This window comes from Xyrauchen texanus, chromosome 4 (assembly GCF_025860055.1).
Source record: "Xyrauchen texanus isolate HMW12.3.18 chromosome 4, RBS_HiC_50CHRs, whole genome shotgun sequence".
Taxonomy (NCBI): domain Eukaryota; kingdom Metazoa; phylum Chordata; class Actinopteri; order Cypriniformes; family Catostomidae; genus Xyrauchen; species Xyrauchen texanus.
Window position 1 is genome coordinate 56,110,947 of NC_068279.1, and position 129,305 is coordinate 56,240,251.

General features: G+C 40.9%; 5 protein-coding genes and 1 pseudogene across 6 annotated transcripts in view; 2 read left to right on the forward strand and 4 right to left on the reverse strand.

Moving 5' to 3' along the window:
* Positions 1-11,734, reverse strand: part of dqx1 (DEAQ box RNA-dependent ATPase 1) — a 13,708-nt gene extending 1,974 nt beyond the window's left edge. Inside the window, exons 1-12 of one of the 2 annotated variants that reach the window (XM_052125755.1) lie at positions 10,382-10,699; positions 8,526-8,893; positions 7,704-7,897; positions 7,128-7,509; positions 5,379-5,669; positions 5,202-5,301; positions 4,434-4,592; positions 2,318-2,509; positions 2,013-2,138; positions 1,503-1,693; positions 1,127-1,314; positions 1-913 (exon numbers count right to left, since the gene is read on the reverse strand). The exon at positions 1-913 is cut by the window's left edge and continues 1,974 nt beyond it. In XM_052125755.1, coding sequence (XP_051981715.1) covers positions 727-913; positions 1,127-1,314; positions 1,503-1,693; positions 2,013-2,138; positions 2,318-2,509; positions 4,434-4,592; positions 5,202-5,301; positions 5,379-5,669; positions 7,128-7,509; positions 7,704-7,897; positions 8,526-8,822 — 2,307 coding nt within the window. In that variant the 5' untranslated portion in view covers positions 8,823-8,893; positions 10,382-10,699 and the 3' untranslated portion in view covers positions 1-726. Of the gene's footprint in view, positions 914-1,126; positions 1,315-1,502; positions 1,694-2,012; positions 2,139-2,317; positions 2,510-4,433; positions 4,593-5,201; positions 5,302-5,378; positions 5,670-7,127; positions 7,510-7,703; positions 7,898-8,525; positions 8,894-10,381; positions 10,700-11,459 lie in introns of those variants that run through there. The other variant, XM_052125754.1, reaches the window with a different exon arrangement.
* Positions 11,735-17,645: 5,911 nt separating this feature from the next.
* On the forward strand, positions 17,646-20,001 carry oxt (oxytocin). Its single transcript, XM_052125759.1, has 4 exons — positions 17,646-17,680; positions 17,769-17,893; positions 17,995-18,196; positions 19,700-20,001. The coding sequence occupies exons 2-4, from the start codon at positions 17,771-17,773 to the stop codon at positions 19,837-19,839; spliced, it is 465 nt and encodes a 154-aa protein (XP_051981719.1). The 5' UTR covers positions 17,646-17,680; positions 17,769-17,770; the 3' UTR covers positions 19,840-20,001.
* A 496-nt stretch (positions 20,002-20,497) lies between these two features.
* On the reverse strand, positions 20,498-26,209 carry thnsl2 (threonine synthase-like 2). The gene is given in 9 exon segments (XM_052125761.1): positions 20,498-23,144; positions 23,146-23,152; positions 23,300-23,454; positions 23,527-23,652; positions 23,735-23,883; positions 23,971-24,198; positions 24,281-24,433; positions 24,509-24,703; positions 25,984-26,209. Coding segments are annotated over 9 exon segments (1,473 nt in total). The 5' UTR covers positions 26,207-26,209; the 3' UTR covers positions 20,498-22,907.
* Positions 26,210-49,493: 23,284 nt separating this feature from the next.
* fabp1a (fatty acid binding protein 1a, liver) lies at positions 49,494-51,745 on the forward strand. The gene is made up of 4 exons (XM_052125760.1): positions 49,494-49,560; positions 49,695-49,867; positions 51,486-51,575; positions 51,692-51,745. Exons 1-4 carry the CDS (start codon positions 49,494-49,496, stop codon positions 51,743-51,745), a joined length of 384 nt encoding a protein of 127 aa, XP_051981720.1.
* A 10,997-nt stretch (positions 51,746-62,742) lies between these two features.
* Positions 62,743-83,033, reverse strand: spra (sepiapterin reductase a). Its single transcript, XM_052125758.1, has 3 exons — positions 82,640-83,033; positions 64,999-65,289; positions 62,743-64,559 (listed from the first exon to the last, which is right to left on the reverse strand). Exons 1-3 carry the CDS (start codon positions 82,932-82,934, stop codon positions 64,369-64,371), a joined length of 777 nt encoding a protein of 258 aa, XP_051981718.1. The 5' UTR covers positions 82,935-83,033; the 3' UTR covers positions 62,743-64,368.
* Positions 66,698-70,335, reverse strand: LOC127643160 (uncharacterized; annotated as a pseudogene).
* Positions 83,034-129,305: the final 46,272 nt, after the last annotated feature.

The window sequence follows — 129,305 nt, forward strand, 5'->3', positions numbered from 1 at the left end:
CTGGGAATCGAACCCATGAGCTTGGTGTTGCTAGCGCCATGCTCAATCAGATGAGCTTGAGGAACCTGATTTTTGCACCGTATTGAGGAACACAAATTTATGCATAACTAAAATTGCAAGCAAAATAAACATTGAAGTATGAACATATCTGCGTTTTAACAATAGAAGCTCCACAACTTTGAATTTGTGTGAAAATGTTTAAATGTATTAAAAGTCAGGTAATTGTACACTGTTTACACACACATAAATGAATGTGGTCTATTTTGTGTTCCGTCAGTAAATGTCCAATGACGATAGGGGAGGAGGGGGGGACGCATGACTGCAAACGCAGCGGGCTAATAAAACACCTTGTGTTCAGTTTTTTTAAAATGTGTGTATATGATGTATACACACACAAACCATGTCATTTTTAAAGAATTACACCCATTTCACTGGACTTTCCCTTAATCTATCCAGACAGATTCTGTCCTCTTACATCAATATTTTTTCTTGTTTCATTATTAAAAATATATATAAATAGCACTTCAATTATAGAAAGAAATCTAACTGTGCCTGACAAAAACTCTGACCCATGTTAGACTCATTGAGGCTGTTATAAATTGTTCTTCATTGCACTGTGCCCGCTGCTGGACTGAATCTGTGCTGCCGAGAGCTACAGAAGCGTGCTTGCGTTTCATGTATTGCAGTATAACACACAGTAAACTCTTCAAGCATACAGTTACTCAGTCACTGTACGAGACACATATCAGTGCTGTTCTGATCATGAGCTTCTGCTTCGTGGCTTTTCTCCTGAACGTTCGTGTTCTCCTGATCTTCTGGTGGGAATAAACTCTGTCTGAGCTCCATCAGAAGATCTCGACCTTCACTGGATGGAAGGTTCCCGAGAAAGTACTGAGGGGCCAGTTCCACCAACCTGCAACAAACACAGTGAATTTAGAGGATGATGATAAAATGTGTGTTGAAACACTGCTTAAACCAGCCTAAGGTGGTTTGCAGTTCTTAGCTGGCAGCCATTGCTGGTTTACATGGGTCAGGCTGGTTAGGAGACCAGCCAGCAGATATTTAATCAGAGAATAGAACCCAAACATCTGTGAAAGTAGAAAGGAAATGTGTAAGAGAGACTTACATTTGAGGGTGAATCTCGGATACGATACAAATGCAGTTGTCATGAGAGATGGTGAAGTCGTGGTAAAGGACCCAGTTTGGTGGGTTGGGGTGTGGCCGGCGACACAGGTACGATGAGAACGGGTGTAGGTGAGCTACATGACGGTGAGTGAGCAGCAGATAGTTTCCTGAATCAACATCATGAGCAACCTGGAGATCAAACATGAAGAAATGTTCAGTCATTTTCAACCGAGAATTATAATCCAATCGGAATGGTTGTTATAGAAAATATTATTTATCAGACAAAATGTTGATCAGCAATCATGAGTAAAATGTTTCCACCTTGAAGTGCTTTTTTTTTTTTTAGAAAATCCTCATTCATAACTGATTGTGTTTACCTTGAGGAAGAACCCTGAGATAAGAGCCCTCTTAATATTGGTGCTGTTGTCCTGGCAACCAAAGGCAGGTGGAGACACGGGCAACTCGATTCGCTGCATCACCTCCAGTAGTTCCGCCCTTATTACCACAGCCAATTGTAATGCAGAGGAGTTTAAGAAGTTTGTCCTGCACCATATCTCATCTTCATTATCTGTTTAAGAAACACAAACTCTTACTACAGCATCTCCCTTAACACGATTTAGACAAGTACGGACAAATCTACCCATCAAATCTTTGGGTTAAGACTGTGCCTGGAGCTGGGCTTATCTACTTCATTAACCCATCACTTCCCTCTGATTTTAGGGGTAGGTTAGGGTTAGGACCAAGGGGTGGTTAGTTTCAGCATTTCAGCCCTTGCTGTAACATTATGTGGCAAAAAGCATCTTTCTCCATGAACAGCCATTCAAAAGTAGGCGTGTATTCTTACAAAATAAAATGTTTATGTTGCAGTATGATAGTTGTGTACTCACGCTGCACATAGGCATTGTAGATGTTAATTAGGGTCATGTGATCTCCCTCAAGATGCAGCAGGGTGCGTCTGTGAGTCGCTGCCGCTTCCTCTTTATTTGCTTGAGGAGTTAAAAAACATGGCGGCGCTGCAAACAAATATTAGAGAGGACACATGATCTCAGAATACTCTATACGTCTTATCTTACCAAAGACAGAATTAATTAGAAAAACAATATCTCTGGAAAAAACTAATCAATAGTGAGACGTATTTAGACTGAGACATTTGACATTTGTTGTTTTATGGACGATAAAAGCTGTTGTTTACCAGTTAGCATGGCAGCGATGGTGAGGAGTTCATTGACACAGTCAAATTCACAGGATGCGATCAGAGCTTTAGCTAACGGAGGCTCCAGAGGAAGTTCAGACATGATGATTCCCACTTCTGAAAGATTCCCATCATCATCAAGAGCTGCTAAATAATCCAGATCCTCCAGAGCCTGCATGAGTGCTTCAGGAGCTACGCAAACACACATACACCATCATCAGGATCATATCAAGAGCTTCATCATCACATCTAGTGCTTCAATATCAGCTTTGTGATCGCATCTAGTGCAGGAGTGCTCACACTTTTGGGAGCATGAGATCTACTCTTTCATAATGCCATTACAGTAGGATCTACCATGCGCAATTTAAATATACATTGTAGGCAGTGATGTCACAATACCAACATTTAAGTAGTCGGAACCAATTCCAGTAAAATTATCAGTGATGCGGCCTGGGTAGCTCAGTGGTAAAGACGCTGGCTACTACCCATGGAGTTCGCTAGTTCGAATCCAGGGTGTGTTGAGTGACTCCAGCCAGGTTGCTAGGGAGGGTAGAGTCACATGGGGTAACCTCCTCATGGTCACTATAATGTGGTTCTTGCTCTCGTTGTTGTGCGTGGCGAGTTGTGGGTGGAAGCCGCGGTGGATGGCATGAAGCCTCCACATGTGCTACACCTCTGTGGCAACGCGCTCAACAAGCCACTGAGGCAACTGAGATTCGTCCTCCGCCCGGATTTCTAACAGCAGTATCAAGTATTCAAGTAACATTATTTCATTCTCATGGATTACGGGACTTCACTGAATGATAGTACATTCATATTTTACTTTAAATCTAAAGTTATTCAGACAAGAGCAATAAATTGTTTTCTTGTTATTGTTGTTTATATTTATGGCATAGCATTTTGAGATGTATTTGACCATTACACAGGCACGTATCCACAATAGCATGAGCACTCTCACAACACACAAAAAAGCCATCTGCCAGACAGTGACAGGAGGATGGAGGGGACGAGTTTCCGAAACGTAGGATGGCAGGGGAAGAGTGATTTATATTCACGAGGAAAGCACTACCTCATTGGTTGGAGAAACTATAGCCCTACCCCTAATTGTAAGCGCAACCAATCAGGTAGAGCTTTCCTCATAAATATGAATGAGTCTTCTTCTGCTATCCTACGTTTTGGAAGTCCACCCATGGTGGAGTCGAAATGAGGAAATAAAAAGTGATCTTTAAAAATGCAGTTATTCAAGTAGTTTTTCTCTCTCTACTCCCTTTCCCGTTTGACCGTTAACAAGATCAACTAGTGGCTGTCTTACGATCGACATGACCTCCCGGATCTAGAGTTCAGGATCACATCTGATGGTTTGTGCTCACAACAAGAGCATCAGGATCACATCTAGAGCTTTGTGAATACATCAAGAGCTTCAGAATCACATCTGGAGCTTTGTGCTCACATCTAGAGCTACAGAATAATATCTAGAGTTTCAATATCGCATTTAGAGCTTCAGCATCACATCTAGAGCTTTGTCATCATATCTAGAGTTTCAAGATCACAGCTAGAGCTTCAGGATCACACATAAAGCTTCAAGATCACATCTAGAGCTTTGTGGTCACGTCTAGAGCTTCAGGATCACATCTAGAGCTTTAGAATCACAAAGATTTGTGATCACAGCTAGTGCTTTACTGTCACATCTAAAAGCTCTGTGATCACATCTTGAGTTTCAGTATCACATCTACAGCTTTGCGATCACATCTAGAACTTCAGGATCACTTTTAAAGCTTCAGGATCACATTTAGAGCTTCGGGATCACATATCGCATCGAGAACTTTAGGATCACATCTACAGCTTCAAGACCACATATAAAGCTTTGTGACCACATCAAGAGCTTTGTGATCACATCGACAGATTCAGGAAACATCTAGTGCTTCAGGATTACATCTAGAGCTTTGTGAAGCTGATATAAGTTCTTCCATGCAAGAACTAATCCCTGGATTGGCCTTTTTTTCTGCCTGGTGGATCTTGGCTAGAATACGATACAAAGTCTTTATACTGATAGTCTAAACTCTGACTCTGCTTAAGTAATTCAGCACCATTCAGTATGACAGGAGGGAATTCTCACCTGGCCGGTCCAGAAACTTGCACTGGCCCATATCTGCGATGTCCAGTCTCTTTAGCAGCAGCACCAGATGACTGAGGTTGGCTTCTGTCACAGCAGGACAGCGACATTCAGACATTTCATCTTCATAGAATGACTGAGAGTACAGACGAAAACACACACCTACAGAACAGAACCAATACAACATCCATAGTGACTGACAGACTCTTATATATCAGGAACACCCAAAAACATAACAGTATTAAAGTATCAAAGTCTTCTGAAGTCATACAGTAGTTCTGTTTATGGAACAAATATAAGTCATTTATTCCAAAAACAATCTTGCCATTTTATTTGCACTTCCGGCATATTGAAACTTGCATGAACCGGTGACATTTGGCATTAGTGATGTCAAAATTACTGTGTTGTGTCTTTACGAGTCATGTTTGAATATATGCAAATGCAAATGAGATCTGTGAGCTTGAGCGAACCAGAAAATGTTCTAAGAATAATGACTCACATTTGCGTCTGTTCTTCACAAAAAGCTATTGTATGGCATCAGAGACTAGTGCACAAGTCATTTGAACTACTTGTTATTATATGGGGCTTTTTTTCTTTTCTCGAGCCTGACAGTGGTCACTGTATGCTTTCAAAAGAGCAGCTTGAACATTCTTCTTTCATATTCCACAGTAGAAAGAAAGCCATATGGTTTGGAACAAAATGAGGATGAGTAAATGATGACATAACTTTAATTTCTGGTGAACTATTCCTTTAATATTGTGATTTACTAACCTGGCAGTTTGCTGTTAACCCTCTGTGCTCGTGTGTCGGCCTGCTGTTTACTGATTGGTCTCTGAATTTGAGAATCAGCTCTGATTTGAGGGTTGTAGATCTGTGGAGATCAGGGACAGTGTTGAGTCTTTAGATGTTTTAGACAGAATGACTGATGTTTGACGTTGAGTGACTCACAGTCTTGAGGTGAACACCGCTGTCGATGACATATCGGATGTTGTTGAGTGAGAATGAAGCTTCTCCTAACACATCAGTGAGGATGACCCTGCGCTGGAGAGACAGAGCACCAGAGTCCTCGAGACCAGCTGCCTCCTCGTCTGGATGTTTGTCTTCAGCGATCTCGGAGTCATAAACCTGCTGTGATGAAGCTCCGCCTCCAGTGTGCAGCGAAATGACCCGCAGCGACCCCAGATAAGCGCTCAGAGCCACACACTCTTTCTCTAACACTACACAACACTCATTGATCTCCTGATACACACAGAGAAGACAGAGAAAACATTCAGGTTAACATAAACACCTGCTTTTTACAAACTGGCTACAGAATATTCACATAAATCTCAAATATATGGATTTGATGTTCACTCTAATCTGTGTTTCTCATAGAGCGTGTGTAAAGCTGGGGAAGTGAATTAACGTGTGTGTATTAATGAATAAAGGCATCGATAAGGGATGAAGAGCTTTGTGGAATGAAAAGAATTGTTCCACCCAAAAATTCTCTCATCATTTACTCACTCTCATGTCATCCCAGATGTGTGTGACTTTCTGTCTTCTACTGAACACAAATGAAGATTTGCACATAAAGGCAGCATAAAAGTAATCCATACGACTCCAGTGGTTTAATCCATGTGATATGATAGGTGTAGGTGTGAAACAGATCAATATAAAGTACTTTTTTACTACAAATTTTCCTCCCTGCCCAGTAGGTGGCGATAAGCACAAAGAATGAGAATCACCAAAAAACAAAAGAAGAATGTGAAAGTAAAAGTGAAAATTTAGATTTATACATATCCGTTTCTCACCCACACATATCACATCACTTCTTAAGACATGGATTAAACCACTGGAGCCATATGGATTACTTTTATGCTGCCTTTATGTGCTTTTTGAGCTTTCTAAGGCATTGTATGGACCTACAGATCTATTTTTCTAAAAATCTTAGTTTGTGTCAAGCAGAAGAAAGAAAGTCATACACATCTAGGATGGCATGAGTGTGAGTAAATGATGAGAGAATTAACATTTTCGGCTGACCTATCCCTTTAAGGCATGAAGCAATTTGAAATGTATGGCTGCAGCTGGCAATACATTTTATTATTATTTTCTTTCATAAGCTAGGGTTGCGGGGTTACATAGCCTTACCCTGCAGTTCATTCACTCTCACCCTCCAGTATTTTTATTGGTCAAACCCTTCAATCAGCACAATTCTTCAGGCTGTCATACTGCTGCATGAACTTTAATTGCGTCTAACAGGTAAATGTGTTCCTTTACAGCTATAAAGCAAGAGTCAGTTTTATACACAACACAAAGTCATGTGATGTCTGCAGAGGGTGTGGTGACTGTACAGTGATCATAGCAGGTGTGTCCGAAGACCTGAAAACACACATCAGCCTGTCATGAGACTGTCTATCTGTCTTACTCTCATACAACACATTCAACATCAGAAATGCAGTTCAATTTCTGATGATGAATGGCCTGATTTTATTGTTCAAGTCTCTCTCTGAGTTTCTTCAGCAATAATGAGGACAGTTTGCTCAATGGACTGAGAGAGAGTGTGACACTGTTGACAGAGGGGGAGTCAAAGTGTGTGTGTTTTACTGCTATTGTGATCTACATTACCTGATATGAGCCTTTATGAAATCACAGTTCCACTGGGACCATCACAAACACACTCTCAATAACATGATCTGTCTGTGTCTAAAAAGTGTATACCTGCACACTGGGTAGAAACACGAGTATGTCACCTTCCTCCCCTCTGCAGTGCAAATCCAGCATCACGTGACAGGCAGCAGCGGTCAGATCATGTCCTGTCGGCGGTTCTCGGTACAGAATCTCCACCGTGTTTGTTTCTGAGGGCACGCTCAGGTGCAGGACGCTCTCTCCCAGGAACCCAGTGAAGGTGTGAGCGACGGCCGGTGCGGTGAGGACCACCACCCTCAGATCAGAGCGCTGACGACACACGTCACACAACAGACCCAAAAGCACATCAGTCGCTACCGTCCGCTCCTGAGCCTCATCAATGACCAGGACATTGTACTGCCGCAGCAGAGGATCTGACATCATTTCCTCCAGCAGCAGAGAGTCCGTCACAAACCTGCAGGAGAGAATCACATATGCAACAGACTGACATCACAGACTTTTTTTAAGTATTTATCCATTCAAAATAAATACATGGTTGTTTACTGGCTCAAGTTGAAAGAATGGTGCACCTTTACAGTCAATCTCTGTCATATTCTGCTCCAGTCCCTCCTTCAATGTAAGTCTATAGGATTGATAATGATATTGTACCGTAGTATAGTGTCAGGAGTGCAGCCATCTTCATGTGGGACCCTGTAGCCGACCTCCAACCCTAAACTCAAGTCCATCTCATCTGCTACTCTCAGCGCTAGGCTGCAGGCGGCTGCAGCGTACGGCTGACAACAGCATACTAAACCCCGAGAGAACTCATGAGACAGTGCATACTCCACACACCACTGAGGAACCTACACACACCAGAGAGAAACACACATTCACAATGTGTGTTAGAATAGAATAGAACAGAATAAAGATGGTTTGAGGCTTCATTTTTGCAGATAAATGCACTTACAATGCAAGTCGATGGGGCAGATGTACTCAAGGGTTTAAAATAAGAAATATGAAGCATGTATTTTTATAGCACTTACATGAATTCTTCAATATAAATGTGTTTTATTTGAGCTGTAAAGTGGAAAAAGGGTTTTTTTTTTTAGGAGTGGGACTACTTTTCTAGGTGGATGCACTTCCGGTCGAAAGCACTGAATGATTACTGAACTCGGAACTTTCTTTTAACTGAACCCCCTGATTAATGAATGATCCACTTTTCAGTAGCTCATTAAAAATGCATTATTAGTTATCAAGGGGGAGCCTGCAAGGGTGGATGTTTAATTGGAAATTGTTTACAATTAAAGAACAATAACTAGCTTTTATTAAAGTAAAAAATGTGTTCACTTCAACAACCATATTCACAAGTAATTGCAAATTCAACTTTAATTATGTGTTACACATTTGAGATGCTGAATATTTTGGAGCACTTTCACACTATCAACAAATGCTGAGCCAGTGTCTGTAAAGTAAATAAAGGCGTTTCATCACCTGCGTACTCTTCCCTGTTCCTCCGTCTCCGCTCAGGACGATCATACTCTGAGACTCCATGTGCTCCAACAGACTGAACTTCACAATCCAAACGGGCAACTGCTTCCTCTCCTCCAGCAGACTGTAATAACGCGAGGAGTATGGCAGCCCATCGTATGGGTTCACTTCCAGATCAGCCAGATCCCCGACCTCTCTCTCGCCATCCATCTCCAGGTCTCCTGACATCAGCGATGAGATGGAGAGGTTGTCCAGGCCTGAGAGAGCAGGAGGAGGTTTGGGGACCGCTGTGGAGGACATCCTGACTGCAGCCGGGTGAAATGCTGAGGGCCGATTACGGAGCCCTGCGGAACACCACTGATTACGACTACCTGCAAAGATCAAATCAAAAGGAAACAGGTCATTAACAAATAAGGTCGTCCAACATGATACAAATGAGAAATCTTTTTTTTTTAATTTTAGAAATCATTTAGTTTTAAAACACACATCAAGTTCATAGAAATGTAATCTTTGAGTCCATGTTGTTTTCACTCATTTCTACAATAATTTAATATAATTACTTTAAAAATGCCATGTGTACAGTATGTGGTATTACCATGATGTAAAAGGCATTTAAATACTTTCCTTGCACCTTGAAAATGTGTGAGAGTAACTTAATCATTCATTTCAAAAAGGTTTTCAAATATGTTTTCAAGGTAAATGCATATACATATTTTACGAATATCGTGAATTTCTGAATAAAGAATATAAAGAATGTTTCACAGGGCTACTCCAAATGACCTGAACAAAACAAGTCTTTTCATAAAAATGACAAAATATTGATATTTAATTATATGAATTTTTTATTTATTTTTTAATTCAGAAAGTCTTAGGTGTCTAAAGGGTCCTCTCTGTTTTATGATTTTTGTCACATGACAACATAATGACAATGTACATGTTGGTTACACCACATGACTTTGATTTGGTAGACAAACATTTTTCATATATTAATCATATATTGAAATAAAATTGCTTCACAGTTTTTTTTTTAAAGAAATAATAAAAATATATGTATTTCTACTCATGCCAAAAAATTTTCTCCCCAAGAATTTCAGCTTTTAATGAGACTTTTATGTATTGATTTTACTGTCTCTGAATTGTTACACCACATAAAAAAATTTACTTTGAGAAATTGAAAACATATTCATCATAGAAAAGGTGTATTCAAGTAATCGTTTCGTTTGAATTGCCTTTTTAACTGTATTTTTGAAAGAACAAAAAATTGATCTGAACAAAAAAAATTAGAATCACGTCATTAACCCTTCATTTAACAACATATGTTAGTAAATTTTAGGTAAGTATATTTTATGGTAAAACACTGTAGGCAACAAAACAATGTTTTATCACTGGGAGATGTATTCATTGCTCTAACTAATTATTAATCCTGACCGGAGGAAAATGTTCATGCTTAGGTTGCTTTTTAATTAAATTAATTAGAAGAAATACAAATAGACAAAAATGAGTCAATTGTTGGCAAGAGTAAGAGTATAGCTGTAAAATGCATGTGAATAGCATATTAGCTCAAAACTTTTGGTGCTGGAAAAAGTTGACGATCAGTGTTTGAGTGACATCTGACGTTTGATTTTGAGAAATCTGAGGACAGTTTGAGACACTGTTGAGATCTCTTCTGAAACTGTAGAGAAGACAAATGTGAGATTACTGGACTCTCAGGAGAAACTTCAGAGAAGCGGGAGATTGCAGTCTCTATTTGCACACCAATATATTGAATTGTTGTTGAGGAGCAACAATTGAGATATTGAAGAGATCTCATTTGTGTTTTTCTCGCCTGTGGGTGCTCATGGAAATGAAGCATGTCTTACAATGTCTCAGCAGATGAAACTCTGTGTAATTCTACACGCGTCAGGAATCCAGCACATGTCCTGAGGCAACTCACACTAATGTACGGACACCATCCAGAACTGTTCTGAGACACGGCCCTTACAAACATATCTGTAGACCTGGACAGAGCTATCATGCACAGACATGGAGATGACGCACACGACTGTGCCGTTCCACACACACACACACACACACACACACACAGCATGAGAGTTATCTTCATATCAGAACTGCCAATACCTATCAGATCTGAACATGGATGCTATTTCACAGTAAATGAATAGAAAAATCACACATCTGTCGCCTTTGATCATTTCAACTCTTCAGGATTACCTGCAGCCTACAGACTCAACAAAGCAGGTTCATTTGGTTAATTCTAACTCGTGACCAGCTGACTCTCCACAAACAAAACAGATGAAACAATTGTTTAAAGTTAAGGTGCATGTAATGTACACTGATCATGTGTGATTACACAGATTATATCTGCTGGAAATATAAGGACATTACAACACTAGAGAAGGGACTAAAAACGAAATGCTTTCATTTCGGTTCGTTCTGTAAACATTTAGATGGAATTTAAGTGAGGAGGATTGTTTTTATCAAATGTAAAAATTTGATAAATTATTAAATTATTATTGTACAATAAGTCACTTATCAGGCCCATTACATTAGAGTCTGTATGTCAATGTCAATGATATTGAGGTCAGATTACTACAACAACAACAACAACAACAACAACAACAACAACAACAACAAGAAGGGGAATCATGTCTACATATTCAATATTCTCACACATAAAGATTCGTCCATACGCAGTACACAAGACTCCAAAGCAAGCAAGATAATAAACATTAGACAACTGTGATTAGTTCAAATGAACTGTGGCATATCTGTTTGAGTATTTTAAATGAAATGTGATCGTGAAAATAAAGACGCGTTTCCTTTAAATCTCAATAATAATGATCATGGATCAGCTGACTGTCAGAATAACGACAAATACAACGAAAACTGACTTGCAGCGAAAACTGATTTAAACAGCGAGAGTAAAATCATATTTACCTGACACACATTTCAATCCGTCAAACTTTCCCGAGAAATCAAAATAAATACATAGAGAAGAGAGTCACAGTATCTCCATAAACAACACTCGCGATGACTGTAAATGTCATATAATGTCCTTCAGAAGATAAAGAGCCTGACAAACAAACGCATTAATATCGAACTGATGTTGTTTTAATGCTCTATTATGATGTAATTCATGACTGTTGACGATATTTAACAGACTGAGAGAGAAATTCCGCCGCCATTATGAAGTCCCACCTCACCCGTCTCACCTCAGCACACGCGCCGCGTCACAAACCCTCACGCGCCCCCTCACTCACTACACAGCACTCGAGGGCGCCTACGACATTCTCAAAGACTACACGACACGTGTCATGTCTAGATAGGGTGCTCAGTAGGACTTGAGACACAGCCTCTCGCTCAGCGCGTGCAGGTGCAGCTGAAACCTGAAGACAAGGGAGGAAACCTGTTACTGTAATGCGAAACAACCTAAATAAATGAATGAATGAAAGGGCAATCAAGAAAACAAAGAACAACAACAAACACAATGAATGAATGAAATAGCAGTCAAGAGAGCAAAACTAATCAACAAAATAATTCAATATTAGTGGCATAAAGTAGCATAACATGCAATGCATTATACAGGATATAAGCGTTTCTAAATAAAATCAAACGAAGGGCAAAATTAACGATTGTTTTTTCAATAGTAAGGCAATGCAAAAATGCACAAGTGGGCATAACAATCTACTTTATGGGGAAAAATAAAAATTTTCCATAACCAATTAAGACATATTTTCTTAATTATACATCTTTTTTTTTTTTTAATTATTAATATTATATATCTTTTGTATTGGACAATGTTTTCTGAAATGAAGATAACAAAAGTCATAAATTCATTACAAACATTTTAGTGTTTTGTTTGGTTTATACATTTTCAGATTATTATTTTACAATGAACCAAATGGAGTTAATTTCAATAATTTATTTTTTTTAAGTTCTAATTATACATACAAGATCGATTTATTGATCGATTGAAGAAATGCAAGAAACTCTTTCATCAATGTCGCTTTTGAGAATAGAGGCTAAGGATGTCCATAAAACATTGTTATACCCCCCAATATTCAAGCCAAATCTATGCCCTTGTATATACAGTATATTAATGTTAATGAAAATTATATTAATGCACAAATGTCAGCTTCTTTCTACTGTACTTCATTATGAACTGTATGTCATTATGGCAAAATCATCGGGCTCTAGAGACATTAAAAGACTGATCAAGCTGATGCCGAGATACCCCAAGCCCGTGAATCGATTTTGTCGGAGAGTTTCGGTAAATTCACAGAGAGATGTTGAGCATGTCGGCAATGCTGATGAAGATCATTGCTGACTTGGAGGATTTTGTTGTAATACATCAATCAATCACTGCCATAGAGACTAAATTCTCTGAGTTGGTTAGAAGAGTGGGGGATGTCAAGAAATGGATCGCATATCTGGAGTCATCGGAAAGGGAATTATCTGCTAAACCGCTAGCGACCAAGGTGGATTTGGAGCATCTCTGAGAGAAGTTGGAGGTTATGGAAAACTGTAGCCAGCAGAATAACGTACGAATCGTCAGAATTCCTGAAGGTGAAGAGGGAATGTATGGTGAAATTTCTGGATGAGCTCTTTCCGAGTGTGCTCAGCCTAACTGGCCATAAGCTGTAAATTGAGTGAGTTCATAGGGTTCCAGCTCGGCGATCCGCTGAGGGAGGCAGGCCCCGATCAATTCTGGTCAAATTTCTGAGATCGTCCGATAAAGAATCTCATGTTATGCAAGGAGTAATGGAAGGCTTTCTTGGAAGAACCATATTCTTGTTCCCAGACTTTGCAAATTCAACAAGAGAGGAACGTGATCGATTCAAGGAATGCAAGAAACTCTTACATCAACGGAAGATCGCTTTTGCACTGATGTTCCGGACCAAATTGAGAATAGATACTAAGGATGGTCATAAAACATTCACATGCCCACAGCAAGCATTGTCCTTCATAGAGACAATAGACTGAGTAAGTTATTTTGTGGTGCTCAGGTTGCAGCTGAGTGGAACATTCCTGAACATTCATTTGACTGCCTGAGGAAACTGAGCGCCATCTTTGTTTTTTTTTGTGTGCTGGTTCCGCTAGCGGCTAAAGCTTTTTTTGTGGAGGAACACACCTTCAGGGCAGTTATGTGGATGAATCTACACACTCTTTGTGTTTATTCTGCCTATTGGCTGGAGTGTTTTATAGATTATCTTCTATTGTGTAATTCTGAATAACAATATATGTATAGAAACACCGGACTTGAGTAATCCGACAGCAGAGTTGTCGTGGGGGCTCTCGTAGGCGTACATGGACTGTTTGAGGTTCATGGAAATGACAACATGGCTGTCGTGTGCAGGGTTTATGTGCACGTTTTTCTTTTTTCTGTTTGTTTGGTTCAGGGGGAGGTTCGAGGTTCGACTGTTACACTAATGTTGGTATGTGGTCTTTATAATTGTATTTTTGACACACAATCAATTTTTTATAATGTGTCAAAATGTCAAATGTTAATATGAATAAATAGGATAAATTCATTACAAACATTCCAGTGTTTGGTTTGGATTATACATTTTCAGATGTACAGTCACAGGCATTTTTTTTTTTTACAAGAAACCAAATGGAGTAATTTCAAAAATGTATTTATTTTAAGTTCTAATCATATGTGTGTGTATATATATATATATATATATTCACAGGGGCGTAGATTCCAGGGGGGATGGGAAGGAGGTAACCCCCCCGCCCCTTAATAATCAAAACAAGCAAGTACACTCCCCTTCCCCCATGATCAGTGGAAGCATGTAAATTCTTTACACTGTAACCCCCCCCAATATTCAAGCCAAACCTATGCCCTGTATATACAGTATATTAATGTTATATTTTTGTCTTTACTCCAAGCATTTCTGCTCTCAAATGTCAGCTTCTTTATTTCTTTCTACTGTATTTCTGTCATTGTTTATTTTTATTAATCTGATAATAAAGAGTGCATCTCATTCATAAGGCCATGATAAGAGTTTAGAATAAGTCAAATCGCTTTAACTGAAAGTGATATTTTCCCATTTGACAGATACACTATCCCTTTGTATAGAAGAATAAGCGATATTCAGACTCACTTTAAATTTCAAGATTTCACTCACACAAGCAAATAGGAAGGGATACTTTTTGTAACTTTGAAGTAGTTCTGTCTAAGCCTACAGCTACACCACATTTTTGGAAAGTGGATTATAGATTTCAAACAGGTTTCCCAATAAAAGAGTCCCTCCCTCTATTGGCTTTCAATGATATTGCATTTATTCAAGCAGCTATTGACTTTGCCTCTAACTTTATGTCAGTTTACATGATATCGTGTGTGCAGAAGGCAGATTTATTTTTATGAGAAGAACATATGTGTGAAATTTCAGCTCCATAGCTCAAACTGATCTGCAGCACTTTCAAATATCATTATTACAAAATGTACATACTTGTTGCTGTAAAGGCAACAACAGGACTAAAGGAATAATCTATCCCATAATTAAGATTATTACATTCTGTTACAGAAATAACGAGCATGCAAAAGTTAAACAACTTTTTTGCCATTTACAATAATTCAGCCAGATCTCATGAACATCACGTTACTGTGGTTTGCTCAAAAGAAATGACCTCCTGTCTCACACGTTTGGCTGCAGTTTCCCAGTGAAATGTCCAGTAGGGAGCGCCAAAAGCGAGTGAAATGCTGTCGCCGTCAGACGAGGTTTTTAAGGTGAATATCAGATGGAGGTTTTAATGAGTAAAATGTTCCTTCCAAATCTAAAACTTAAACCTAAACCCAACCGATAGTTCCTAAAATCAATTTAGAGAACAAAACAGACACCCTTACCCTTAACCAACACCTAAACCAACCGATAGTGTGCAAATACGAAATGAAAAGCAACCACATCATCTCGTGTCACTGCTTTGACACTTTTGTCTCATATTTGGGTCTTCTGAGTCCAACACTGTACCAGGTGAACTAGCGCACCACAAGTGTGTAAATGTCTGTAATACAAGCGTATAATGTATTGGTTTTAAAATGATGCGTTATTGCAAAAGTGTTTCAATATCTTAATGTAGCAGTTTGTGAGTAATAGTGTGAAATATAGGTGTTTATAATGTCATCAGGCGTTGTACTCGTGATTTGTGTGAAAGTGAATAAAACACAATGTTGGTTTGGCGCCTCTAGTGTTCATTTCACATGGAAACTGCAGCGAAACGCAGAATGTGGCATGTAAAACTCAGTTTGCACAAATATAATTATAGTTCATTCTATTAGAATTAGATTGCATAAATTACATATTTTAAAAAAAGTGCCACAGATTTAACTTATATTGAACAAAAACTGTAAAGACAAACTGCTTATATACATTTCAAAGATACATGAAAGAAACATCATTTCTGTGTGACAGCTATTCATGTAAACATACTACATGTGGTTGTGTAGAAAGTGAGGTAAAACGTGTATAAATGTCTGAAAACTCCCATGAGAAATCCATTTCATCAGCTCTACCAATTTTCTCTTCTTATTTATTGTTGAATAAAACAGACACATTTTATGGCCCCTCGCAGTCTTTCTCATATGATTATCAGGTTCATTGATATTTTCATTCCCTTAAACTGCTAGAGCTATTTGAAAACACAATACTTTGGGTTTCAGCTGCTACAAGTGCTTTAATAAAATGATCAAGAAATGCAATCTGTTCCGTCTGGTAAATGCCGCATGTGACTTTCCATCAGAGTGGCCAAAATAACGTCTGTCCATTTTGACCAGTGTAATTATTATATAATTAGATTAAATCCATGGGATATGTGACTTATTACGGGCTAATTAGAGATACATTATTAAAAAGCATAGAGGATGTGTTCAGTTTGACAATTTGGTAGTTAGCGAGTGACCCTACAGTCAAATCACTTTAGCACTCATTATTCAGTCTCAGTTGAGTTACAACTGAACACCAGCGATCAGAACTTATGATGTGTTGTGTGCTCAAAAACATGACAGGCAGTTCATGTCTGTACTGCCAAGATCTGCCTGATGACACAGTAGTGTGAACAGCAGAGGGCCGATTACTGAGCCTTGTGGGACGCCGTGTGTGTTCAAAGTGGGTGAATATGAGGTTTAATCTTAGATCCTAGGACCTGTTAGTCAAGAATTCACATTTCACTCTACAAATGGATTAATTAGAGTTGACTCCACTTATTAAGCTAGTACACGAGAAACCTTTTGAATTAAGCATGAAGTCAAAAGTGATCCAATTTTTTTTTTCCTAAATGCATGTTACTGGTCTTATTGTGAACGATTCATCAATACATATTTGTTGTTTTATTCATTTATTTTGTCCTCGTACTCTGTAATCAAAATGTAATAACTTTGAAATTACTTTGATTCTCTGCTGACTTATGCAAGCCAGCTCAGAAGATAAGCCAATTGTCAAAAGCTTTTAGTTACCTAATGTACTACACCAACTCTTCTGTAGAAACACGTTGCAAATAGTACATCTCTACAATGTATCTAGAGAAATTCTCTCATTATTAAATTTAAAGCCAGATTAACAAAATAGTCCAATCCCTGTTCCTATTTTACTATGTACAAAATAGTTACTTATAATAGTGTTAGTTTTTCATGACCCTTTAAGAACCTGTTGTTTTACTCGATGACTCATGCAATGAGTAATCTAGGAGTAATCAGATTAGATTACCTAAAAATGCAATCTTAAAGGCTGTTAATGCTAACAATTTTAGTAGTGTAATTTGTAATCAGTACTGGATTACATTTCAGAAGTAATCTACCCAGTTCCATTTTAGCCAAAGAACAAAGCCTAAAGTTTCTCAAAGCCACTTCACAGATTCCTCTGCTTCTAAATTGAGCTTCTGCCTCACATCTGTCTGATTGAATGCCTGATCACGAGCTGCTAATGACGGATGCCACCGTTTCAGGATGATGTAGTGACCAGTGCACTGGCCTAATCAGGTCACATCATTAACATTTAGATGATCATGGCTGCTGATTGAAGGTAACAGGTAATAATGTGATAATATCACGCAGTAAAGAGAGCAAAGAGGTATAAAAGAGACTCCTTACCACATACAAATGAACATTACTGCTCAAAAGCTGAATCGTTTCACTACCTGTCAATTTCAGCCTTTGCAAAGTAAGTACTGCATCTTTCTTTACAATATCTGTATGCTTAAGGACTGTCTGATGTTGTATAATCGATGTTGTTTGTGTCTCCGGCACAGATATGTCTGGAAGCATGTTCTCAGTGTTTTCTCTGCTGTATCTGCTGTCTGTCTGCTCAGCCTGTTACATCTCCAACTGCCCCATCGGTGGTAAACGCGCCATACAGGATTCACCTTCTCGACAGGTGTGTTTGATGATTCCTTCAACACTTTGGCATGGTATTGTTGATTGAAATGACTTTGAAATGCTTAAAGTAATGCATTTTCATGTCTCATCTCTGTGTAGTGTATGTCATGCGGTCCGGGGGATCGCGGCCGGTGTTTTGGTCCCAGTATCTGCTGTGGTGAGGGTCTCGGCTGTCTGCTGGGCTCTCCGGAGACTCAGCGCTGTCTGGAGGAGGACTTTCTGCCCTCCCCGTGTGAGGCCGGTGGGAAAGTGTGCGGATATGAGGGCCGCTGTGCTTCTCCAGGTGTCTGCTGTGACTCAGGTCAGTTTACCTTTGTCATATTGGAGGTCCAAAAACCTGAGATCACTAGTGCTTGGTTACAATTAAAAACATTTGGTAATGCTATACAGTTGTGTTCCCTTTAAGAGTTTATAAAGGGGTTCATTATTGACTAATTATTCATTTACAAATGCATTACACATCAGTGATGTGAAATTATAACAGCATGCATATATATATATATATATATTTATGTTATAAATGCTTAATAAGAACACTTATTCAATATTAGTAATCTATGAACATAAAGTTGAGTGTGGTTTAATGTTCATCAGGTTTATTAGATGATATCTGCTGTGAATGAACATGAAGAGCTGAAAAGTGTTTTTGTAGAGGACTTTAGGTCACTAGTACTAGTTAAGTTGGGACAGCACTCGGAGTAACAGCATTCTTTTGACATCAACATGACAAAAAAAAATTGTTTTTGTTTAATTTGATAAGTATGAATAACTGTATTTATTAAGCATTTATAACATGCAAGTTATTTTTATGTTACATGTTACGCATGTTGCTATAACTGCATATAAAAGATTTATAATGCTTTAAAAAGCATTTTTTTTTTATTCCCCCAATATGGAACGCCCAATTCCCACTACTTAGTACGTCCTCATGGTGGTGCGGTTACTCGCCTCAATCCGGGTGGCTGAGGACAAGTCTGTGTTGCCTCCGCTTCTGAGAGTGTCAATCCGCGCATCTGATCACGTGACTCGTTGTGCATGACACCGCGGAGACTCACAGCATGTGGAGGCTCATGCTACTCTCCACAATCCACACACAACTCACCACACGCCCCATTGAGAGAACCACTAATCACCACCACGAGGAGGTTACCCCATGTGACTCTACCCTCCCTAGCAACCATGCCAATTTGGTTGCTTAGGAGACCTGGCTGGAGTCACTCAGCACACCCTGGATTCAAACTCACGACTCCAGGTGTGATAGTCAGCGTCAATACTCGCTGAGATACACAGACACCCTTATAATGCATTTGTATATAATTTATTAGTTATTATTGAACCCCTTTATGAACACTTAAGGGAACATTGATGTTAAGAGTTTTTCATTACAAATTATTTATCAGTTAAAATTGTAACACAAAGAAATATAAATATGTCACGCTTTTCCTGTAATGTCAACATGCACAGGAGCTGAATGTTAAATATTTTAAATCAAAACGTATTTAAAAATTTTTGTAAATCACAAAATGTTGTCTTATTCCTGGTTTAAATGTAGAAAGTTCTAGATTTTCATTGCAGTCTCAGATTTTGGACTGAATATTTAGATTTGTAATCGTAGCTTACACAACGAAATTACATTATTCGTGTGATTTCAGTCAAAATGTGATTCTTTAATTGACATAAACTGATTGATTTGTGTCATTTTTTAAACAATTGAAAGTTAAGAAAGGATTGTCAGAGCCCCCCATGAGTCAGATGAAATTTAAACAGTACATGATGTGTAACTGATGTTTTGTATGTAAATCAGAGGGCTGCAGCGTTGATCAGTCGTGTGTTGATGGTGACGGGGACGCTACAGCTGTCAGTCAACCTGCCAGCAGCCAAGATTTACTGCTGAATCTACTGCATCTGTCAAACCCCGCCCACCCATACAGACTCCACCAATGACATCAGAGTGACATCCGCTCAGGAGACCACCAGCCAATCAGAATTATTCTTGAAGACCTTTTGTAAATAAACTTTGTATAGCCGATAGACATGTACATGGCTCATACAGATATTAGTAGAACTGTATTGATAGTGTTTACTGTGCAGCTATTAAAGTCAGAGAGAACGTATCACTGTTGTCTTTCATAACTGACACTAATTCAAGTTCATAAAGAGACAACTACATTTATGAAGAAAATGTGAGTGTCGTGATACTTTGAGCAGTTTTGATGATTGTGAAGCAAACAGCACTATATAAAGAGCTGAGGGTCAAAGGTCACACAGACTGATAACAGCACACAGCCAGGTCATCTGTGACACCTTCATATCTGCAGTAATACAAAAATGATGTTTGTATTGATCAAGTGGATTATAAGTTTCACAGCTGTTTAGAGTTAATATACTTGAATGCGCCTCATTCTGCAAAATGCTTCAGCAGAACTGGTTTCTTTACCATACACACACCATTATAAACAAAGCTCTTCTAAGACTTTTATACTGCAATAAAACCCTCACAAGTTAAACACTCCACATCACACACACACACACACACACACACACACACACACACACAGCAGACAATCAGTTCCAAGCAGAATTAATTTGTAAGATTGCATCATTTATTCAGAACTGTCAATGAACAGAGATCATGTTAAACACAGACATCTACAGTAGCTTCATGAAATATACATCTGCTGCAAGGGGGAATCATCAAAGTACAAGAAGATTAGAAAAGTGTTTGAAATGTATACATACTTCTCACCTGCATACCTAAAGTACAAAGTGAGATTCATCAGATTGCACAGTGATTTCATCAAAATCAAGCATAGGGACGGATACAAAAAAAATGTATAAATCAGCCACAGGCTTCCAGTTGAGCTCTATTTAGTGTATTAAACGATGTGTTGGAAAACACAGAACGAATCACTAAACCTTGTGCTCCATACACTACCGTTCAAATGCCTCCAAGTGCAGGAGATAGGAAACGCAAGATCATGAAGAAATTCTGTACAACGCTGTGTACCAAAGTTCAAATTTGGTGAACTCTGAACCTTGAATTCGTACAATGAGAGGACGTGAACAATAGAAGTTGAACTTTTTTAATATAATATTATTTGTTATTTGTGCTGTTTTATTTACTTACACCAGAAGCCCTCCCGATTGACATCATATCCTGCTCCATTGGTGCTCAAAGCCTAGTTTGACTGCCCCTTTAATCATCTTTAAAGGGGTCATGACATGAGGAATAACATTTTTCCTTGATCTTTTGACACGTAAGTGTACTATAAAAACATTCTGTACGTTTCGGAACTCAAAACATTCTCCTCATTGGAAAAAAATAGCACTCTCCACTCATTCTCCACTTCCTTCTAGAGATGGCGCAGTTATTATGATGTACCGCTGAGACAGAACGGAACTCCTTTGATGACACCCACAACAATAGAGACTTCAAAATCTCCCTTCTTCTTTCAAATTCAGAGTTTGGCAACATTTTGGTCCAGAAATGTTTTTTTATTTATGTTCATCATTTAAGTCCTTATTATCAGTTGTAAAGTGATCACTCTGTTGGTCATTCCAGTGCTCTGGTATTGTGTGTCATGAAAAGCACTCTTAAGGTAGTCCATATGACCTCTTGCATTATATTCAAAGTCTCTTGAAGCCAAACAATACTTTTGTGATGGATGCTTTTAAAGGGAAAAATACTGTCTGTATGTGCAGTGCGTTTCAGGGAATTGGCAATGCTCTGTTGTTGACACACACACACACACACACACACACACACACACACACACACACACACAGCACACTATTGGGAAGCATATTAAAACTTCTGTTAACTAGCCTACAGACAGAAGCTCCAAGTTCTTCCTGCAGTTACGCAAATATAAAAGCCAGAGGGTTTTAGAGTGTAATATAACTATATTATTATTAACAATAATAACAACAATAATAATATAGTACAAATTAGAATAATATTTAAGTGACGGAGTAATGTCACATCCTATCACAAACAGAGATCTGCAATTGACTCAAATAAGTCTGATTCTTTAGTGAATCGCTCAAATAATTTGAGGGTCCGTATTGTTTATCTTCACAAATAAATGGTTTACTTTTAATTTATTTGAGACACTTTTATATTTATATAATAATAATGCATTTGGTGATTTTGCAACAATATTCTGAAGTCCTATGAATAAGAATGAAAGACGGTGAGTAAAATATGAGAAATATTGCAATTTATGGCAGTTTTGAATTGCAATAGTCTAAAAATAAAGAAATTCGCAATTGTTGTATCGTGACCTAGATATCGATATTATATTGTGTCACCAGTCACCATGTAATTCCCACCACTACTTCCTCCACATTGTGATGTCACACTGGAGTAGACATTTACATCTGACCGCCTCCACAACAACATATCAACATATAAAGCCTACTTTACCTTATCACCTCCGTAGCCCCGCCCAGTAGAAATGAGCAGTGAGATGGCAGCTCAGTCAAGAGCAGAGAGACAGTGGGCGTGTACTGTCAAGTCTTAAAGGAGAAGCAGCAATTTGTATCTGACAGTCAGAATGACAGTGAAAAATGATCATGTTTTACAAATATATGACTGATTCTTTAGTGCAAAAAAGTTACTAATATAATAAGTGAACCTCAAGGAACATTAAAATAATAGAAAAAGGCATGTCATGAGCCCTTTAAATACAGGACATCCACATTATTAAGAATGGGCAGCAAACCAAGTTACAGCGTCTCCTATCACTGCAAACTGATGAAACGTGTCCTCAGATTGAGTTGTACGAGTACTTTGTGAAGTTTTGGACATTGCTTGAACACTATGCATGAAAAATGACCAAACAAATCCAAATTCTCAAGAGAACCTTATTTGTCTCTAAATTATTTACACCAAATTTCACTCAAATTGAACAAACTGCCAAGGAAGAATTCACTGCTTTGTTACCTAACAAGACTGAAAAAAGCAGAACATGCCTGATTAAAAAGCTGCGGTGAATCATTCATTTAATAATTTAAATGGGCTCATCAGATGTCAGTCGTCCTGCTGGGTAAAATGTTTCTCCACACTGTCTCACGGAGCCGATGAGCTCAATGTGTTGTCTCAGTTTGGACTCCCAGTCGTCCGATTCTTCCAGAACTTGATAACGGGTCTCCAGCGACTCTAACACCTGCAACGCTTCAGGGAGGTCAAGGGTCAAACCAGCCTTCTGCACCGCTTCACAAAACTTGGCTGGCGACGCAGTCGCTATTGCAACATCTGAAAGAGAAGAGATGTTTTTTTATTACGTGTTCACTATTATATCGCACAGGAAGCATAATTATTGTCTCACAGCGAATCTGATGTGCCCATGCCTTGATCCTGGTGCGAGTGAGCTTATGGTTGTTTTGTTATTTCAGTTTTTACCTCTTTTGTCCTGCTGTGATGGGGCAGTTATAGTGGTACCAGACGCCTACAGCAGTATGAGGACAGAGCAGATAACGATTGTCCTGCCAGCATCTCCTCATGGTGTCCAGTATTCCATCATCAGACACTGAACCCGAAGACAACACTGCACACAACTGCAGCAAACACACTGATGTCAACAATGTAAAAATAATTTTCACTCAACGTGTGCTTGATGGGGACATCACCTGTTTATGGAGTGACATGGAGAGAGAGAGTGCGTGTGTCTTCTGAAACGTCTCCATCATGTTCTTCACCATCAAGCCATCCTTGGCAGACAGCAGCCAGAACACTCGCTCCATGTTGTATGGGTCCTGTGAACAATCACACCTTGATTTACACACAGTATTAACAAACACAGACATGAGAACGCTAAGAAACGTCCCAGTGCGGCACCTGAATGTCAATGGCTGGAGCGAGGGTTCGTCTGACGGCACTCGCCATGGAGAAATCACCACTCTCGACCGTACGCCGGAGGATGTCGTTGGAGTTCGTCATGGCAACGAGCTGAAGAGGAACTCCCATCAGCTTCACAATCAATCCAGCTAAAGCATCAACAACACACACACACACATCATTTGTTTTGGCCTGATGTGTGGTCCTGACAGATGGTGACCAGCACACATACTGACCAGTGATGTTCCCAGCACCTCCAGTGGGCACCAGCACCTCCAGCACTGGCAGCGTGTCTGCGTCCAGTGCGCTCAGCTGCAGGTATGCGTACAGGAAGTGTGCCAGCTGCACCAAGATTCTGGACCAGTTCACAGAGTTCAGGCTCATGAGGCCGTGACGCTCCACCAAATCCACGTCAGCAAACAGTTTCCGCAATTGCACGTCAATGTCATCAGACGTCCCGTCCGCTGCCGGAGTAATCACATCACGCCGATTAATAAATCTCATTCACATTTGAAAGCATTCAAATATGGCACACAACTCTTTAACCTGCAAACACATGGATGTTGTCTGCTCTGCTGGTGGTCATCTGTCTCTCCTGCACGCTGCTGATGCGTCCACGGGGAAACACCACCACAACGTCCACCTCACTGATGTCAAAAACACTCCTGATGGCCGAGCTGCCTGTGTCACCGGACGTACCTGAGAAAACAGAGATTCATCAGTCGCTGCACACAAGAGCAAATCAATACTGATGGGACGGGCGGCATGTCATACCTACTAGTATTGTGGCATGGTCGTTCTCTTTGCGCAAGAAATATTCCAGAAAGCGGGCCGTGCAAGACATGGACAGATCTTTAAATGCCAGTGTCTCACCGTGAAATAACTCCAGGACGGACAGGGAGTCTTTGAGTTGAACTATTCTCACCGCGTCTGGAATGGAGAACTTAGACATTGCCTGTGAAATGAGCTCTAGAGGGAAAGATTGAAAAAAAGATCGAAAAAAGTTGTTTTCAGTGATTCAAGAAGAGGTATGTCTTTTGGACTTATTTAATTGTTCTGTTACAACCATTCGTGACATATTATGACATTCAAAGTCTTTTTAATGCCTCTCACTCGTTGTGAATGAAAGATTTGTCTAAAATGAGAAAGAGAATGTGATTTACACTAATGGACTTTAAAACACACTAGATAGGTAAAGTTTGTTGAGACTTGATGTTTGTTTGAAGCCTTGTCTGAAAGTTTTTTTACATAGATTTACAGAATGTGCAAAAGAAATCTTATTCTTTCCCAACTATGATGGGCACAGACAAAGAGACTTAAATATATAAACTCCCAGATGCAGTTTATTGTTCAATAAAAATCCCCCAAAATTACCAGAAAACAAATAACAATTTGGTGCATAATGCGGGACTTAAGTATAAGCAGCCCGAAACATACTGGGGACTTATTTTGAAATGGCGAAATGATGAAAAAACTATCGGCAACTATCACCATAGATTATTGCTGATTATGATAGTTCCAAAAAGCAACTATCGGCTCTGATTAATCATTAAAACATTAAAGTCTGTCCAAAATTGAGATGGAATATGGGCAATAAAAAAAGTCATGTTCAATATGTGCAAGTGCAGAGTGTCCATTTATCTCAACTGGTATAATGTATAATATGCAGATGGTTGCATTCACTGGATAATATCTATGGATGATTCGGTAAAATAATGATTAGAATTAACATGGAGGATTGGAACTGCAATTAAAGGCATTTCTTAAGACAACTGAGGTTATTAAAAGGGTTATCAGAAATAGAGAGGTCAGTTAGCCTTATATCAAGGCTACGGTTAAAGACAAACAATTTTTAAGGCTTGATTTCCAATTGTGCCATTAATTTAAACTGCACAATGAAAACTTTAAGACATTACAGATATTATAGCTTCTTTTTCGGTTAAAGCATGATTTTCTGTAAAGCTGCTTTGAAACGATGTGTGTTGTGAAAAATGCTCGTCAAAATAATAAAAATGACTTGTCTTAATAGTAAGTCGACTTCATTGAAGTCCTTTTAACTTAAAAAAAAATGGAGGTGTACAATTGTCCAATTTCAGGAGAGCTAGAACATTAGACTTGAGAGAAAGTGGATTTTGGGGGTGTACTTTTTGTTGATTCTTTGAGGATTTCTGGCATCTTTCTTACAGCCAACAGCTTTTACAGAAACCTCAAATGTGTGTTCCACTGTCCTGTCGTGCTCTCAGTCTCACCCTCCAGGTGCTGTGGTGGGATTTCATGCTGAGGTATGAAGAGCGAGCAGATCTCATACAGCAGCTGCTGGTAAGTGAATGATCTCCAGGATCTCAGTGTTTCTGGACTCAGTGATGGCAATGTTTCAGGCATGAACATCCCCCCATCTGCAGCGTATCCAGAGAACAGCACATCTCTGAAGCTGCAGCCCTGAACTCCTGAACGTGTGCTGCAGTAATGCATCTCTCACACACCTGCAGATACACATGAACATCAGCATTATACATCCTGTGGTGACGACCACCTGCTCAAACCTCCTCCATCACATTAGAGGAGTTCAAGAACGCTTAATTTAGTGGAGTTTGAGCAACTGTGCTCACATTCTTTATGTGGGGCAAGTTGTAACCTTCTTTACTCCAGCCAATAATCCCTCAGGGTCGGTTTATTATTACGTCTTAACGTAAAGAACATTTCCAAAAGTATTACCAAGGAGAAACACACATTTGACCCTTTTGTGACATGTTTGGAACAAGGCTTTTGAAGCCGACACACATTTGGTCTCTGACCACAGATCTATAATGCAATATATATATATATATATATTATAGATCAGTAACTCTTACTTAAAACATTATACTTAGTGTGATATAGTCATTCTGACAACTAGCCCTGGTGTCCATATGTACCTCTAATGTAGAAATCATCTTTTCAATGTGGGAATCGTCTGAGGATATTTATTGTTCTCCTGTGAAAATGTCTAGAGGAATAGATATGAACTGCAACAGTTTGTAGATGGTTTCTTGCCTTTTCTCGTTTTAAAGGGGTCATGACATGGTTTTTTTATTGTATTATTATGTTCCCTTAGGTGCAATTATAGTATTAATATATATTTTTTAAGAAAAACTTTTAAAATCTAGTGATTTATGACCTTTTCCCACCCTGTTTCTCATCCTCTGATTCAAACAGTCTGTTTTGGGGGCGTTTTCCATTTAAGACTTCAGTGTTAACGCCCACTGTTATGATTGGCTAACGTCAGTGCCTATGTATCAATTATTGACGCCCCCAGCCAGAACAATATGCAAGTAAACTAAGTAAAAACACTGTGATTATTCATAATGAATGAAATTGCGCTTTAAAAAGTAGTTTAAAGTTTAAAATAGATTACTTACAGTTTGCATCGTTGTTGTTCCCAGAATAGTCGGCACGGACTTATCTTTGAGCAACAGTTTTCTGGCAAAGCCAGCATCATATTGAGATTTGTTCTCAAAACAGTCATCCTTAAAATGTACAGAACAAACGCTTAAGTTAACACTGCCGTGACTGGAACGTCCGCAAAAAATAAACTGCATCCATTTTTCCCTGACGTCTGGATCTTTCGGCAGCTTATTCAGAGGTTTTGTTTGACCACAGCCAGGAACAGCACATCTGTGTGGCATCGTAATTTTCCTGTGCACAAGTAGTCTCTGTCAGAGCTCGCTGTCCATCGACTGAACACTTGTGAGGCGCACGGCGATACGAAATGAGCGTAGTTGTCTTGCGCTTAAATCGTAGTTATATTGTGCTGGAGGCGGTCATATGCAAACGCTGTTACGTCACTTCTAACCGACACGTCACTTCTAACCATGAATCCAGAACGAGCTGTATTTTGAGCTTGATTAAATAAATGATTCGTTTAGAATGGGGAGGACGTCTTAAAATATTAAACTTGCAGGACGTTTTAATGATACAAAGACCTCTTATATACCAAAAGATCAAGGCAAATTTGGTTTCTCATGTCATGACCCCTTTAAGTTTGTCTTGTTAAAATCTTTCAAATGCATGATCATATATTTAAAATGGATGAAAACAATAAACAGAAGAGTACCTGTGACGGGGTCTCAGTGCAGTGTTTCACTGTCTGCTCTGTCTTCTGTCAACATAAACAGCACTTGTAACTTTCACCCGGAATGGACTTTACTCACGTCAGTTGTCTGATGAAGAGCTGCTGATCTCTGGGACTTTTGTGACACGTGACTGTAACAGTGGGCGGGGCTTTGTGGTCCGAGGCCAGATATAATATAAAATGCCTCCCTTTAAATAATAATTCCCACAAATACACTGTATTCTAAATGTAATATCTAGTGATGTCACGTGATACTTGTAACTTTTTTCATCGCTTGTCAGAATTGTCCAATCACACATGATTGTGATTACTAGATTAAAAGACGTGGTTCTTCTAATCTAGTAATGTGGAAAGCTATGGTTAAATTCGAAAAATCTTATAAGCCACAATGCGAATATAAGGCACAATGGTATGAGTAACAAGGCGGCATCCTAATTTACGTTTTTGTCTTCTGTACTCGAAAAAGCAAACTTGCTTACATTAGATATAAATGGGCCTTGCACTCTCTCTCTCTCTCTCTCTCTAAAAAAAATAAATAAATAAATAACACGATTAAATAAACGCGCTATTCTGTTATCACAAACGACAGTGATTGGTCCACCTGGGCCCATCGTCGCTGCCAGCGCAGAGAAAAGGAACATACAAGAGACGAGGTTATGATCTGAGATGTCATCGCTCTGCTGCAGAATTTCTAGAGTATCAACATGAACGACTCGGTTACTAACGTAACCTCGGTTCCCTGAGAGAGGGAACGACTATTGCGTAAGTAGCTTACGCTATGGGAAAACTCCGTTTCTCGAGAAATATTGAAGTCTTTATGTAAAACGCATTGCAGCTGCACAGCAGACAGTGATGAGCGAAGCAGCTCGGTCATTGGCTGTGCTGCGGCAACTGCTCGAACCAATGACGGGGCGATTTAGAACGCGCCACCAATGGGGCGCGCCCGCTTCAGCGGCTCATAGCCTGCTGAAATTAGCATATGAGGGCTATATAATGAGCATCCCGTCATTCCGGTTCTTTAGGTTCAATCGACTGAAGCGACTGACCAAGCACAGGCACGGCAGCTTACGCAGTAGTCGTTCCCTCTCTCAGGGAACCGAGGTTACTTTAGTAACCGAGTCGTTCCCTTATCGAGAAGTCTAGCCTATTGCGTAAGTAGCTTACGCTATGGGAACCCCATGTAAAACGCCATGCGTGCTGACTTCGCTGTATAAAGCCAGAGGCGGGTGCCTGAGCCTTAAAGCAAAGTGATGTTCCACGAGCCGGCCAGAGGCGAGCTATTTAGTGGGGTATGACAGGGCGCCCTTACCTACAAGGTGGGGTGCTCCTTGTACAAACACAAACACATATCTTATGTACTGAGTTTTTATGTACTGGTACGCATAATAAACCCTCTAAGCCGGTCAGAGACGGACCTTATAAGGGAGGAGATAATGCCCAGCATGTACATACTCCAATTCATTCCACAGTCAGACTGATAGAATGTTGGAATGTAGTGAGGGGACCTGTAGGTTATAAAACCTGATAAATGTCGAAGGCGAGGCCCAGCCTGCCGCCGCACAAATATCTTGAATGGGTATCCCACTCGACCATGCCCACGAGGAGGCCATGCTCCTCGTAGAGTGAGCTCTGACGCCTAAGGGGCATTGAAGGCCCTTGGCCTCATCCACTATCCAGCGCGATATTCGTTGCTTTGAGACAGTGAGACCCATAGTTCGGCCGCCAAAGCATACGAATAATTGTTCCGTCTGTCTGAACAGGGCAGAACGTTCCAAATATACTCTGAGCGCCCTGACCGGGCAGAGTAAGTTTGCGTCATCCTCGTCTGCTGAAGACGATAGCGCTGCCAGAGATATCACCTGTGCTCTGAAGGGTGTAGAGAGCACCTTAGGAATGTACCCGTGCTTTGGCCTAAGGACAACTCTGCAGTCGTTAGGTCCAAATTCCAGGCAAGCAGCGCTTGATGACAGCGCGTGCAGGTCGCCTACTCTTTTAACTGAAGCGAGTGCCAGCAAGAGCGTGGTTTTGAGCGAGAGCTGCTTGAGGTGCACGGCTCGGAGAGGTTCGAACGGGGCACCTTTGAGTGCATCCAGGACCGTGGCCAGGTCCCAGATCGGCACCGAAGGTGGGCGAGGAGGGTTCATCCTCCTAGCGCCTCTTAGGATACGAACAATCAGATCGTTCTTTCCCAATGAATGTCCTTTATCAGGATTGTGTGACGCTGCTATGGCAGCCACATAGACTTTGAGCGTGGAGGGTGTGCGGCCCGCCTCCAGCAGCTCCTGCAAAAAGGCAAGTACACTCGGTATCTTGCACGTTTTGGGGTTCAAGCTCTTGGTATCACACCAGTCACTGAACACTTTCCACTTTTGGGCATACAAGCGCCTCGTAGAGGGGGCTCGTGCCTCAGCAATGGTTTTCAGAACTCCACTGGGGAGGTTCTCTGGAACCTGTTGAGGGGCCATGCATGGAGGGCCCACAGATCAGGGCGGGGATGAAGAATCATCCCGCTGGCCTGTCCGAGGAGGTCTTGCCTCAGCGGAATCGGCCATGGGGCAGATTGCATCATCTGTACCAGCTCTGGAAACCACGTCTGGTTTTTCCAGAGTGGGGCTACCAGGAGCACTGCACATTTCACCTCCCTGATCCGACTGATGACCTGAGGCAGCATCGTGATCGGGGGAAAAGCATACAAGGGGCAGCTCGGCCAGATTTGGGCGAGCGCGTCCGTGCTTTTGAGAAGAAGAGAGGGCAGTCGCGCGTTTTCCTTGGAGGCGAAGAGGTCGACCTCTGCCTCGCCAAAGGTTCGCCATAACCACTGAACCGTCCGAGGGTGGAGAGACCATTCTCCTGGGAGAACTTTGTCTCTGGATAGCATGTCCGCTCCTTGGTTCAGGACGCCTGGCACGTGCGCTGCTCTTAGCGAGCGCAGGTGGTGTTGTGACCATAGGATGAGCTCCCTGGCCATAGAGTGCAGGGAGCTCGACCTGAGTCCACCTTGGCGATTTATATACGAAACTACCGTCATGTTGTCCGTTCGGACCAGGACGTGTTCGTTTTGCAGGTACGGAAGCAGGGCTCTGAGAGCCAAGGCGACCGCTTTCATTTCCAGACAGTTTATATGTAAGCGCTTTTCCGGATCCAGGATGGGGCGAAGGCCACCGTCCTTTTTCGGGACGAGAAAATAGCGGCTGTAGAAACCCGCCTCGCTCAAAGAGGGAGGAACAGTTTCTATAGAGCCCTTCTCTATCAGTTTGAGCACCTCGGTGCATAGAACATGTGACACATCTTTCCTCACTTTCGTCTCGACCACCGCTGAAAAGCGGGGTGGTCTCTGAGCGAATTGAAGTGAGTATCCGTGTTTTATTATGTTCAAAACCCATTTCGGCATGTCGGGGATTTTTCCCAGGCTTCTGCTCCCACAGATATGGGCTGAATGCCGGCTGGGGGTGTGTCGTAGTGACGTATGGGCCCCGCCGGCAAATCGCTTTGTGCTAACACAGAATCTACAGCTCTCAGAGGCGCAGGTGCGCGCTGAGCAGCTGTATTGAGTGCCGAGTGCAGAGGTGCGTGTGAGAGTACAGGCACATGCGCTATTTCCGAAATGCCGACAGCATGAGTGCTTGAAACTGTATGAACAGTGTTTTGAAGTGGGGTGCATTCATCATTATGGGCACGCGCGCCACGTTCATAAAGCGTTCCGCATTTAGCGGGGAGTTTCTTAGCTCGCGCATTACATCTGTGATGTTTGCGGCATAGCTGTTTGAAACTGTGTGAGTAGCTGTGTGTAGGGGTGCGTGCAATGCAGCAGGCACACGCGCTACACTTATAGCACTTCCCGCTTTTACTGGGGAAGTGTTTATAACTGTGGGAACAGTGCTTGTGTGTAGCGGTGCATACATGACAATAGGCACACGATCTACATGTTTGGGACATCCAGCCTGAGCTGGGGAGGTGTTTGGCACTGTTTGGACAGTATTGATATGTGGGAATGCGCACTTTAGTGTGGACATGTGAACCCCTAGTGACACAGGCAGAAAATGACTCTTTTGGTGATTTCTGTGTGTCGCCGTAAAACGGCGTTTGATTGCAGGTGAGCGAGTTTTATGACTGGCCCATTGACTGCTGTATAGACATTTCCAGCCGCCTGTAAGGGGACTGGGTAATGTTTTGAATGTTTGAGAGGAAGCAGTCCGGCATCTGCGAGACACGTACTTCCTCTTTTCCTTCCTGCTGCTAGGAAGACTTACGAGGCTCCGAATTCAGGGTGATTCTGGGTCGAGGGCCTCGTTGCTCCTGCGGCTTTCTTCGGCCAGCGGAACGCGAGCGGCGTTGAGCGTCCTTCTCCGGTCTGCTCTTAGGCTGGGAGACGGGTGGCTCTGCCCTGGCTCGCTGCTGCTGCTGGGGCGGTTTTTGAGATGAGCTGGAGCGCTTAGGCAGGAAGTGATGCATAGCTTGCGAATCTTTTCGTGCCGCAGTGAAGTGCTCCGTGAAATCTCTCACCGTAGATCCGAACAGGCCGCTCGGAGTGACAGGCGCGTCAAGGAAGGGTGCTTTATCCGCGTCCTTCATCTCCGTTAGCGTTAGCCACAGGTGGCGCTCAAGGACGACCAAGTTAGCCATGGCCCGGCCAATGGATTGGGCGGTGGCCTTTGTGGCTCGCAAAGCTACGTCCGTAGCGGTGCGCAGGTCCTTAAAAGCATCAGGTTCAGGTCCAGACTCGTCCATAGAACGGAGAAGTTTGGCTTGAAACACTTGTAGAACCGCCATCGAATGCAGCGCTGACGCAGCTTGACCGGCGGCGGCGTATGCGCGACCGGTGAGAGCTGATGTGGTTCTGCACGGCTTCGATGGGTGAGAAGCTCTGGTCTTCCATCCAGCGGTGGAGGGTGGGCATAGATGGTTGGCCACAGTCTCCTCTAGGGGCGGAGTTGCCTCGTAGCCTCTTTCTCTCGCGCCGTCCACTGAGGAGAGCGAGGAAGAGAAAGAAGGCTTTAGGCGAGCCGAGTCGCGGGGCTTTCCACGACTTTGTGAGCTCGTCGTGCACCTCAGGGAAGAAAGGAGAGGGTCTCTGTCGGGGGGCCTGCCGGCGCCCCTGCAGGAACCACTCGTCCAGCCGGCTGCGGGTGGGTTCTTCCGGAGAAGACCAGTCGAGCCCGAGGTCTTCCACGGCCTTAGACAGGATACGGACGATCTCCGAGTCCATACCGGTGCCCGCGCTCGTGTCCGCTGTTGTAGATGGCGCGGGGTCGAACGACTGGCGCGGCCAGTCGTCAGATGCAGCGTCAAGAGAGAGGCTGTCATCCTTTCGATCGTCGTCCCCCGATGCGCCGAACGAGACGAGGCCCACCGCTTCGTTGGAGGGGTGCAGGCCCGCTCTTGTGAAATGGACCGGCTGCGGGGAGACATCTAGTAGCGGCGATGCACGCGGGGACTGAGCCGGCGTGACATCACCGAAGTCGGAGTGCTCTGGCAGCCTCTGTGAGCGGCGCTTTTTCTTGCGCGGCTCGAACAGAGGTGGCAGCACGGGGGCAGCTGGCTCGCTTGCGGTGAAAACGGCAAAGCGAGCGCGCAGCTCGGCGAGGCCCAAGGAGTCGCATTCAGGACATCTGCCCTGAATGAGTGCAGCTTCTGCATGGTCCAGACCCAGGCAGCGAGTGCAGAGGACGTGCCGATCTCTGTTGTGAAGAGGGCCTCTGCACGAGGCGCAGGCTGAAGGCATTTGCAACAACGCCTTGGAAAATCACTCTTTTAATTCTAAAAAGCGTTGCGGGGGCGAACGCTTGCAGAAGAAAAAGGATATGCGATGCGCGCCGGATGGCGTAGCAGAAGGCTTTGAAGGCGGCTGAAGGTGCCGGCGTCCTCTCCGCAGTCCCGCTGTATGCGTGTCAACGGCGGCGAAAGACTCCAATAATCCGGAGGATCCAGCGAAGAGAAGGTCTTCGCTGAAGGAGATTAAATCTAAAGAACCGGAATGACGGGATGCTCATTATATAGCCCTCATATGCTAATTTCAGCAGGCTATGAGCGCGCGAAAGCGGGGCGCGCCCCCATTGGTGGCGCGTTCTAAATCGCCCCGTCATTGGTTCGAGCAGTTGCCGCAGCACAGCCAATGACCGAGCTGCTTCGCTCATCACTGTCTGCTGTGCAGCTGCAATGCTTTTTACATAAAGACTTCAATATTTTTCGAGAAACTGAGTTTTCCCATAGCGTAAGCTACTTACGCAATAGGAGAGACCTCTCGATAAGGGAACTCCAGATTATGGCGATGAGTTGGTCCTGTTACATTTTGTCTGACTCCAAGAGAGTTGAGAATATCGATAAATGCTAATCCCAATGGTCATTTTCATAATCAGAATCTGCTTAATTGCGAAGTATGCTTACACCTACAAGGACATTTTCTTGGTGACAGGAACTTCCAGTGCACAAAAATACAAAAAACAATACAAAAACAGCAGCATGACATAGATAATAAAATAAAATTCAAATTATACATAAACGTGCATTCGCACAGACACACACCTTCATTCATACACACATTCACATACGTAGTGCAAATCTAATACAAATTAATTGTATAAAGTACAAAAATACAGTATGTTTTTACTGTTTAGAATGGTGAGGGGGGTCAATGTTGGGGTGTTCCTCCTAAAGTCCACAATCATCTCCACCGTTTTGAGCGTGTTCAGCTCCAGGTTGTTATGATTGCACCATTGAGCCAGCAGTTTAACCTCCCTTCTGTATGCAGACTCATTATCATCTCGGATGAGGCCGATGACAGTGGTGTCATCTGCAAACTTCAGGAGCTTGACAGAGGGGTCCCTGGTGGTGCAGTCATTGGTGTAGAGGAAGAATAGTAGTGGGGAGAGCACACATCCCTGGGGGGCACTAGTGCTGATTGTACAGGTGCTGGAAGTGAAATTCCTGTCTCACAAGCTGCTGCCTGTCTGTCAGAAAGCTGGTAAACAGATAGAGATGGGAACAGGGAGTTGGTTTAACTTAGTCCAGAGCACCATTATCTATGTGAATGTTGAAGTCACCAACAATTAAAGCTCTGTCTAGAGTAAAAAGATCTGATAAAAAAATTTGCAAATTCACCAAGGAAATCAGAATAAGGCCCAGGTGTCCCATATACTGTAGCAAGGGTAAAAGACGACAGAGTTTTTATTTATATCTGACGTGTCACATTAAGCATTATTATTTCAAAAAACGTACATATCCTGTCCTCTGAGTAAATTCAATTGAAAGCTGTAAATTGTAGCAACACCTCCTCCTTGATCCTTCAGACGTGGCTCATGTTTATAACAATAACCTGGGGGAGTAGATTCATTTAAACTAATATATTTATCTGGTTTAAGTCAGGTTTCAGTCAAACAGAGCACATCCAAACCATGATCTGTAATCATTTATTTTACAATTAGTGCTTTGTTAGAAAGAGATCTAATGTTTAGTAGCCCTATCTTTATATGATATTTATATTTATCTTTATTTTTTTACCTTAATTAATTTTTTCTAAATTATTTAGTGAGAGATTTGTGTTTGGTAGTTTGGGGAACAGACACAGTCTCTATGTGATATCTAGGTGATACAGTCTCTATGTGTTGTAGTCATACCTGTCAACATTTGGGTAAAAAATTCTGGGAGACCTCTGAGTGGAAATAAACAGGCAGAATAACAGGCCTAACACAAAGAACGTGTAGATTAATTCACAGAACTGTCTTGAAGGTGTTCCTCCACAAAACAAATTCCTGCTGATATAAAGCCATTCGGTTTCCTCGGACAGGCAAACAAGTTTTACAAATGTTCAGTGAGCCAGCTGTTATGAGTGCAGCAGATGATGTAATCATTCCAATGTCCCGTGAAAATACTCCACAAAAATAAACTCCAGCCAACAGGAGGCATAAGCACAAGGAACGTTCAGATTCATCCTTAACTGTCCCGAAGCAGTGTTATTCCACAAATCAAACTCCATCTGCTAGGCGGAACCAGCCCAAAAAGAAACAAAACATGCATCCCGGTTTCTCGGATGGTTAAGAGTCAAATTCACTCGGAGGCTGCATAAAAACAAATAGACAATGGCTTAGTCCATCAACTTTATAAAAGACATCCCCAGTATCCACTCTCCATTTGACCAGGAACCCCCGTGCAAAAGCAATCCTCTGTCAATGCAAACGTTTCTTTAAGAAGTGTTATTCCACAAACAAACTCCAGCCGCTAGGCGGAACCAGCACAAAAAGAAACAGAAATGGCAACCAGCTTCCTCAGACAACAGAGTGATATTCAGTGAGTCAATCCACTCACATAAGAAACACCAAATGGCTTACTCACTCCAGTTTATTTATGAAGGACAGTACTTGTTTGGGACGCATAAATACTTTGCCTCCATCTTTCGTTTCTATTATCAGTTTGGCCAGAAACATCAGTGCAAAAGTGATCTTCCATTGATGTAAGTGTTTCTTACGCACCTTGAATCGATTGCGTTTCTCTCTTGCCGAATTCGCAAAGTCCGGAAACAAGAAAATATTGTGATTCTACCAAGAAAGCTTTCCTCTCCTCCTCGCCTCACGCAACACAAGTTCTTTATCGGATGATCTCAGAAATTTGGCCAGAATTGATCGGGGCCTGTCTCCCTCAGCAGATCTGCGAGCCGGGAATCTGTGAGCTCGCTCGATTTCCAGTTTATGGCCTGTTATGTTGAGCAGACTCGGAATTTCACCATATCTCTGCCTTCCACACCCATTTTGGTCATGGGTGGATTAACGGATTATTCCGTCTCCGATGACACCAGATAATCGATCCATTTTTCAACATCTGCCACTCTTGTACCCAACTTAGAGAATTTTGTTTCCATCGCCATAGTTGATCGACGTATTACAGCGAGATCAACCAGCAACAACCTTCGTCAGCATCACAAACATGTTGGACAGTTGACGCTGAATTTCTCCAGCCACGCCATCCAAATTGAGTCCCTGGTCCACAGGCCTGTCAGAGTTATCATCTTGAACACGTAAGTGTCTTTTAATGTCTCCAGAGCCCGAGGATTTAGATTTCTTTGCCATGTTTAGTTCAAAGAGCAAATGTGTCACTGGGGGTATCGAATTTCAAAGGATTACAAAACAAAAATAACTTCAAACTAGCAAAGTGTGCAGAGCTCGTCGCCTACACGTCCGCTCCTCGCATGGTGTCACATGACTCCCCCCATCAGTAAAGAAGTGGGGATATGTCTATATCGAATTGACTGTCAGTTATAAAACTACCCTGAGAAATGTTTGTCAGCTAGCCCCGCTGCGCTCTTTGTTTCTGTTACTGAGTTCTTCAAAATCATTCACTGTCCATCACAGAAAAAGTCACTTATTCTGACCTTGCTCATCTCCAGCAGCAACATATTTAAGAGACGTTTGTGTGTGATTTTTAACGTGAATAAAAATGAGGCTGTGAGGGAGAGACTAACAGTCTAATGCAAATGTTCTAGGAGCTTTGAAACATTGATACAAATTGACTTTATTTTTTGTAAAAGATAACATTGATTGTAAAAGTATTTTTTTTTTTCTCAGACAACTTTTTATATTATTTTGAAAATGTCCCATTTGTGTGAAAAAAATACCTTTTTTATTAAAGCTATTGTGAACCATTAATGAACAAGGTTAAACAATATGGCACTGCTTTAGATGGTTAGAAATAAAAAGACTGATGAGGCACATCTGTTCTGTAATGTACTGTAGCTTTAAAGATGCTCTCAATATTTTTTAGTGTCACATGACCAGCTAAACACTACTGGCTTAATCTTAATCTTTCACTCTTGGATTAAATTAATCATGACTGATTGTGAATTTCTACAATGGTATCCATAGCTGAAAAACTTTTGAATGTGGAATAATGCTAATATTCTGTCAGTCAACAAATCACTTATTTGAAGGTGTGGGTGACACAAAATATACTTTTTATTTCTGATCTTTTTAGTAAGCAAGGGGAATTACTTTCATTTCGATTTTATTACTTTAAAAGGTGAAACAGTTTCTTTAAAAGACTTCAATACATTTGTTTAAAGTATTCCATCTAGCTTAAGATCATTAATAAGAGCACACTTTAGTTATGGGACTTTATCTAACCACATTCCCATACCTTCAGTTAATGGCATTAATATACTAGATAAGAGGTTTAATAATTATTTCATTAGAAATCTCATACAAATATCTCTAGAGCATGCTCTAAATTAAGTATTGTGTATCCAAACTCAAACATGAGCAGTTTATGGATTTATGCTCACAAACTATGCCAAATAAAATCAGAGAACTTCACTTCAAAATTACTCACAATTATTTCTCTTGCAACAAATTCTTAAAAAGATTTTTTAATGAATCTCCTTTGTGCTCTTTTTGTAAATCTGAAGATGAAATAGTTTTACACTTGTTTTATAATTGTCCCTATACTCTGAATCTTTCTGGACAGAGTTTGCTGTATTATTGGTTTTAGATTAGATTAGATTTTATTGTCATTGTACAAAGACAACGAAATGCAGTTTGCGTCCAACCAGAAGTGCAAAAAAGCAGAAAAGTGCAATGTGATAATCAATAGACAGGTGGTGCATAGGCAGGACAAGTAATATATTGCAGTGTTATATAACATTTTAACACATTGGTACAGATTACATAAACTATGATATTTCTTTCAGATATTAATTCGTACGATATTCATTTTGATTTACTTTAATATTGCTTTGTCTTCTGGGTAAATTTCATATTCACAAAGCCAGAAATATTCAAGCTAAACCTAATCAAAGTATTTTTTGCTAATGTAAAGCGCCTTTTTGCCTCATTAAAGAAAATGTGTAAGCCTCTGAATGCCAAATCATCCAAAACATTTAATATACTTAAGACTGTCATTTAATTTCTGATGTATTATTATGTAATGCATTCTGTTTGAATATGTTTGCATTGTATTTGACTGTGTTGTCCGTACATCCCCATGCTTGCTGTATATTGTCATATGTTTGTTGGCATTTTAATAATTAAAGGGGAAAAAAAGAAACACACACACGCGCGCGCGCGCATACACATAAACACACACACTCAAAACGCTCTGTCTCACACACACGCACACACAAACACATACTCACGCGCGCGCACACAAACACACAGTCACACAAACACACACATACTCACACCCACACGCGCGCACACACACAGGCAGTTGTGCACACGCGCGCACACAACAGGCAGTTGTTTTTTTAATAAAATTGTTTTACACACATGTTCATGGTTAGGGTTATTTGCAGTAAGTCGCTATTGCATGTTTAAGAAAGATCAAAACACAGACGTTATTAAAACATGTAATTAACAACTTTATTTAATGTAAATGGGTATAGGGGTTTCCATGCCAATGCTACTATTTATACTTTTTTTTTTTTTTTCAAACAACAGAGAAGAAAATGACACTACAGCGCACGTGAGTAGAACGAGCTGATGGAACGTGACGTCACATATGAGGAGTGACGTCACAGGAGACTCTCAGAATCCGCTCAGATCGAGAACACACACGACATGGACAACACGGTCAGTTTTCAAGACATTTTTACAATTATTTTAAGCAACTAGTGATTTTTACTGTATGTTTGAAGTTAGTTGTATGCTTTGTCTTCATTTTCAATATTATACCTCTATCATTTCAAACCTAACAAACTTCTTATCCAATGTTTGCTTGAAAATTTTTATGTGCTAAATATTAAATAAACACCTCTTGGTTCAATATTTTGTTATCTAATATTCAGACACATTTTAAGTGTGACTAAAGTGTCCAAATACTTCTGGGGCTTTTGTAATTCTATGACCGTTAATAAGAAAATAAGCTGACTAATGTGAAAAATATTCAGACATGATTTGGACACATTTCTGGAATTTTTATGAAAACTAGCCTGTAACACCTGTCATGTTTGAACAGTCACCTGTCCTTAGGTTAGATTTGCTGCCCTACAAAGCCAAAACATAGTAACTACACCAACAACTTAACTGAGAAAAGGCTCATTTTCAAAACATGAGGACTTTTTGAACAGTTTCGCCCATAAAAGCTGAGGGAAAACATTTGAACAGCTTAACATTATTTTATTCAATAAGGATAACTTGACTGTTGTTCTTTATTATTTATTTATTTTTACTTTGTTTCACAAATAAAGCAAGAGTTGTAACACATTTTGTTAAAGATGATCACTTAAGATGGTGTCAAAAGCATTATAAAGTTGGTTATTAAAACCAATAAATCATACCATTAAATCATTATTAAGAAACATGAAAAATCTTTCACATGAAAGATTGGCTGCCACTATACCCTCGCTCCCTATTTAGTGAATGAGTGTTACATCCAACAATGTAACACCAATGACAAAAGTAAAAAAAACAAAACACAGTTAAAATGTAAATGAATATCTTTTTCAATGGTGTAAAATCACTGTATGCGGTCAGTCTGTTAGCACTGCAGACACTGGAACAATGGCATGTCTGATTCACATTTGAGCAGCCTCTTCTTCCCCTGAACTTTGAGATTTAGAAGTTCATTTCCACAACTTTTTGTCATCAAACCACTTGATATTATTTGAAATCTTTTTCATGACTGGAAAGTATTTTGATAATGACCCAAAAATGGCTTCAAAGTTTTGGATTTCCAGCCAAATGTGGATTTTCCCACTCTGCTTTCTCTTTGGTCAAGCTCAATTTGGACAAAAATGTGTAGTTAATGCGTTTTGACTTTGTTGGTTAGTTTAAACATATTTGATCCTATCTTCAAATCCACAGTGTGTTGGGTGTGTGATACCCTTGTCCTCTCCTGTCTCTCTTCTCTACAGAGTTTCCACATGGTGCACTTTGAAGATCTTGAGGCCAATGAGCTCACTTGTCACAGTCCAAGTGTCTCATCGGCCTCTAGCTTTGACTTCAACCCCCTTGATTTTGCCCCCCAACACTTCCCTCCCCTAAATGTTACTCCCCTTGCCATCCCCAATTCACCGGATTGCAGTTCTGACAGTTTCTGCTTGAGCTCCTCGCGGCTGCTGTGCATGGAAGAGGATGATGAAGATGTTGACACAGATATCAGCGTCAGCATCTTGTCCAGCGCAGACCCCGAGAGCACTCACTCAGGGTTGAGCGACGCTGATTTGGCATCTGGTGTGACATCTGCTCCTGCCAAAAACCCTAGAGGTGAGTGACAGTTGAGCATTTGACATGCAACAGTACACTGAGACGCTGATTCAGTTGTACTATTGTTGTGATTCTTCCTCAGCAATTAATAAGAAAGTGATGTGCGCTTTTTTCCGGAAAGTGTGGCAGTCTGTCAAACACACCTTCCTCTGCAGCCAGGGAATGAGAGTGGAACATCTAGATGAGGATGCACCAAAACCTGCTCCTGAAACTAGAGAGTAAGTCATATATTTCATTTTCTTCATTTTTCATGGTGCATTTAACACCAAACACTGGAACAGCAGCGCAGTAGAAAGGAAATCATTTGAAGACCAAACATTTGTGACGAGAGAGCAAAATATTGTTCTTTATTTAGAGAATTGAATTTACATATTATGATGAAGTATACAGAACCTGAAAATGATGCAATAGAATATATAAAGTGCTGATGATTTCAGAATTAACTCTTTAAAGGGACTATCTCTCTGACAAAGTCATTCATTTTTAATGAGAGATGAGGTGACGTGAGTTACATGTTATCATAGTTTTTAATTTAGTTTTTATTTCTCTGTTATTTGAAATTTGTCTTTAGTTTTTTTCATTCGTTTTCACTTGTTGACTATATTAATTTATTCACAGTAGCGCCATATCTGATTTTGTTACGTGAAACGAGGCTGTGAGGGATAGACTTCAATGGCATGTACTATATAAAGCTGTATAAAGCTCCTACATCACATCTTATTTTCAACAACTCATGTTTTCTGGGGGTTTTTGTCTACTGAAATGTCTTGGGTGTTTTTTTTCAATGTTTAGTCAACGAACCAAAAAACACTTTATGCAACTGTACAACCTGTTGAAGAGACTATACAGAAAATCGTGATCTCTCACAGCCTCGTTGTCATTCTCATCACAAATTTAATATGTTGCTACTGCGAAAAAGGTCTATTCGTTTCAGTTTAATTTGAGTTTTTATTAGTGTAAGCTTATTTAGTTTATTTATTAACTGATATAATTGAAATATTTTTAACAGTGTTAAATTTCTCTGGGACCACCATTGTTATCGCTGTCTAATGGCAATTTCATGTTTAATGAAGATGGGTTGTAAAGATTTCCAATATTGTTTAACTACTGCTTATCAAAAACTATATCTGAAATTAATCCCGATATATTTGAAAATGCCATTTTTGTTTCCGAAATGCTCTCGGTCCACACTGCCATTTTAAGAGTTTTCCAAAAGTTGCCTGTCCACACCCAAACGCTTGAAAATACTTAAAATCGCCTTTCTGCACATGCAAAAATATTGCCATTCCATGTATGGTCTGAAATGCAATTGATCTCATGTTCCGTCACTGAGCACTTGTCCCTGTAATAAGTGCACTGTAAGTCGCTTTGGAAAAAAGCGTCTGCCAAATGCGTAAATGTAAATGTAAATGTAACCCCAATTCTGAGTAAACTTCTGTTACGAGGGGTGCGGAAGCAGGACAAGACGGACAAGAGGTGCGGATCCAAACGCGGTTTTTATTGACTTTAACACATAAGAAATAAAAGGTAAACACAAATGAAAGTCCACGATGGGAAAACTGGAAACTTAAAACACAATGAAACAGATTAAACACGATGAAACAAAACACAAAGAAAACTAAGAACTCGGGTAGGGAACACAGACCAGGCTTGGCAACATACAAGAAACAAACAACAATGACTAAACAAAGAACCAGGTTTTAAATACACAAAGGAACAAACGAGGGAATGAGGGACACCTGGGGCAACAATTAGGGGAAAACCAATCATAAAAAGAAACTACAAAGGACTACAAAAACCAACAGGAAACAGGAACTAAACTAAACTTCAACATAAAAGCACAGAAACAAAAGACAACAGTGAACATGACAGCATAAAAGAAACTACAAAGGACTACAAAAACCAAAACAGGAACTAAACTTCAAAATAACAGTACAAAAAACAACAGGGAACATAACATAACCCCCCCTCAAAAGGACCGGATTCCAGACGGTCCTAAAGAAAACGACAAGAACAACAAACACAAATAAATGTCCAAGGGGTGAGGGACTGGAACAGGGGGAAAACAGACAGACCAAAGGAGGCACAAGGGGCAATTAGGCAGTCGATGGGGGCACGAGGGGCAATTAGGCAGTCCACGGGGGCACGAGGGGCAATTAGGCAGTCCACGGGGGCACGAGGGGCAATTAGGCAGACCAGGGAGGCCAAGAGGGCAGACAGGCAGTCCACGAAGGCGCAAGGGGCCGACAGGTAGACCAGGGAGGCCGAGAGGGCAGGCAGGCAGTCTATGGGGGTGTGAGACGGGGCCAGGGTCAGGTGGCCTGGGGAGCCTCCACCGGGTAGGAACAGGTTTAGGAGGCCAGGGAGGTGGCCACAAGACAAGGACCGGTTCAGGAGGTCTGGGAGGTGGCCACAGGACAGGGACAGGTTTAGGTGGCCTAGGAGGTGGCCGTAGGGCAAGGGCTGGTTCAGGGGGCCTGGGAGGAAGATTGGACACTAGGGGAGCTGGCGGAGCCAAGGAGGACTTCTGAGGCGGAGCAGTCGAAGACTTGGGTGGCGGCGCCGAAGGGGGCGTAGGCAAGGCCGCAGGAGACCCTGGGGGCGGAGCAGAGGCAGGCAGAGCCGTGGGAGACACTGTGGGCAGAGCCGTAAGAGGCTCTGGAATCTCTGGAAGAAGTGCCGTAGGAAGCTCTGGAGACTTGGGGGGCAGAGCCCTAGTAGGCTCGAAAGGCTTGAGGGGCGGAGCCCTGGAAGGCTCGAGAGGCCTGAGAGGCGGAGCCCTGGGAGGCTTGAGAGGCTTGAGGGGCGGAGCCCTGGGAGGCTCGAGAGGCTTGAGGGGCGGAGCCCTGGGAGGCTCGAGAGGCGGAGCCCTGGGAGGCTCGAGGGGCGGAGCTCTGGAAAGCTCGGAAGGTGGAGCTCTGGAAAGCTCGGAAGGCGGAGCTCTGGAAAGCTCGGAAGGCGGAGCTCTGGAAAGCTCGGGAGGCTCGGGAGGCGGAGCTCCAGGAAGCTCGGAAGGCGGAGCTCTGGAAAGCTCGGGAGGCTCGGAAGGCGGAGCTCTGGAAAGCTCGGGAGGCTCGGAAGGCGGAGCTCTGGAAAGCTCGGGAGGCTCGGAAGGCGGAGCTCTGGAAAGCTCGGGAGGAGCAGCCCTGGAAGGCTCGAGAGGTGCTGGCTCTAGGATGGGCACGACCACTGGCGCTGGCTCTTGGACGGACCTGGCTACAGGCGCTGGCTCAGGGACCGTCGAGGCTACAGGCGCTGGCTCAGGGACCGTCGAGGCTACAGGCGCTGGCTCAGGGACCGTCGAGGCTACAGGCGCTGGCTCAGGGACCGTCGAGGCTACAGGCGCTGGCTCAGGGACGTCTGAGGCTACAGGCGCTGGCTCACGGACGTCTGAGGCTACAGGCGCTGGCTCACTGACGTCTGAGGCTACAGGCGCTGGCTCACTGACGTCTGAGGCTACAGGCGCTGGCTCACTGACGTCTGAGGCTACAGGCGCTGGCTCACTGACGTCTGAGGCTACAGGCGCTGGCTCACTGACGTCTGAGGCTACAGGCGCTGGCTCACTGACGTCTGAGGCTACAGGCGCTGGCTCGGGGACAGTCGAGGGCTCAGGCTCGCTCACAGTGACATGCGAGGGCTCTAGCTCGCTCACCGCGGCTGACGAGGACTCAGGCTCGCTCACCGTGACAGGCGTGGCCTCAGGCTCGCTCACCGTGACAGGCGTGGCCTCAGGCTCGCTCACCGTGACAGGCGTGGCCTCAGGCTCGCTCACCGTGACAGGCGTGGCCTCAGGCTCGCTCACCGTGACAGGCGTGGCCTCAGGCTCGCTCACCGTGACAGGCGTGGCCTCAGGCTCGCTCACCGTGACAGGCGTGGCCTCAGGCTCGCTCACCGTGACAGGCGTGGCCTCAGGCTCGCTCACCGTGACAGGCGTGGCCTCAGGCTCGCTCACCGTGACAGGCGTGGCCTCAGGCTCGCTCACCGTGACAGGCGTGGGCTCAGGCTCGCTCACCGTGACAGGCGTGGGCTCAGGCTCGTTGACCGGGGAAGGCGTGCGCCGGAAGGCGGAAGCCCGTCTTCTCTCCCTCCTCCGGGCTGACAAAGTGGGCCGCGCTGGCTCGTGGAAGATGACTGGCTTGAGGGTCGGTTCGCTGACAGGTGGGGCCAGTGTCACTGGGGCCGCCGGAGGTGGTCGAAGGGACTCCACTGTGGATGGCGAGGTAGAGTCCTTCTCAGCAACGCCCACGGTTAACGGTGAGCCGCAGACCCGCAAAGTCATCTCCACGAAGCTGCAGAGAGACCATTCGTGCATGGCCGGTGGCAACCGTTCCCTCAACGAGGCTTTCAGGTTGCCCCTGAAGTAGACCACCAGGGCAGAATCCGGGAAGTCAGAGACGCTAGCCAGCCTGAGAAAGTCGCCAATGTGGCACACCGCCGGTCGGTCCCCTTGTTTCAAGCACAGCAGCCGGTAATTGGCCTGTTGGACCGCTGGATCCATTTTGGGTCGATTGTTCTGTTATGAGGGGTGCGGAAGCAGGACAAGACGGACAAGAGGTGCGGATCCAAACGCGGTTTTTATTGACTTTAACACATAAGAAATAAAAGGTAAACACAAAGGAAAGTCCACGATGGGAAAACTGGAAACTTAAAACACAATGAAACAGATTAAACACGATGAAACAAAACACAAAGAAAACTAAGAACTCGGGTAGGGAACACGGACCAGGCTTGGCAACATACAAGAAACGAACGACAATGACTAAACAAAGAACCAGGGTTTAAATACACAAAGGAACAAACGAGGGAATGAGGGACACCTGGGGCAACAATCAGGGGAAAACCAATCATAAAAAGAAACTACAAAGGACTACAAAAACCAAACAGGAAACAGGAACTAAACTAAACTTCAACATAAAAGCACAGAAACAAAAGACAACAGTGAACATGACAACATAAAAGAAACTACAAAGGACTACAAAAACCAAAACAGGAACTAAACTAAACTTCAAAATAACAGTACAAAAAACAAAAGACAACAGGGAACATAACAACTTCCCATTGCCTTTGAAGGAATGCAATGTGAATGTTGTTCAAAGTAACATTTATCTTTAACAACGCTATCAACGTAGATATCAGACACAAAAGCACCGCTACAACTCAGGTCGCCATCTAGATTGTTTTAGTTGAATGATCACGTGACTGCACCACATGACAAGAAATATGCCATTGTTTTCAGATATATTCGTTTTCCCAGTCCACACTGCAACGCAAAGACAGCGTTTACAAATTTACCCACTTGGGAGAGCATTTATGAAAAGCTCAATTTTCGCTGACAAAAGCACCTTTGCAGAAAAGATGCATTTTCAAAGGAAAATGTATTAGTGTGGACTTGGCTTAACCTTTTTTAATTGTTCGTTTTTTATTTCTGTTAATGAAAATGTTTTCATTTTTGTTTTTTTATTATTTAGCTTTCATTAATGATAACAACACTGGAGCATATTTAAACTTCATACAAATGATCAGCAACAACCAATGAGAGTGTAATCAGTAGAGTTCACGTAACGGGCCTCCTTTTACAGTTGGATACTGTAGTTATGTAAGAACACCTACAACAGTCAAATTACTTATTTGGCAACCTCCAGTTATTTAACAGCTTTTAGTGTTAACACACCTTTTGAGAAAGCCATCAGGCAATAAAAAGCAAGGTTTGTAATCAAATGATAGTTGAAAAAGTCATTTTTGCCATTTCTTTGTGTGAAGGTTTACCAGTGACCTGCCTAAGGAAGTGACTTTAGAAGAAGTGAAATATTCAGTGGTGAGTTCATCAATACCCACTGTCAGATTTCATAACAAAACACTATCATATCACCCCATTACTATCAACTCAAAGAACTTAGATTATAATTGTAAACGAGTACTCAGTTACCTCAACTAATTCAGTTGCTGGAATAGAGTGCTGCACATGAGCTTCAGGGGTAGCTAGATTTACGAATCTGGATTGTCTGTCACAGCATTTAACTAATTATTGTTTATTTTCTGTATGTGCAGATGGCTCATGAATGGCCTCACACCAGGCTTATTTTTGTTAAGCCTGTTGAGCAGGCTGATGCCACTGATAGGATGTCCATATGCACAAGCCCTTTCTCAAGTGCCTGTAGTGACGATGAGGTCTACAGCAATCAATCACTCACTGATTCCAACACTGACAGCACACAGTCAGTCTACTGCAGCTCTCCATAGAGCATCAAGCAGGATCGGCCGTGACTGTGACTGGGTGCAGGATCGGCCGTGACTGTTACAGGGAATGGGGAAAGATTGGCCTTGACTCTGATGGGGCACAGAGTAGAATCGGCCATGTCCATGAGCCATTTCACAAGTGTCTGCAGTGCTAACAGATTGATTGCAACTGCTCACCATAGAGCATCACACAGCATCTGTGGCCCTGCGGCAGGGTGTGGGATCAGTCGAAACTGGTGGGGGCAGGATTGGCCATCAGTGATGCAGGGGGCAATAGCGGTCAAAACTGTGGTGGGGACAGGATCGCCATCACTGAGGCAGGGGCAGTATCAGTCAAAAATGTGGTGGGGACATGATCGGCCATCACTGATGCAGGGGGCAGTATCAGTCAAAAATTTGGTGGGGGCAGGATCAGCTTTAACTGAGGCAGGGGCAGTATCAGTCAAAACTGTGGTATGGGGCAGGATTGTCCATCACTGAGGCCGGGGGCAGTATTTGCCAAAACTTTTGCAGGGGCAGGATCAGCTGTAACTGAGGCAGGGTCAGTATCAGTCAAAACTGTGGCAGGGGCAGGATTGGCCGTCACTGAGGCAGGGGGCAGTATCGGTCAAACTGGGAGGGGGCAGGATTGGCCATCTCTGAGGCAGGGGGCAGGATTGGTCATGGCTCTGACAGGTGACTGGACAGAATCGGTCATTGCTGTGATGGAGCACAGAGCAAAATTGGCTATTGCTAAGACTGGACATAGAGTAGATTTGGCTACGGGTCGGATGGAGCACAGAACATAATCATCCATTGCTCTGATGGGGCACAGACAGAATCAGCTATGGCTCAAACTGTGCCTGGGACAAGAATTTCGTAGAACTTGGCTCTGACAGGGCAGGTGCAAGAACTGTCATAGCTCTGATGGGGCACAGACCAGAATCAACCAGGGCTCTGATGGGGCACACAGCATAACTGGCAGTGGCTCTGATGGCACATGGAGCAGATTCACACATGGGTCCGACTGGAAACAGGGCAAAAGTGTTCAAGGCTCACGGCGCAAGAATTGTCATGGTTCTACCTTGACAGAGCAGAATCTGCCATGGCTCTGATGGGGCATGGAGAAGCATCAGTCAAAAATGATTTTGTAAATAAAATATTACCAATATTCCTGGTCATTTTTTATTATTACCAATAAGTACTCTCAGCTCTATTTAACACATTGTCTAATGCAGAATACCACAGATTTTCCTGCTTAGCAGCTACTCCAGACACGTTCTTGTATTTAAAATCAGCTAGACTGAGTGCAACAGAATGCAGCGGCCTCAAAATTCAACCATTCAGTACCATGAGCCAGGGGCATTTCTAGCCCTCTCAGTACTGGAGCACAGGTTCCTCATCAAGTACCCTTAATGTCAAGTACGGATCCATTTGGTGGCTTTACTTCAATGGAATGTATGTAATCATCCAGTGCTCTTTGTGCTCTCAATGTGAAACAGCTCTCAAACTGCTCCAAATAATTCAGTTCGAGTGATCTCTCTGAATGATTTGGATTGAACTGTGCACCAATTCAGATAGATTAGCTAACCTGTTTAACCAATTCAGTAAAAAGAGCCAACTCAAAAGTGTGATTCATTCGCAAATCATATTTTAACAGCTGACAGAATGACACGTGACGACATGATTGCTGAAATATTGTCAGGGAAAATGTCTCTCAGGTTCAAATAACAACACACAAAAACGGCTTTTTTCTTTTCTCTAAAAGTATGATGATTTTGCATTTGTCTTGCAATAGGATGGAAGACCATCTTGGTCTGGTTTAAGTAGGGTTTGTATTACACGCTATAATGGCAAAGAGCAGTTTCAACTCTTTCCTAGTGAAATAGTTTGAAGATCACGAGGAAGGAGCTGCCGTGGGCTCTGATGGATAAATCTTGATTTGTGCTAGTGTTTGTTAACTTCACCTTTGGACAATTTTTCCACCAGTTGCTTTCTCAATGGTTTTTGAGCACAAAAACACTAAAACAGCCCATTCCATCCAACAGAGAGTTCAGATCAACTTACTGTACAAGAGGGTCCTGAAACTGATCTGAACAAACATCAACAGTAAGTCTGTGCTCAAAGATCAAGTTTAAATCCAGTTTGTGTTGTTTTGATGTCAGTCATCTTGAATGAACTGCTGAGATCAGATCAAGGAAATGTCAATCAATGTTGATCAATGTTTTTGTGTCTTCAGTTCCTGATGGGTTTCAGTGGGAAATACCAGCTGGAGTCTCACGAGAACTTTGAAACTTTTATGAAGGCGATTGGTAAGTAACAAACAAACCTTACATGAGAATATCTGAACATTTAACTGTGTGCGTAAGCAAATAATCTATTGCAGTTTTCCAAACATGAGTCAAACAGTTGACATCTGTTTCATTTACTGGCTTGTTTGTGTCAGGCCTTCCAGATGATGAGATTGAGAAAGGCAAAGAAATCAAGAGCATCTCCGACATACAGCAGAAAGGAAATGACTTTAATGTCACCGTGACGGCGGGAACTAAAGTGATCATGTACTCGTTTACTGTGGGTGAAGAGTGTGAACTGGAGACTTTCACTGGAGAAAAAGCCAAAGTGAGTAACATCAATCTACTGGGACATGTTATCAGTCATTTCAGTATGTGATATGCAGTATTGTTTGAAATATCACTGATAGTAGACACTTTATTCACATTTTGAAAGATTAACTACATATGTAGCATATTTTGCAAAAAGAAATTGAAGCCTTTTCAGGTCCATTAAGTTTTTTGCCATTGTGACATTATTTTAATGACAATGACAAGTATTTTATACAAAATACTGTTATACAATTCATTCGTTTATCAGCATAAATTAATGGCAGCACAACAAATACTACAATAACATATAAATACATCACAATTTAAATAATAAATTATTATTATTATTATTATTTTGCCCTACAGTAATGTATTATTTATTAATTTAAAAATACACATATTTTTATGCATTACAATAGACTACTGAGAATTGAGAAAAAAGGCTTTAACACTTAAATGACCCAGGACTTTAATATAACTCAGCCTTTCTCTTATGAATAGTGTAACAATAAAAACACCTACAACACCAAAGTCCAACTCTTGAACCTGCATCATATATGCCATCCTGTGCGGTGCCCATCGTCAATGCCAGTCAAACCTGTTGAAGGAATAAGTCTGATGAATAAATGAATATCTCAGTGCACACTTGTTTTGAGTTGATCCACGATGTGTGCAGACGCTACGACTTCAAAAGCACTGGTTGATACAACTTGAATGGAATCGTATTTACTGCCACCAAAATGTCATAAAAAATATTGTTTATTATAAAAAAAATGTAGAATATTTTTAGAAACTAAGACATTCTCTCTGTGTGCTCAATCGATGTAGAACATTCTCTCATCCCATTCTCCCAGTTACACGGAGCAACCGCATGACGATGTCTGTATCTGAAAGGTGATTGGCTCTTTTACCTGCAAGGCGGGACTTCCTTTCTACCTCCATTGACTCTTGGGCACTAGAGCTTCTTGGTTGGGCGTTCCAATTTCTCCCATTCTTTTAAATAGAAGTGACTCGTCTCTGCTAAATAGTCTCTGGCCTCAAACTCTATAGAACTACAATGCCCATCATGCACTACGTCTCCTCCCTGAAGTTTGCACACTTTTACTCCTGATTTCTCGCAATACAGGGACAGTAGGAGTGTATAAAAGCTTTGATTTAAAAATTAACTCCATATTATGGTCAAAAATATAAAATATTGATTACTTAACACACATTACTTTTATCGCATTACCCCCAACACTGGGTATGTGTAACTCAATGTGTGTTTCACAGCCAGTTGTGTCTCGTAAAATATCCGCCTGGAAGTAATTAATCCTGTTCTATATTTGATCTATGAAAACTAAAAATACCTAAATATATTAGAATATATTATAATTGGACACTATCTGGGCATTTTGCAGACATATGTTTGTCGAAAAACACCCATGAATTTAAGGGTTAAATATGTTTTTAATTATCATAAAATAATGTGACAATGCAAAAGATCTTAATGGTCCTCTTTATCTTTCATGTTTGGTGAAATACCTGAACACATTCTTGACAGGATTCAGGAGATTCACCAGATATTAAAGATTTGGTTGATTTGGCTTGTTGTAGTTCATCTCTATTAACAGAATTGTCTGTGTTTGTGTCAGACTGTAGTTCACATGGATGGGAATAAACTGACAGTGTTTCTGAAGGGGATTGAGTCTGTCACTGAGCTGCATGGAGACACCATCAGTAATGTGAGTGAACACTGAACATCACCAGTTCAGTTAATGCCCATATGACTCGTACGGGTGAGTACATGATGACAGAATAACTGAATTATTCCTGACATTTGAGTTGTGCATTGTTTCAGACGATGACCTTTAATGGGATCGTGTACAAGAGGATCAGCAAGCGCATCTCCTGATCTCAACTGAGTTAAAATAAGACACTGTGATCGATTGGAAATGCCTTTGTTACATGTATTCATATCAGGCAGATTCAGGCACTTTGTTTCATGTTTGAGGTTAATAAAGATACTGTATGACGTCTCTACATGTGAAATGTGAAGGTCTAAAAGGCGGCTTTGATTTGCACGTGTTCACCAGTTCTTTGGTGATGAGGTGACGTGGTCCATGTGTGATTATCAGGATGCCATAAGCTCTACAGATCAGATCATGAGCAGCCTCGATTAAACCCTCATGCCAGTGTGTGACGCCCGCTCTCATGATGGGCATAACCAGTTGGGCGTTATTGGTGTGATACAGCTTCCTAAGATAAGGAACAGGGAAAATTAAGAGTAATTTTTTGAAAAAGTTTGGAGCAAGTGCTAGATTGAAAACAATAACATTGTAGAATTGATGGGAAAAAACAAGATAGATATGAGATGAACTACTTAACTGTTACCCACAATAAACACACATTTTCTTTTGTATAATGGTGGAAACTTTCCACTGCAATATGAGTTTTTTTTTATACAGACAAGGTACCAAGGTTTTCCCACACACACACACTCACATACTGACATGTATCCCTCCACCATTCTGTGTTCATATCCCGCAGCTTCCTGGAACTGCTGCTGGAAGAACAGGACTTCACTGGCAGTGCTCAGGATGTGCAGCAGATGCAGGTTTGTGTCTCCAAAAATTCTTGACATATTTTAATCACCTACAGCACACCATCACTCATTAATGATGCGTACAGTTATGGCTTCTAAACTTCGTCTAATGTTGAACATATGGTATATTTTATAAAAGAATGAATTCATATTATGTGAAAACAATTATATGATGTTATTATACGGTAAGAGAAGGCAGAGGTGTGTCTGGGTCACCATTAAGACTAGGTGTAGAAACAGCACATTCTATGGAAAGTAGATATGTATATTCTATGGAGGAAGGATATCCTTTTTTTTAAATAGGTAAGCGAAGGACTTTCCACCAATAGTTACAAAGTAGAAGGCCTGAAAGATAATTGTGGCGAGTGGAAAAATGCTGAGTGTGGGCCCATTGGTCAGAGATTGTGAAAAAGAGATAACTAAAAAGGTATATAACTGAGAACTTAGAATTGTGTAGTCAGAACAGCTGACCTTCTCAAGTTTGTTGGTGACACAATAAACTTCAACTTTGGCATCTGGAACACTGGACTCTGAGAGTTTCTTGCATCTTAGAGAGATTCTTCAAAGATTTTCCACGACAAACACTGTGAAATCCCATTTGGAGTGGCATTTATTTCATGACTGTAAATACTGAGTCAATTCATTTCTATTTGTAAAGTGCTTTTTACCATACATATTATTTAAAACAAAGCTTTACAGAAAATTAGGGTGTAATGCATGGGTGTCAAGTTTGTTTTAAAAAGTGGTGGGGACATTTGGGAGATTGTCAAAGTGTTGAATCTCATGAATTAGGTTATGTGAATATAATGTCAAATCATCTTTTTATTTTTATGACCAATTCAAGCACTCACTAATGTTTCATCAAATGAATTAGAAAACCTGATCTGTACATGTTACACTGTTAATACTGGGTTTGTTAGTCAGTGTATAAATACATAGGTCAGTACACTTTAGCCAGAATAGCTGACTGGTCTTACGGTAAAGTTTTCATCACCACTAGTGTAAGGAGTTCTGGGCCTAGTACAACTTTTTAATTCAATAAAGAATATTGCATCTGTACACAAGAACACGGATGTATTTCATGAGCAGGGACACATCTGTTTTACTGGAATGGAGTGTGAGCTGCTTAACAGTGGAGCAAGTAGAGCACGTGTCGTGTTGCACGAGAGAACATCGCTGCCCGCTGTCACGCAACAAGCATTCATAATCAACTCCAGCACTGGATCGCACTTATCATGGCACACACAAACAAAATGAAAACTCCTGCTCAAGAACTGGAGATGTTGCTGCAGCATTAGATACTGTACCTGACAAAAGCTATTAAAAAATGGTATGGACATGTCTCACCTGTCCCACCCGTAAATGAAGCCTATGCTGTAATGTCTTAATGGTCTTAAAGTCTTCATTGAGCAGTTTCATTGAAAATCATGCCTTAAAATCACTGAGGCTAACATCCTTATGCTAGTGTACTCCTAAAAATGGACAAAACCAACTTTTAGAAGACACATAAAATTCAAATGTACAGTCTTTCCCTTCTGGGAAATACAATAAATATTTGTCTGCACTGACTTTATTTTTCCATCAAAAGGTGATCATTTTATAGCTGTATGTAATTAAATACACCTCTATCATCCATGTTTTCCATTCCTGAGTTCAAATTCATTTAATCATTTTTCTGGGGCTTCAAGTCAAACATGTCATGTGGTGTAACTGTCTGCAGACTGTAAATAAGAGTCTCATTAAAAGCTGAATATATTTATATATTGTGTTCTTTGTGTGGATTATACTTTTTAATTTAAATATCAGATATTTGAACATTTTTATGAAAAGCCACATTTTGTTCAGGTCATTTGGTGTATCCCTGGGAAAACCTGATCTTTGTGACTCAAAAAGTCATGATATACATATTTTTTACCTTGAAGAATATTTTTGAAAACTTTTATGAAATGAAGCACTATAATACTTTATACTTGAAAGTAAAAATGTTTACACAAGTCTTTAAATAATTTTTTCTTTGTATAAAAATGTATGAATCCAACACGACTTCTTATTTCTTCATCTGATTCGTCATTGATTCATATACAGAATTTCTCAGAATAATCTCATCGTTCCTTCCATTAAACACATAAAACCTTCCATCTCACCTCGTGAAAGTTTGTTCAGTTCGAGCCAGTTCAATCTTATTCAAAGCCTGAACACTGAAACCTGACACCAGCACATCAGCAGACACACCAAACATAATGAATAACCACATACTGTAAGCAATCGTTCTTTTCATTACAGTAAGCACTGACTGAGAGGAGGTGAAGTTCTCAAAGACTGTCTGGACATCATTACTGATATTAGGCTACTCCAGAATCATCTGAGTAACACCAGAGGTTAGTTCTCATTCCCTGCCACACGGGGACAGCATTTATTCAAAATATGTTTTAAATACTGTGTCACTTATTTCACTACAAGTAAAATATACATTTATAATTACCTTTTTTTGCATCTAATTCCAATTCTGCTAGCTAAACATTGACAGATTTCCTGCTGCAACTTTAACCCTTAAATCAAGGCCGTATTTACCACCGGGCCGATTGGGCCGGTGCCCGGGGGCCTCCGACCTGTAGGGGGCCTCCAAGACCCCACTAACTGTGTGGCCTCATCCTTTTTTTTATTATTATTTATTTAAAATTAAGTTAAAATAAAATTAAATAATGAGTGTGTGTTTGTGTGTATGTGCGTTAACAATCATTTATTTGGACACAAAAAAGTATCATGATCAGTTTTTTGGCTGTGTTGGCTGTGTCTGATGATGACAATGAGTCAGGTTACCGCGGAAAGTGTTGATAGCGGCAAGACCGGCGTAGAAGACAGTGTGAAAAAAAGAGAATTGAGGACATCGAAAAAACAAACAACATGGATAAAAAACGGTGGAGCAGTGGAGCCACAAAATGGAAAGCTAAAAGGGAGAAGGATAGCAGAGAGGATTTAATTAGGAGAAATATTCCAACCATAAAGAGCCTTTATTTAGCGCGTGCCTCGCGGTGATGCTAGCGAAGTTTAGCACAACATCCAGCCTTGCTATTTCAGATGAACCTGAGCATCAGCACCATCACGACAAGACAAAGAACCACAGCCCGGCTGGAAAGACAGACACCTGCTGAAGGCGGCAGAGACCCGGCGGTGACGGGTAGGTAAACGTACATTACCAGTTGGACAGCCTCAAAATGTAGTTCTATCTATTACTTTTTCCCCTTATTAAAACCCTGATTATTATAGATGCCCGGATTGGCGCTGAAGCCTTCCGAATCTCTGTGCACCAACCCAACTAAATCAATATTTTTTCTGAGTTCCTAGAGTCCTGCACCCGCATTTCAACCACCCCTCTGTCCCCGTATGATAAGTTGCTTTTTAAATCATGTAACGTTGTTGTATTAATGTTGACTGTTAATTTTTATGACCAGGTATGCGGTCTAGGCTTATCAATGCATAATATGTGGGAGTCATTCTCTAGTTCAGGGTACTTTCACATAATATTTCACATAATATTTCACATAATGTTTTAAAAGTAGCCAATATCTTTCGTCTTATTCTGTCAGTTCACTGCAGAGAAGTATCGCTTTGTTGTTTTTAATATTTTTAGAACCTTCTGCTGATTAATCCTCTGGGGTCAACGGACGCGCCGGCATTACGTCGTCATTACAGCGGAAACAACATAAAATTCTCCGTCATTTTGGGGCATACAGATAAGTGTAAGACATCATTAGAGACTATAATGGGTCTACTTTTATTTGTGTACACTCACAATAACAACAAAACCTTGTGCTTTTGTAAAATAAAGAAAACAAAAAGGGTGAGCTATCAGACGTCTCTGTGTAACGAGCATATTTCTGAAAATTTCTGGGAGGGGGGGCCCCATGATTTTGTGCCCAGAGGCCTCTGCTTTCTAAATCCGTGCCTGCCTTAAATGCACGGGTGTTTCGACAAACATTACACACCTCGTATCTTTAGTGACTCAGCACTTACATCAATCACAAATGGATCTGCAAAATGCCCAGATAGTGTCACATTTTCAAAGCATTTTCAAGACTAGAATACAATAGAATATATTGTTATATTTTCTTGTTTTATTTTTCATATATCTAAGAGATGATGCCACAGATAATGCACAGGATTCATTAATTCCAAGTTGAAATTTCATGAGACGCAAATGGCTGTCAAACACATATTCAGCCACACAAACTACACATCAGCTACACATTACATAATTTCAGTAGTACACCTAAATGACTAGTCATATCGGTAACACATTATTTTTATGGCCCCAAATAGATATTTAACTGACTATAAGTGACTTATCAACTGGCTTGTTATAGCTAGTAAACAGTGTTTCAACAATCATTCAGTAAACTTTCAGTAGCCTGTATATAGATCTCTATTAATGACCAAATATATTATTGTTGAGAACATCAGTTCATTAAAAGGTCATGAAAAAGATCTGTATACAGGCTACTGATAGTCTACTGAATGTTTGTTGAAACACTGTTCACTAGCTATAACAAGCCAGTCACATATAGTCAGTTAAATATCTACTTGGGGCCATCAAAATAGTGTTACCATCAAACTGTCCATGTGTTAAACTTGCTATAGTTTACTTCCACTCTGTTTCTTCATCAAATAGCAATGTCAAATGTAAATCAAGTCAATCACTGAAACAACAGCGCCACCTTGAGTAAGCAATATCATGTGTATTATGTACTGTATGTGTACATGCATAAGGGATTCTGATAATTCATCACTGTCACACAGAAAATGTATGTGAGATGGTAGTCTTTGTATGAATGACCAAAGTTCAGCCGTGCAATTCTATGTGAGGCTCCATTTGGCTCACTCTCAATCTGACATGTAATCAGGTACCAATCAACTTGCATCTCTTTCTTTGTCTAACATTTAAATGGCTCAGTTTAGCAGATTAGCTGGTTTGACTGCAGCACACTGCGAGACTTTTTCTCTGAAAATGCTATTTGCTCAGGTGGTTGCTGGGATTTTACTTCTATGAGCTTAGATGGTAAGGTCTGCTTTTGGCCATGACACATAGAAGCGTGTCTTTAACATGGTAAATCTTAGCCAAATCTGGCTGGCAAACATCACTGTTTTTAGGCCATTAGATGAAATTAATCCACACATAGCTAGTCCAAACTCTGGGCTTTCCTGGCTAGTGTATGAGTTTTGTCAATTCGGAGGGTGTGCGATCGGCCCGAGGTTATCTAGAGTCGCCAAAGCAGCCGGGGTGGACGCGAGGCCCGTTCCGGATGGATTTTTGGGTCTGATAAATTCACGCATCCCCTCCGCGCTCTGCATGTATTAGCTCTGGAATTGCCACAGTTATCCAAATAGATGGGGAGCGATCAAAGGAACCGTAACTGATTTAATGAGCCATTCACAGTTTCACTGTACAGTCCGTGTGCACATAGACCTGCATGTCTTAATCTTTGAGACAAGCACATGTTACTGGCAGGATCAACCAGGTAGCCGACGTGACCGGCGAGCACGCGCTGGGGTCGTACACACGGGTCTCACGCTACATTTCTCCACTGTTCCAGTCCAGCAGATCAAGAACACATTACAAACTATTCCGAAAACAAACTCATAATGGACTTGTGTTAGTTCAAATTAAACAAACTACAGCGTGTTTTGGCTGTCACATGCAACACCATTGTAAACTGAATCATACAAAGATCTGAAGACATGAAAGCCTAAAGCGAAATTGACAAATTAATTTAACCACTATAACGGGACATGTGACAAAGAAATCCCAAGTACACATGAGAAACATCAGATTTTATAAGAATGAGTTGTTGTCTTACATTTTCCTCATAATGGTTTTATTTATATTGTCTCTAATGTATCTTTCTGCTCTTCAATTTAAAACACAGAGAAGATCAGTGTCAGTTCTCTCGTCTATTTCTCTCACAAAGCTATCTGTAAAGGGATTAATGGAAAGGAGGTGGCGAGAACTGGCTTGAGAATATAAATAATATTTAATTAAGAACTTAAACCAAAAGACAAACACAGAAAGGTGTCGGACAGCTGTCTGTAAATCTCTCTCTCTCTGTCACACTGCAGTCTCCAGTCGGCCTTTATCCCTCTCTGAGGCTTAATTAGTCTGATTATGGGCCGGGTGTTCGGAATCACGACCCGGTCCCGCCATCCACCCTGTCAGACTATTGTATGACATCAGAACACTTGGAAAACAGCGTGCAAGTCAAATTAACTACTTCTATTGACTTTTTGGAGTTTAACAGATGTTAAGATTGTCAAGATGTTATGATTAAAATTAACAACACGCTAGACAGTAGCAGGTCTATTAGGCTGCGTTTACACTTCAAGACTGATATTTTGATTCAAATCTGCATTTTTGCCCCACTATTTACCTTCACTATAGACATAAATGACTGTTTACATTAATACGTCTCCAAGAAAAGAAATAAATAAATAATAAGTTGAATGTGTTGTGAATCTTTAGTTTTGCATGAATTTTCTGTAATTAATGCATTGCTCTGACTTTCTTTTTTTCAGGCTTACACTTTTGGCACTGTTAGCACCTAAACACGGCCAAAAACACTGTAAACCTGCAATCAGCGATATAAAAGCAAAGAACTGCACTAATATAATGATAATCATTAATGCAATTAAATAATAATAATAATGTATTAACATAACATCTGAGATGTTATATTGTGCAGCACTTCATTTGATAAAAATAATGCAATGTTATGTTGGAAAATTTAATTAATATATTTCTATTTTGTATTAAATGATATTGATTAGACACCATTTTAATTATGAATTTAATTACACTGCCAAATACGGAATTTTAATGATCATATGAAGGTAGCAAATGAAACCACCTCCCAAATATATGTGACACATAGTCCTCTCTGATGGGCTTGCTCTTTTTAGGCCAGTAAGAAGTTCTGCACATCCACTTTGAGTTCTTTCAGGTCTTCGGGGGACATCTTGGACAGATGGTCCTTCAGCAGGTCCAGTGTGGTGAGTTGAGCTTCCGACACCACACCCGTGTCCTTCTGAATACCCCACATGATACGAGCGGCCAGAGCGAGCGTCAATCAATTTATAAAAACAGATTACATAAGCTTTACTCTGGTCACATGACTCTACTCACCGCACATTCTCATTGGGCACCTTCCCAATCTTTTTAATGGTGGAGCATTCCTGCTTGTGTTCCTCCCAGTCTGAGTGCTGGCACGTGCAGTGGTGAGGGTTCGCCTGCCGGTGGAAACAGCAGTGACACACCTGCAAAGAGAGACTGACACACCAAATTTTCTGCAAATTTGCCACAGATTATTTTCAAATGCAAATGAGCTTCAATGGAAAGTTGATCAGAAGGGTTGTCGCTTTAATGAGCATTAGAAATCTCATTATTTTATCGAAGAGAGCCGTTATAATTGTGTTCTGAAAGAATATGTGTCAGGAATTGAGTGGGGGACACAGGGCTGCAGAGAAACAAATAATAGTTTATGGAAAACACAAATGTAACCAGTGAATAGTTCCGGTTGCAGGTGACTGGAGACAATGTGGCAGAGGTGAGGATGAAGACAGCAGAAAATAGATGACAGCGATGACAGGTTAATTATTCCAAAGGTGAGTAAATCCAAAAAACTGTCCTCAGAGCGATAAACCAACCGATAGCAGCAAACTGGAACAAACTGGCAGAAGACAAACAAAGAGCAAAACAGAACAAGACCGACTGACTGGTAGGACCGAGACGCAACCAAAATGAACAATCTGGCACTACAGTAGACACTACAAACGAGAGGGTATAAAATAAAATAAAATAAAATAAAGACAGAATTAACAAGCTGCAGATGGCGATAATCAGCTTGTGAACAGTGCGAATGAACATTCCAATAGAAACATCAATTGTGGCGAAAAGGAAAACACACAAAATAAACAACCTCATGACAATATGATGAGAAGAGGCATTATGAAATGAAGCATTCAAGTTCCTGTCAGAGGTTCTCCGGCAGCGAATGAGAGGATACAGTTAAACAACTAGAAGCCACCCTAGTTTCCCAGAATTCCCATTTTTGTGATTCAGTGTCATGGAATAAGACTCAAAAGTTGTTAAAAATCAGAAAAGCATTTACATATTTTCAATACAGAGTACATGGCTCAGAATGTATGTGCACATTAAGTTATATGTTACTAAAGCCAGCTTGTTTCTGTGTAATGTCCTGTGAGCTTACAAAACTGGATCAAATGTATAATTGTTTAAGCATTTTGTTACGAGCAAAAAGATGTGAGAAACTTTGAAGCTATTAACTACATTAGTGAAATAAACTGACTGGATCAGACAGTTGTTGTGTTCTCTCCCCATTCGCCCCTCACTCCTCTGATGACCACGCCCACTTTCAGTGCATCTTTTGAAATTGTGGTGAGAGCTCAACTGTGCTGAAACAAGGGGTTGTGTGACCATTTAAAGCTGATTCATACTTACTGGGTGAACAGGCTTCTTTTTGTTTGGCTAAAAATTGTGATGAAATGCCACGATGCTTTTGATCTGCCAAGGTGTTTGTTGGCTTTAGAATAATCCAATCAGCACACATACAGTGCTGTGAAAAAGTATTTGTCCCATCCTGATTTCTTCTGTTTTTGTGTATATCTCATATTAAATTGTTTAAAAAAATAAAACAAAATCTAATATAAACAAAGGCTATCTGAGTAAACATTAAAAAAAAATGTTTTTTTTTAAGCAAAAATGTTATCCAATACCAACTGGGCCTGTGTGAAAACTATTTGCCCCCTTAGTTACTAAATCCCCAAATATACTGAACTGCATTCATAATGGGGTTCAGCTGGACTAGACACACCCAGGCCTGATTACTACCCTGTTCAATCAAATCAACACCTAAACCCAGTAGCACACGATGCCAAGGTTGAATGAAATTCCAGAAAAGATGAGGAAAAAGATGATTGAAATTCATCAGTCTGGGAAGGTTACAAAGCTATTTCAAAGGCTCTGGGACTCCAAAGAACCACAGTGAGAGTTATTATCTCTAAATGGAGAACATTTGGCACAGTAGTGAACCTTGCCACAAGTGGCTGACCTTCCAAAATTCCTCCTAGAGCACAGCAACAACTCATCCAGGAAGTCACAAAAAAGCCAAGGATAACATCCAAGGAACTGCAGGCCTCTCTCGCATCAATAAAGGTCACTGTTCATGACCACTATCAGAAAGACACTGGCCAAAAATGTCAGCCATGGAAGAGTGGCAAGGTGAACTGCTAACCCAGAAGAACATTAATGCTTGGTCTAAATTTTTCAAAAACACATTCTCCTCAAATCTTTTGGGAGAATGTTCTGTGGACTGATGAGTTGAAAGAGGGACTGTTTGGAAGGCAGGGGTCCTGTTACATCTGGCGTAAATCAAACACAGAATTCCACAAAAAGAACATCATACCTACGGTCAAGCATGGATGGTGTGGGGATGCTTTGCTGCTTCAGGACGACTTGCAATAATTGAAGGAAACATGAATTCTGCTCTCTACCAGAAGACAATGATATAAAGCATAGGAGTAAGTCCACCTCTGAATGCCTCAAAAGAATTAAAAGCTCTGGAGAGGCCTAGTCAAAGTCCTGACTGAGATGCTGTGGCTGCATAGGCGGAAACCCCCCCATCTGAGGGTTGTCCCCCCCTAAAATATCATTAAAATATGTGTATTGTAAATAATATAATGATATATTCTTAAAATAATTGTTTAAGAAATAAAATAATACAAATGCAAACGGGGCAAAAAAAAAAAAAAAAAAAACCCTTTGTGTCCCCTTCAAAAATTGCTCTTGAGAATTGTTATGTTTATTGTCCCCCCCAACATTTTTATGAAATTTTCGCCCGTGTGGCAGGACCATAAATGGGCAGTTCATGCTCGTAAACTCTCCAATGTGGCAGAACTAAAGCAGTTCTGTGAAGAAGAGAGTGCCAAAATTCCCCCACAGCATTGTGAAAGACTGACCTCCAGTTATCAGAGGCGTTTGTTTGCAGTTGTTGCTGCTAAAGGAGGCACAACCAGCTAATAAGTTTAAGGGGGCAGTTAGTTTTTCACATGGGTGATATAGGTGTTGCATAACTTTTTTGCTTCAATTAAAAAAACCCGATATATATATATATACATACATACACACAGACACACACAGTATTTGTGTTTGGTTGCCTTTTTGTTTTATGTTACATCTAGTTTGAAGATCTAAAACAATTCATATGAAAAATACAAAAAAATATCACGAAGGGGGCAAATACTTTTTTACAGCACAGTAGATTTTTACCCATTACTCTGATTTGAAGTAATTCTTACCAGTTTATCAAATGTTAAATGTAAAATGTTTTGAATAAAGTGGGATTGGGAATTGTGTGCATGTGAACAAGCTCATTGATTTGCCGAACGCCACACTCTCTGGTTTGTTAAAAGAAGATTTGAAGTGCATTCTCTTAAGAGATTTTGGATAAAGCGTCTGCCAAATGCATAAATGTTAATATCCTGCAACAATTCCTTGATGGCAAACAAACTCATGGCTCAGGTCATCTTAAAATCTCTTTCTGACAGCTGGCACCATGTAAACCCACATCTTCCATTGTCCAGATGATCTACAAGGTGTGTCACCCACACTTCCAATCCCTAAATCCCATATCCACGAGATGTGCCTGAAGGTACATACACAAGGTAACTGTTTATTAATACGTTTCTGCCTCTACACTTCTCCGGCTGCATTCACACTGCAAGGTTTAGTGCACAGAGCCAATCTTTTGACCATTTCCAACTTTTTTAACCACCTGTTTACATTAACTGAAGATATAACCGACTGTGTTTACATCAATGAAAGATGCTAGGCTGTCAGCACAAGTTATGGCTTCTACACACTATGACTTTCAAAGACGTCGAATCGTGGTACCGTTCATATTACACAACTGTCTGTCTTGTCACTGAAGTCGTGGCATTTGTCCATTTATTTCTGTTCTGTTATTATTTATTTATTTTGTTCATTGCATCACAAATCAAATGCGACAGAATCTGAAAAATATCCAGAGTCTCAAAGGCTCGAGTCCAAGTCAAGTCCGAGGAAAATGCATCCAAGTCCATTAAAATCAGACTTGTGACTCGGACTGGACTCCAGTCCCCCAACAGACAGACAGACTTTTGCAATGCAATTATTTAATCCTCCATTAATAACAAAATATTCTACTTTACTAATGTAGTAAAATATAGTAACAATTACAAAAATTTAATGATTAAAAAAAAATACAGAAAAACATAATTTGTGATTATTTCATGTAAAGAAATACTGTAAATAATACAATAGATAATTCTTTTTTAAAATCTAAAAAACATTTAAAAGTAATCAAAAAATGAAGAATGGCAAATGATCCCATTTAAAATATATCATCAAAAAATAAAATATATCAATATAAATAATCTCAGAAAATGTGAAAAATGTCTGCAGATTCCATCTGGACTATTTGAAGACCGAATTTGTGACAAATGTTAGTAATTAAAAATACAATAAACGAGTTAGTGAGCACAGAACTGATGCAAGCTAACGTTTGGCAAACAATAGCAAAGAGAAAGCAGTTGAGATGTTTTCTGTTGGTCCAGAAATATATATAAAAAGACTCTGACAACATCACTGGTACTCCGTTCACGCCAACTTCATGCAAACTGTTCTGAAATTGAAATATTAAACTCAAGGCACAGTTCTCAAGGCTAGATCCACATTCTCATAAATCACACAGTGTTTAGCCAACATATATTAGGGATGTGCACGAGTAATCGACTAATTTAGTACTCGTTCTGCACCAGCTGGTCGATTATTAATAACACTACTGGAATATCGCAAATTCATTTTCTTTCTGCATCGGGCATGGGCTCTATAAATCATAGAAGTCCAGGTGTGCTCCAGAGGTGTAGCGATCCTCCAGCAGGATGTTGATGAGTTTAGTACTGGACTCTTCTGAGGTGAGCAGCTGACCCTGAGCGTGCATCACACTGAACGTGTTCCTCAGACTGCTGTCTGCACTGCTGCTCCTCGCCTGCAGCTGCATGTCTGTGTCCAGCGGCCCTGAGCATATTAATCACTGTTACTATGCATTCAAACATTCAGATCAGTGCACAAAATGACAACATGCAAATGTCAGGAGAATCATTCTGCTCTCAGAAGGAATATGTCTGCACTTTAGAAATATTTGCTTCTTATATATTATGCAAGTTAGTAGGTACTACTGGCAGCTTTAAAACATTAACACCAACTACGACATCACATCCAATGAACAAAACCTGGAAAATCTCAATAGATCTTTTTGCACATTTTAATTATTTTTGGATTTGCTTGACACACTCCTATTAGACAACAAATCATGACAAACCAATCATATTATAATAAATAAATAAAAAAATAGGTAGTTGCAGATAAGATTCACCACTGAACCTTCAGCTAATTTAGCCTTGAAAGGTGTTTCATCTACATGAGAGAAGAGATTAGAGGAGACAGAATCTTGTACCGGGTGCATAGTTGAGGACTCTGAGATCCGGTTCTTCTTCTGCCAGCACGTGGAACATCATGTCCCGGGCCGCTTTCCCGCTGCAGTACAGGACCCAGGACGGGAAGGGTTTGATCGCGCACAACGAGCTGATGTTGATGATGACGCGCTTCAGACCGTCGCGCCGTGGCACTGCGTGCAGAACTCCAGCGGTCAAACAGAGCGCAGAACTCACATTCAACGACATATAGGAGTCCACCTCATCCATGTCCATGAAATCACGAGAATACCGCGATACATCACCGAGAGACGCTGCACACAGGATAAAACAGATGTAGAACACACATATATTGCATTTTCATTTGATTACATTACAACATTACATTAATGTAAGACATGGGAGAATGGGGCTAGTTTGTAAGGGAAAGAACATCCCAACTAACCATTTTTGATTCCCAGAACATCATATTCTTTTCGATTCTATTGGTTTGGTCATTGTTTACTCACCCCTGTGTTGTTATAATCCCATACGACTTTCTTTCTTTTTCTGAACACAAAGGCAGAAATTGGAATAAATGTTGTGCTCAGTGATGTCATACAATGGCAGTTTATGGTGACCACCTCTTCAAGCTTCAAAAGAACACAAAAGTGTAATTCAGAAGTCTCATAAATGATCCCATGAGACTCGTGATTCTTATGAAAGCACACAAGGAGATTTGGGGAGAAACAAACTAATGTATGAAATTTAATGTATTATTTAGTGGAACTTGACGGACCGTTGATCTACTCGTTCATGAGACTGCACAAGACCAACAGTTCACGCAGCTCACCGGTGAAAAAGGGGCATTCAAGAGAAAACACGTTTTATCTAAAACAGGTCGGCCACAGTGATGCTAAAGAACAGAACACAGCTGCACACAAACCAGAGAACTGAACTTACAAAACATGTCTGAAGAATTTGTAGTAAAACTTGCTCACAAGACTGATGATTTCTGATTTGTGAAGGAATTGTTCTTGTGAGTCAATTAATTTGTCAAAATGGTACACAAATCAGTCTGAATGATTCATTGAGGAATTGGTCAAAAAAAAAAAAAAAAAAAAAATCCATATTAGAGATCGTCCAATACGGGTTTATTTAATGGCTGACTCTGACATCTAGAGAGCGGGGGGCTGATTTAAAGGGATAGTTTTCCAAAAAATGAGAATTCTCTCATCATTTACAGAGCTGAAATATTCTTCTAAAAATCTTCATCTGTGTTCAGCAAAAGAAAATCATACACATCTGGGATCACATGAGGGGTTAAATGAATGTCTTCTGAGAATGAGAATAAAGAGAGGATGAATGAATGGTGAGAGCACTTTAACATCATGAGCTCATACACCAGTCGGCCATTAAAACCATTTGCCTAATATTGTGTAGGTCCCCCTCGTGCCTCCAAAACACCGCCAACCTCCGTTTCAGGATAGCATTCTATTACGAGTTTTTGTACATAAATGTTAACAGTTCATGCAGCTTCCCGCTCGTGACATTGGGGCGTTAAAGAAAAAACAAGTTCCGTTTCATTCCTCATGATTGCCAGAGGGGGCGCTTAAGCACTTGTATTGGATTATCGCATTACCTTACTGTATTTTAATAGACCTTGATATCTGGTCAATATACAAAAGCTTAGGACCTATGGGATTATTGAGGGTAGGGGCTCAGCCCTCTCTGGGATGGGATAGGTGTAACTGCTGGCTCACTGGTGCAATCATAACAACCTGGAGCTGAACACGCTCAAAATGGTGGAGATGATAGTGGACTTTAGGAGGAACACCCCATCATTGTCCCCCTCACCATTCTAAACAGCACTGTGGCAGCAGTGTAGTCATTCAGGTTCCTGGGCACTACCACTCTCAGGACCTGAAGTGGGAGATACACATCAACTCCATTGTGAAAAAGGCCCAGCAGAGGTTGTACTTCCTTAGCCAGCTGAGGATCCAGTTCTCCTCAGCAGTCTTTGAGTCTGTCCTGTGTACATCTATAACTGTCTGGTTTAGTTCAGCTATGAAATCAGACATCAGAAGACTACAGAGGACAGTTCGGACTGCTGAGAGGATTATTGGTTGGACATTTTAGGGCTCCTACATACTAAAGTTAACGCTGCATCAGAGAACGCTGTGAATGCATCGATTTCAATAGGGATGCTGCGTCAGATGGACGGAGAGGGAAAATGCAAGGGTTTCCGATAGTGAAGCTCCGTCATGCGACCAAAAGTTAAGAACATTTCAACTTTTGCAGCAACGCACCGTGTAGGCATCTGTTGACCAATGGGAATCTCGGAGAGGCGGAACAAGGTGCGCTGAGAAACCTGAAAAGAAACGTGGCTGACAAACTTAAACATGTGGTGTATTCATTCCCCAACATTGGTGTGTTTAAGCTCTTTCTTTGTCCAGCAAAAAAGATAGAGAGAAGAATTTCAATGTTTTGAACAGGTACATTGTCAAAAATATATATTTTAAATAGCCTCTGTCCATGACCACCTATTTCATTCGTGGTACACGCCTTCCAAATGGACCCTTTGCATTCCCATGCATCAAGCTCGGGAGCTTTCCCTGGAAGGGTACTTTTACAAACTAGGGACAGCTCAGACGCAGCGTTTGACGCATGGGACTGTGTAAGGCTGCGTTTCCACTGGCACAGAAGAAATCAGCTCAAAGCCACTCACAACGCTAGGAACAGCCTGCTACCGCTATGCTAATGTAACTGTACGATTCCATTGGTGCTAAAGAAAATCCACTCAACAGCATTTACCATGCCAGAGAGCTACTACTTTGGGGCGGGTTTGTAATATGCAAAGTCAAGTCAAGTCAATTTTATTTGTATAGCGCCTTTCACAACACACATCGTTTCAAAGCAGCTTTACAGAATATCAGCATTAACGGACGATAAAACTGTATGTCTATAAAGTCAATTAATCATCATTGTGTAATTTCGATAAAATACGATTTTTAATAGTGTTTAAAAATAATTAAATGATAACTGTATTAATAACCCCAGTGAGCAAGCTGTAGGCGACTGTGGCAAGGAACACAAAACTCCATAAGATGTTGATTAATGGAGAAAAATAACCTTGGGAGAAACTCACTGTGGGGGCAATAAATATTCCAAATATAAATTAATAAATATTAATTATGTATAGTTAAAATCATGGTTTAAAATTATTAAACTAAGTGTTAAGGGTCAGTGATTAAACATCGATTGTGTTTGAACTGTAAGATTAATGACCAAAGTCTTTGAAGTCCATCTTGATTAACTGCAGAAGTTCACATAGATGCAATTGTCCTTGTTAATTGGCTGATGAAGGCTTTTGTTGGCAATAGTTAGTCTAAGCATTCCATTTCAAGATCGTAGTCCATAAATAGACCGAGGTGATGCAGGTTGGAGTTGGCATCATTTCATCCTCTGAAGTCCGTCATAATATATTGAAGTGATGTTTGGCTGGCACCGGCTGCATTTAGTCATCATCATTCGGCGACATGTAGCAGTGGAGTCCAACATGAAGCAGGAATGGTGCTGGATCCAGTCGGTTCTGGTGACCTCAGGATAGGAGTCCCGAGGATGAGACAGGGAAACAAATAAAAAGATGTAAGCGTAGATGCCATTTAATTTATTGCAGAGTAAGAGATCATGCTCAATGTTTCTGGTTTCTGGTTCCGGCAGACCCTACTAAAGCAGCCTAATTGTGGGTTGGAGGATAAATTAGGTGTATGCCTGGCTAAATAGATGAGTCTTTAGTCTAGACTCCCCAGTGTTTGGGAGACTATTCCATAGTTTAGGAGCCAAATATGAAAAGGATCTTCCTCCTTTAGTGGATTTTGATATTCTAGGAACTATTAATAGGCCAGAATTTTGCGATCTTAATGAACGTGTTGGAATATAGCGTGATAGAAGATCACTTAAGTACTGCAGAGCTCGACCATTCAAAGCTTTGTATGTAGTTAACAGAATTTTAAAATGCTGCTGCATTTTGAACCAATTGAAGTTTATTTATTGATCTTGCTGGACATCCTCCCAGTAATGCATTACAATAATCTAGTCTTGAGGTCATGAACGCATGAATTAGTTTTTCGGCATCAGCAACAGAGAGCATACGCCTTAATTTAGCAATATTTCTTAGGTGGAAGAATGCTGTTCTACAAACATTTGTAATTTGATTTTCAAAGGACAGATTGGTATCAAATATAACACCTAATTTCTTCGCTGTTGAAGATGATGTAACAGTACATCCATCTAGAGTCAAATTATATTTTAGTGGGTTATTTTTTTTTTTTGAGTTTTTTGGTCCAATAATTAGAACCTCTGTTTTGTCAGAATTGAGTAGAAGGAAATTTCTGGCCATCCAATCTTTTATTTCATTAATACACTCTGCTAATTTTGAGAATTGTGAAATCTCATCAGGTTTTGAAGAAATATGAAGTTTTGTATCGTCAACATAGCAGTGGAAACTTATTCCACGATTCCTGATAATATCTCCCAGGGGAAGCATATACATGGAGAAAAGCAGAGGCCCTAAAACCGATCCCTGTGGCACTCCATATTTTACTTTTGTTTGGTTTGACAATTCCTCATTTACATAGACAAAGTGGTAGCGGTCTGCTAAATATGACCTAAACCATGCTAATGCCACTCCACAAATTTCAACATAATTCTATAGCCTATTCAAGAGAATGTCGTGATCTATTGTGTCGAATGCAGCACTAAGATCTAAAAGCACTAGAAGAGAAATGCAGCCGCGATCAGATGATAAGAGCAAGTCATTTGTAACTCTGATAAGTGCGGTCTCTGTACTGTGATGAGGCCTAAATCCTGATTGAAATTCTTAATATATACTATTTCTCTGTAGAAATGAACATATTTGGGAGGATACTACCTTTTCTAGTATTTTTGACATAAACGGGAGATTTGAAATCAGTCTATAATTAGCAAGTTCTCCAGGATTAAGTTGTGGCTTCTTAATTAGCGGTTTGATAATTGCCATTTTAAAGTTTCTTGGGACATGTCCTAAGCATAGCGAGGAGTTAATGATATTAAGAAGAGGTTCTGATATTACAGGAGATACCTCTTTTAAGAGCTTAGTTGGTATAGGATCTAACAAACAAGTTGTGGCTTTTGATGTTTCGATAAGTTTTGTTAGCTCTTCATGACCTATGATAGCGAAGGATTGAAGTTGCACATGAGGGAAATTATTCGACATTGTTTTCTGGGGTGCCATGACAGATGATTGCATAATTCCAATTTTATTTCTGATTATTTCAATTTTATCTGTAAAGAAATTCATGAAGTCATTACTCTTGAGCTGTGACGTAATATCTGGTTCGGTTGAGGCTTTATTCCTAACCAATTTATCCACAGTACTGAATAAACACCTAGGATTGTTGTGGTTATTTTCTATGAGTTTACTAAAATATGCTGACCTGGGAGCTTTGAGTGAGTGTTTGTAGCTACAGACACTATGCTTCCATGCACCCTGAAATACTTCTAATTTTGTATTTTTCCACATGCGCTCCATTTTCCGAGCTGCTCTCTTGAGAGCATGAGTGTGATCATTGTACCATGGTGCAGGGCTTATTTCTTAAATTTCAACATCAAGGGTGCTAGAGAAGAGCCAGTGTGTATTGTGTGTAATGAATAATTTCTTACATTTTTCAGGGCCAAGTCTAAACCTGGCTTAATGTGAGATCCTAGAATTAAAAAATAACTAAAAAAAATAAAATAAAAAAATACTGATACAATGGTTGACTTAAATTTGAAACCTGTTATTAAGAATATAATCTAATGCATATTCAATTAGAGACCTTTCTAAAAAAGGAAGAGTTCTAGTGAGTACAGCAGAAGGTCTTTCAAGAGCTGCATAAATTTTTTCTTCACTTAGTCAATAGTATATATATATATATATATATATATATATATATATATATATATATATTCACAAATGGATAGGATACTTTATCTGGACAATAAAGCCACACAAAACAGGGCTCGACAATAAGGACTGCCTGATGGTCCGGGGCAGTGTGAGAGATTCGGGTCAGTTGCTAGAAAATGTCACTTGCCCGATCGGACCAGTGCTGTATTTACAACATTAGTGCAAAGAAACAACAAGCAAGAGAGCACAAAAATGACCGCATACTCAGAGATTTGCAAGTGCAATTATATTTAGTTCACAAACAAGTGTGAACACATAATATACTGGACACTCTGAGGCACAGTAGTGTGAGCGCAGAAGAGCTTGCAGACACCGAGCATGCTATCATAGAACAGTCCACGCTCTTTCCGTGTAATTTCAGTAAAAATTAACAAGGTGTAGAAAATTGCAGGAAAAACACCCACTTCATGAATTTCTGAGCAATATTTTAATTATCCCTGTTCCCTGCACATTATGTGGTTTCATAGTGCGTGAAATTCTTGCATGTTTTCACATGAAATCCACACTGGAACACAAGAAATCAACAGTTTCTTTATAGAATACGGTCTGTTAGATTGTAAATCCATCTCTGTCCGTTCATTTCTCTCCCATCTCTCCATGCAGCTTAGACGCAGTTTAATGTGGATGGGTCTCTTAAAGCCACAGAGCACAAGTGTTGTTCCCAGAGTAAAACAAAAAACTAAACAAAAATAGATTTTTTTTGCCTTGAGATAAAAGCACTGAATGAAACATAATACACCTCGTAAAACTCTAGTTATACATGTGGCTGGAAATCATGAGCTGCTCTGTATCTAAAATGGGAGTATACATTTAATTAGGTAACGTTTCGAAGAATAAACATTCATTTGAAATGAAATGACATCTGATATTAAAATAAGCAAAATCAGTTTGTTCAGTTCGAGGATGACATTTAAATCAGTCTACTTCATGTCATCCTTATAACACACCTGTTACATGTTTCTTTTCTGGACTGTACAGGTATTTTTATTATGTGCTTTGTGTTAGTCAGTTTTGGTCTTGTTTGGGATGTCTAATTTCATGTTTATATACACACTCTTAATTCGCAGATTAAGGACTTTTCATGCCAAGTCTGTTTTTGAACGACCTTTTGTACAGTAACAATGCATTTCTATGGCGCTATGCTATCTGACAAATCATCCGCCGACAATCAGATTGTTTTTCTCTTCGGACTGCGATGAAAACTGACTGACCAATGAGAAGGTTTTAGTCAGTCGCTACAGCTGCTCAATCCAGCGTGTTGGTGGCAATACTCAACTGGCAAACACCAGCATTGGACATGCAGCTGATACACACCCCTGAAAATTATATCATTAAAAATAAATAGTTGCAGTGCCAGTTCATGAACCCTTTTGTACTGCAAACACTAACCATTTCAGTTTTTTGAAAGTCTGCTTATGGTTTTTGTCTTTAAATGATTTAATTTAATTTTATATCACTGCGCCTGTTATATTCTCATGGCATTAAAAAAAAACAGCGAGGACCAGCAATTCATTTGCACTAACCTCTCACTTACTCAACCTTTACTCTCAACATGCAGTGAAACGATCTCGCTGCTGAACACTTCACAACTAAACTACACAATCACTGGTGAGTGAAATCTGAACATTTACCAGCCAGTTGCCAAATATATTCACTTTAGTCGCATAGCATGAAATTTGGTTGCAACTGCGAGTGATTTCCTCTCATTGTAGTAGAGGATTGAGCATTGAGTGAAAGATCGATCTTGGGATTTAAGAATCTATATCAAGATTATTCAAATGAAGATCGCGATTACTCAGAAAAACTATTTTTACCCACCCCCATCTTAGACTATTCTTAAATAAACAAAAGGGTAAAAAATATGGGCAATTTAGTATTGAATTCAGAAAGAAGTCATACATGTTTGAGACAGGTGATGATGGTCAGTAAATGCTGAGAATGTATTTGTGGATTAACTATTCCATTAAATGTGTTAAAAGAGAAACTGTTGCTGCACTTAATGTAACCCATTTCAGATATGGACACAGTATAGTAGCCTACAACACATCCATAATAAGTTCAATTAGTTCATTAGTTTAGTCATGTGATGCTAACAATTTCAAAACTCTATGTGCACATTCTCTCCAAGAAGACTCTAGAATTAGACTAAACAGATGCATAACCGGTTTATGTCTGTGTTGCGTTGAAATGTCTCGAAATGTCTTTGTTTTTTCATTATAAGCCGGATCTTTGCTCTTTGTAACACTTATTATAGAATAATGTATCCTCAACAAAACAGGGGTTTAAATTGAGGTATAAGAGTCTGGTCCATCCATCCAGCCACACACTTTTATTCGCCAAGACTTTTAGTTGGAAGCAACAACAACTGTGGTGACTTCTACACCATATTCAGCTGAAACTAGCAAAGCATTCTTGACCAAACATATTCAAAATGTCTTCTGCAGCAAAAGATGCTCAAATGTTCAGTTACAGTTCTCTTGTTTTCCAAAGAACTGCTTCTGATGGAGGACAAAAAAGATCCAGAGAAGTTTAAACATGTGTTTGACCATCTTGACCATCATGACCTCTTGGCTATTTGTCCAATGGTCAGCTCTGCTCCCTCACTGGCTGGAGAAATGACCTCTTGTCATTGAAGTGTCTGCCCTGGATGCAGAGGTAATAAGCCACTCCAGTAAATTAGCATCAAAAGACAGTCTGATGATACAGACGTCCAGCTGCACTAATGATCCACAGATCAATAAATGATTGGTTAAGCTGAACCCATCTCACTCACTGATCATGGCAACGGTTGAGCGCACACAGAATATTCACAATGGACCCTTTTCAAAGAATTTGATGAAGTATTTCTGCTTTTAGCAAATCTTCTTTTCCTAATGGAGCAAGGGGAACACTCTTTCTTACTTCTACACACCAGCCATGACATCACACAGAAATCCCCAAAACGAACGCAAAAACAAACACTCAACTTATGCTCATCTAGTATCTGAAAACAACTAACATACGAGTAGAGTGGTCATACTGCATCTTTGTATGTGGCTAATTTAGAAGCCTTCAACTAATGAACACAAGCAACACAGGCAAGCCGAGCGTCTTGATATAAAGCTGTAAATCAGTTGATTCATATGCTGCTCATTTGGGTTTGATCACTGGTGCAGCTTTGGCTTGATGGATGCGTCCTTCACCTACTGGCCACAGGACTTCCTCTCACGGGTCACGTCCTGTCTGGCCCCTGTCCATTGCACACTTCCACAACATGTCCAGCGTCTCTGCCCCAGCCCATCTAACCCTCGCTGGTTGCCGTACAGTGCTGGTGGTCAGTGTCTGGAGTTTATAAGAACAGATGCAGGCTCATTATAGATCATGATTGGTAAATCAATTCTGTAAAACCGCACTAACACATCATTCCAAACCCAATAGGTCAAACTATTTACTGAAAGTATATTCATGCTAATACGTGTTAAAATTGAACATTACGGAATCCAGATCTTTAAACTGTATTTACGGTGACAGTCACACCGATGTCTTCTACCACAGTGCAATGATGGCAAAGGCGAGAAAACACTATTGGATATCGTCATTTTATTTTATTGTATTATTTCTTTTTGTGCAGCACATTTTAGTAAGAAACACATTTTACTACACTTAAATCAATTTCCCAGCATTCCACAAATGTTCCCACAAAGTGAGCGCAGAAAATGCTAGAATTGACTGCAGATTCTATCTGGGCCTCCCTACAGGACATAATTAAAGCAGGTTAATGGTAAGTCATTAAGGTTGCAGACACCCAGCTGCCTAACAGCAGTTTACCATGCAGACAGGCCTGGGGCATGTGCTGAGACAATGATTATACTGCCACCTTGTGGTGGGACACATCACTACACGAGTCAAATTCATTTGAAGAGAAACTTGGCCTGAAAACATTCCATAATCCCAAACATAATTATCCATCCATCCATCCATCCATCCATCCATCTTCAACCGCTTATCCGAAGTCAGGTCGCGGGGGCAGCTGCTCCAGCAGGGGGCCCCAAACTTCCCTATCCCGAGCCACATTAACCAGCTCTGACTGGGGGACCCCGAGGCCTTCCCAGGCCAGTGTGGAGATGTAATCTCTCCACCTAGTCCTGGGTCTTCCCCGAGGCCTCCTCCCAGCTGGACGTGCCTGAAACACCTCCCTAGCGAGGCGGCCAGGGGGCATCCTTACCAGATGCCCAAACCACCTCAACTGACTCCTTTCGACGCAAAGGAGCAGCTCCTCTACTCAGAGCTCCTCACGGATGACTGAGCTCCTCACTCTATCTTTAAGGGAGAAGCCCGCCACCCTTCTGAGGAAGCCCATTTCGGCCGCTTGTACTCGCGACCTAGTTCTTTCGGTCATAACCCAACCTTCATGACCATAGGTGAGGGTAGGAACAAAAATTGACCGGTAGATCGAGAGCTTTGCCTTTCGGCTCAGCACTCTTTTCGTGACAATGGTGCGATAAAGCGAATGCAATACCGCCCCCGCTGCCCCGATTCGCTGGCCAACCTCCCGCTCCATTGTCCCCTCACTCGTGAACAAGACCCCGAGGTACTTTAACTCCTTCACTTGGGGCAAAACCTCATTCCCTACCTGGAGTACGCACTCCATCGGTTTCCTGCTGAGAAACCATGGCCTCAGATTTAGAGGTGCTAATCCTCATCCCAGCTGCTTCACACTCGACTGCCAAGCGATCCAGTGAGAGCTGAAGGTCACGGACCAATGATGACATGAAGACAACATCATCTGCAAAAAGCAGCGATAAGATCCCCAGCCCACCTGTGATGGTGCACACCTTCCCCACCCCGACTACGCCTCGATATCCTGTCCATGAATATCACAAACAGGATTGGTGACAAAGCGCAGCCTTGGCGGAGACCAACCCCCACATGGAATGAACTCGACTTCGTGCCGAGGACCCGGACACAGCTCTCGCTTTGGACGTACAGGGATTGGATCACCCTAAGAAGGGACCCCCCCACCCCGTACTCCCGCAGCACCTCCCACAGTCTCTCCCGGGAGACCCGGTCATACGCCTTCTCCAGATCCACAAAACACATGTAGACCGGATGGGCATACTCCCAGGCCCCCTCCAGGATCCTTGCGAGAGTAAAGATCTGGTCCGTCGTTCCACGGCCAGGACGAAAACCACATTGATCCTCTTCAATCCGAGGTTTGACAATCGGCCGAACCCTCCTCTACAGCACCTTGGAGTAAACTTTACCAGGGAGGCTGAGAAGTGCGATACCCCTGTAGTTGACACACACTCTCTGATCCCCCTTTTTGAAGAGGGGAACCACCACCCCGTTCTGCCACTCCTTAGGCACTGTCCCAGATTTCCAAGGAATGTTGAAGAGGCGTGTCATCCATGACACCCCCTCCACATCCAAAGCTTTCAGCATTTCTGTTCGGATCTCATCAATCCCCGGGGCTTTGCCACTGCGGAGTTGTTTGACTACCTCAGTGACCTCCCCAAGGGAAATAGAATCTGATCCCCCATCAGCCTCCGGCTCTGCCTCTACCATAGAGGGCGTGTTGGGATTTAGGAGTTCTTCAAAGTGTTCCTTCCGCTGCACAATAACCTCCTCGGTTGAGGTCAACAGCGTCCCATCTTTGCTGTATACAACTTGGATGGTTCCCCGTTTCCCCCTCCTAAGGTGGCGGACGGTTTTCCAGAAGCACTTTGGTGCGGACCGAAAGTCCTTCTCCATGGCTTCTCCGAACTTTTCCCACACCCACTGCTTTGCCTCCCTCACGGCCGAGGCCATAGCCCTTCGGGCCTGTCGGTACCTTGCAACTGCCTCCGGAGACCTCCGGGACAACAAATCCCGGAAGGCCTCTTTCTTCAGTCGGACGGCTTCCCTGACCACCAGTGTCCACCATGGTGTTCGAGGGTTACCACCCCTTGCGGCACCTAAAACCTTGAGGCCACAGCTCTCCACCGCGGCTTCGGCAATGGAAGATTTGAACATTGCCCACTCCGGTTCAATGTCCCCCAACCTCCTGCGTGAAAAGCTCCGCCGGAGGTGTGAGTTGAAGATCTCGCGGACAGGGACCTCCTCCAAACGTTCCCAGTTCACCCGCACTACTCGCTTGGGCTTCCCAGGTCTGTCCAGAGTCTTTCCCCACCCCCTGACCCAACTCACCACCAGATGGTGATCGGTTGACAGCTCTGCCCCTCTCTTCACCCGAGTGTCCAAAACATATGGCCTCAGATCCGGCGACACGATTACAAAATCGATCATCGACCTTCGGCCTAGGGTGCTCTGGTACCACGTACACTTATGAGCATCCTTATGTTCAAACATGGTGTTTGTTATAGATAATCAATGACTAGCACAGAAGTCTAATAACAAACATCCACTTGAGTTCAGATCAGGGAGGCCGTTCCTCCCAATCACGCCTTTCCAGGTGTCCCTGTCATTTCCCACGTGTGCGTTGAAGTCACCCAGCATCACTATGAAGTCCCCTACTGGGGCCCTATTCAGGACTCCATTCAGGGTCTCCAAGAAGGCTGAATACTCTGAACTGCTGTTCGGTGCATATGCACAGACAACAGTCAGAGTTTTCCCCCCACAACCCGTAGGCGTAGGGAGGCGACCCTCTCGTCCACCGGGGTAAACTCCAACGTAGTGGCGCTCAGCCGGGGACTCGTGAGTATCCCCACACCCGCCCGTCGCCAAACATAATTATATATTTTAAAATTATAAGATCTTTTTGAACATTATTTGTATTTATTTCTAAACTCAAAACAATAACGTCTGCTGTTCATTGTTTGAAATTCTGTATGTTTTAAAAAGTATGCAGATATAAACGTATTATATGTTATAAACTAATAATAATAATAATGCTGGCTCCAAGAAGGAAAGTCTTTATATTTGAGCCAAATTTGACAAAGGAAATAAATATTTTAGGCAGCACTGCATAACAATGATTGCGTATTAATGATTTAATCCATTATTAATTAATGATTGATTAATAATGAATTACTTAATGATAAATTCATAGTATTTGTTAATCCCCTTAATCCATCCAAAAACATTTCATGAAACATCAGAATATGAATCATCTGTTGGAAAAACAGCAAGCTCAAGTTGAGGAAACAAAACAAAGATAGAGTAATATTAACAAACGATTAATGAAAAAGGAGCGAGAAATGTCTTCAAATGTCTTTTAAAGGAATATTCCGGATTCAACACAAGTTAAGATCAATCGACTGCATTTGTGGCATAATACCGATTACATCCCACAACATGCATCATCACACCCTTGGCGCTCAGTTCGTATCGTAAGCAGAGAGAGATAGACAGGCCTAGTGTTACCAAATATTATTAATACTATATCGTCTAAATTTGTTGTATTGCTTGGCTTGTATGTTTTTCTCTACATATTGTCATTGTTACAAATGCACATAAAAAAAATTAAACCAGGGGGGCCTGGGTATCTCAGCGAGTATTGATGCTGACTACCATGCCTGGAGTTGTGAGTTTGAATCCAGGGCGTGCTGAGTGACTCCAGCCAGGTCTCCAAAACAACTAAATTGGCCCAGTTGCTAGGGAGGGTAGTCACATGGGGTAACCTCCTCGTGGTCGCAATAATGTGGTTTGCTCTCAGTGGGGTGCATGGTGAGATGTTCGTGGATGCCGCGGAGGAAAGAAATGTCTCCATGATAACGTGCGATTGACGGTCTCAGACGTGGAGGTAACTGAGATTCGTCCTCCGCCACCCCGATTGAGGCGAGTCACTACGCCACCACGAGGACTTAAGAGCGCATGGGAATTGAGCATTATGTACGTAACCTCGGTTCCCTGAGATGAAGGAAACGAGACATTGCGTTTATTAATGCATATGGGAGTACCTTCTTGCATAACCTAGTTGAAACCTCTTTACAATAACGCCAATATTCTAATATTAGCTACTGTGTTTGAGCCCCCGCCCGTTTTGGTGCACTAAAAACTGTCCACTATAAAAACAGGTGCAAAAACACAAGTTCCTCAGAATTTCTGACTGAGAAGCAAGTAATCGCTCGTACCTCAAGAACTCCGAGCCTTGTTGTCCAGCTAGCGTTCACAATATCTCATTCACTTATGACTCTTTATTAACACATATGGGGAACAGAATCCCATCACGCCACACTACACGACATAACTGCCCAGAAAGGAAGCATTACACTGCTGTCTCGTGGGACGGCGACCAACAAGAGTATGCCACAGTGAGTGATCCTCGTGTTGCGCCAGGAGGGGAGCACTCATATATGATCTATAGTCTTATAGTATGAATTAACTAGTATGAGTTTATTTATAATGCAAGTGCTTATGACTTGACAGTAAATTACAATGGCCTAATGCGGGTGGTTGTGTAAAAGATGGGGAGCTTGTCCTAAAATGGAGGAGCATAAGTATATATATTTGGCCAATGGATAGCAAGTGCCCTAAACAAAGAGGAATTGTGAAGAGAGAGATGTTACGTCTAGGTTGTAAAACCTTAATAATGTGTTTTGAGAGGACCATCCTGCTGCAAAACATATGTCCTGTAAGGACACACCATTGGTGTATGTCTATGAGGAGGCCATGCCTCTAGTTGAGTGTGCTTTAACACCAACTGGGCAAGTCTTACCCTGCGATTCATAAGCCAGGGTAACTGCATCGGCAATCCAGTGAGAAAGTCTTTTCTTAGAGACAGACATTCATTTCGTGCATCCTCCATAGCACACAAAGAGCTCATCAGACAGCCTGAACTGGCCTATGCGCCCAACATATGCGTGCAGTGCCCAGACATAACAAATGCAAGGATTGTTCCTCATCTGAATTTAATGGAGGAAAGAATGCCTGAAGGTGAACCACCTGCACTCTGAAAGGCATTGTTAGGACCTTGGGTACATAGCCTTTCCTGGGTTTGACAGTGGCTCTTGAAAGGCCAGGGCCAAACTCCAGACATGAATTGTCACTTGATAGTGCATGTAAGTCACCGACCCCTTTTACTGAGGCTGGAGCCAGCAGTAGTGTGGTCTTAACAGACAGCGTTTGCAAATCAACAGAGTCCAAAGGTTCGAAGGGGAGCATTGCGAGAGCTTTTTGGACTAAAGTGAAGTCTGAAGTCGGGACTGTAGTCGTCCAAGGTGGGTTTAATCATCTTGCTCCTTTAAACAACTTTATGATTAAATCATGCTTGCCTATAGAGGTGCTGGCTTCATGTGCATGATACAAAGATATAGTTGCCACATACACTTTGAGCGTTGACGGGGTGAGTTCTGCGTCAAATCGCTCTTGAAGAAATATTAGAATTTCATGTATGGGGCAGTTTACTGGTCTTTGCCATGTGAGTCACTAATCAGTGAACACCTTCCATTTTAGCACATAAAGGCGTCTTGTGGACGGCGCTCTGGCCTGTGAAATGGTGTTCATGACTGAATGCATCAGTTCTGGTGCATCTAGCGTGCTCCATTCAGGGGCCACACATGCAGGTTCCACATCTGGGGCTGGGGAAGCCAGATTGTGCCTTGTACCTGAGAGAGGAGATCCCTTCTCAGCGGTACCCATGGTGAGCTGTACAGCATCTCTATCATTTCCAGAAACCCTGGCTGGTTGGGCCATTTTGGCATAACTAATAGAAACATTTCCTTGTCCTCTCATACTTTAGGTATGACAGAGTGAATCAGGCATAACAGGGGAAATTAATATTTCCATTTTGCCGACCATTTGTGCGCCATTGTGCCTGCTCCTGGCGGGGTTTGGGACTTCGAGTACCAGAGGGGACAGTGGGTATTTTCCACTGAGGCAAATAGATCGATTTCTGCTTTGTCGAATATTTCCCAAATCCTAAATACAGTTTGAGGATGAAATCTCCTGAATTCTGCCTTGGTGGTTTATATATGCCACAACTGTCATGTTGTCTGAGCGAACCAGGACATGACAGTTTGCTATTTCTAACTGAAAAGCCTGTAATGCTAGAAAGATACAGCCGATAGCTCTAGGCACCGCGTGACAACTTGCCCAGCGTGACACCTCACAGGTAAAATGCAGGAGCTGTCCATGGTGCTAAAGCAGTTATACAGTGGCGAGATATAGTGATGCGCATGCGCCCTTGGCGCCAAGCACGTTGTGGCACACAACGCTTCAGCTCGTTGAGGTAAGTCTTTTGGCGGGGGGAGAGAGTGCTCTTCGCCCAGTTCACATTGAGGCCCAAGCTGTTTAGATGCTGAGGCAGTAAGCCACTGATTGCGCCAGTAACAGCCAATCGTCAAGGTACTTCAAAATGCATACGCCGCTCCACCTCAAAGGGTCGAGAACCGCATCGATGCACCTTGTGAATGTGTGAGGAGACAGAGACAGTCCGAAGGGCAGGACTTTGAATTGGTGCGCTGTTCCCTTAAAGGTAAACCTCAAAAACATCCTGTGATATCATACAATTTGAATATAAAAGTACACATCCTTCAGATCCATCGACGGAAATCAATCGTGTGGGAGTACATGCGATAAGATCCATTTCTGAGTAATAATTTTGAATTGGCACTATGAGTGCGCAATTTAAACTGATGTACAACCCTTTTTGTGCTAGACAATTTGGTGCCATCTCTATCATGTTTTTCACAATGAGATTGTGTATTTTAGCTCGTAACATTGGTGTGTCTTTGGGTGAAACCATGGAAGACAGATTGCCATTGCCGGCATGCAAATTGGATCATATAACCATGTTCAATCTTGTTTTTGCACTCATTCTGAAATACCCATTAGTGCTCGCCACGGGTCGGTGTAACAGGACAGAGGGAAATTCGGTATATTTATCATATGATATACTGTGTCACTCACAATAGGGAAGCGGTTGTGCATAATGTGTGTGCATTCAAAAGGATAAAGGGCCGTTTATTCAGAATGTGTGAGCATCTCGTGCACTTATTGCATTTTTTTATTGCATTTATTTGAGTGCAAGATGCAGAACTACATTTTGAACAATACTGTGAACAACAATATTCCTTTCCCGGCAAACAGAATTGGGGAGATGGGGAACAATGTTTTAGGTCTCCAACCGAGCCTATTTTGGAGCAGACCCGGAGGGAACCGCAGGCTCTGCTTTCCGCTTCAAAGGGTTAAGCCCGTCAGGAGCACTTTTGCTGCACATGTGACATGCAGGTGCGGCAGAAGGTATGCGGCATGAAGTCTGTTGCGGTGCCGAGCTCTTTAAATGTCTCTGGGTCGAAGCCGTGCTCGTCCATTTGCCTGAGGAGCTCGGCTTGAAACACCTGGAGCACCACCATTGCAAGGGCAGAAGGCTTATAGACAAGAAATGTTTGCTGTCTTGAAGGAAGAAATTCGGAGGAAATGGTGTATGTGCACTTGTTTTTATAGCTGTCCGTTTCGCGACAAAACAGACACTGTAACCAATATTAGAATATTGTCGTTATTGAAGAGAGGCTTCAACCAGTTTGTAATAAGGCACTCCCATATGCATTAGCACGCAATGTCAAGTGTACTGGGTCGTCAGGGAACTAATGTTTTTGAGTTTTTGAGTGAAAACATAGTAAGAGCGCTATCTAATGGTTAATTTAGGTGTTATTTTTTTATTCCTCGTATGACCACTATAGCCCAGTCTCCCCTACAGTATACAGTCAATGCGAAACTGATGAATTCTGACCGTCAATCAATCAGAATGAAGAGAGACGTTTCCTAAACGGTGTTACCTGCGTTATTGAAGAGCAGCAGCTGGTTGATATCCTCGCATGATGTGTGTCTGATCTCTGTCAGAACTCTCTTGACACCTTCTTTACAGCCTAAATCAGCCGTCACACAGCGCACTGTGAGTCCTGCATCATCGCGGGATAAATGAGTCTTGACCTCTTGCAGTTTATCCTCGGATCGGGCCGCTAGAATCAGAACCGAACCCGCTGTGATACGAGCCGCTATTTGCAAAGCCAGAGCCCGACCGAAGCCTTTAGACGCTCCGGTGATGATGACCAGCGCTTTCCCGAAGCTCATCTCACTGTCTGACACGCACAGATCCGATTAAAATGGATTTCTGCAGCAAGTATCGCACGGTGAATAATGAGATGATGACTGTGTGTATCGATTAGACACGCCCCCGGAAGGAACAGCGTAGCCACGCCTCGTTTTAAGTTCAAGGGTCAGCTGGCAAGAGATTTGTCTCCCGCTGGTCGAGTTTTATTATTAAACGCAGAGAGACGGTCTAGCAAGAGTTTCTTATCTCTTTTCTGTAAAGTCATCATGTTCCTTATTAGATCAATTATTATATAATTTCATATGGAAAAATAAACCACACAAAAATCAAAAAGGAGGTTCTAAGAAATAATATAAATGATGGAGGTCTTGGAGTTGTTGACTTTACCCTATTCAACCATGTTTTAAAAGTAAATTGGTTAAAAATATTCCTCAAAAATACAGACTCTATATGGTGCATATATATATATAATTTTGTTTTTAATAAAATTGGAGGAATTGAATTTTTGTTACAGTGCCCCTTCTCAATTGGTAAACTACCCATTAAATTAGCAAGATTTCGCCAACCAGCCTTACTGTCATGTTACTGATTTACAAACATAATCTTTCACCTGACCGTTGTTTTATTTGGAATAATCAAAATATTATTTACAGAAATAAATGATTAGCCTATTTTAGATAGGCATTTAAATAATATCTATGTTGTTAATCAGTTGATAGATAACAATGGTCAGTTTTATTCCTTTTCAGAATTCTCCAGAAAGTTTTATTTTGGGGCATCATTAAAAGAGTATATTGAGGTCAACGCTATTCCTAGTGGTATACAAATGATTTTGAAAGGAGAGTGAACCTATAATCATATTTCTCTGAATAACACTTCTATTTCAATAGAAGGAATTCTTATTACTGATGACAAATCAAATCATATCAGCAGAAAATCTATTCCAACATCTTCTTTTCAATAGATGATGCTAATTGGAATTTGTTCTGGTCTCTTCCCCACAAATATCTATTAAGAAACAAGATAAAAGAAGTCACGTAATAGCAGACTCCATAAGTATATTCATAATATTGAGAAGAAATGCACTTTCTGTGACACAGAAGAGACGATTGTTCATCTTTTTAGTGAATGTTTTTGTGTTAAATCCTTCTGGAACGAGTTATGTACCTATCTCTCAGAAAAAACAAATGTCAAAATATGAATAAACACTTTTAATATTATAATCCTTTATAACAATGCAAATTCTCATATCCAGTACATTGTTAATCTCTTTATTATACTTGGTAAATGTTTTATACACAAATGCACATTTTTGGGTAAGAATTCGCTAGAGTCACTGTTTCTGGTAAACTATAACTTCTATGTTCTGTCCTTGATGGGCATAAAAACACAACAAATCCTTCAAAAGTCAAAAAATGCTTTCATTGTTTAACCTTATATAGATTGTTTTTATTTTTTTCTCCCTCTGGCTTTTGTTTTTTATTTTATAATTATTGTATTTTTGATATGTACTGTTCTTGTTGTTCTGTATTTGTTGACACAATTTCATTTAAGATGTTTGCGATTAATAAAAAATATAACTTAAATGTTTTTAATCGCACATTTTTATTAAAAACATTTAAATAAAAGCTAGTTTTAATATTTATTCTCTCTCAGTATATATATATATATATATATATATATATATATATATATATATATATATATATATATATATATATATATATATATATTATACATTTTCTTTTTAAAGATTTAAAGTTTTGTCCCCAAAATTATGTCAACCATCATAACCCATCCTCTCAAGTTTTTAATCTTATATTTTATTAGGTGGGTCCTGAATTCCATGTTACTATGATTTTGTACAGAAAACAACTTATAGTACATATTTGTAAAAACATCAGCATTAAATTCTCTCTCAAAATACAATAAGAATTAAAAAATGTTTGCAAGTATGCTTACACACACAAGAATGTTTTGTTGTGTTGGTTAATTGATGAATGGCTAGACTGTCAACACTGTAAAAGGCATAGCTCCCCAACATATGTCAAAAATTTGAATTTAGCTTGAAATGGCAGAGTACAATTTAATAACACAACACTTTGTCTGATGCATTATTTAAAATTGAACAGAAATGTACATTAAAATTCACCATTCTGAAATGGAAAAGGCACTGCTTTTGGGAAATGACCCTCATAGAGACATGATAGACTTTTTGCATTTTCATACAGCCCCCCTTTTCTCTGCAATCTGGAATGCCCAATTCAAAATGCACTCTAAGTCCTCGTGGTGGTGTAGTGACTCGGTGGCGGAGGATGAATCTCAGTTTCCTCTGCGTCTGAGACCGTCAATCCGTGCATCTGATCACGTGACTTATTGAGAGCGTTACAGCGGAGACATAGCGCATGTGCAGGCTTCACGCTATTCTCTGCGGCATCCACGCACAACTCACCACACGCCCCACCGAGAGCGAGAACCACATTATAGTGACCACGAGGAGGTTATCCCATGTGACTCTACCCTCCCTAGCAACCGGGCCAATTTGGTTACCCCATGTGACTCTACCCTCCCTTTGGTTGCTAAAGAGACCTGGCTGGAGTCATTCAGCACACCCTGGATTCAAACTCGTGACTCCAGGGGTTTTCATGTGGTTTTAACACTGAATTAATACATGAATAACCTTTAAGCACCTTTATGAGTAATACATCTAGCGTAGAATGAGAACTTTAAATAAAAATGACGAGACTTCCCAAAAAGCAAGGTGACATTGATTCAATGTTGATTTTTAGTCCAATCCATAATTTTGGTTGAGACTGAAATTTCAATGTTGATTCAACATAAGGGATGTAGAGTCACATCGCAGTGCAATGCTAATTCAATGGCTTCAACATTGATATTTTGTTTAAATGTCATCGTTGTTTCAACGTTAACTCAGGGTGCAAAAGTGACGTTGATCCAACATCACATTGTAACGTTAATTCAATGCCATTAATTGACATTGACTAAGCGTTGTTTCAATGATTGTTTTTTTATCTGGGTTCATTTGACTTGGTAAAATGTCCAATTACAGGGATTATTGAGATAAAGCGAGCTGTTAATATGCTCATGAATGTGAGCCCAGGATCAAATGCAGAAAAATATGACTAGAGTCTTCGTTTAGTTGTACATGAAGTACTTTATAGCTCTGTCATTCTGTTAAAAAGTTAGTTTGTTAAACTAATGCAATGTCTCCCTCTGCTGGACACTGTACGTGTTGTTATACTAATGCAATGGTGACTCCAGCCAGGCCTCCTAAGCCAGTGTTTCCCAACCACTGTGCTGCAGCACACAATAAATAAATGCATGAAATTGCTTTTTATAATTTCAGGGATCCAACTCCTCACCTTTCTGAAAAATTGTCCGTTTTGAAACCATAAATGTTTGATATTTATACGCGTAAAGCGTCATCACATGACTCGTGTCAGCGCTGCAGAATACACTGAAGTCTATAAAGTGAGTGATATTTATACGGATAAAGGGTCATCACATGACTCGACTGCAGAATACATTGAAGTCTATTGTGGCAGCGGGGGCGTGGTCAAGCGCCCGTCCGGGAGAGAAAAGCGGTAAGGGCGCTCACACCTGAGCTAAATGATGACTAACACCTGTGTCTAATTTCAGTAACATGAGGAGAGCGGCATAAAAAGGGCAGCAGTGACAGAGCAGAGGAGAGAGAACCCGAGCAAGAAAAAGGAAAACCTACAATAGTGTTGTTACAAAGAGAAATAAACAAAAGCTTACCCCTTAAGCTGACACCTGTTTCCGTCTCTTCAATCCTTGCCTACGTTACATTGGTGCCGAAACCCGGGACATTTTTTTTTTGTTGTTATGGAGCAAGGTCGTCCCATAGAGTCCTCCCAGCTGGCGGAAATCCTCCAGTCCCTCGCTACTCTCCATCAAGGCCACCAACAATCCCTGCTTGAGCTCCGGCAGGATCAAGATCGGCGGTTCTTCGAGGTCATGCGGGCTCAGGCAGAGGACCGACTCGCTATCCGGAGCCTCCTCAGCCAGGAGGCTGCGTCAGCCCCAGCCGCGACCCCGAACACCCACGCTGCGCTGCCCCCGCCCATGCTACAGAAGATGGGGGTGGCAGATGATCCTGAGGCCTTCCTCGACCTGTTTGAGAGGACGGCTGAAATCTGGGGCTGGCCGCCCGAACAGTGGGCAGCCCGTCTGATTCCTCTCCTGTCCGGGAAGCACAGCTCGCGGCACAACAACTACCAGCGACGAACCTCCTGGCTTACTCCGACCTGAAGAGGGCCATTCTGCAGCGGGTTGGTCGGAGCCCGGAAGAGAATCGCCAGCTCTTCTGAAGCATGAAGCTGGAGAAGTCCGACCGCCCGTTTGCGTTTGTTCAACGGCTCCGGGACGCTTGTCGGCGGTGGCTGCTCGCGGGGACCGCGACGTCGAGGGAGTTATCGATCAGGTGGTACTGGAGCAATTTACGCAAAGACTGCCCAGGAGAACGGCGGAATGGGTCCAGTGCCACCGCCTGGCGTCGCTGGAGGCAGCTGTTCAGCTCGCGGAGGACCACCTGGCGGCGATGCCGAGGGCAGATGAGCCCTCCCCTCTCTCTCTCTCCCCTTCCCCTGTGTCTTCCCCTGTTTCCCCCTGTTCCCTCTCGCTCTGCTCTCTCCCCAGGGCCCGTTCCTGCCCCCCGCAGGCGTGGAGGATACATCAGACCAACTTCCCGGCTGTGGGAGAACCCGCCTAACCCTTCCCCGTCCTTCAGCCGCTCTCCTCCTCAGGTGGTGGCGCCCGCCAGCAGGGGTGCGGCCGTGGTGCCTGGGCCGGTCTGTTGGAGATGCGGAGACCCGGACCACTTCCGGGATCAGTGTCCGCTGATGGAGGTGGGGACGGTGGTGCGGGTCTCCGATGTCCCGCAGGCTGCCCCCGGTTGGGCTGGAGCGTACCGGGTCCCGGTAAGGATCCAGGGGGGTACATACCAAGCATTGATGGATACCGGCTGTAATCAGACCACCATCCACCAACGCTTGGTTCAACCCGGGGCTTTGGGCACAGCTAAACGGGTGAGGGTGAGGTGTGTGCATGGGGATATTCACAAGTACCCCATGGTGACTTTAACAATCAAATTCCGGGGAGAAAAACATAGTGTGGAGGCAGCGGTTAGTTCCCGCCTCACCCATCCGCTAATCTTGGGTACTGATTGGCCGAATTTTAGAAATGTGTTAGAGGGAGTTTGTGCGGATGGGTCCTGCATGGAAGTGAGGAGGTGTGTGATGTGCGATGCTCTGGCAGGGGAGGCGGAGCCGGGGCCGTCCTCGGCTGCTCCGAGTGACGAGGGAAGGGGCGAGGGGTCACCCCTCCTCTCAGGGAGTTCCCTGAGGGGGACTTCCCTTGGAGCAGTCGCGGGATGAAACCCTTAAGCACGCCTTTGACCAAGTGAGAGTAATCGATGGTCAACAACTCCGGCCGGTGTCGCCATTTCATATCCGTATTTTTCGCTTATTAAAGATCGGTTATATAGAGTGACGCAGGACGCTCAAACAAAGGAGGAGGTGACACAATTGTTGATCCCACGGAGCCGCCGGAAATGGTTTTCCAGGCGGCTCACTATAATCCTATGGCCGGTCACCTAGGGGAACGGAAAACACTTTTCCGCCTAATAGCCCGTTTCTATTGGCCGGGCATTGGCGGCGACGTCCGCAGGTGGTGTGCGGCGTGCCGCGAATGTCAGCTGGTAAACCCACCGCCACCCCAAAAGCGCCTTTGCGCTCCTTCCATTGATCGAGGTTCCTTCGAGAGAATTGGAATGGACCTCGCCGGGCCATTAGAACGGATGTCACGCGGACATCGCTTTGTGTTAGTCCTGGTGGATTACGCAACGCGGTATCCGGAAGCAGTGCCTCTGAGCAACATCTCAGCACGCAGTGTTGCCGGGCACTCTTCAAGATAATCTCCCGGTGGGGTTCCGAAAGAAATCCTCACCGATCAAGGCACTACGCTTATGTCACTGAACACTTCGCGAACTTTACTGAATTGTTGGGCATTAAGTCGATTCAGCACTAGCGTGTACCATCCGCAGACGGATGGGCTGGTGGAACGATTTAATAAAACATTAAAAAATATGATTCAGTAAATTCGTGCACGAAGACGCTTAGGAATTGGGATAAATGGCTGGACCCCTGTTATTCGCGGGTACGAGAGGTTCCGCAAGCCTCCACGGGATTTTCCCCATTTGAGCTGCTATACGGACGACGCCCACGCTGGGTCCTCGACGCCATCCGTGAAACTTGGGAGGAGGGGCCTTCCAATGCCAAAAATGAAATTCAATACGTTCTTGATCTTAGAGCAAAACTCCACACACTGGGGCAGTTAACACAGGAGAATTTGCTCCAGGCTCAAGAACGCCAACGCCGGCTGTATGACAGGGGTGCTCAGCTACGGAATTTGCACCGGAGATAAAGTACTTGTATTACTCCCAACATCGAAGCTCAAAATTACTCGCCAAGTGGCAAGGACCCTTTGAGGTCACACGCACGAGTAGGGGACCTCGATTATGAAGTTAAACGCACCGATAGAGGGGGCGCCACAAATATATCACCTCAACCTCCTGAAATTGTGGAGGGAAGAGGCGGCCTCTGTGACGCTGGCAACGGTAGTTCCGGAGAGGGCGGAGCTCGGACCGGAGGTAAACAAAGCCTGCGATCCTAACACCCCGGTTCCTTGTGGAGACCACCTCTCACCACGCCAACTCGCAGAGGTTTCCGAACTACAAAAGGAATTTGCAGACGTGTTCTCTCCTCTACCGGGCCGTACAGACATCATACAACACCACATCGAGACCGAGCCGGGTGTAGTGGTACGCTGTCGCTCTTATCGCTTGCCCGAACATAAAAAGAAAATAGTTCGAAGAATTGGACGCTGATGCTGGACATGGGAGTAATAGAAGAGTCTCATAGCGATTGGTCCAGCCCGGTCGTCCTTGTTCCCAAGAACGACGGGTCTGTACGCTTCTGTGTAGATTATAGAAAAGTCAATGCGGTGTCTAAATTTGACGCTGCACTCAATGCCCCGTGTTGATGAACTGCTCGATCGGTTAGGTTCTGCTCGGTTTTATTCGACCTTGGATCTAACGAAGGGCTATTGGCAGATCCCCTTGACACCAATATCCCGTGAAAAACGGCCTTCACCACGCCGCTCGGATTACACCAATTCGTGACGCTTCCTTTCGGTTTGTTCGGGCACCAGCCACGTTTCAGCGTACTCATGGATCGGATCCTCAGACCGCATACTGCGTACGCCGCTGCTTATCTAGATGATATCATCATTTATAGCAATGATTGGCAGCGGCACTTACAACATCTGAGGGCCGTCCTGAGATCGCTGCGGCGGGCGGGCTCACGGCAAACCCGAAAAAGTGCTGCGGTTGGGCGTGTGGAGGTACGGTATCTGGGGTTCCACTTGGGTCATGGCCAGGTGCGACCCCAAATTGACAAGACCGCGGCGATATGCGACTTGCCCTAGACCCAAGACCAAAAAGGGGGTGAGGCAGTTCCTGGGGCTGGCTGGCTATTACAGACGGTTTGTACCTAATTATTCGGATGGCACCAGCCCGCTGACTGACCTTACTAAAAAGGGGCTCCAGATCCGGTCCAGTGGTCAGAGCAGTGCCAACAGGCGTTTACAGAGATTAAAGCTGCACTTTGTGGGGGCCGCTTTTGCATTCACCTGACTTCTCTCTCCTTTTGTTTTGCAGACGGACGCTTCAGACAGAGGGCTGGGGGCCGTGCTCTCGCAGGTGGTGGAAGGAGAGGAACGTCCGGTGCTGTACATTAGCCGGAAGCTCTCCTTGAGGGAGACTAAGTACAGCACCGTAGAGAAGGAGTGTTTGGCCATCAAGTGGGCGGTCCTCACCCTCCGATACTACCTGCTGGGGCGGGCCTTCACCCTCTGCTCGGATCATGCCCCACTGCAGTGGCTCCACCGCATGAAAGATACTAACGCCCGGATCACCCGCTGGTATCTCGCTCTCCAGCCTTTTAAGTTCAAGGTGGTCCACAGACCGGGGTGCAGATGGCTGCCGCCGACTTCCTCTCCAGAAATGGGGAGTGGTAGGCAGGTCGGATGACGCCCGGCCTGAGTCGGGCGGTGGGGGTATGTGGCAGCGGGGCGTGGTCAAGCGCCGTCCGAGAGAAAAGCGGTAAGGCGCTCACACCTGAGCTAAATGATGACTAACACCTGTGTCTAATTTCAGTAACATGAGGAGAGCGGCATAAAAAGGGCAGCAGTGACAGAGCAGAGGAGAGAGAACCCGAGCAAGAAAAAGGAAAACCTACAATAGTGTTGTTACAAAGAGAAATAAACAAAAGCTTACCCCTTAAGCTGACACCTGTTTCCGTCTCTTCAATCCTTGCCTACGTTACATTGGCCCTCATGTTATCCCATGTGTGTATGAATTTCTTCCTACAGCAGAACACATTTAAAGAAAATAAGAAAAATATCTTCGATCTGTACATTTAACATAGCTTGGCAAGCAATGACAGGCAGGAATATACAATGACGATGAAGAGTAGAATACAAGTGCAGTTTATTCATTAACATTTTTGAGAATGAAAATAAACATGAACTTGACTTGACTTTGGACATGGAATAACATTACACCACATGAGACTTAAATACATGGCCATGGGAAACATAATTCAATGTAACGTAGGCAAGGATTGAAGAGACGGAAACAGGTGTCAGCTTAAGGGGTAAGCTTTTGTTTATTTCTCTTTGTAACAACACTATTGTAGGTTTTCCTATTTCTTGCTCGGGTTCTCTCTCCTCTGCTCTGTCACTGCTGCCCTTTTTATGCCGCTCTCCTCATGTTACTGAAATTAGACACAGGTGTTAGTCATCATTTAGCTCAGGTGTGAGCGCCCTTACCGCTTTTCTCTCCCGGACGGGCGCTTGACCACGCCCCCGCTGCCACATCTATAAAGTGAGTGATATTTATACGTGTAAAGGGTCATCACATGACACACGTCAGTGCAACAGAATACATTGAAGTCTATGAAGTGAGTGATATTTATACGTGTAAAGGGTCATCACATGACTCGTGTCAGTGCTGCAGAATACATTGAAGTCTATAAAGTGAGTGATATTGATACGTGTAAAGGGTCATCATATGACTCACGTCAGTGCAACAGAATACATTGAAGTCTATGAAGTGAGTGATATTTCTACGAGTAAAGGGTCATCACATCACTCGAGTCAGCGCTGCAGAATACATTGAAGTCTATGAAGTGAGTGATATTTATATGGGTAAAGGGTCATCACATGACTCATGTCAGCGCTGCAGAACACATTGAAGTCTATGAAGTGAGTGATATTTATACGTGTAAAGGGTCATCACATGTCTCACGTCAGTGCAACAGAATACATTGAAGTCTATAAAGTGAGTGATATTTATACGAGTAAAGGGTCATCACATGACTCGAGTCAAGCTGCAGAATACATTGAAGTCTATAAAGTGAGTGATATTTATACGTGTAAAGGGTCATCACATGACTCACGTCAGTGCAACAGAATACATTGAAGTCTATAAAGTGAGTGATATTTATAAGTGTAAAGGGTCATCACATGACTTGTGTCAGCGCTGCAGAATACATTGAAGTCTATGAAGTGAGTGATATTTATACGTGTAAAGGGTCATCACATGACTCGTGTCAGCACTGCAGAATACATTGAAGTCTATGAAGTGAGTGATATTTATACGTGTAAAGGGTCATCACATGACTCACGTCAGTGCAACAGAATACATTGAAGTCTATGAAGTGAGTGATATTTATACGTGTAAAGGGTCATCACATGACTCGTGTCAGCACTGCAGAATACATTTAAGTCTATAAAGTGAGTGATATTTATACGAGTAAAGGGTCATCACATGACTTGTGTCAGCGCTGCAGAATACATTGAAGTCTATGAAGTGAGTGATATTTATACGAGTAAAGGGTCATCACATGACTCACGTCAGTGCAACAGAATACATTGAAGTCTATAAAGTGAGTGATATTTATACGAGTAAAGGGTCATCACATGACTCGAGTCAGCGCTGCAGAATACATTGAAGTCTATAAAGTGAGTGATATTTATACGTGTAAAGGGTCATCACATGACTCACGTCAGTGCAACAGAATACATTGAAGTCTATAAAGTGAGTGATATTTATAAGTGTAAAGGGTCATCACATGACTCGTGTCAGTGCTGCAGAATACATTGAAGTCTATAAAGTGAGTGATATTTATACGAGTAAAGGGTCATCACATGACTCGAGTCAGCGCTGCAGAATACATTGAAGTCTATAAAGTGAGTGATATTTATACGTGTAAAGGGTCATCACATGACTCACGTCAGTGCTGCAGAATACATTGAAGTCTATAAAGTGAGTGATATTTATACGTGTAAAGGGTCATCACATGACTCATGTCAGCGCTGCAGAATACATTGAAGTCTATAAAGTGAGTTATATTTATACGTGTAAAGGGTCATCACATGACTCACGTCAGTGCAACAGAATACATTGAAGTCTATGAAGTGAGTGATATTTATACGTGTAAAGGGTCATCACATGACTCGTGTCAGCGCTGCAGAATACATTGAAGTCTATAAAGTGAGTGATATTTATACGTGTAAAGGGTCATCACATGACTCACGTCAGTGCAACAGAATACATTGAAGTCTATAAAGTGAGTGATATTTATACGAGTAAAGGGTCATCACATGACTCGAGTCAGCCTGCAGAATACATTGAAGTCTATAAAGTGAGTGATATTTATACGTGTAAAGGGTCATCACATGACTCACGTCAGTGCAACAGAATACATTGAAGTCTATAAAGTGAGTGATATTTATAAGTGTAAAGGGTCATCACATGACTTGTGTCAGCGCTGCAGAATACATTGAAGTCTATGAAGTGAGTGATATTTATACGTGTAAAGGGTCATCACATAACTCGTGTCAGCACTGCAGAATACATTGAAGTCTATGAAGTGAGTGATATTTATACGTGTAAAGGGTCATCACATGACTCACGTCAGTGCAACAGAATACATTGAAGTCTATGAAGTGAGTGATATTTATACGTGTAAAGGGTCATCACATGACTCGTGTCAGCACTGCAGAATACATTTAAGTCTATAAAGTGAGTGATATTTATACGAGTAAAGGGTCATCACATGACTTGTGTCAGCGCTGCAGAATACATTGAAGTCTATGAAGTGAGTGATATTTATACGAGTAAAGGGTCATCACATGACTCACGTCAGTGCAACAGAATACATTGAAGTCTATAAAGTGAGTGATATTTATACGAGTAAAGGGTCATCACATGACTCGAGTCAGCGCTGCAGAATACATTGAAGTCTATAAAGTGAGTGATATTTATACGTGTAAAGGGTCATCACATGACTCACGTCAGTGCAACAGAATACATTGAAGTCTATAATGTGAGTGATATTTATAAGTGTAAAGGGTCATCACATGACTCGTGTCAGTGCTGCAGAATACATTGAAGTCTATAAAGTGAGTGATATTTATACGAGTAAAGGGTCATCACATGACTCGAGGCAGCGCTGCAGAATACATTGAAGTCTATAAAGTGAGTGATATTTATACGTGTAAAGGGTCATCACATGACTCACGTCAGTGCAACAGAATACATTGAAGTCTATAAAGTGAGTGATATTTATACGTGTAAAGGGTCATCACATGACTCACGTCAGTGCAACAGAATACATTGAAGTCTATAAAGTGAGTGATATTTATACGTGTAAAGGGTCATCACATGACTCATGTCAGCGCTGCAGAATACATTGAAGTCTATAAAGTGAGTTATATTTATACGTGTAAAGGGTCATCACATGACTCACGTCAGTGCAACAGAATACATTGAAGTCTATGAAGTGAGTGATATTTATACGAGTAAATGGTCATCACATGACTCGAGTCAGCGCTGCAGAACACATTGAAGTCTATGAAGTGAGTGATATTTATACGTGTAAAGGGTCATCACAAGAATCGAGTCAGAGCAACAGAATACATTGAAGTCTATGAAGTGAGTGATATTTATACGTGTAAAGGGTCATCACATGACTCGAGTCAGTGCAACAGAATACATTGAAGTCTATGAAGTGAGTGATATTTATACGTGTAAATGGTCATCACATGACTCGAGTCAGTGCTGCAGAATACATTGAAGTCTATGAAGTGAGTGATATTTATACGGGTAAAGGGTCATCACATGACTCACGTCAGTGCAACAGAATACATTGAAGTCTATAAAGTGAGTGATATTTATACGAGTAAAGGGTCATCACATGACTCGAGTCAGCGCTGCAGAATACATTGAAGTCTATAAAGTGAGTGATATTTATACGTGTAAAGGGTCATCACATGACTCACGTCAGTGCAACAGAATACATTGAAGTCTATGAAGTGAGTGATATTTATATGAGTAAAGGGTCATCACATGACTCGAGTCAGCACTGCAGAATACATTGAAGTCTATGAAGTGAGTGATATTTATACGGGTAAAGGGTCATCACATGACTCATGTCAGCGCTGCAGAACACATTGAAGTCTATGAAGTGAGTGATATTTATACGTGTAAACGGTCATCACATGACTCACGTCAGTGCAACAGAATACATTGAAGTCTATAAAGTGAGTGATATTTATACGAGTAAAGGGTCATCACATGACTCGAGTCAGCGCTGCAGAATACATTGAAGTCTATAAAGTGAGTGATATTTATACGTGTAAAGGGTCATCACATGACTCACGTCAGTGCAACAGAATACATTGAAGTCTATAAAGTGAGTGATATTTATAAGTGTAAAGGGTCATCACATGACTCGTGTCAGCGCTGCAGAATACATTGAAGTCTATAAAGTGAGTGATATTTATACGTGTAAAGGGTCATCACATGACTCACGTCAGTGCAACAGAATACATTGAAGTCTATGAAGTGAGTGATATTTATACGAGTAAAGGGTCATCACATGACTCGAGTCAGCGCTGCAGAATACATTGAAATCTATGAAGTGAGTTATATTTATACGGGTAAAGGGTCATCACATGACTCGAGTCAGCGCTGCAGAATACATTGAAGTCTATGAAGTGAGTGATATTTATACGTGTAAAGGGTCATCACATGACTTGAGTCAGCGCTGCAGAATACATTGAAGTCTATGAAGTGAGTGATATTTATACGTGTAAAGGGTCATCACATGACTCGTGTCAGCACTGCAGAATACATTGAAGTCTATGAAGTGAGTGATATTTATACGTGTAAACGGTCATCACATGACTCACGTCAGTGCAACAGAATACATTGAAGTCTATAAAGTGAGTGATATTTATACGAGTAAAGGGTCATCACATGACTCGAGTCAGCGCTGCAGAATACATTGAAGTCTATAAAGTGAGTGATATTTATACGTGTAAAGGGTCATCACATGACTCATGTCAGCGCTGCAGAATACATTGAAGTCTATAAAGTCAGTGATATTTATACGTGTAAAGGGTCATCACATGACTCACGTCAGTGCAACAGAATACATTGAAGTCTATGAAGTGAGTGATATTTATACGAGTAAAGGGTCATCACATGACTCGAGTCAGCGCTGCAGAACACATTGAAGTCTATGAAGTGAGTGATATTTATACGAGTAAAGGGTCATCACATGACTCGAGTCAGCACTGCAGAACACATTGAAGTCTATGAAGTGAGTGATATTTATACGTGTAAAGGGTCATCACATGACTCGAGTCAGTGCAACAGAATACATTGAAGTCTATGAAGTGAGTGATATTTATACGTGTAAATGGTCATCACATGATTCGAGTCAGTGCAACAGAATACATTGAAGTCTATGAAGTGAGTGATATTTATACGTGTAAATGGTCATCACATGACTCGAGTCAGTGCTGCAGAATAAATTGAAGTCTATGAAGTGAGTGATATTTATACGGGTAAAGGGTCATCACATGACTCATGTCAGCGCTGCAGAACACATTGAAGTCTATGAAGTGAGTGATATTTATACGTGTAAAGGGTCATCACATGACTCACGTCAGTGCAACAGAATACATTGAAGTCTATAAAGTGAGTGATATTTATACGAGTAAAGGGTCATCACATGACTCGAGTCAGCGCTGCAGAATACATTGAAGTCTATAAAGTGAGTGATATTTATACGTGTAAAGGGTCATCACATGACTCACGTCAGTGCAACAGAATACATTGAAGTCTATAAAGTGAGTGATATTTATATGTGTAAAGGGTCATCACATGACTCGTGTCAGCGCTGCAGAATACATTGAAGTCTATAAAGTGAGTGATATTGATACGTGTAAAGGGTCATCACATTACTCACGTCAGTGCAACAGAATACATTGAAGTCTATGAAGTGAGTGATATTTATATGAGTAAAGGGTCATCACATGACTCGAGTCAGCGCTGCAGAATACATTGAAGTCTATGAAGTGAGTGATATTTATATGGGTAAAGGGTCATCACATGACTCATGTCAGCGCTGCAGAACACATTGAAGTCTATGAAGTGAGTGATATTTATACGTGTAAAGGGTCATCACATGACTCACGTCAGTGCAACAGAATACATTGAAGTCTATAAAGTGAGTGATATTTATACGAGTAAAGGGTCATCACATGACTCGAGTCAGCGCTGCAGAATACATTGAAGTCTATAAAGTGAGTGATATTTATACGTGTAAAGGGTCATCACATGACTCACGTCAGTGCAACAGAATACATTGAAGTCTATAAAGTGAGTGATATTTATAAGTGTAAAGGGTCATCACATGACTTGTGTCAGCGCTGCAGAATACATTGAAGTCTATGAAGTGAGTGATATTTATACGTGTAAAGGGTCATCACATGACTCGTGTCAGCACTGCAGAATACATTGAAGTCTATGAAGTGAGTGATATTTATACGTGTAAAGGGTCATCACATGACTCACGTCAGTGCAACAGAATACATTGAAGTCTATGAAGTGAGTGATATTTATACGAGTAAAGGGTCATCACATGACTCGAGTCAGCGCTGCAGAACACATTGAAGTCTATGAAGTGAGTGATATTTATACGAGTAAAGGGTCATCACATGACTCGAGTCAGCACTGCAGAACACATTGAAGTCTATGAAGTGAGTGATATTTATACGTGTAAAGGGTCATCACATGACTCGAGTCAGTGCAACAGAATACATTGAAGTCTATGAAGTGAGTGATATTTATACGTGTAAAGGGTCATCACATGACTCGAGTCAGCGCTGCAGAATACATTGAAGTCTATGAAGTGAGTGATATTTATACGTGTAAAGGGTCATCACATGACTCGTGTCAGCACTGCAGAATACATTGAAGTCTATGAAGTGAGTGATATTTATACGTGTAAACGGTCATCACATGACTCACGTCAGTGCAACAGAATACATTGAAGTCTATAAAGTGAGTGATATTTATACGAGTAAAGGGTCATCACATGACTCGAGTCAGCGCTGCAGAATACATTGAAGTCTATAAAGTGAGTGATATTTATACGTGTAAAGGGTCATCACATGACTCATGTCAGCTGCAGAATACATTGAAGTCTATAAAGTGAGTGATATTTATACGTGTAAAGGGTCATCACATGACTCACGTCAGTGCAACAGAATACATTGAAGTCTATGAAGTGAGTGATATTTATACGAGTAAAGGGTCATCACATGACTCGAGTCAGCGCTGCAGAACACATTGAAGTCTATGAAGTGAGTGATATTTATACGAGTAAAGGGTCATCACATGACTCTAGTCAGCACTGCAGAACACATTGAAGTCTATGAAGTGAGTGATATTTATACGTGTAAAGGGTCATCACATGACTCGAGTCAGTGCAACAGAATACATTGAAGTCTATGAAGTGAGTGATATTTATACGTGTAAATGGTCATCACATGACTCGAGTCAGTGCAACAGAATACATTGAAGTCTATGAAGTGAGTGATATTTATACGTGTAAATGGTCATCACATGACTCGAGTCAGTGCTGCAGAATACATTGAAGTCTATGAAGTGAGTGATATTTATACGAGTAAAGGGTCATCACATGACTCATGTCAGCGCTGCAGAATACATTGAAGTCTATGAAGTGAGTGATATTTATACGTGTAAAGGGTCATCACATGACTCACGTCAGTGCAACAGAATACATTGAAGTCTATAAAGTGAGTGATATTTATACGAGTAAAGGGTCATCACATGACTCGAGTCAGCTGCAGAATACATTGAAGTCTATAAAGTGAGTGATATTTATACGTGTAAAGGGTCATCACATGACTCACGTCAGTGCAACAGAATACATTGAAGTCTATAAAGTGAGTGATATTTATACGTGTAAAGGGTCATCACATGACTCGTGTCAGCGCTGCAGAATACATTGAAGTCTATAAAGTGAGTGATATTTATACGTGTAAAGGGTCATCACATGACTCACGTCAGTGCAACAGAATACATTGAAGTCTATGAAGTGAGTGATATTTATACGAGTAAAGGGTCATCACATGACTCGAGTCAGCGCTGCAGAATACATTGAAGTCTATAAAGTGAGTGATATTTATACGTGTAAAGGGTCATCACATGACTCATGTCAGCTGCAGAATACATTGAAGTCTATAAAGTGAGTGATATTTATACGTGTAAAGGGTCATCACATGACTCACGTCAGTGCAACAGAATACATTGAAGTCTATGAAGTGAGTGATATTTATACGAGTAAAGGGTCATCACATGACTCGAGTCAGTGCTGCAGAACACATTGAAGTCTATGAAGTGAGTGATATTTATACGAGTAAAGGGTCATCACATGACTCGAGTCAGCGCTGCAGAACACATTGAAGTCTATGAAGTGAGTGATATTTATACGTGTAAAGGGTCATCACATGACTCGAGTCAGTGCAACAGAATACATTGAAGTCTATGAAGTGAGTGATATTTATACGTGTAAATGGTCATCACATGACTCGAGTCAGTGCAACAGAATACATTGAAGTCTATGAAGTGAGTGATATTTATACGTGTAAATGGTCATCACATGACTCGAGTCAGTGCTGCAGAATACATTGAAGTCTATGAAGTGAGTGATATTTATACGGGTAAAGGGTCATCACATGACTCATGTCAGCGCTGCAGAACACATTGAAGTCTATGAAGTGAGTGATATTTATACGTGTAAAGGGTCATCACATGACTCACGTCAGTGCAACAGAATACATTGAAGTCTATAAAGTGAGTGATATTTATACGAGTAAAGGGTCATCACATGACTCGAGTCAGCTGCAGAATACATTGAAGTCTATAAAGTGAGTGATATTTATACGTGTAAAGGGTCATCACATGACTCACGTCAGTGCAACAGAATACATTGAAGTCTATAAAGTGAGTGATATTTATATGTGTAAAGGGTCATCACATGACTCGTGTCAGCTGCAGAATACATTGAAGTCTATAAAGTGAGTGATATTTATACGTGTAAAGGGTCATCACATGACTCACGTCAGTGCAACAGAATACATTGAAGTCTATGAAGTGAGTGATATTTATACGAGTAAAGGGTCATCACATGACTCGAGTCAGCTGCAGAATACATTGAAGTCTATGAAGTGAGTGATATTTATATGGGTAAAGGGTCATCACATGACTCATGTCAGCTGCAGAATACATTGAAGTCTATGAAGTGAGTGATATTTATACGTGTAAAGGGTCATCACATGACTCACGTCAGTGCAACAGAATACATTGAAGTCTATAAAGTGAGTGATATTTATACGAGTAAAGGGTCATCACATGACTCGAGTCAGCTGCAGAATACATTGAAGTCTATAAAGTGAGTGATATTTATACGTGTAAAGGGTCATCACATGACTCACGTCAGTGCAACAGAATACATTGAAGTCTATAAAGTGAGTGATATTTATAAGTGTAAAGGGTCATCACATGACTCGTGTCAGCTGCAGAATACATTGAAGTCTATGAAGTGAGTGATATTTATACGTGTAAAGGGTCATCACATGACTCGTGTCAGCACTGCAGAATACATTGAAGTCTATGAAGTGAGTGATATTTATACGTGTAAAGGGTCATCACATGACTCACGTCAGTGCAACAGAATACATTGAAGTCTATGAAGTGAGTGATATTTATACGTGTAAAGGGTCATCACATGACTCGTGTCAGCACTGCAGAATACATTGAAGTCTATAAAGTGAGTGATATTTATACGAGTAAAGGGTCATCACATGACTCGTGTCAGGCTGCAGAATACATTGAAGTCTATGAAGTGAGTGATATTTATACGCAGTAAAGGGTCATCACATGACTCACGTCAGTGCAACAGAATACATTGAAGTCTATAAAGTGAGTGATATTTATACGTGTAAAGGGTCATCACATGACTCGAGTCAGTGCTGCAGAATACATTGAAGTCTATGAAGTGAGTGATATTTATACGAGTAAAGGGTCATCACATGACTCGAGTCAGCGCTGCAGAATACATTGAAGTCTATAAAGTGAGTGATATTTATACGTGTAAAGGGTCATCACATGACTCACGTCAGTGCAACAGAATACATTGAAGTCTATAAAGTGAGTGATATTTATATGTGTAAAGGGTCATCACATGACTCGTGTCAGCGCTGCAGAATACATTGAAGTCTATAAAGTGAGTGATATTTATACGTGTAAAGGGTCATCACATGACTCACGTCAGTGCAACAGAATACATTGAAGTCTATGAAGTGAGTGATATTTATACGAGTAAAGGGTCATCACATGACTCGAGTCAGCGCTGCAGAATACATTGAAGTCTATGAAGTGAGTGATATTTATATGGGTAAAGGGTCATCACATGACTCATGTCAGCTGCAGAACACATTGAAGTCTATGAAGTGAGTGATATTTATACGTGTAAAGGGTCATCACATGACTCACGTCAGTGCAACAGAATACATTGAAGTCTATAAAGTGAGTGATATTTATACGAGTAAAGGGTCATCACATGACTCGAGTCAGCTGCAGAATACATTGAAGTCTATAAAGTGAGTGATATTTATACGTGTAAAGGGTCATCACATGACTCACGTCAGTGCAACAGAATACATTGAAGTCTATAAAGTGAGTGATATTTATAAGTGTAAAGGGTCATCACATGACTTGTGTCAGCTGCAGAATACATTGAAGTCTATGAAGTGAGTGATATTTATACGTGTAAAGGGTCATCACATGACTCGAGTCAGCACTGCAGAATACATTGAAGTCTATGAAGTGAGTGATATTTATACGTGTAAAGGGTCATCACATGACTCACGTCAGTGCAACAGAATACATTGAAGTCTATGAAGTGAGTGATATTTATACGAGTAAAGGGTCATCACATGACTCGAGTCAGTGCTGCAGAATACATTGAAGTCTATGAAGTGAGTGATATTTATACGAGTAAAGGGTCATCACATGACTCGAGTCAGCACTGCAGAATACATTGAAGTCTATGAAGTGAGTGATATTTATACGTGTAAAGGGTCATCACATGACTCGAGTCAGTGCAACAGAATACATTGAAGTCTATGAAGTGAGTGATATTTATACGTGTAAAGGGTCATCACATGACTCGAGTCAGTGCTGCAGAATACATTGAAGTCTATGAAGTGAGTGATATTTATACGAGTAAAGGGTCATCACATGACTCATGTCAGCTGCAGAATACATTGAAGTCTATGAAGTGAGTGATATTTATACGTGTAAAGGGTCATCACATGACTCACGTCAGTGCAACAGAATACATTGAAGTCTATAAAGTGAGTGATATTTATACGAGTAAAGGGTCATCACATGACTTCGAGTCAGCGCTGCAGAATACATTGAAGTCTATAAAGTGAGTGATATTTATACGTGTAAAGGGTCATCACATGACTCACGTCAGTGCAACAGAATACATTGAAGTCTATAAAGTGAGTGATATTTATATGTGTAAAGGGTCATCACATGACTCGTGTCAGCGCTGCAGAATACATTGAAGTCTATAAAGTGAGTGATATTTATACGTGTAAAGGGTCATCACATGACTCACGTCAGTGCAACAGAATACATTGAAGTCTATGAAGTGAGTGATATTTATACGAGTAAAGGGTCATCACATGACTCGAGTCAGCGCTGCAGAATACATTGAAGTCTATGAAGTGAGTGATATTTATATGGGTAAAGGGTCATCACATGACTCATGTCAGCGCTGCAGAACACATTGAAGTCTATGAAGTGAGTGATATTTATACGTGTAAAGGGTCATCACATGACTCACGTCAGTGCAACAGAATACATTGAAGTCTATAAAGTGAGTGATATTTATACGAGTAAAGGGTCATCACATGACTCGAGTCAGCTGCAGAATACATTGAAGTCTATAAAGTGAGTGATATTTATACGTGTAAAGGGTCATCACATGACTCACGTCAGTGCAACAGAATACATTGAAGTCTATAAAGTGAGTGATATTTATACGAGTAAAGGGTCATCACATGACTCGAGTCAGCGCTGCAGAATACATTGAAGTCTATAAAGTGAGTGATATTTATACGTGTAAAGGGTCATCACATGACTCACGTCAGTGCAACAGAATACATTGAAGTCTATAAAGTGAGTGATATTTATATGTGTAAAGGGTCATCACATGACTCGTGTCAGCTGCAGAATACATTGAAGTCTATAAAGTGAGTGATATTTATACGTGTAAAGGGTCATCACATGACTCACGTCAGTGCAACAGAATACATTGAAGTCTATGAAGTGAGTGATATTTATACGAGTAAAGGGTCATCACATGACTCGAGTCAGCGCTGCAGAATACATTGAAGTCTATGAAGTGAGTGATATTTATACGGGTAAAGGGTCATCACATGACTCATGTCAGCGCTGCAGAACACATTGAAGTCTATGAAGTGAGTGATATTTATACGTGTAAAGGGTCATCACATGACTCACGTCAGTGCAACAGAATACATTGAAGTCTATAAAGTGAGTGATATTTATACGAGTAAAGGGTCATCACATGACTCGAGTCACGCTGCAGAATACATTGAAGTCTATAAAGTGAGTGATATTTATACGTGTAAAGGGTCATCACATGACTCACGTCAGTGCAACAGAATACATTGAAGTCTATAAAGTGAGTGATATTTATAAGTGTAAAGGGTCATCACATGACTTGTGTCAGGCTGCAGAATACATTGAAGTCTATGAAGTGAGTGATATTTATACGTGTAAAGGGTCATCACATGACTCGTGTCAGCACTGCAGAATACATTGAAGTCTATAAAGTGAGTGATATTTATACGTGTAAAGGGTCATCACATGACTCACGTCAGTGCAACAGAATACATTGAAGTCTATGAAGTGAGTGATATTTATACGTGTAAAGGGTCATCACATGACTCGTGTCAGCACTGCAGAATACATTGAAGTCTATGAAGTGAGTGATATTTATACGAGTAAAGGGTCATCACATGACTTGAGTCAGTGCTGCAGAATACATTGAAGTCTATGAAGTGAGTGATATTTATACGTGTAAAGGGTCATCACATGACTCGAGTCAGCTGCAGAATACATTGAAGTCTATAAAGTGAGTGATATTTATACGTGTAAAGGGTCATCACATGACTCACGTCAGTGCAACAGAATACATTGAAGTCTATAAAGTGAGTGATATTTATACGTGTAAAGGGTCATCACATGACTCATGTCAGCGCTGCAGAATACATTGAAGTCTATAAAGTGAGTGATATTTATACGTGTAAAGGGTCATCACATGACTCACGTCAGTGCAACAGAATACATTGAAGTCTATGAAGTGAGTGATATTTATACGTGTAAAGGGTCATCACATGACTCGTGTCAGCTGCAGAATACATTGAAGTCTATAAAGTGAGTGATATTTATACGTGTAAAGGGTCATCACATGACTCACGTCAGTGCAACAGAATACATTGAAGTCTATAAAGTGAGTGATATTTATACGAGTAAAGGGTCATCACATGACTCGAGTCAGCATGATATTGATACGTGTAAAGGGTCATCACATGACTCACGTCAGTGCAACAGAATACATTGAAGTCTATGAAGTGAGTGATATTTATACGTGTAAAGGGTCATCACATGACTCGTGTCAGCACTGCAGAATACATTGATGTCTATGAAGTGAGTGATATTTATACGTGTAAAGGGTCATCACATGACTCACGTCAGTGCAACAGAATACATTGAAGTCTATGAAGTGAGTGATATTTATACGTGTAAAGGGTCATCACATGACTCGAGTCAGCACTGCAGAATACATTGAAGTCTATAAAGTGAGTGATATTTATACGTGTAAAGGGTCATCACATGACTTGTGTCAGCGCTGCAGAATACATTGAAGTCTATGAAGTGAGTGATATTTATACGAGTAAAGGGTCATCACATGACTCACGTCAGTGCAACAGAATACATTGAAGTCTATAAAGTGAGTGATATTTATACGTGTAAAGGGTCATCACATGACTCGAGTCAGCGCTGCAGAATACATTGAAGTCTATGAAGTGAGTGATATTTATACGAGTAAAGGGTCATCACATGACTCGAGTCAGCGCTGCAGAATACATTGAAGTCTATAAAGTGAGTGATATTTATACGTGTAAAGGGTCATCACATGACTCACGTCAGTGCAACAGAATACATTGAAGTCTATAAAGTGAGTGATATTTATACGTGTAAAGGGTCATCACATGACTCGTGTCAGTGCTGCAGAATACATTGAAGTCTATAAAGTGAGTGATATTTATACGTGTAAAGGGTCATCACATGACTCATGTCAGTGCAACAGAATACATTGAAGTCTATAAAGTGAGTGATATTTATACGTGTAAAGGGTCATCACATGACTCATGTCAGTGCAACAGAATACATTGAAGTCTATAAAGTGAGTGATATTTATATGTGTAAAGGGTCATCACATGACTCGAGTCAGCGCTGCAGAATACATTGAAGTCTATAAAGTGAGTGATATTTATACGTGTAAAGGGTCATCACATGACTCATGTCAGTGCAACAGAATACATTGAAGTCTATAAAGTGAGTGATATTTATACGTGTAAAGGGTCATCACATGACTCGTGTCAGCTGCAGAATACATTGAAGTCTATAAAGTGAGTGATATTTATACGTGTAAAGGGTCATCACATGACTCACGTCAGTGCAACAGAATACATTGAAGTCTATAAAGTGAGTGATATTTATATGTGTAAAGGGTCATCACATGACTCGTGTCAGCGCTGCAGAATACATTGAAGTCTATAAAGTGAGTGATATTGATACGTGTAAAGGGTCATCACATGACTCACGTCAGTGCAACAGAATACATTGAAGTCTATGAAGTGAGTGATATTTATACGAGTAAAGGGTCATCACATGACTCGAGTCAGTGCTGCAGAATACATTGAAGTCTATGAAGTGAGTGATATTTATATGGGTAAAGGGTCATCACATGACTCATGTCAGCGCTGCAGAACACATTGAAGTCTATGAAGTGAGTGATATTTATACGTGTAAAGGGTCATCACATGACTCACGTCAGTGCAACAGAATACATTGAAGTCTATAAAGTGAGTGATATTTATACGAGTAAAGGGTCATCACATGACTCGAGTCAGCTGCAGAATACATTGAAGTCTATAAAGTGAGTGATATTTATACGTGTAAAGGGTCATCACATGACTCACGTCAGTGCAACAGAATACATTGAAGTCTATAAAGTGAGTGATATTTATAAGTGTAAAGGGTCATCACATGACTTGTGTCAGCGCTGCAGAATACATTGAAGTCTATGAAGTGAGTGATATTTATACGTGTAAAGGGTCATCACATGACTCGTGTCAGCACTGCAGAATACATTGAAGTCTATGAAGTGAGTGATATTTATACGTGTAAAGGGTCATCACATGACTCACGTCAGTGCAACAGAATACATTGAAGTCTATGAAGTGAGTGATATTTATACGAGTAAAGGGTCATCACATGACTCGAGTCAGTGCTGCAGAACACATTGAAGTCTATGAAGTGAGTGATATTTATACGAGTAAAGGGTCATCACATGACTCGAGTCAGCACTGCAGAATACATTGAAGTCTATGAAGTGAGTGATATTTATACGTGTAAAGGGTCATCACATGACTCGAGTCAGTGCAACAGAATACATTGAAGTCTATGAAGTGAGTGATATTTATACGTGTAAAGGGTCATCACATGACTCGAGTCAGTGCTGCAGAATACATTGAAGTCTATGAAGTGAGTGATATTTATACGGGTAAAGGGTCATCACATGACTCATGTCAGCTGCAGAACACATTGAAGTCTATGAAGTGAGTGATATTTATACGTGTAAAGGGTCATCACATGACTCACGTCAGTGCAACAGAATACATTGAAGTCTATAAAGTGAGTGATATTTATACGAGTAAAGGGTCATCACATGACTCGAGTCACGCTGCAGAATACATTGAAGTCTATAAAGTGAGTGATATTTATACGTGTAAAGGGTCATCACATGACTCACGTCAGTGCAACAGAATACATTGAAGTCTATAAAGTGAGTGATATTTATACGTGTAAAGGGTCATCACATGACTCGTGTCAGGCTGCAGAATACATTGAAGTCTATAAAGTGAGTGATATTTATACGTGTAAAGGGTCATCACATGACTCACGTCAGTGCAACAGAATACATTGAAGTCTATGAAGTGAGTGATATTTATACGAGTAAAGGGTCATCACATGACTCGAGTCAGCGCTGCAGAATACATTGAAGTCTATGAAGTGAGTGATATTTATACGGGTAAAGGGTCATCACATGACTCATGTCAGCTGCAGAACACATTGAAGTCTATGAAGTGAGTGATATTTATACGTGTAAAGGGTCATCACATGACTCACGTCAGTGCAACAGAATACATTGAAGTCTATAAAGTGAGTGATATTTATACGAGTAAAGGGTCATCACATGACTCGAGTCAGCGCTGCAGAATACATTGAAGTCTATAAAGTGAGTGATATTTATACGTGTAAAGGGTCATCACATGACTCACGTCAGTGCAACAGAATACATTGAAGTCTATAAAGTGAGTGATATTTATACGAGTAAAGGGTCATCACATGACTCGAGTCAGCGCTGCAGAATACATTGAAGTCTATAAAGTGAGTGATATTTATACGTGTAAAGGGTCATCACATGACTCACGTCAGTGCAACAGAATACATTGAAGTCTATAAAGTGAGTGATATTTATACGTGTAAAGGGTCATCACATGACTCGTGTCAGCGCTGCAGAATACATTGAAGTCTATAAAGTGAGTGATATTTATACGTGTAAAGGGTCATCACATGACTCACGTCAGTGCAACAGAATACATTGAAGTCTATGAAGTGAGTGATATTTATACGAGTAAAGGGTCATCACATGACTCGAGTCAGTGCTGCAGAATACATTGAAGTCTATGAAGTGAGTGATATTTATACGGGTAAAGGGTCATCACATGACTCATGTCAGCGCTGCAGAATACATTGAAGTCTATGAAGTGAGTGATATTTATACGTGTAAAGGGTCATCACATGACTCACGTCAGTGCAACAGAATACATTGAAGTCTATAAAGTAAGTGATATTTATACGAGTAAAGGGTCATCACATGACTCGAGTCAGCTGCAGAATACATTGAAGTCTATAAAGTGAGTGATATTTATACGTGTAAAGGGTCATCACATGACTCACGTCAGTGCAACAGAATACATTGAAGTCTATAAAGTGAGTGATATTTATAAGTGTAAAGGGTCATCACATGACTTGTGTCAGCTGCAGAATACATTGAAGTCTATGAAGTGAGTGATATTTATACGTGTAAAGGGTCATCACATGACTCGTGTCAGCACTGCAGAATACATTGAAGTCTATGAAGTGAGTGATATTTATACGTGTAAAGGGTCATCACATGACTCACGTCAGTGCAACAGAATACATTGAAGTCTATGAAGTGAGTGATATTTATACGTGTAAAGGGTCATCACATGACTCGTGTCAGCACTGCAGAATACATTGAAGTCTATAAAGTGAGTGATATTTATACGTGTAAAGGGTCATCACATGACTCGTGTCAGTGCTGCAGAATACATTGAAGTCTATGAAGTGAGTGATATTTATACGAGTAAAGGGTCATCACATGACTCGAGTCAGCGCTGCAGAATACATTGAAGTCTATAAAGTGAGTGATATTTATACGTGTAAAGGGTCATCACATGACTCACGTCAGTGCAACAGAATACATTGAAGTCTATAAAGTGAGTGATATTTATACGTGTAAAGGGTCATCACATGACTCATGTCAGCGCTGCAGAATACATTGAAGTCTATAAAGTGAGTTATATTTATACGTGTAAAGGGTCATCACATGACTCACGTCAGTGCAACAGAATACATTGAAGTCTATGAAGTGAGTGATATTTATACGTGTAAAGGGTCATCACATGACTCGTGTCAGCGCTGCAGAATACATTGAAGTCTATAAAGTGAGTGATATTTATACGTGTAAAGGGTCATCACATGACTCACGTCAGTGCAACAGAATACATTGAAGTCTATAAAGTGAGTGATATTTATACGAGTAAAGGGTCATCACATGACTCGAGTCAGCGCTGCAGAATACATTGAAGTCTATAAAGTGAGTGATATTTATACGTGTAAAGGGTCATCACATGACTCACGTCAGTGCAACAGAATACATTGAAGTCTATAAAGTGAGTGATATTTATACGTGTAAAGGGTCATCACATGACTCGTGTCAGCGCTGCAGAATACATTGAAGTCTATGAAGTGAGTGATATTTATACGTGTAAAGGGTCATCACATGACTCGTGTCAGCACTGCAGAATACATTGAAGTCTATGAAGTGAGTGATATTTATACGTGTAAAGGGTCATCACATGACTCACGTCAGTGCAACAGAATACATTGAAGTCTATGAAGTGAGTGATATTTATACGTGTAAAGGGTCATCACATGACTCGAGTCAGTGCTGCAGAATACATTGAAGTCTATAAAGTGAGTGATATTTATACGAGTAAAGGGTCATCACATGACTCGTGTCAGCGCTGCAGAATACATTGAAGTCTATGAAGTGAGTGATATTTATACGTGTAAAGGGTCATCACATGACTCACGTCAGTGCAACAGAATACATTGAAGTCTATAAAGTGAGTGATATTTATACGAGTAAAGGGTCATCACATGACTCGAGTCAGCGCTGCAGAATACATTGAAGTCTATAAAGTGAGTGATATTTATACGTGTAAAGGGTCATCACATGACTCACGTCAGTGCAACAGAATACATTGAAGTCTATAAAGTGAGTGATATTTATAAGTGTAAAGGGTCATCACATGACTCGTGTCAGCGCTGCAGAATACATTGAAGTCTATAAAGTGAGTGATATTTATACGTGTAAAGGGTCATCACATGACTCACGTCAGTGCAACAGAATACATTGAAGTCTATAAAGTGAGTGATATTTATACGTGTAAAGGGTCATCACATGACTCACGTCAGTGCAACAGAATACATTGAAGTCTATAAAGTGAGTGATATTTATACGTGTAAAGGGTCATCACATGACTCACGTCAGTGCAACAGAATACATTGAAGTCTATAAAGTGAGTGATATTTATACGTGTAAAGGGTCATCACATGACTCATGTCAGTGCTGCAGAATACATTGAAGTCTATAAAGTGAGTTATATTTATACGTGTAAAGGGTCATCACATGACTCACGTCAGTGCAACAGAATACATTGAAGTCTATGAAGTGAGTGATATTTATACGAGTAAAGGGTCATCACATGACTCGAGTCAGTGCTGCAGAATACATTGAAGTCTATGAAGTGAGTGATATTTATACGTGTAAAGGGTCATCACATGACTCGAGTCAGTGCAACAGAATACATTGAAGTCTATGAAGTGAGTGATATTTATACGTGTAAAGGGTCATCACATGACTCGAGTCAGTGCAACAGAATACATTGAAGTCTATGAAGTGAGTGATATTTATACGTGTAAAGGGTCATCACATGACTCGAGTCAGTGCAACAGAATACATTGAAGTCTATGAAGTGAGTGATATTTATACGTGTAAAGGGTCATCACATGACTCGAGTCAGCGCTGCAGAATACATTGAAGTCTATGAAGTGAGTGATATTTATACGTGTAAAGGGTCATCACATGACTCACGTCAGTGCAACAGAATACATTGAAGTCTATAAAGTGAGTGATATTTATACGAGTAAAGGGTCATCACATGACTCGAGTCAGCTGCAGAATACATTGAAGTCTATAAAGTGAGTGATATTTATACGTGTAAAGGGTCATCACATGACTCACGTCAGTGCAACAGAATACATTGAAGTCTATAAAGTGAGTGATATTTATACGTGTAAAGGGTCATCACATGACTCGTGTCAGCTGCAGAATACATTGAAGTCTATGAAGTGAGTGATATTTATACGTGTAAAGGGTCATCACATGACTCACGTCAGTGCAACAGAATACATTGAAGTCTATAAAGTGAGTGATATTTATACGAGTAAAGGGTCATCACATGACTCGAGTCAGCGCTGCAGAATACATTGAAGTCTATAAAGTGAGTGATATTTATACGTGTAAAGGGTCATCACATGACTCACGTCAGTGCAACAGAATACATTGAAGTCTATAAAGTGAGTGATATTTATAAGTGTAAAGGGTCATCACATGACTCGAGTCAGCGCTGCAGAATACATTGAAGTCTATAAAGTGAGTGATATTTATACGTGTAAAGGGTCATCACATGACTCACGTCAGTGCAACAGAATACATTGAAGTCTATGAAGTGAGTGATATTTATACGTGTAAAGGGTCATCACATGACTCGAGTCAGTGCTGCAGAATACATTGAAGTCTATGAAGTGAGTGATATTTATACGTGTAAAGGGTCATCACATGACTCGAGTCAGTGCTGCAGAATACATTGAAGTCTATGAAGTGAGTGATATTTATACGTGTAAAGGGTCATCACATGACTCGAGTCAGCGCTGCAGAATACATTGAAGTCTATGAAGTGAGTGATATTTATACGTGTAAAGGGTCATCACATGACTCGTGTCAGCACTGCAGAATACATTGAAGTCTATGAAGTGAGTGATATTTATACGTGTAAAGGGTCATCACATGACTCACGTCAGTGCAACAGAATACATTGAAGTCTATAAAGTGAGTGATATTTATACGAGTAAAGGGTCATCACATGACTCACGTCAGTGCTGCAGAATACATTGAAGTCTATAAAGTGAGTGATATTTATACGTGTAAAGGGTCATCACATGACTCATGTCAGTGCAACAGAATACATTGAAGTCTATAAAGTGAGTGATATTTATACGTGTAAAGGGTCATCACATGACTCACGTCAGTGCAACAGAATACATTGAAGTCTATGAAGTGAGTGATATTTATACGAGTAAAGGGTCATCACATGACTCGAGTCAGCGCTGCAGAATACATTGAAGTCTATGAAGTGAGTGATATTTATACGAGTAAAGGGTCATCACATGACTCGAGTCAGCGCTGCAGAATACATTGAAGTCTATGAAGTGAGTGATATTTATACGTGTAAAGGGTCATCACATGACTCGAGTCAGTGCAACAGAATACATTGAAGTCTATGAAGTGAGTGATATTTATACGTGTAAAGGGTCATCACATGACTCGAGTCAGTGCAACAGAATACATTGAAGTCTATGAAGTGAGTGATATTTATACGTGTAAAGGGTCATCACATGACTCGAGTCAGTGCTGCAGAATACATTGAAGTCTATGAAGTGAGTGATATTTATACGGGTAAAGGGTCATCACATGACTCGTGTCAGCGCTGCAGAATACATTGAAGTCTATGAAGTGAGTGATATTTATACGTGTAAAGGGTCATCACATGACTCACGTCAGTGCAACAGAATACATTGAAGTCTATAAAGTGAGTGATATTTATACGAGTAAAGGGTCATCACATGACTCGAGTCAGCGCTGCAGAATACATTGAAGTCTATAAAGTGAGTGATATTTATACGTGTAAAGGGTCATCACATGACTCACGTCAGTGCAACAGAATACATTGAAGTCTATAAAGTGAGTGATATTTATACGTGTAAAGGGTCATCACATGACTCGTGTCAGCTGCAGAATACATTGAAGTCTATAAAGTGAGTGATATTTATACGTGTAAAGGGTCATCACATGACTCACGTCAGTGCAACAGAATACATTGAAGTCTATGAAGTGAGTGATATTTATACGAGTAAAGGGTCATCACATGACTCGAGTCAGCTGCAGAATACATTGAAGTCTATGAAGTGAGTGATATTTATACGGGTAAAGGGTCATCACATGACTCATGTCAGCTGCAGAATACATTGAAGTCTATGAAGTGAGTGATATTTATACGTGTAAAGGGTCATCACATGACTCACGTCAGTGCAACAGAATACATTGAAGTCTATAAAGTGAGTGATATTTATACGTGTAAAGGGTCATCACATGACTCGAGTCAGTGCTGCAGAATACATTGAAGTCTATAAAGTGAGTGATATTTATACGTGTAAAGGGTCATCACATGACTCACGTCAGTGCAACAGAATACATTGAAGTCTATAAAGTGAGTGATATTTATACGTGTAAAGGGTCATCACATGACTCGACGTCAGCGCTGCAGAATACATTGAAGTCTATGAAGTGAGTGATATTTATACGTGTAAAGGGTCATCACATGACTCGAGTCAGCACTGCAGAATACATTGAAGTCTATGAAGTGAGTGATATTTATACGTGTAAAGGGTCATCACATGACTCGCGTCAGTGCAACAGAATACATTGAAGTCTATGAAGTGAGTGATATTTATACGTGTAAAGGGTCATCACATGACTCGAGTCAGCACTGCAGAATACATTGAAGTCTATGAAGTGAGTGATATTTATACGAGTAAAGGGTCATCACATGACTCGTGTCAGCGCTGCAGAATACATTGAAGTCTATGAAGTGAGTGATATTTATACGAGTAAAGGGTCTTCACATGACTCACGTCAGTGCAACAGAATACATTGAAGTCTATGAAGTGAGTGATATTTATACGAGTAAAGGGTCATCACATGACTCGAGTCAGCTGCAGAATACATTGAAGTCTATGAAGTGAGTGATATTTATACGTGTAAAGGGTCATCACATGACTCATGTCAGTGCTGCAGAATACATTGAAGTCTATGAAGTGAGTGATATTTATACGTGTAAAGGGTCATCACATGACTCACGTCAGTGCAACAGAATACATTGAAGTCTATAAAGTGAGTGATATTTATACGTGTAAAGGGTCATCACATGACTCAGTGTCAGCTGCAGAATACATTGAAGTCTATAAAGTGAGTGATATTTATACGTGTAAAGGGTCATCACATGACTCACGTCAGTGCAACAGAATACATTGAAGTCTATGAAGTGAGTGATATTTATATGAGTAAAGGGTCATCACATGACTCAGTCAGCTGCAGAATACATTGAAGTCTATGAAGTGAGTGATATTTATACGGGTAAAGGGTCATCACATGACTCATGTCAGCTGCAGAATACATTGAAGTCTATGAAGTGAGTGATATTTATACGTGTAAAGGGTCATCACATGACTCACGTCAGTGCTAACAGAATACATTGAAGTCTATAAAGTGAGTGATATTTATACGAGTAAAGGGTCATCACATGACTCGAGTCAGCGCTGCAGAATACATTGAAGTCTATAAAGTGAGTGATATTTATACGTGTAAAGGGTCATCACATGACTCACGTCAGTGCAACAGAATATATTGAAGTCTATAAAGTGAGTGATATTTATAAGTGTAAAGGGTCATCACATAACTTGTGTCAGCGCTGCAGAATACATTGAAGTCTATGAAGTGAGTGATATTTATACGTGTAAAGGGTCATCACATGACTCGTGTCAGTGCTGCAGAATACATTGAAGTCTATAAAGTGAGTTATATTTATACGTGTAAAGGGTCATCACATGACTCACTTCAGTGCAACAGAATACATTGAAGTCTATGAAGTGAGTGATATTTATACGAGTAAAGGGTCATCACATGACTCGAGTCAGCACTGCAGAATACATTGAAGTCTATGAAGTGAGTGATATTTATACGAGTAAAGGGTCATCACATGACTCGAGTCAGTACTGCAGAACACATTGAAGTCTATGAAGTGAGTGATATTTATACGTGTAAAGGGTCATCACATGACTCGAGTCAGTGCAGCAGAATACATTGAAGTCTATGAAGTGAGTGATATTTATACGTGTAAAGGGTCATCACATGACTCAAGTCAGCTGCAACAGAATACATTGAAGTCTATGAAGTGAGTGATATTTATACGTGTAAAGGGTCATCACATGACTCGTGTCAGCACTGCAGAATACATTGAAGTCTATGAAGTGAGTGATATTTATACGTGTAAAGGGTCATCACATGACTCACGTCAGTGCTACAGAATACATTGAAGTCTATGAAGTGAGTGATATTTATACAGTAAAGGGTCATCACATGACTCGAGTCAGCTGCACAGAATACATTGAAGTCTATGAAGTGAGTGATATTTATACGTGTAAAGGGTCATCACATGACTCATGTCAGTCTGCAGAATACATTGAAGTCTATGAAGTGAGTGATATTTATACGTGTAAGGGTCATCACATGACTCACGTCAGTGCAACAGAATACATTGAAGTCTATGAAGTGAGTGATATTTATCACGAGTAAAGGGTCATCACATGACTCGAGTCAGCGCTGCAGAACACATTGAAGTCTATGAAGTGAGTGATATTTATACGTGTAAAGGGTCATCACATGACTCGAGTCAGTACTGCAGAATACATTGAAGTCTATGAAGTGAGTGATATTTATCACAGTAAAGGGTCATCACATGACTTCGAGTCAGTACTGCAGAATACATTGAAGTCTATAAAGTGAGTGATATTTATACGTGTAAAGGGTCATCACATGACTCACGTCAGTGCTAACAGAATACATTGAAGTCTATAGAAGTGAGTGATATTTATAAGTGTAAAGGGTCATCACATGACTTGTGTCAGCACTGCAGAATACATTGAAGTCTATGAAGTGAGTGATATTTATACGTGTAAAGGGTCATCACATGACTCACGTCAGTGCAACAGAATACATTGAAGTCTATGAAGTGAGTGATATTTATACGTGTAGAAGTTCATCACATGACTCGTGTCAGCGCTGCAGAATACATTGAAGTCTATGAAGTGAGTGATATTTATACGTGTAAAGGGTCATCACATGACTCGTGTCAGTGCTGCAGAATACATTGAAGTCTATGAAGTGAGTGATATTTATACGTGTAAGGGTCATCACATGACTCCGTCAGTGCTAACAGAATACATTGAAGTCTATGAAGTGAGTGATATTTATCACGTGTAAAGGGTCATCACATGACTCGAGTCAGCTGCAGAATACATTGAAGTCTATGAAGTGAGTGATATTTATACTGAGTAAAGGGTCATCACATGACTCGAGTCAGCTGCAGAATACATTGAAGTCTATAAAGTGAGTGATATTTATACGTGTAAAGGGTCATCACATGACTCACGTCAGTGCAACAGAATACATTGAAGTCTATGAAGTGAGTGATATTTATACGTGTAAAGGGTCATCACATGACTCGTGTCAGCGCTGCAGAATACATTGAAGTCTATAAAGTGAGTGATATTTATACGTGTAAAGGGTCATCACATGACTCACGTCAGTGCTGCAGAATACATTGAAGTCTATGAAGTGAGTGATATTTATCATGGTAAAGGGTCATCACATGACTCAGTCAAGCTGCAGAATACATTGAAGTCTATGAAGTGAGTGATATTTATATGTGTAAAGGGTCATCACATGACTCAGTGTCAAGCTGCAGAATACATTGAAGTCTATGAAGTGAGTGATATTTATACGTGTAAAGGGTCATCACATGACTCGCGTCAGTGCTGACAGAATACATTGAAGTCTATAAAGTGAGTGATATTTATACATGTAAAGGGTCATCACATGACTCGAGTCAGCACTGCAGAATACATTGAAGTCTATGAAGTGAGTGATATTTATACGTGTAAAGGGTCATCACATGACTCACGTCAGTGCAACAGAATACATTGAAGTCTATGAAGTGAGTGATATTTATACAGTGTAAAGGGTCATCACATGACTCGTGTCAGCACTGCAGAATACATTGAAGTCTATGAAGTGAGTGATATTTATACGTGTAAAGGGTCATCACATGACTCGTGTCAGCACTGCAGAATACATTGAAGTCTATGAAGTGAGTGATATTTATACGTGTAAAGGGTCATCACATGACTCGCGTCAGTGCTACAGAATACATTGAAGTCTATGAAGTGAGTGATATTTATACGAGTAAAGGGTCATCACATGACTCGAGTCAGCGCTGCAGAATACATTGAAGTCTATGAAGTGAGTGATATTTATACGTGTAAAGGGTCATCACATGACTTCGAGTCAGCACTGCAGAATACATTGAAGTCTATGAAGTGAGTGATATTTATCGTGTAAAGGGTCATCACATGACTCGCGTCAGTGCTACAGAATACATTGAAGTCTATGAAGTGAGTGATATTTATACGTGTAAAGGGTCATCACATGACTCGCGTCAGCTGCAAGAATACATTGAAGTCTATGAAGTGAGTGATATTTATACGTGTAAAGGGTCATCACATGACTCGTGTCAGCGCTGCAGAATACATTGAAGTCTATGAAGTGAGTGATATTTATACGTGTAAAGGGTCATCACATGACTCGCGTCAGCGCTGCAGAATACATTGAAGTCTATGAAGTGAGTGATATTTATACGTGTAAAGGGTCATCACATGACTCGCGTCAGCTGCAGAATACATTGAAGTCTATGAAGTGAGTGATATTTATACGTGTAAAGGGTCATCACATGACTCGTGTCAGCTGCAGAATACATTGAAGTCTATGAAGTGAGTGATATTTATACGTGTAAAGGGTCATCACATGACTCGCGTCAGTGCTACAGAATACATTGAAGTCTATGAAGTGAGTGATATTTATACGTGTAAAGGGTCATCACATGACTCGCGTCAAGCTGCAGAATACATTGAAGTCTATGAAGTGAGTGATATTTATACATGTAAAGGGTCATCACATGACTCGCGTCAGCACTGCAGAATACATTGAAGTCTATGAAGTGAGTGATATTTATACATGTAAAGGGTCATCACATGACTCGCGTCAGCACTGCAGAATACATTGAAGTTTATGAAGTGAGTGATATTTATACGTGTAAAGGGTCATCACATGACTCGCGTCAGTGCTACAGAATACATTGAAGTCTATGAAGTGAGTGATATTTATACGTGTAAAGGGTCATCACATGACTCGAGTCAGCGCTGCAGAATACATTGAAGTCTATGAAGTGAGTGATATTTATCACGTGTAAAGGGTCATCACATGACTCATGTCAGCTGCAGAATACATTGAAGTCTATGAAGTGAGTGATATTTATACGTGTAAAGGGTCATCACATGACTCGCGTCAGTGCTACAGAATACATTGAAGTCTATGAAGTGAGTGATATTTATACGAGTAAAGGGTCATCACATGACTCGAGTCAGCGCTGCAGAATACATTGAAGTCTATGAAGTGAGTGATATTTATACGTGTAAAGGGTCATCACATGACTCACGTCAGTGCTGCAGAATACATTGAAGTCTATGAAGTGAGTGATATTTATACGTGTAAAGGGTCATCACATGACTCGTGTCAGTCTGCAGAATACATTGAAGTCTATGAAGTGAGTGATATTTATACGTGTAAAGGGTCATCACATGACTCACGTCAGTGCTACAGAATACATTGAAGTCTATGAAGTGAGTGATATTTATCACGAGTAAGGGTCATCACATGACTCGCGTCAGCTGCAAGAATACATTGAAGTCTATGAAGTGAGTGATATTTATACGTGTAAAGGGTCATCACATGACTCATGTCAGCTGCAGAATACATTGAAGTCTATGAAGTGAGTGATATTTATACGTGTAAAGGGTCATCACATGACTCACGTCAGTGCTAACAGAATACATTGAAGTCTATAAAGTGAGTGATATTTATACGTGTAAAGGGTCATCACATGACTCGAGTCAGCTGCAGAATACATTGAAGTCTATAAAGTGAGTGATATTTATACGTGTAAAGGGTCATCACATGACTCCGTCAGTGCAACAGAATACATTGAAGTCTATAAAGTGAGTGATATTTATAAGTGTAAAGGGTCATCACATGACTCGTGTCAGCTGCAGAATACATTGAAGTCTATGAAGTGAGTGATATTTATACGTGTAAAGGGTCATCACATGACTCAAGTCAGCTCTGCAGAATACATTGAAGTCTATGAAGTGAGTGATATTTATACGTGTAAAGGGTCATCACATGACTCGCGTCAGTGCTACAGAATACATTGAAGTCTATGAAGTGAGTGATATTTATACGTGTAAAGGGTCATCACATGACTACGTGTCAGTGCTGCAGAATACATTGAAGTCTATAAAGTGAGTGATATTTATACGAGTAAAGGGTCATCACATGACTCGTGTCAGCTGCAGAATACATTGAAGTCTATGAAGTGAGTGATATTTATACGTGTAAAGGGTCATCACATGACTCACGTCAGTGCTAACAGAATACATTGAAGTCTATGAAGTGAGTGATATTTATCGCAGTAAAGGGTCATCACATGACTCGAGTCAGTGCTGCAGAATACATTGAAGTCTATGAAGTGAGTGATATTTATACGTGTAAAGGGTCATCACATGACTCACGTCAGCGCTGCAGAATACATTGAAGTCTATGAAGTGAGTGATATTTATACGTGTAAAGGGTCATCACATGACTCACGTCAGTGCTGCAGAATACATTGAAGTCTATGAAGTGAGTGATATTTATACGTGTAAAGGGTCATCACATGACTCGCGTCAGTGCTGCAGAATACATTGAAGTCTATGAAGTGAGTGATATTTATACGTGTAAAGGGTCATCACATGACTCACGTCAGTGCTAGCAGAATACATTGAAGTCTATGAAGTGAGTGATATTTATACGAGTAAAGGGTCATCACATGACTCGAGTCAGCGCTGCAGAATACATTGAAGTCTATAAAGTGAGTGATATTTATACGTGTAAAGGGTCATCACATGACTCACGTCAGTCGCAACAGAATACATTGAAGTCTATGAAGTGAGTGATATTTATACGAGTAAAGGGTCATCACATGACTCGAGTCAGCTGCAGAACACATTGAAGTCTATGAAGTGAGTGATATTTATCACGTGTAAAGGGTCATCACATGACTCAGTCAGCTGCAGAATACATTGAAGTCTATGAAGTGAGTGATATTTATACGTGTAAAGGGTCATCACATGACTCGAGTCAGTGCAACAGAATACATTGAAGTCTATGAAGTGAGTGATATTTATACGTGTAAATGGTCATCACATGACTCGAGTCAGTGCTGCAGAATACATTGAAGTCTATGAAGTGAGTGATATTTATACGTGTAAAGGGTCATCACATGACTCACGTCAGTGCAACAGAATACATTGAAGTCTATGAAGTGAGTGATATTTATACGTGTAAAGGGTCATCACATGACTCATGTCACGCTGCAGAACACATTGAAGTCTATGAAGTGAGTGATATTTATACGTGTAAGGGTCATCACATGACTCACGTCAGTGCAACAGAATACATTGAAGTCTATAAAGTGAGTGATATTTATCACGAGTAAAGGGTCATCACATGACTCGAGTCAGCTGCAGAATACATTGAAGTCTATAAAGTGAGTGATATTTATACGTGTAAAGGGTCATCACATGACTCACGTCAGTGCTAACAGAATACATTGAAGTCTATAAAGTGAGTGATATTTATAAGTGTAAAGGGTCATCACATGACTGTGTCAGCTGCAGAATACATTGAAGTCTATGAAGTGAGTGATATTTATACGTGTAAAGGGTCATCACATGACTATGTCAGCACTGCAGAATACATTGAAGTCTATGAAGTGAGTGATATTTATACGTGTAAAGGGTCATCACATGACTCACGTCAGTGCTAACAGAATACATTGAAGTCTATGAAGTGAGTGATATTTATACGTGTAAAGGGTCATCACATGACTCACGTCAGTCTACAGAATACATTGAAGTCTATAAAGTGAGTGATATTTATACGTGTAAAGGGTCATCACATGACTTAGTGTCAGCGCTGCAGAATACATTGAAGTCTATGAAGTGAGTGATATTTATACGTGTAAAGGGTCATCACATGACTCACGTCAGTGCAACAGAATACATTGAAGTCTATAAAGTGAGTGATATTTATACGTGTAAAGGGTCATCACATGACTCATGTCAAGCTGCAGAATACATTGAAGTCTATAAAGTGAGTGATATTTATACGTGTAAAGGGTCATCACATGACTCACGTCAGTGCTAACAGAATACATTGAAGTCTATAAAGTGAGTGATATTTATCACGAGTAAAGGGTCATCACATGACTCGAGTCAGCTGCAGAATACATTGAAGTCTATGAAGTGAGTGATATTTATAAGTGTAAAGGGTCATCACATGACTCGAGTCAGTCTGCAGAATACATTGAAGTCTATAAAGTGAGTGATATTTATACGTGTAAAGGGTCATCACATGACTCGCGTCAGCACTACAGAATACATTGAAGTCTATGAAGTGAGTGATATTTATTCGTGTAAAGGGTCATCACATGACTCGAGTCAGTCTGCAGAATACATTGAAGTCTATGAAGTGAGTGATATTTATACGTGTAAAGGGTCATCACATGACTCACGTCAGTACAACAGAATACATTGAAGTCTATAAAGTGAGTGATATTTATACGTGTAAAGGGTCATCACATGACTTCGAGTCAGTCTACAGAATACATTGAAGTCTATAAAGTGAGTGATATTTATATGTGAAAGGGTCATCACATGACTCGAGTCAGTGCTGCAGAATACATTGAAGTCTATAAAGTGAGTGATATTTATACGTGTAAAGGGTCATCACATGACTCACGTCAGTGCTGCAGAATACATTGAAGTCTATAAAGTGAGTGATATTTATACGTGTAAAGGGTCATCACATGACTCGTGTCAGTGCTGCAGAATACATTGAAGTCTATAAAGTGAGTGATATTTATACGTGTAAAGGGTCATCACATGACTCGCGTCAGTGCTGCAGAATACATTGAAGTCTATGAAGTGAGTGATATTTATACGAGTAAAGGGTCATCACATGACTCGTGTCAGCTGCAGAATACATTGAAGTCTATGAAGTGAGTGATATTTATACGTGTAAAGGGTCATCACATGACTCACGTCAGCTGCAGAATACATTGAAGTCTATGAAGTGAGTGATATTTATACGTGTAAAGGGTCATCACATGACTCGAGTCAGTGCAGCAGAATACATTGAAGTCTATGAAGTGAGTGATATTTATACGTGTAAAGGGTCATCACATGACTCGAGTCAGCCTGCAGAATACATTGAAGTCTATGAAGTGAGTGATATTTATACGTGTAAAGGGTCATCACATGACTCACGTCAGTGCAACAGAATACATTGAAGTCTATAAAGTGAGTGATATTTATACGTGTAAAGGGTCATCACATGACTTCGAGTCAGCTGCAGAATACATTGAAGTCTATGAAGTGAGTGATATTTATACGTGTAAGGGTCATCACATGACTCAGTCAGTCAGCTGCAGAATACATTGAAGTCTATGAAGTGAGTGATATTTATACGTGTAAAGGGTCATCACATGACTTCGAGTCAGCTGCAGAATACATTGAAGTCTATGAAGTGAGTGATATTTATACGAGTAAAGGGTCATCACATGACTCGTGTCAGCACTGCAGAATACATTGAAGTCTATGAAGTGAGTGATATTTATACGAGTAAAGGGTCATCACATGACTCGCGTCAGTGCTGCAGAATACATTGAAGTCTATGAAGTGAGTGATATTTATACGAGTAAAGGGTCATCACATGACTCGAGTCAGCTGCAGAATACATTGAAGTCTATGAAGTGAGTGATATTTATACGTGTAAAGGGTCATCACATGACTCGAGTCAGCTGCAACGAATACATTGAAGTCTATGAAGTGAGTGATATTTATACGTGTAAAGGGTCATCACATGACTCGATGTCAGCGCTGCAGAATACATTGAAGTCTATGAAGTGAGTGATATTTATACGAGTAAAGGGTCATCACATGACTCACGTCAGCTGCAGAATACATTGAAGTCTATGAAGTGAGTGATATTTATACAGTAAAGGGTCATCACATGACTCAGTCAGTGCTGCAGAATACATTGAAGTCTATGAAGTGAGTGATATTTATCACGTAAAGGGTCATCACATGACTCAGTCAGTGCTACAGAATACATTGAAGTCTATGAAGTGAGTGATATTTATCAGTGTAAAGGGTCATCACATGACTCGAGTCAGCACTGCAGAATACATTGAAGTCTATGAAGTGAGTGATATTTATACGTGTAAAGGGTCATCACATGACTCGTGTCAGCACTGCAGAATACATTGAAGTCTATAAAGTGAGTGATATTTATACGTGTAAAGGGTCATCACATGACTCGAGTCAGTGCTGCAGAATACATTGAAGTCTATAAAGTGAGTGATATTTATACGTGTAAAGGGTCATCACATGACTCGAGTCAGCGCTGCAGAATACATTGAAGTCTATGAAGTGAGTGATATTTATACGTGTAAAGGGTCATCACATGACTCGTGTCAGTGCTGCAGAATACATTGAAGTCTATAAAGTGAGTGATATTTATACGTGTAAAGGGTCATCACATGACTCGTGTCAGTGCTGCAGAATACATTGAAGTCTATAAAGTGAGTGATATTTATACGAGTAAAGGGTCATCACATGACTCGAGTCAGTCTGCAGAATACATTGAAGTCTATAAAGTGAGTGATATTTATACGTGTAAAGGGTCATCACATGACTCACGTCAGTGCTAACAGAATACATTGAAGTCTATAAAGTGAGTGATATTTATACGTGTAAAGGGTCATCACATGACTCGTGTCAGCTGCTGCAGAATACATTGAAGTCTATAAAGTGAGTGATATTTATACGTGTAAAGGGTCATCACATGACTCACGTCAGTGCAACAGAATACATTGAAGTCTATGAAGTGAGTGATATTTATACGTGTAAAGGGTCATCACATGACTCGTGTCAGCGCTGCAGAATACATTGAAGTCTATGAAGTGAGTGATATTTATACGTGTAAAGGGTCATCACATGACTCACGTCAGTGCAACAGAATACATTGAAGTCTATGAAGTGAGTGATATTTATCGAGTAAAGGGTCATCACATGACTCGAGTCAGTGCTGCAGAATACATTGAAGTCTATGAAGTGAGTGATATTTATCGAGTAAGGGTCATCACATGACTGAGTCAGCACTGCAGAACACATTGAAGTCTATGAAGTGAGTGATATTTATACGTGTAAAGGGTCATCACATGACTCGAGTCAGTGCAACAGAATACATTGAAGTCTATGAAGTGAGTGATATTTATACGTGTAAAGGGTCATCACATGACTCGAGTCAGTGCAACAGAATACATTGAAGTCTATGAAGTGAGTGATATTTATACGTGTAAAGGGTCATCACATGACTCGAGTCAGTGCTACAGAATACATTGAAGTCTATGAAGTGAGTGATATTTATACGTGTAAAGGGTCATCACATGACTCGATGTCAGCGCTGCAGAATACATTGAAGTCTATAAAGTGAGTGATATTTATACGTGTAAAGGGTCATCACATGACTCGACGTCAGTGCAACAGAATACATTGAAGTCTATGAAGTGAGTGATATTTATACGTGTAAAGGGTCATCACATGACTCACGTCAGTGCATGCAGAATACATTGAAGTCTATGAAGTGAGTGATATTTATACGTGTAAAGGGTCATCACATGACTCGTGTCAGCTGCAGAATACATTGAAGTCTATGAAGTGAGTGATATTTATACGTGTAAAGGGTCATCACATGACTCACGTCAGTGCAACAGAATACATTGAAGTCTATGAAGTGAGTGATATTTATACGTGTAAAGGGTCATCACATGACTCGAGTCAGCCTGCAGAATACATTGAAGTCTATAAAGTGAGTGATATTTATACGTGTAAGGGTCATCACATGACTCGCGTCAGTGCAACAGAATACATTGAAGTCTATGAAGTGAGTGATATTTATACGTGTAAAGGGTCATCACATGACTCGAGTCAGCTGCAGAATACATTGAAGTCTATGAAGTGAGTGATATTTATACGTGTAAAGGGTCATCACATGACTCACGTCAGTGCAACAGAATACATTGAAGTCTATGAAGTGAGTGATATTTATACGAGTAAAGGGTCATCACATGACTCAGTCAGTGCTGCAGAATACATTGAAGTCTATGAAGTGAGTGATATTTATCACGAGTAAAGGGTCATCACATGACTCATGTCAGTGCTGCAGAATACATTGAAGTCTATGAAGTGAGTGATATTTATACGTGTAAAGGGTCATCACATGACTCGATGTCAGTGCTACAGAATACATTGAAGTCTATGAAGTGAGTGATATTTATACGTGTAAAGGGTCATCACATGACTCACGTCAGTGCAACAGAATACATTGAAGTCTATGAAGTGAGTGATATTTATACGTGTAAAGGGTCATCACATGACTCGTGTCACGCTGCAGAATACATTGAAGTCTATGAAGTGAGTGATATTTATACGCGTAAAGGGTCATCACATGACTCACGTCAGCTGCAACAGAATACATTGAAGTCTATAAAGTGAGTGATATTTATACGTGTAAAGGGTCATCACATGACTCACGTCAGTGCAACAGAATACATTGAAGTCTATAAAGTGAGTGATATTTATACGTGTAAAGGGTCATCACATGACTCGTGTCAGCGCTGCAGAATACATTGAAGTCTATAAAGTGAGTGATATTTATACGTGTAAAGGGTCATCACATGACTCACGTCAGTGCAACAGAATACATTGAAGTCTATGAAGTGAGTGATATTTATACGTGTAAAGGGTCATCACATGACTCGAGTCAGCGCTGCAGAATACATTGAAGTCTATGAAGTGAGTGATATTTATACGTGTAAAGGGTCATCACATGACTCACGTCAGTGCAACAGAATACATTGAAGTCTATGAAGTGAGTGATATTTATACGAGTAAAGGGTCATCACATGACTCACGTCAGTGCAACAGAATACATTGAAGTCTATAAAGTGAGTGATATTTATACGAGTAAAGGGTCATCACATGACTCGATGTCAGTGCTGCAGAATACATTGAAGTCTATAAAGTGAGTGATATTTATACGTGTAAAGGGTCATCACATGACTCACGTCAGTGCAACAGAATACATTGAAGTCTATAAAGTGAGTGATATTTATACGTGTAAAGGGTCATCACATGACTCGATGTCAGTGCTGCAGAATACATTGAAGTCTATAAAGTGAGTGATATTTATACGTGTAAAGGGTCATCACATGACTCACGTCAGTGCTACAGAATACATTGAAGTCTATAAAGTGAGTGATATTTATACGTGTAAAGGGTCATCACATGACTCACGTCAGTGCTGCAGAATACATTGAAGTCTATGAAGTGAGTGATATTTATACGTGTAAAGGGTCATCACATGACTCACGTCAGTGCTGCAGAATACATTGAAGTCTATAAAGTGAGTGATATTTATACGTGTAAAGGGTCATCACATGACTCACGTCAGTGCAACAGAATACATTGAAGTCTATGAAGTGAGTGATATTTATACGTGTAAAGGGTCATCACATGACTCGATGTCAGCGCTGCAGAATACATTGAAGTCTATGAAGTGAGTGATATTTATACGTGTAAAGGGTCATCACATGACTCACGTCAGTGCTAACAGAATACATTGAAGTCTATGAAGTGAGTGATATTTATACGTGTAAAGGGTCATCACATGACTCATGTCAGTGCTGCAGAATACATTGAAGTCTATGAAGTGAGTGATATTTATACGTGTAAAGGGTCATCACATGACTCGCGTCAGTGCAACAGAATACATTGAAGTCTATGAAGTGAGTGATATTTATACGTGTAAAGGGTCATCACATGACTCGATGTCAGCGCTGCAGAATACATTGAAGTCTATGAAGTGAGTGATATTTATACGTGTAAAGGGTCATCACATGACTCGTGTCAGTGCAACAGAATACATTGAAGTCTATAAAGTGAGTGATATTTATACGTAGTAAAGGGTCATCACATGACTCGATGTCAGCTCTGCAGAATACATTGAAGTCTATAAAGTGAGTGATATTTATACGTGTAAAGGGTCATCACATGACTCACGTCAGTGCAACAGAATACATTGAAGTCTATAAAGTGAGTGATATTTATACGTGTAAAGGGTCATCACATGACTCGAGTCAGCGCTGCAGAATACATTGAAGTCTATAAAGTGAGTGATATTTATACGTGTAAAGGGTCATCACATGACTCACGTCAGTGCAACAGAATACATTGAAGTCTATGAAGTGAGTGATATTTATACGTGTAAAGGGTCATCACATGACTCGTGTCAGCACTGCAGAATACATTGAAGTCTATGAAGTGAGTGATATTTATACGTGTAAAGGGTCATCACATGACTCACGTCAGTGCAACAGAATACATTGAAGTCTATGAAGTGAGTGATATTTATACGTGTAAAGGGTCATCACATGACTCACGTCAGCATGCAGAATACATTGAAGTCTATAAAGTGAGTGATATTTATCACGAGTAAAGGGTCATCACATGACTCACGTCAGTGCTGCAGAATACATTGAAGTCTATGAAGTGAGTGATATTTATACGTGTAAAGGGTCATCACATGACTCGAGTCAGCGCTGCAGAATACATTGAAGTCTATGAAGTGAGTGATATTTATACGAGTAAAGGGTCATCACATGACTCGAGTCAGCGCTGCAGAATACATTGAAGTCTATGAAGTGAGTGATATTTATACGTGTAAAGGGTCATCACATGACTCGAGTCAGTGCAACAGAATACATTGAAGTCTATGAAGTGAGTGATATTTATACGTGTAAAGGGTCATCACATGACTCAGTCAGTGCAACAGAATACATTGAAGTCTATGAAGTGAGTGATATTTATACGTGTAAAGGGTCATCACATGACTCGAGTCAGCGCTGCAGAATACATTGAAGTCTATAAAGTGAGTGATATTTATACGTGTAAAGGGTCATCACATGACTCACGTCAGTGCAACAGAATACATTGAAGTCTATGAAGTGAGTGATATTTATACGAGTAAAGGGTCATCACATGACTCGATGTCAGCGCTGCAGAATACATTGAAGTCTATAAAGTGAGTGATATTTATACGTGTAAAGGGTCATCACATGACTCACGTCAGTGCAACAGAATACATTGAAGTCTATAAAGTGAGTGATATTTATAATGTAAAGGGTCATCACATGACTCGTGTCAGCCTGCAGAATACATTGAAGTCTATAAAGTGAGTGATATTTATACGTGTAAAGGGTCATCACATGACTCACGTCAGTGCAACAGAATACATTGAAGTCTATAAAGTGAGTGATATTTATACGAGTAAAGGGTCATCACATGACTCGTGTCAGCGCTGCAGAATACATTGAAGTCTATAAAGTGAGTGATATTTATACGTGTAAAGGGTCATCACATGACTCACGTCAGTGCAACAGAATACATTGAAGTCTATGAAGTGAGTGATATTTATACGAGTAAAGGGTCATCACATGACTCGAGTCAGGCTGCAGAATACATTGAAGTCTATAAAGTGAGTGATATTTATACGTGTAAAGGGTCATCACATGACTCGACGTCAGTGCTACAGAATACATTGAAGTCTATGAAGTGAGTGATATTTATACGTGTAAAGGGTCATCACATGACTCGAGTCAGCGCTGCAGAATACATTGAAGTCTATAAA

Bases quoted from the DNA above. Each gene is read 5' to 3' on its own strand.
- spra (XM_052125758.1), bottom strand. From the start codon at position 82,934: ATGAGCTTCGGGAAAGCGCTGGTCATCATCACCGGAGCGTCTAAAGGC. The intron at 65,290-82,639 runs GTAACACCGTTT...TCCTGTGTGCAG, and splicing joins GCTGCTCTTCAATAACGCAG to CGTCTCTCGGTGATGTATCG. The intron at 64,560-64,998 runs GTACAAGATTCT...TAATATGCTCAG, and splicing joins AGTCCTCAACTATGCACCCG to GGCCGCTGGACACAGACATG.
- fabp1a (XM_052125760.1), top strand. From the start codon at position 49,494: ATGGGTTTCAGTGGGAAATACCAGCTGGAGTCTCACGAGAACTTTGAA. The intron at 49,561-49,694 runs GTAAGTAACAAA...TGTTTGTGTCAG, and splicing joins AACTTTTATGAAGGCGATTG to GCCTTCCAGATGATGAGATT. The intron at 51,576-51,691 runs GTGAGTGAACAC...GCATTGTTTCAG, and splicing joins ATGGAGACACCATCAGTAAT to ACGATGACCTTTAATGGGAT.
- oxt (XM_052125759.1), top strand. From the start codon at position 17,771: ATGTCTGGAAGCATGTTCTCAGTGTTTTCTCTGCTGTATCTGCTGTCT. The intron at 17,894-17,994 runs GTGTGTTTGATG...ATCTCTGTGTAG, and splicing joins AGGATTCACCTTCTCGACAG to TGTATGTCATGCGGTCCGGG. The intron at 18,197-19,699 runs GTCAGTTTACCT...TATGTAAATCAG, and splicing joins AGGTGTCTGCTGTGACTCAG to AGGGCTGCAGCGTTGATCAG.